General features: G+C 38.6%; 6 protein-coding genes and 4 long non-coding RNA genes across 16 annotated transcripts; 3 read left to right on the top strand and 7 right to left on the bottom strand.

Annotated features, from left to right (window-relative positions):
* Positions 1-4,850: 4,850 nt before the first annotated feature.
* On the top strand, positions 4,851-6,388 carry LOC126588569 (uncharacterized). Its single transcript, XR_007611523.1, has 2 exons — positions 4,851-5,679; positions 5,797-6,388. It is a non-coding gene; the product is annotated as an uncharacterized LOC126588569 (long non-coding RNA).
* A 17,122-nt stretch (positions 6,389-23,510) lies between these two features.
* Positions 23,511-24,092, bottom strand: LOC126590403 (secreted RxLR effector protein 161-like). The gene has a single exon (XM_050255867.1). It carries the CDS (start codon positions 24,090-24,092, stop codon positions 23,511-23,513), a length of 582 nt encoding a protein of 193 aa, XP_050111824.1.
* A 5,071-nt stretch (positions 24,093-29,163) lies between these two features.
* LOC126588568 (uncharacterized) lies at positions 29,164-31,131 on the top strand. The gene is made up of 3 exons (XM_050253672.1): positions 29,164-30,201; positions 30,370-30,540; positions 30,714-31,131. The coding sequence occupies exons 1-3, from the start codon at positions 29,974-29,976 to the stop codon at positions 30,765-30,767; spliced, it is 453 nt and encodes a 150-aa protein (XP_050109629.1). The 5' UTR covers positions 29,164-29,973; the 3' UTR covers positions 30,768-31,131.
* A 19,193-nt stretch (positions 31,132-50,324) lies between these two features.
* Positions 50,325-50,979, bottom strand: LOC126591630 (calcium-binding protein KRP1-like). The gene has a single exon (XM_050257407.1). It carries the CDS (start codon positions 50,970-50,972, stop codon positions 50,466-50,468), a length of 507 nt encoding a protein of 168 aa, XP_050113364.1. The 5' UTR covers positions 50,973-50,979; the 3' UTR covers positions 50,325-50,465.
* An 8,965-nt stretch (positions 50,980-59,944) lies between these two features.
* LOC126588255 (uncharacterized) lies at positions 59,945-62,093 on the bottom strand. 2 transcript variants are annotated; one of them, XR_007611384.1, is made up of 5 exons: positions 61,502-62,093; positions 61,160-61,285; positions 60,810-60,934; positions 60,533-60,715; positions 59,945-60,404 (listed from the first exon to the last, which is right to left on the bottom strand). It is a non-coding gene; the product is annotated as an uncharacterized LOC126588255 (long non-coding RNA). The 2 variants fall into 2 exon arrangements; XR_007611385.1 differs by having other exon boundaries at positions 60,533-60,724.
* Positions 62,094-77,779: 15,686 nt separating this feature from the next.
* LOC126588254 (BRCT domain-containing protein At4g02110-like) lies at positions 77,780-82,706 on the top strand. 3 transcript variants are annotated; one of them, XM_050253343.1, is made up of 4 exons: positions 77,780-78,133; positions 78,261-78,346; positions 78,495-78,599; positions 81,859-82,706. In XM_050253343.1, exons 1-4 carry the CDS (start codon positions 78,050-78,052, stop codon positions 81,896-81,898), a joined length of 315 nt encoding a protein of 104 aa, XP_050109300.1. In that variant the 5' UTR covers positions 77,780-78,049; the 3' UTR covers positions 81,899-82,706. The 3 variants fall into 3 exon arrangements, with proteins under 3 accessions (XP_050109300.1, XP_050109298.1, XP_050109299.1); XM_050253342.1 differs by having other exon boundaries at positions 77,783-78,133; positions 78,261-78,350; XM_050253341.1 differs by lacking the exon at positions 81,859-82,706 and having other exon boundaries at positions 78,261-78,350; positions 78,495-79,938.
* LOC126588256 (uncharacterized) lies at positions 80,566-81,562 on the bottom strand. The gene is made up of 3 exons (XR_007611386.1): positions 81,454-81,562; positions 81,267-81,372; positions 80,566-80,650 (listed from the first exon to the last, which is right to left on the bottom strand). It is a non-coding gene; the product is annotated as an uncharacterized LOC126588256 (long non-coding RNA).
* Positions 82,707-83,495: 789 nt separating the features above from the next.
* Positions 83,496-87,211, bottom strand: LOC126588253 (G-type lectin S-receptor-like serine/threonine-protein kinase At4g27290). Of its 2 annotated transcripts, none has more exons than XM_050253340.1 (7): positions 85,687-87,211; positions 85,296-85,370; positions 85,082-85,203; positions 84,807-85,017; positions 84,421-84,658; positions 84,177-84,327; positions 83,496-84,077 (listed from the first exon to the last, which is right to left on the bottom strand). In XM_050253340.1, exons 1-7 carry the CDS (start codon positions 86,957-86,959, stop codon positions 83,766-83,768), a joined length of 2,382 nt encoding a protein of 793 aa, XP_050109297.1. In that variant the 5' UTR covers positions 86,960-87,211; the 3' UTR covers positions 83,496-83,765. The 2 variants fall into 2 exon arrangements, with proteins under 2 accessions (XP_050109297.1, XP_050109296.1); XM_050253339.1 differs by having other exon boundaries at positions 85,296-85,424; positions 85,687-87,210.
* A 3,359-nt stretch (positions 87,212-90,570) lies between these two features.
* Positions 90,571-94,450, bottom strand: LOC126588731 (uncharacterized). Of its 3 annotated transcripts, none has more exons than XR_007611580.1 (4): positions 93,918-94,450; positions 91,655-92,977; positions 91,251-91,552; positions 90,571-91,170 (listed from the first exon to the last, which is right to left on the bottom strand). It is a non-coding gene; the product is annotated as an uncharacterized LOC126588731 (long non-coding RNA). The 3 variants fall into 3 exon arrangements; XR_007611579.1 differs by having other exon boundaries at positions 91,251-91,395; positions 91,480-92,977; XR_007611578.1 differs by having other exon boundaries at positions 91,251-92,977.
* A 19,038-nt stretch (positions 94,451-113,488) lies between these two features.
* Positions 113,489-116,856, bottom strand: LOC126590404 (uncharacterized). The gene is made up of 3 exons (XM_050255868.1): positions 115,296-116,856; positions 114,452-115,221; positions 113,489-114,103 (listed from the first exon to the last, which is right to left on the bottom strand). The coding sequence occupies exons 1-3, from the start codon at positions 116,854-116,856 to the stop codon at positions 113,489-113,491; spliced, it is 2,946 nt and encodes a 981-aa protein (XP_050111825.1).
* Positions 116,857-125,141: the final 8,285 nt, after the last annotated feature.

The following is a 125,141-nucleotide window of genomic DNA, read 5'->3' on the forward strand; positions in this document are numbered from 1 at the left end:
CATGGTATGGCAATGGTAATTGCCATTTTGTTTTGGGACAAAATATGTTTTTGTTTTTTTAACCCAATTCAAGGGCAAAACTTTTTTTTTGTACCTTTATCTCATACATTATAGATTAAATTCATCTATTATTCATCATTCACAATTCACACACATAATAATTCAAATGAAGCATCAAGATTCATCATGAAAATTAAGCTTACAATCCAAATAGAAGTTACGAACCAAAACAAATAGAAGTTAACAATCCAAATAGAAATTAAAGTTTCAAACCAAATGAAAATTGGAAGTAAACTTCAAGAAGGAGAATTCATTGATCAGTTATTCAAGCTTGAGATGTCGAAGCTTTTGGAGGATGCATTGAACTTGTAGAAGATTGAGTTTATATCAAGCTTACATTACAAACAAAGAAAACATATTAATTAGTAGCAAGAAGAATTAAAGTTGAAAACCATTTAATAACAAATTTACTAAAAAAATTAAAGCATATCTTTCTTGTTTTTCTCTTCTTCTATTTCCTTGTAAAATTGAAGCATATCTTCCATTGGTCCTTGTAGAAGTTTACTTCACCTGCCCTTAGCCAACCACTAGTACACACTAGTGCCTCAATTATTTTAGGAGTCAAGAATACCCTAAAAGGGTTCACAACCCTCCTCCCTAGACTAAATGCATATTCACTAGCAACAGTAGAAGTGGGAGTTACAAAGATATTTTGGCTATTTGTGAAAGAATTAGGAACTTTTTTGTGTTTGATTTCCACAATTTTAAGAGATCAAAGTCACCAACAACAATGCTAATATAAGTAGGGTTTTATTTTCAAATTATTGGAATATTATAAATATGTGTTATATAATTATGTATTATATAAATTATAAATTATAAATTATATTGTATTTTCGGTATGGTACGGTAATACCGTGATAATAGTATCCATTACCAATACCGTACCATGAAATTTCGGTACGGTACAATACTGTACCATTACCGATTGGTACAAAAAATTTGGCACAAAATTGGTATGGCACGGTTGGCAATTCGGTTGGCATGGCAATTTGGCAAAAAAATCCACCCCTAGGTAGAAACATATGAGCACAGAGTTGGAAAAGCAAGATATCTACGACCCCGGATCTGTAACACCTTCATTATGTAAGATTTGCCTTATCAACATGTGTACAATGAAGACCAAATAGGGGTTTGTCCCCTTAAAATAACTAATTTGTACTACAGTAAATAGATACGAACCTAGAACCACACAAAACATATGATATTATATGACGTGTTTGCTATTACCACTAGACCTGGCATTATACGGCATCATCTTCCATCAAAATGGCACTGGATCCATAAGAGAGCAACTTCAGTATTGCAAAAGCCTCCTAGGGCAACTCACTATTGAATAGCCTCTAGTAAACAGTAATTGTCATTAATAAACAGTAACTGTCTTTTGCATCTCCATCCATAAACTGAATAGCCATGTCAATAAACAATAAAATATTAGTATTTTTTATTTATAAAATAATACAAAATAATTTTATTTGTAATTCCGAATAAGATTTTTAATCGTTCTCGTTGCGCCACATGTCATTATCCGAGAAGATAATTTTTTGCGATAGATTTCGATCAGATTTTTAATGAATGACGGCATGCCACATAGTATTATCTACAACCTAATCCTTTCTTTTTCTTCCATATAATCCACCATCCTTCCTAAGAAATCACACATCAAAATCAAAATCTCTATCATTATTCATAATTTCTGCTTCTTTCTTACAATGTCTTTGTCAAGGATGTTGTGGAAAATCGATGAGCAAGAGAAAAAATTGTTTAAGCAAAGGGAAAAAATGTTCAATCTCCAGGTGGGCGAAAATGAGATGGAAGAGGATGAGGATGAGGAGTAGGGGTGGTATTGGTATGATTACCATACAAAAACCCATGTACCAATTACCATACCAAACTTTTTGTATGACAAAATCTATTACCATTACCGTGCCAAACTTTCGGTATACCAAATTTCAACATGCCAAATAGTTCGGTTGGTATGGTATGGTAATGGTAATTACCACTTTGTTTTGGCCCAAAATTTGATTTTTTTTTCTTTCCAATCCAATTCAAGGCCCAAACGTGTTTTGGCCATTCCCTTTGGGTATCTAAAACTTTTTTATTTAATTATGAGAATTTTATAGAGATTCATTTAAGAAACAAGAAGTAAATAGATGAAAGAATTGCTGAAAGAACCCAATATCCCTAAAAAAAATAGTACAAAGATTCCTAAATTCCATCTCTACATTCTTTAAAATTGTACAAAAATTAACTTGATAGATGAAGTTAGGGAGAAAGACATCTCTATTTGATGAAGGAGAAGATGAGATGGACCCTAGAGAGAGAGAGTTGTCGGAACTGGAGCAATAGAGATGAAGTTGGTGGCTAAATGAGTGAAAAGATGAAGAGTCACAGCGCAAGAAGACTTAGTTTTTTTTATTGGGAAAGTAGAGGTTAGAGGGTGAGATGATTGGATAAATGACTAGGAAAAAAATATAAAGTGCATATATAATGATAATAATACCTAATTATATATAAATGAATAAATAAATGATAATATATTAATAGTAGTGGTATGGTGCGGTATACCACTGGTAATGGTTTTGAATACCATTATTGTACCAAAAATGTATGGTACGGTACAAATACCGTGCCATTACCAATGATATAATTTTTTTGGCATAACTTTGGTATGGTACAATTGGTATAGTAATTTAGCAAAAAATTCCACCTCTAATGAGTAGCATAGAAGGAGAGATGATGAAGCATGAAATCAAAGAGCCTCACATTCTCGTCAAGTCATCCAAGTTGTGGCTCAAATCTGCAGGCCAGCCGTTCCGCAAACATTGATAGAAGCATGCAACAACGAGGTATGAATCTCTTAGACGATTATTTTGTCTGTAACAATGCGTTCCCTGATACATACTTTAGACGTCGTTTTAGAATTGAACGACATTTGTTCAACAAAATCATGACTGCAGTTTGCAACCATGATTCTTAATTTGTGCAAAAGAATGATGTTTTTGGTGTTATAGGTCTCATTCTTGAGCAAAAAATTACTGCTACCTTGCGGATACTTGCATATGGAACATCTGTAAACAAAGTGGATGAGATAGCAAAGATGGGGAAATCAACCATTCTTGAGTCCTTGACGAGGTTTTGTTCCGCAATCGAATCTCTCTACACTGCAGAGTACCTCCGAAGACCTAGCAAAGGCTTCTGAAGAAGGCCGAGATGCGAGGTTTTTGTGGGATGATTAGAAGCATCGACTATATGCACTGGACCTGGAAAAACTATCCAAGTGCATGGCAAGGAGCTTATAGGGACAGAAAATGAGCAAAAAATTTCATTTTGGAGGCAGTGGCTTCATTTGATACATGGATTTGGCAAGTTTTTTTTTGTGTTCCGGGGCTCAAAATGACCTCAGTGTCCTTACCCAATCCCTAGTGTTCAACGATGTGTTGCAAGGAAAAGCACCAAGATTCACGTACTGGGTCAACAGACATAAGTACCACGGGCCATACTACCTAGCAGACGACATTTACCCAAGGTGGTTATCGTTTGTCAAAACAGTGCCACGTCCATAAAGTGTAAAGGAACAACACTTTGCAAGCTGTCAAGAGCGGTGTAAGAAGAATGTTGAGTGTTGTTTTGGTATTCTCCAAGCTCGTTGGGCGATTGTCAGGGGTGCTGCCATATTGTTTGATTTAGAGTCGCTGTGAACCATCATGATGACATGCATCATTCTTCACAACATGATTATCAAAAGTTCAGTAATCATGTAATTTTTGGTAAGGTACAACTTGCACACAAACAGAAGCACACATCCCTCACGAGGCTCATTGACCAAGATAGGCCTACTAGGCTCAATCATATATATAGCAATTTTAATTTCAGTATCTAGGAGCGATTTGTTGGAACCAAATTTGCCCACCGTCGTAAGTGGTGGTTGAGGACAAACTTGAGCAACTTGCAAAACAGTAAACAATTATGAGCAAGCCTAAGACCAAGGGAGCAGGTGTGTGTTGGTCAAAGGCTCTCCGATGGTCAATTTAATGGATGATTTTAGACTCAAGTAGTGGGCAATATAATTGAAGGGTTTAAATTGCGTTACCATAGATGAACCCTACATAAGTGTATTTATACCATGAGAGATAGACCTTTTTATGATAGAATCCTCTTTCTATACCGGGAGAATCCTAGAGGATATCTAGAAGTGGATATTGAACCATCTTAGGAGTTGTAATTGCTTGCGGCGCACGCCAATTCCTAGATTGTAGGAACTCCAAGACTTATAGGTTCTGATTGAGTCCATATCCAAATCGGATCGCGTATCTTGCAGAACAAGTATGGTCATCCAGTGGAGTTGCTAGACTTCACCTATTTCCCCCGAACAGGGTGATAGTGGCACCACTACTCTGTCTAAAGTAACTATGACCAGACTTCTAAAGTAACTATGTTTGGATCAGCCTTACCCCAGTCCTAGAAAATCATGCTTCCACAATCTTTCAATTAAAATTCTATGATCATTGGTCTCTAAACTCATTAAAATATACGGTTATGGTCATTTTTGTCAATCTCATCATACATTCTGTCAAAATGAGGCATAGTGGCAGAACCATTACTATACTTAGATTAAAGTTAAGGGATCATTGTTCCAATTAGGTTAAAGTTGATGGATCATTGTAGAAATTTTCTCATTTGATTTTTCATATTTGCCTCTTGATTCAATCTCACCGATTCATTTTGATGCATGTTTTGACGGAATTTACCAAAAAAATCATAACTGCACATTTTGACAAAGTCCACCCCTAAAGACTTTGCGCCAGCACCCAGCCCATTTATCCACTCAAGTAAACAGTAATAGACCCCATTGAATAGTAATAGGCCAAAACATCTCCACCCCTAACAAAAAATAGCCTAGTCAATTTTATTAAAATATTATTATTTTTATTATAAAATATTAAAAAAAATTTGACAGTACATCTTTGACCAAAAGAAAGATAAAGGTGCAACCGAGTAATTTTCTGCTTCTTTTCATTCCCTGCTGGTTCATTGTTTTAGTTGCAAATTATTTTTCACTCCAACCTACCACCACCTTCACTGTGAGCTCTCTCTCTCCCTCTCATTCCCTCTCTCTCCAAAAATGCTCCTCATACCAGAGCACGCCAACCCCACACCCCCCATCTCTACCTTCCATCAAATCCCCACCTCCCTTTCACGTTCCGCTTGCTCTCCACTGCCCTCCGCGGTCCGACCCATCCCAAACTGGTCGACATCAACGCCTAGGCTCGCCAGCTCCAAACCCGTCGCCTCTGGACCTACGACCTGACCTTCAGCTGCATCGCCGATTTGACGTCATCATCCTCAACAGCGTCGTCTAGCCGTCTTCCTCTCCACAGATGGAGTTCGTCGTCACCGATTTCATATCATGACTTCATATAGGCCGGTCCCAAGGTCTGTCAATTTTGTGCTGGTCTGGAGACCAGCTTAGACTGGATGCCAGGCAATCTCGTGGGCTGGAGTGGGTTGAAAGGGTCCCAGCCTGGTTTTTTGACTGGGTGCTGGGCTATTCCACCTCCGGTGGACTTGCTCGTATAGTTAAGGGACTATGTAGTCCAGTTGGATTAAAGTTGAAAGGTGATTACTGCAGTTTCTTCATAAATAGATAACAATATATTATAAAAATTAGTAAATTACCTATTATGGTTTTTCTGCTATAGTGCTTTACAAGTTACAACTTTAATACTTTTGCAGTCTTGAAGTTGCAAACTTGCAGACGTCTCACAATCACTAATTTAGGACCTGAGATTGAGACAGAAAATGAAGAAATACAGGTGAAAAAGATGAATTCGTGATGTCTCAGTAATGAGCCTTGATGGTGAACCTGAGATGAATTTGAAGCAAAATAAAGGTGAAAAAGAATTGAGAATTGAAGTAAAAAAGAAAGATGGTGGCGACGCTAAGACCTGAGAAAGAGTATCAAACTTCGTATTGGTGAACCAGCGAAGAGCGGAGGGCCAATGGCAGATCGACGAAATCGTTATTTAGGTGTGGGTGAACGGTGCAACTCTGTAACTATGTCACTTTGGTCGTGAAGAATACGATGACGAAGAGAAGATTTGGGCTTGGAAGACGAAGAGAAGACTAAAGGCGAAGAGTCGAAGACGCAGGGTGGCAGGGGCGCTGTAGCAAACTTTTTTTTTGGGATAATACTGAAGTGCTTCCTGATTTGGCCCAATAATATCACATGTTCTGTTTTTTTTTTTTTTTTTTTTTTAAGTCTAAGAAAAATTGAATAACATGTCTATTATTATTTAAAACAATAAAATATGTATTAATATTGTAAGCATAATTTACTGAATGATTATGAAGGCCAGAGAGAGATGTGCAATTGTAGGTGTATTCTATTCGACCCTATTGTGCTTTTATTTATTGTAGCAGGGAAGGTTAATTCCTTACCCTTTTAGGATTACAACTCTTAATAGGTAACCAACTCCTAATAGAAATATAAGAGATATTCCTAGATCTACAAGGATTTACACAATCACATTCCTAATCTAATAGGACTGCAACACTCCATCTCGAGTGTGTAAATACTCAAGTAAATGGCGCATCAGGTCTTCAGCGATAAAGTCATTACACATTACAGTTGATGAAGTCGTCGGCATAATAATGGAATACAAGTCTCATATCAATGAAAAAATGCAAAAAAAAAGGTAAAACTCACAAAATCTCGCTATAGTAAAACCCAAGGTAGGAGAAAAACCCATAGACTAAGGAGAAAAATGAGAAGTTGCATTAAGTCAAAACTATACATCTTTTGGACGCAAGTAGAATAGCTCACAAGGGTATGATTAGCCCAGGATGGGTGCCTCATTAAAACCTAGTTAGGTAGCAAAAATCCAGTAGGAAAAATGCTCCTAATTGTAAGGAAAAAAAGTACATTAAGATCAAGTGAGTATACTTTTGGATACTCCTCCTAAGTTTGACATAACTTCCAAATAAGAACTACAAGAATTGCATATGAATAGTTAGGCATACCAATTCCTTGGACAAGCTTTTGGAAAGTTGACTTCAGTAGTGACGTCGTGTAGAGGTTGGAAAGGTTGTCTGGGATCGGCTTGCATGACATCAATATCATGATGCTTTGCTAATGTAGATGTGGATGCAATATGTCTTGGCGTTGACTTCATTGATGTATCATGGCTTAGTCGGGTTTATACATACAGCATAGTCTTCATGGATTGTCTTTGGGATTCAACGATGGATGAAAAACAACAAGTACTTCGAATATGCTCAACAAGAACTCCTAACCATGTCTCACTTGTGGTATAGTGAAGTGAGGTGAGTTTTGGAACGATTGAAGATTTCGCAACTAAGGTTATATGATGGACCTCTAAGATACTATGATATCCCTAACAATAAAGACATAGCCATTCGAGGATTTTGCCTTGTGCGGGTTTGATAAGTAACATGTGTCAGCATAACAACAAGGCAAGCATCATTTCGAGGATCAGGGGGTTGGATCCGCTCGATGATGGGATTTGATTTGCCCAAATTCGTAGTACCTTAAGGGTATGTCTTTAGTACCAATTCAGTGGTTGAGTGTAGGCACGGTGTTGCATCTTTACCAATAGATCAATAACAAAGGAGATGTCCTGTCTAAATACAATGAGCTAAGTATAACGAAGCGCAAAGTTGAACTCAGATATGGAGTTTCGGATTTCATAACCTCTTTAAGGGTCTCATTTGCATATAACATATGGACAATCAAAGGTATACTCAAAAGTGACACATTCGGGGTGTAGTTCGACTAGTGGACCAAAATACCCTCAAAACAATGCTTCAACTTCAAGTCAAGGCATAAAGGAGTTTTCCCAAGATTTTTCATCTGAAATTCCATCTTCAGATGCAAGGTAGTTTTCTCAAGCTCTTCCGGAGTCTTGGTGAGATTCGCGTCAACGACATAAACTGTAACTCTAGCAATTCAAAATAAGACTTCATAGTTCAACACGCAAAGGCATAATTCATCCCTGACTGATCAAATGATCACTTAGACGGGTATACCACATCCGTTGGATTGTAAGTGAACACCTCAAACCAGTGAAGAGGGTGTTCCGTGGTTTGGAACTATTTGAACCAGTCCATGTAATTCTTCAGGAACTTGCATGTAACTCTCCATATCTATATCCCCATGGAGAAACACTAACCACATTTCATAATGCTGCTATTAATCACAAGATGTTTGAGGGAAACCTTGCACCATAAGACGTGCATCATATCGCACTATTTCATTCATCTCATAAAACTTCATTTCCCACTTAAAACACAATAGGGTTACCTTAGGCAGTATAGGAATGATAGGTCCAAATCCACTTTGGTAAGGAATTTGACTTGGATTGTAATTTCGGTTGTCCAATCAATTTTACGTTGTTACTCAATCAACGAAACACGGTTCGATATCGTCTTTTTTCATTTATGTCAGTAGCTACCATATAAGTGAAAACATCATCGATGGTAATCTCATTTCAATTCTATTTAGCTTATCCAAACTAGTATACTGGACCAAGAACTTCAAGTCTCGGGAGTAATTCGGATTAATCTCATGAGATGAAAATGATTTGAGATAACAAACGAGTATGGATTTATTGTTGTCTCGTGTCTTTTTCTTCTAGGAAAGTGAATCCTATGAACTGAGTAATATATCATGCTCCAGGCTAAGACAGATTGATTGACTATCTGCTGGCGTACCGGACCGTCCAATATGGGTGTCCAAATTGTCCAATAGGGGCGACACACCCTTTAGGGATGTTGACTCGATGTCTGTTAAGTACGTATATCCTTGCAGACATGTTTGCAACTGGTATATGATCTCTTCACTTTAGCTAGATCAGAGGACTGTATCTGGAGCAACATTCTGAAATCTAGAATTTATCGCACAACCCATAAATTCGCGCCGTTCTACAAGAACGGTGATGTTCTTATCTCCCCCTAATGACGGGAAGACTGTCTCATTAAAGTGACAACCCGCAAATCAGCGATAAAAAGATCGTGTGTAAGGGCTCTAAGAGAGCTAGTGTTAATTAGAATCATAATCGACAACGATTCACATCCTTATTTGAGGACTCATATTGGTACGTGGCGCAACTTGGCACGTGGAATGCACACCTAAATGCGTAAATACGAAAATTGTCAAGTTCGTAGCTAGTAACCAATTGTAACGTCATATAGGTTAGGTGGCAATGGACCTCAAGGTGGACTAACATAACTGCATACAAGATTGCATAGCCCTAGGCAGAAACCGAAAACTTAGTACGTTTACCAAAATCCAGGCGATCATTTAAATTGCGCTTTATGATCACTAGGCGAGGCTATTTAGGGTGAACTTGAGAATTTGATGTTCAATTATAAACCCAAAATACATGCAATACTTTATCGAAAAACTGTCGATATAAGCTCTCCAACATTATCCAGTCTCCCAGACCTTATGGGATAAGTAGGGTGGGGATTCCTTAATCGGCCAGAAGGTTTAGCAACAATGTGTGTGGACAAACATGTCGATTCATCAACCAAAGCCATAAGTATTTATATGGTCTGCATTTTGGTTGGATTAGTCCACATATATTCCCTTGAATCCACTGTGAAAAGGGAGTCGTTTCGTATCTTTGCTAGGAATGATATAGAAATCAATTTCCCTAATGAGCAAGTTTGTCAAAGTGTGTTTGAAGGCACAAGATCCTTACTTCGGGTAAGTAGATGTGTTGTAGCATCATTGATCGACCTAAGTGTCCCAAATGGTCACGTCGAATCACTCGGCTCCAGGCCGGCGTATGCCCTAGTTAAGAGACAACCTATTGGCCCCAAATCAAAGCTTCAGGCTCATTTTGGGAGGTGGTGCAAAGATATTCCACTCGATTTTCTTTAGTGGTTTCATTTATGATCATTGTCATCTAGAATATCCTTAAAAACTCAATGACAGGGAGAATTTAAGGTCTCTTAAATGGTGATGCAATACCATTCATATAACGAGGAGTGTGCTAATGCTCTTAATCAGGTTGGATAGACCTGAAGTCATTGTTAGAGATGTGATTTAGGTGTAAAGTTAGTGTGCGTAGTATCACATTCATCCAGACAACTAACTTTCTCACATTCTTACCTAATCAAGTGTTTAATTGAATTGGTCACATGTATTAAGAAACATAATTCAATTAACTCATATTAGAGGACAATATCAATAAAATTATCCATAAGTAAAACATACACCAAACTTGAATCCAAGAACATGGAAAATTTTTCACAAAGTAAATGGTTTAGCAAGGGGATTCGGCCAACAAGGCTATCCATGTCAAAATTCGACTCTTCCAACGGTGGTTGGTGGAGCAAAATTAGTCTCACATATTGACTACTAGAATGGTACTCCTCAACAACATTGGTAGGGGCATGAACAACTGCATAACCAATGATCTATTCCATCAAGACGGAAGTAGATTCTGCAAGGTTAAGGTTCAAGAATATTATCCTTTATTCTTGAAGTTTTAGGTCTTAGGTGCCAAGGATTACACATCGGGCATGATGCCACACCTTGGCAGACCCTGATTCTACCATATGCTTGTGGTAGTAATCAGATCCGAGAATTTGATAAACTTCCGCTTTCCACACTACTGCTTCAGAAGCAAGTTAGAAATAAGGAAGGACGAGAAAAGTATTCTCTAGTCAAAATTTGATCGGATTTATAAACTTTAGAATTTTACTCATTCATTGACATAATCATGGTGTGCTTCAGGCAATATCTTTCATGATTGGACAGTCTGTAGGAGCGAGTCAAAGAGCCAAGGAATCCTCATTCATAAGGTACTTCTGTTTGTAATGCTTTGGGCATAAGTCTTCGAATGAAGATCATGGCGGAGGCTTATTCAGCTCTTCCTTGCCATTGTTGGCTTCAATGGTGTCTCAGCTTCTTGATAGTCAAGTGGAGATTCACTCTTGTACCCCACATAAAGTGGTTTCTATTGGAAACGTCCAAATAGGGGAAATCGAACTTGTGACGGTTCGACAATCCACTGAATTTGAGGGAACAAGATTGTGATTGGTGCTATGGGAATGAATCATCCTTAAGCATCAAAGTTAGAACATTCGAGCTCTAAGACATGGTTTTCATGAAAAACGTCGGGCTTTCGTGGGTGTATTATTTTATGAAAACTTCGGGTTTCAAAAGCACTAAATTTGAAACTACAGGTTCAATTTAGTTTATGAACGTTTAGTTCATAAAGGAGAGTTCTTGCAAGAACACATGATGCAATATGCTGATTTTAAGTATAGTGGATTTGAGTTTCTTCGGAACTCAAGTGTGAGAGCTTTGTTACTACGAAAGTACGTCAGCGGTTCAAGGTATAAAAATAAATTATTGAATCGTTAATATCCAAAAGTGATCTTCGGGTCAATAATTTTGGATTCATTATCAGATTAATGGACTACAAGTCACTTTTAATTAATTCAATAAATCGGGCCATACAAGGTCGATTGTAGAAGCAAAAATAATATTAACATACGGGTTAAAATTATTTAGAATGATAAAATAATAGCATTTGGGTCGAAAAATATTTATAGCATTTGAGTCCTTAGGTGATTAATAAAGAGTCCTTAGGGTTAAGAGGGGGCTACAAGGGGCTATAAAGAGTTGAGTCCTGAAAAATGGGTTAAGAGTTGAGTCCTTAGGTGTAGGCCTTGAGGCTTCCTGTCAAACTAAACCAGTGCTCGAACACATCATATTTGAATTCATGTTTGTAAGAGTCTTATAACTATTATATTTTGATTATCCGAGCGAACCCAAATAGGTGCCTTTGTGGGGCCTTAGGTGTAGGCCTTGAGGCTTCCCATTAGAGTTCATTCTTATACTCAAACCATCTAGACCGCAGAATAGAATGAATCTAAATAGGTGCCTTTGTGGGGCCTTAGGTGTAGGCCTTGAGGCTTCCTATCAGAATCCATTCCATACTTAAGCGTTCTATGATAATCATGATATAATAGAAACAAAACCAAGAGGTACGTCGATTACTTGCGCCCCAAGTAACTTCGGACTTCTCGTTTATCAAGGATTGTCGTGGATGGGTTAAGTCCACATAAAGTTCTTTTTTATGCCTTGAGGCCAAGGACTTTTAAACTAATCAGATTTACATGCCCGAGGGCTTAGGACTTGGATCTGATTTGAACACTGAGGATATATTCAAATCGGGTCCAAGTACTGAGAAAGCCTTGTCATTGTTATTTTGCTAGAAACAACTTGCATATAACTGGAAGTATACAACATATTGCTAGACTTTAAAGAAAGAAAAGACAAAGATAGAGCAAAGCAGGTCGGGCAAGATTAAACCTTATCAGTTAAGGCTGATCGTCTTGCAGGTCCCTATCTTTGTAGTTTTGTCAAGGGTCTGAAAGCTTAGAGGGAGAGAGAGGGGGGGAGGAGATACAAAAAGTGAATCGATACTACAACAAGTTTGGACAAGGTAGCAGAGCTATTACAAAGGTTTGAAGAGAAGGTTATCCCGCGGGGGATAAAGGCTTGTCCCGAATGGGATGAAGGCTTTGGCTGACTACAGCTTCGTTTGGAAGGCAAATCTGGATTTTTGAGCAGAGTTTGGGCTTGCATTTGTTTGTTTGATTGAGTGTCCTTATTCTTGTCTTCTCTTCCTCCTTTTATAGACGACTCGGTTTGGCTTCCTGTAGCAACAGCTTTGCCCGAATGCGGTTTGAGGGTGATGACTCATCAGCTTTTTTACATGTAATGCCATCATAAAGTACTTTATGGGCTGTGCAGTCTGGTCAGTCTACACCACTTGGTCCTTGGGTAGGTATGCAAGTGGTCCTTATGAATTGTATCAAGTCAGAAAAGGCCCTTTCCTGCTTTCCTGGGTTTCGGTCGGGCCTTGATCTTCTATTCCTCCAGGCCTCCTTTTGGGCCGACTCCATCCTTGGGCCCAAAGTCAAGTTTTAATCCAAACAATAATCATCACGAAATTGCTGTTGTAAGGCGAATACACAGTTAAATTTGTAATTAGGTTTAGTTTCAACCAATTTTGGTATCAGGTTGGGCTAGAGATTTTGGATTTTGGATTTTGGTATCGGGTTTGAGAAATTTTCAATAATCCCCCCTTCTTTTGCTTCCATGCCTGTATTAGGATTTAGGCTTAGCAACGAGCTTGTAAAAGTCATGTACAATGTGCTTAGTTGTACATATTCAGCGTGTTGTAATTCTTATTGCCTGCTCTATGCACTATAGGGAGTTAGGATTGAGCCATTGATATGCTGTAACAAGAAGCCACCGTGCTAAATTGTAATTAGTCATAGTGACATAGCTACAAACCAGTTTCTGCTGAAGCCACTTCCTGTAAAGAATCTTACTTTCTGTGTATAATATGTAACTGTGAGTTGTATTTGGGTTTAAGGGTTGTGAGTAGCAAATCAATACTGCATTGTATTCTGTTTGGACTAGTCTGTTTTTCTCTTTGGGAGACATATTATGTGCTTCCTATGTACATTTTACTGGACGTAGTTTTGTACTTCTCTTCGTAGATTTCATGTTGTCGATTTCTCAACAATGTATAATTTAGTCAGGTTGTCTGAAATGGTTGTTTAGACAAGTTGTATTATTTCTCAACAATGTATTTTAGAAATTTGGTGTATAGTCGTGTTTAGTGTATGAGAAGTTGCATCGTCCTTGAAGAAGGTGTTCACTAGAGGCGATTTGATTTACATGTCTTCATGCCGGCACTACTTTTTTAATGAACCCTTGAAGGATTGTGCTTTGCTCGAATTACTATCATATAAATTATATTCTTTGCTGTATCTTGATTTTGTTAGTATACAGTAATTTTGCATGTACTTTGTAGTCCTGCTGCTGTTTGAGCTCTGTCATTGTAATTTTCATTTTAAGCTTCGTAGTTGGCTTTTCAATTTGAAGTATTGAAACTCTAGGCGTGATTCACAGTTGATGGAATAATTTCACAAGCGGAAAGCCGCATTTCGTTTCAGATTTAGTCTTTTGTGCTATGGCTTTTATGTTGAAGCTCTGTTTGTCAGTACGCAATAGTTGAGACTATTCATGTCGGTTTTTCTGTTGCATAATAGTTCTTAGCTGCAACTGTTAAGACTAGAGGAAGACAATGATTTTTGCATATGCTAGAGTTTCAAGTTTTTTTTTTTTTTCTGGCTTATGAATTAATCTTTGCGTATGCTTACTTTTTGGTATCAAGTTGGACTAGAGTTTCAAATTGAGTTCAAGTTTTTATTGTTCCTCTCTCTAACAAGTGTATTTCCAGTGTGCAATGATCTTTGCATCCGCTTACGTTTCTTGTTTCAGTATTCTATCAATTTGGGAAGCTTGAAACTCTGGTGGGAAAGTTGCCTGTGGTAAGAGAGATTTACACTCACTCCTACGACAAGATAGAGTGCAACTGCTAAAAGAGTAAGCAAATGCAAAGCCATAAGGACCCAACTACTGAGCCTATATCCACGACGTTCCATTCCCTGATAAGCTAAGCCTACCAAAACTAAATTCAAATGGTTCTCTTATCTCATCCAATCCATGCAACAGAATGTTTCAACTTAGTTTGAATAAGTCAACGATCTTGGAAGTATGAAGTTTGTAATTTATGTATTTAGTTCTTAGTTATCTGTTATGTTTTAATTTGAAGAGTATGGTTTCATCTCAAACTCTCTGTCAACTCTATATATATAATGAAAATATACAGATGGCTAATTCATCTAGCCTAATTATACTTGAACTGAGATTTCTATCTTGGCATCAACCCTCTCTGCGTCTAACGACAACCTTTCTCTCAACTTTTCCTATGGATCTTGTTAATCGTACAACCTTAGGATATGGCTGTATTTTGTTCGTCCATTGCTATTCTTGAATCATGTATGTTTCTTTCGTTGGCAAAAAAATTTGGTTTTTGTATTTTTATTGAGTTTGACTCTCATCCAATATTATTAATTTTAATAATATCTTTAATAAAAAAAGTAATTAAAATAAAACAATAATGTAGTCCTAGTTTGAGCAAACACCAAACTGGTGACAATACTGTTTTCATTATCCTGCTTCTTAGTCTGACGCTGAACCAAACGCTTCACTAAGCTAGTCCAACTTAGTCTAGTCTAAGCTAGTTTAGCTTAATTTCTGAAGCTAGTCTAGTCTAGTCTAGTGCAACAAACGCATCCTTAGTTGAAAATAGTATATGTGTATGTTTTGATACTGTTTATTTAACAATAATATTTTTCAGGAAAAATACTAGACGTGACTATTTCTAGGCTTTTCGATTGAAGATGCCCTAATTTGATATCTTATGGCAAAGTTAATAATTATGCAAAAATATCTTTGTACGTGGCTGGGAAAAAGTTAATTAACGGATAAATATTTGCTGCCTTTTTATTTTTTTATTTTACTTCTTGCCAACTAATTGAAACATGATTACAGAATCAGAAAAGCCAGATATTTAGGACCCCCGATCAGTAAAACTAATCCCATGTATTAGTATAGTAATACCTAATAATTACAAACCCACATCCCACCTAGACCTGCCATTTGTATCATGGTTCTTGTGTTTATGTCGTTTTCGTATCATAATCAATATCTTAACGGGTCGTGTTGTGTAACACCTGTTAAAATAAACGGATAAAATGACCTGACCCAAAATCGATCAGATAATATTAACAAGTAATATGACCTGACCCGTTACCCGTTAAGGAAAATATATTTTAAACCAATAAATAATCAAATAAAAAACATAATACTAAATAAATATATACATATCATATTATCACATTCAAACATAAAAACGCATTTGTCTTTCAAGTATTACATATTTACATACCCAAAATAAGAGCATAATAAATAAATAAAAACATTAGAACATTACAAAATATCAAATGTTCAAAAGATTTGCAAAATTAAGGGAGTTAAGTTTCAAGGTTTGGAACCTTGCACATTTTCTTACAATCAAACTCTTCAATTTTCATCAATCACTATGGGAAACAATATTGGAATTTTAACTTGATATATTGTTTTCAAGAGTTGTGTTGATGATATTTTCAATAAGGCTTTCTACATTAGCACTCTCTTCTCATTTATCCTATGACTATTGTTTAAGTAAAGTCTTTAATAGTTTTTTAATTAATGTAGAAGTGTGAAAAATATAGAAAAAATATATAAACGCTCGTAATGACAAGCTTTACAACTTTTGTGAAGGGCTTAACTTTGAAATATGCCACTATAATCATATAAATCATAGATAAAAATTTAACCGTCGATTGTTGTTTACATTTATGCTTCATTTTTCTCACCAAATTTTGTTTTTCAAGATTTTCTTTTTTAAAAACATCATCAATTAGAGGATACAGGAAGATGAACGGTTCGGATCATTGATATTATGTTTAGAGTTTTACCATTAGTGAAAATATTGCTTTGTGTTTATAAAATCTCTACAAACTATACAATATCGACTCATATTTCAATTAATCGTAAATATCGGGACGTGATATCAAAGATCTGTACCGTTCATCTTCCTACATCCCCAGAAGATCATGTAATCAAAAAAGAAAATTTAAAAAATGAAATTCAATATAAAGAATAAAGTCTAAACGACAATCGACGATTAAATACAAATTTAGGGTTTATGGATTATAGTGTCGGATTTCGAAGTTGACCCTTTCACGAAAGTTGAAAAGCTTGTCACTACGAGTGATTGTATATAATTTTTTTATTTACATTTCTTACACTTCTACAATAATTATTATTAATTTTATTACTTTACACTCAAATAAAAAACATTATTCATGACGGTTTGGAGGGTTTTAAAAATCTAAATGATAATGTAAGTGTAATCATTGTCTACTCGTGGAGGAATGACAAATCACGGGTGTTTATATATTTTTTCACATTTTTCTTACTTGTAGGTGTTACATCCCACATCACCTAGGGGAGTGAATCCGGTAAACCTTATATGTATATTCTCATCTCTACCTAGCACGAGACCTTTTGGGAGCTCACTGGCTTCAGGTTTCTTAGGAACTCCGAAGTTAAGTGAGTAGTGTGCGAGAGCAATCCCATGATGGGTGATCCACTGGGAAGTTCTTGTGTGAGTTCCCGGAAATAAAATCGTGAGGGCGTGGTTGGGGGCCAAAGAGGACAATATCGTGCTATGGTGGAGTTGAGCCTGAGGTGTGATGGGGGCCTAGGGCGGGATGTGACAATTTGGTATCATAGCCAATCCCTGGCCATAAGTGTGTCGACGAGGACATCGGGCCCCTAAGGGGGGTGGATTGTTACATCCCACATCACCTAGGAGAGTGGATCCTGTAAGCCTTATATGTATATTCTCATCTCTACCTAGCACGAGGCCTTCTGAGAGTTCACTGGTTTCGGGTTCCATTGGAACTCCGAAGTTAAGCGAGTTTGCGCGAGAGCAATCCCAAGGTGGGTGACCCACTGGGAAATTCTCGTATGAGTCTCAGAAACAAAACCGTGAGGGCGTGGTTGGGGCCCAAAATGGACAATATCCTGCTACGGTGGAATCAAACCTAGGATGTGATGGGGGCCCGAGCTGGGATGTGACAGTAGGGATGTCTTATTGCCTATACTAACACTATACTAGTTGATTTTAATTTTGGACAACAATATATTAAGTAAAATTTATCATATTAATGATAATAAGAAACTCTCATAATAAAAATAAATAAATGAATAAAACTTATTTTTTTTAACTTATATAGAATAATAATACAAAAATATATATTTAATATAGAATATACCAATATATATACAATATGGCTATTGTATTTTATAATGAATTTTTTAGTAATTAAACTTTAAAATTATAATTTATTTTTCTTAACGGGTTACCCATGTGTTACCCGCGTGTATACCCGTTAAGAACCCATTATTAATGGGTTCTTAACGGGTCACCCGATAATGACTCGATTAGTTATCGTGTTGATCCAAAACTCGTTATTTTCGTGATGTGTCACCGTGTCGTATAAGAAACTGCTAGGTCTGAATAATGAAAAAGGATCTTTTGGAATGCAGAGACTCTCGGGCTGCATCAACTCTTACTTATATTCGGGATCTTTTCGATTTTTTTTTATTTTTTGGAAAGCCTCAATGGTAGAAGAGAAAATTTATTGATAACGACAAAAAAGTTACATTTAGTCAGGAAGGACATAAAGACAAAAACAAAAATGATTAAAGAAAAAATAGGAGGGAGTGACATGGAACAACACCTCTCTAAAACAAAACATAAAGGTCGAAACTTAAGAAACAAGTCGACAAAACCACCAAGTTAAGAAAAAAAAAAGTGAGACAAACATGGATGCCGAGATGCACATTAATTTGAGAAGTGATAGCCAGACAGGCCAACACAGTCTGAAAACAAAGCAGCACAAGCTACCAGCGAAGGTTAATCATGTCATGGTAAAGTTGGAGAAGACAAGCCCATGTTAGCAAAATTGGCCGCAACAAAATTTCCTTCGCGATATATATGTGGGATGTGTAGAAAATCATTTTCCAAATGTGTTACAAACAAAATAGACCATTGCATACAAAGAGGCCAAGAAGGATCAAAATCAGACAATTGAAAAGCAAAAATAACACTAGAACTGTCACTTTCCAGCCAATGACAATGCCAACCTCGCATACAAACTCGAACCAATAATACCTAATAATTTTGCAAAAAAAAATAAAAAAGTTTCAATGACCAATCCATTGATAGAAACCACAAAAAAAAAACGACCATGACAATTCCTAAAAACTCCTCCATAAGCAGCAGGATCGGAATTTTCTTTAGAGAAACCATCTTCATTAAGTTTAATCCAAGAATTCCAAGGAGGAGACCAAAGGACAGGAAGGATAGTAAGCGCCTTGCGTGGGATAGGTCGGATCTTAAGAGAAGAAAGGATTGAGTGTCAAAACCCTAAGAGCAATCAGGAATAAACTTCACACCATGAACAATCACATAATTGATAGACATGCAAAGATGATAAAAATAGATTGGTCGACCCTAAAAATTCATAGTAATTAATATACAAGTGTGAAAATGTGAAGAAAAAAAAAACATACTCATCCAACTACACTTAGACAATGGTTACATCGTCGTTTAGATTTTTAAAACCCCCCAACTCTCATGATTAGTGTTTTTTTTTTAATTACAAACTAATAATAATTAATATAGAAGTGTGAAAAATGTAAATATACACACAATTGCTCATAATGACATGCTTTGCAACTTTTGTTAAGGGATCAACTCCAAAATTCGACATCGCAACCCATTAACTCTAGATTTATGTTTAATCGGTTGATTGTCATTTACGCTATATTCTTCTCACCAAATTTTGTTCAGATTTTTTTTTCCCTTCTAAAAACATGATTTTTTTAGCGGATACAGAAAATGAATGGTTCAGATCGTTGATATCACATTCTGCTGTTTACGATTAATTGAAATGAGGCAATGGTACATAGTTTCTAGAAACTTTATAAACTTCAAGCAGTATTTTTACAAACTGTAAAAATCTGAATGTTATATCAACGATCCGAATCATTAATATTTCTGCATCTGCTAAGGCATATTTAAAAAAAATATATCTGAAAGAAATGAAATTTGGTGAGAAGAATGGAGTGTAAGAGTAAACGTAACAACAATCAATGGTTAAATTTAAATTTATGGTTCATTAGGCTCTTATTTTGAGGTATGTAATATTTGAAAGACAAATATGTTTTTATATTTTGAAGTAATATTTATGTAACATTGTGATATGTAGATACTAATTTAATATTACATTATCTATTTGATTATGTATTGAAGTAAAATATATTTTCATTAATGAGTAACTTACGGGTCAAGTTCGGTCCAGATCATATTACCCATTTATTTTAACAAGTATTACATAAAACAACATTTTAAAATATTGATATGTTACAAAAATGACACGAAAAAAAAAAAAAAAACGACACAAAAGTTATATCTAGTCGGAAACCAAATACAGCGTAAGGAAAGGACGGGGCTAAACGAAAGACTATGCACATAAACCATAGGGACGTGAAACGCCCAGTAAAGGAGAAAAGAAACGGCCCCCAAACAACAGACATGAGCATGACACGTATGGACGTGAAGGGCCCAGTAAAAGATAAAAGGACGGGAACCAAGCAAGTGATATGGACAAGATACATACGGAAGGGAAACAGCCCGAGCCCAGTACAGGCCATCATTGGGAAAAACAAAACATGAAAGGAAATGTCCAAACTGATCATCAAGTTCACAACTTGACATTACTCACATGTGGAGCGCTTAATGGCCTCCACGTATAATTTCATTTGTTTATATTGGGTCTTTTATAATCAAACGTTTCGTCTGCCGACACAATTTTTATGAATAAATCTATCTATGTTGAAGGTAGATTGTCATTGAGAGAGTAGAGGTTAATTTCTAATCCCAAGCTGGTTTCCTAAGATGTGGTTAGCGTGTGTTAGCTCTATAGTTGGAGTTTCTATTCGTTGATAGTATTAATCACACATTCAGAAAATAATTGATTTTGCATGTACTTACTATTTTCTATAATGTTAATTGATTTTACAGTAAAACTTCAATTTTCTTTATGGCATTAGAACAAGTTCTCTCATGTATGAAGCTTAAAGGCCACACGTTCTCTAGGTCACCTAATTTGTGTTGTTCAAGCCCAACGACCATACAATTGTGACAACCTGCAATTTTTCATAAAGCCAACTGGTTTAAAAAATAATTATTTTTGTCAAGATTCTAAAAGGCACTAGACGCGTGCAACGGGCAGGGGCCTAGCCAAATTGTTTTTGCCAACGTAGGTAGATGATGAAGAAAATTACAGAAATTGAGACGGACGTATGACATTGAAATAAAATAATAAGTAAATGCATGAGATTGAAATGTTTTAAGATGTTGCACGATGTTGCAATTAAACACAAACTTGAGGGTGCAAAATGTAATTTATCCAAATATATTTTAGTTGTCAGCACAAATGTAGAACCCACTGTTTACATGTCATCACTTAATGACTAATTTAACAGATTTTATAACGGTTGTATGAATTGCAAATAAAAATAAAAACTAAATGTATGAGATATAGATGTTTTAAGGGTAAATTACACAAAACTACCTCAACCATAGGTTGAATCACAAGCTCATACCTCATGTTTTAAAAATATAATGTCATATCTTATCTTACAAATTTGTTGCAATGTCAGACTTCTGTCAGTTTGTTTGTCAATTTCTCTATTAAATAATGACATGGCTTGAGACGAGACCTACTCCCTCACCCAACTGGATAAAAATATTAATTAAATATTAAAAAATTTAAGATAAAAATTAATTAAATATTTTATTAAAAAAGTGGGACCAACACCCTCACCCTTCTTCTTCCTCAATTCCTTCCCTTCCGTCTAGTGGCAAAGCTACAGAGGGACAAGGAGGGGCGATCGCCCCTCCCTTCGTCGAAAATTAAGCCCAGTAGCAATGATTCCGCCCCTCTATTCCGATCGGAAGTGATGGTTGCTCATGGAGTTGTCTGATTTTTTAGGTCTCTGTTGTTGCTGGTGGGTAGCAGAGTATTTTATTTTATTTTATTTTCTTGAAAAACTCTTAACAGGGGTGACGCCGTTTCATTTTAATGATTAAATTTTTTTTACAATAGTCCTTAATAAACGATGCCGTTTCATTTTGTTGGTTAAAAAAAAAAAAAAAACTAAAGGGGGGACCAGTTAGCCTTCACACCATTCAAGTATTTTTTTTTAATTTTTTAATTTTTTGGTTCAAAACCAAAGTATCATACAGATCACCTGCAACAGTAGGCTGCAGAACCTTTGTTATGCTATTGGATAGGGTGACAATCAACAGCAAGGCCTTCAAGAGTCTTCTCGTGCCACTGTCGTCCAGCCATTTGAGCACCATGCACTGTTGAATACTTCTTTTATGCTAAAAGTGCATTATATAGTAGTCAAAACATTTCTAGTCCGCTTCCCGAATGCTATGAATTCGAAGGTTACATAAAATGCAGATTTAACATTAGGATGTCATATTCATTAATATCCTCTGTTTATGTTAAGAGCCACATATATGTTAGAAACCTAGCTTAATTACAGTGTTATCTGATTCAATTCTTGGAGGTGGATAAATATAAGATTACTCTACAATATGATCAGTTAATGAAAGATGCACAATGCTACTTACAAAAGAGGGCTAGTAGTTTCTATTTTACAGTTTGATAATGGATTTTAGTTTGTTAATGAATTTGTAGGCAATTACGCGTAGTTTGTAATACGATTGGTTTGATAAATTATGAACGACATTAGTATTGTTTACTATCTAAACGATTTGAATGTCTAATTTTTTTTTTGACCTTTTACTTTAAATTTCGCTCCTCCTCCTAACAATTCTTGCTTCACCACTGCTTCTATCTCTCTGTAAATTTTTGGTTGAACAAAAATGGTGGCCATGAACACATGCAAATTCAGCTCCAAGCTTTCAAGACTCTGTCATCCTAACTCAGCCCCAAATCCTTTCAAATGTTCATATAACCCCACCACCATTACCAAACACTCCATAAAATCATGAAAATCAAAACCCATAAACCATAATCTCACTTGGGTACCCAATTCAAAATCCTGAATTTAAAAAAAAAAAAAAGAATCTTGGTACCGAAGTAAAAAACCCAGATTTCGTCCTTGGGGTCGCCGTGGAAAGGTGGTGTGCATGGCGGGTGAGGGTTACGTGGCTGTTAGAATCTAAAGACTATGATCTCTATTGTAAGGAATGAAGCAAAACTAGAGATGAAAGGTTTCTGGAAAATCTCAGAGAGTTGCAGACATGATATTCACACAGAGCAAAAAAATGCTTCATTCATTCCCACACAACACTCAAAGCATGTGCAAGAGTAAAACCGTTGAGAGGAGAGAGAGAGATTTTCTCTTACAAAGTTCAATCTCCACCATTCATGTAATCTACCCTATAAGATAATTACAAGTGGCAACACACACTACTATTACTAAGATTACATCTTAGCTGTCCAATTGGAATATAATCCAATGGCTCACATTTAAATCTGAAATACTAAAAGTTATGCTTATATTTCTCTAGCACAAGCACTTATATTCCAACACTCCCTTCTAAGTGTTGTGCTGAGATTACTCCAAGCTTCTTTCTCAGGTATTCGAACTGATCTTTTGCCAATGCCTTAGTAAGGATATTTGTAACTTGCTCCTCAGTCTTGCAGTACAGTAGATCAATCCCCCCATCTTGTAATGCATCTCGAGTGAAGTGAAATTGTCTGTTTATGTGCCTTGTCTTATGATGATGCACATGATTCTTGGTTATGGCTATAGTAGATGTATTATCACATAGAATTGTTGTAGGCTCAACCTGTTCTTCACCAAAATCTGAGATAACAAATCTCAACTAGATTGCTTGTGTAGTGGCTTCTGCTGCACTGACATATTCAACCTCTGCAGTGGATAGTGCAACAATGCTTTGCTTGATTAATGCCCACGAAAATACACTTGAACCAAGATTAAATGCATATCTAGATGTGCTTTTCATATCATCCTCACTCCCCGACCAATCACTATCACAGTAGCCAATAAGCATTGTTTCCTTCCCTTTCTCATATGCTATACCATAATCAAGAGTGCCTTGAATGTACCTAAGTACTTTCTTGGCAGTTCCCATATGTTTTCTGGTAGGACCATGCATAAATCTAGCTAACAAACTTGTTGCAAACATGATGTTTGGCCTTGTTGCAATCAAATATAACAAACTCCCAACTATCTGTCTATATAGACTTTCATCAGCTGGTTTACTTCCATCCATCTTAGATAGTTTTTCATTCATTGCAAGAAGGGTAGCAATTGATTTACAATCTTTGAAACCAAACTTATCCAGCAATGTCTTTGCATACTTCTTCTGGTGCAAGAAGATGTAAGAATCAATTTGTATCACACCTAAACCCAAGAAGTGATGCAACAACCCAAGATCAGTCATTTCATACTATTTCATCATCTCAGTTTTGAACTCCATCATCAATTTGTTTGAACTTCCAGTGTAAATGATATCATCCACATATAGAGAAACAACAAGTATTCCACTTTCAGCAGTCTTCACATATAATGTTTCTTCACTGGGACTCATCATCTTAGTTTTGAACTTCATTATCAATTTGTTTGAACTTCCAGTGTAGATGATATCATCCACATATAGAGAAACAATAAGTATTCCACTTTCAGCAGTCTTCACATATAATGTTGCTTCACTAGGACTTCTTTGAAAACTAGCCTTAGTGAAATAGGAGTTGATTTCTTCATACCAAGCTCTTGGAGCTTGCTTAAGATCATATAATGCCTTCTTGAGTCTGTAAACTCTATCTTCCTTGTTCTTAATCACAAATCCAGGGGGTTGATCAACATATACCTCTTCATGTAATACTCCATTAAAAAATGCTGACTTCACATCTAATTGAAATAGTCTCCACCATTTCTGTGTAGCCAAAGCAACCAATGTTCTAATTGTATCAAGCCTAGTAACTGGTGCAAAAGTTTCATTAAAGTCTATTTCAGGCTTTTAAGAGTAACCTTTTGCAACTAGTCTTGCTTTGTTTTTCTGCACTGAGCCATCAAGATTCAACTTGGTTTTGTAAACCCATTTGACACCAATTACTGGTTTATCAGATGGTCTACTAACCAACTCCCAAGTATTGTTCTTCTCTATCATTGCAATTTCATTCTCCATTACTTTCTGCCATGATTCATCCTTGACAGCTTCTTCAAATGTTTCAGGTTCAATGATGCACAAATTGAACCTTTTATACATTTCTGCAATGCTTTTATATTTCAGTGGAGTATGGTCAACATCATGTGGACCTAAACTTTGACTATCTTCTACAGCACCAATTGCAACATGTACTTCTTCAATATTTTCTGGTGTCTCTTCATCACCTTCTGAAATCTCAGTTTGAGTCAGACTTGATTCACTAGTTTTCTTTTCTTTCTCAGTAAGCATATCAGTGAGTGGAATTGAGATACTGCATTCTTTTTATGCCTTCCAATCCCAACTTGCTTCTTCATTGAATACTACATCTCTGGAAATAACAACTTTTCCAGATTCAATGTTATAAAGCTTGTAGCCTTTCTCACAACTTTCATACCCCAAAAACATACATCTTGTGCTAGCCAAATCAAACTTCTGTCTTTGTTGTTCTGGAACATGTGCATAGCGCAGAGAACCAAACACCCTTAAATGCTTAATTCCATTATAGGCTTCGAATTGAGTTTTCTTGTCCAAAGCCTTAGTTGGACACTTATTTAGGACATATACTGTAGTGTTAAGTGCCTCAGCCCAAAACTCCAGAGGTATCTTCTTCTCAACCATTATACACTTAGTCATCTCCAAAATGGTCCTGTTCTTCCTTTCAGCCACTCCATTTTGCTGTGGTGAGTATGCCACAGTGAGGTTGCCTTTCCATTCCCATTTCTTCATAGAACATGTTGAACTTAATGGATGTATACTCTCCTCCTCTGTCACTTCTTAGTTTCTTCAACTTATACCCACTTTGCAATTCAACAATAGCCTTAAACTTCTTAAAGACATTAAACACTTTAGATTTGTATCTCATAAAGTAAACCCAACACATCTGAGTACAATCATTTATAAAAGTGAGGAAGTACCTATTTCTAGCCTTTGTAACAGTTTACATTGGTCCACAAACATCAGTGTGTACCAATTCCAGTGGAATAGTGGCTCTACTTGTTGTCTCTCTTAGAAAAGAATCCTTGTAATGTTTCCTAAGAATATACATTTCACACACTTCATTGGTATTCTTGATTTCTGGCAATCCAAGCACCATTATTCTATGCCAAATCAAAGTTGACTTACTCACACTTCCTCTTAATGCAAAATGCAAATCTGTTTGAAGTTTCAAAGGAAAACTTTTGTTTCCTCTCATTGGCACATTAACAACCATATTAGAAAGAGAGCAGTCATCATAAATCTTAGCCTTATTATCTCCAAAAATCAGAAAGTATCCATGCTCCATCATCTGTCCCACATTAAGTAAATTCTCCTTAAGACCAGAGACTAGCATTACTTCTTTAATATACCTTATTCCCATCTTAGTGTCAACCACCAAACTTCATTTTCCAATAACATCAACCTGTCACCATTTCTACTTTTGCAATTATGCTTCTATCAATATCAACTAGCACATCCTCTCTGCCAGTCATATGATACTATAGCCATTGTCCACATACCATACATCTTCCATGGACTTCTTATCAACTGCATTATTAACATAGAACATGGTTGGTGTAGGAAGAACTTGAATTGCATAATTCAGCTGCTGAACATTTTTCTTATTACTGCAGTCTCTTGCAATATGCCCTATTTTTCCACAACAGTGACACTTAGGTTTGCCTTTAAGAAAACATTCTCCATAATGATACTTATCACAGTGTCTACAAGGGTTTCTACCACTTTTGTAGTTGCAATTTGCTTCCCAGATTGGTAAATAGGCTTTTGATCCCACTTTTTAAATTTTGGTTTCCAATTCTTCTGGTATCGATTCCCTTGATTCCCAGAAGCATTGACAGGTTTGGGGTTCACACTAAGACTTGCAAATGTTCTCTCAATCTTATTCTCATTATGTCTTTCCAATCTCTGTGCAAAACTTTTCAACGAGGCAACTACCTCTTAGACCTCAATCACATCTATATCCCTTGAGTGTTCAATTATAGAACATATAGGATCATACACGAAAGGTAAACTAATCAACATTTTTTCCACAATTCTCTCTCTAGACAATTCCTCTCCATAACTTCTCATTTGATTTATCAGATCAAACAATTTTGTAAGATAAGCAGGCAAAGACTTATCATCTCTCATTCTGGTATATTCAAATTCTCTATGAAGACTTTGTAATTTGGCACTTCTAACCTGTTTGTCACCATGGAATTCTTGCATCAAAATATCCCAAACTCTTTTAAAGGTTTCTTCATGAGAGATCCGAGGGAAAATCTTATCGAAAACTGCTCATTGAATCAGCCCCAATGCCTTGGCCTCTTTCGTGAGCTTATCCGAGAGAGATGCAACAGCACTCAATCCCTCATTCTCCTTGTTATTTTCATCAGATTCATCAGCTCCCTTCGAATCTGAGCACTCTGCTCCTTTTTCAACAAATTCCCATAACCCATAAGATTTGAATATAGTCTTCATCTTTATGCTCTAGAATTCATAATTCTCGCCATTGAAGATCGGCCCTCTTATCTCACCACCTCCAAACCCTGCCATGTTAGACACAGATATCGCAAACAATTTCTTCAAATTTCAACTCGTTTCCTTCACAGATTCAATCACCCAGTGTTAAGCGACCAAACCTGGCTCTGAGGCCATGTTAGAATCTAGAGACTATGATATCTATTTTAAGGAATGAAGTAAAAATGGAGATGAAAGGTTTCTGGAAAATCTCAGAGAGTTGCAGAGAGGATATTCACACAGAGCAAAAACTTACTTCATTCATTCACACATAGCACTCAAAGCATGTGCAAGAGTAAAACCGTTGAGATGAGAGAGAGAGATTCTCTTTTACAAAGTTCAATCTCCACCATTTATGTAATCTACCCTATAAGATAGTTACAAGTGGCAACACACACTACTATTACTAATATTACATCTCAGCTGTCCAATTGGAATATAATCCAATGGCTCACATTTAAATCTGAAATACCAAAAGTTTTGCTTATATTTCTCTAGCACAAGCACTTATATTCCAACAGTGGCGAATGTGAGATAGAATAAACATGGCTTCTAGAAAGAGAAATGGGCGCTGGCCTTAGGGTTTTGCAGAGGGGTAGGAGTTTAATCTCGGGGAGCAAGGGACAGATGAACCAGGGAAGAAGAAAGGTGAGGGGTAAGGTAGGGGTGGGTCCCTTTTTTTTAATATAATATTTAATTAACTTTGTCTTTAATTTTTTAATATTTTTATCTAATTGGATGAGAAAGTGGGTTGCGCCTCAAGCCATGTCATCATTTAATAGAGAAATTGACAGACAAACTGACAGAGGTTTGACATTGCAACAAATTTGTAAGATAAGATTTTTAAGAGTCATGTTCGCTTTGTTGATTTTACAAGGTTGGCATAGTTAAATCTCCATTCCAATTGTTACTATTATTAATAGGATGCTGCCATTTGAGCAACTCCATTGCTGACCAAGGAACCCAATTCCAATGTAGATATGAGAAACAAGAGGCAAAACGGCGTATTTCTGCAATAATTTGGAAAATGCACCAGTTATAACTCAAATGTGGTGTCTTGATGATGTCAATAACAATAATGGAATCGCTTCCGATGATGATACGATTGTCGTGGTTAGCTTTTGCAACTTTCAATCCCCTTAGTACTGCTTCAGTTTCGGCAGCATCAGAAGAAGCACTATAGGAGAATGGGGCTCCATATAAAAAAGCCCTTCTACAATCACGGGCAACAACCTCGAAACGAGACTCAATAGTAGAGTGATTCCAAGCATCACCAATGTTCATTTTTATGAAAGGGAACTGTGAGGCTAACCATGATACTGGCCTTCGTGCAGCATGCCCTGAGAAGGAAGCAGTGGAATATTGATTATACTCATCTCGGCAACAAGGAAATTGATTCGATGTAGGACAGCTATGGGATCGGGGGATTTGTCATTGAAAATAACAAAGCATCTTTCCTTCCATATTTCGCAACAAATAAGCCACCACCAGGTACGAGAACAATAGATTCTGATGGTTTACGTTGGTAGTAAGTGACTAGCAAAAACGCCCACGCTCCATTGCGGGGAGTGTTAGAAGTATGATATTGTATCATTTGATTTATTTTGTTATTTCTATTTCCTTTTGGCATAATTGAAGAGAAAGCTACTGAAGTAATTAATAGTAATTCGAACTGTCAAAAGTTAGTTAAGGTTATTACCTTTGTAATTTACCCTTTTTCTATTAGTTTGTTATTTTTAGCCTCCCTATAAATACTTTTGTAACTTAATCATTAAGGAATGAATGAAATCATTTTCTCAATATGTATCAAGAAGCCTTATGCCTTACGACTTCTGATTCCTTGGGAAAATTTTCTTGCATTTTTTCACCTACCAAAAAGATCGTTTTCGTTCTCTTTTATGTTCATCAACGGCAGCCAACTCTTCTCACTCTTCTTCTTCAGTGATTGAACCACTTCATCATTCTCCAGTGCACACTGCTTGCCATCTGTCTGCCAATCCTGTCTCTTCTCCGATGAACACAAACCCTAATTCTTCTATACAAGCATCGATCAACTCAACCACAATCAACAATATCGACAACATGATTCAAACCAAGTTAAAGCACCACAATTATCTTGTATGGCGATCTCTTTTTGAATTGATCTTTTGCTGGTACAAACTCATCGGCATCGTTGATGGATCTGAGCCTCCATCTCCTCGATTTCTTGCTGATAATTTTGGAAGTCTCACTTCGATTCTAAATCCAGAGTTTGAGATCTGGTACGAAAATGATCAAAACATCATTATCTAGATCAATTCCACTATTTCTGAAGATTTGATTCCATTCATAGTCAGTGTTCAATATGCGTGTGATCTTTGGCTCAATCTTGAAAAATGCTTTGATGGCGTCTTTCGCTTTCACATCCACCAACTGCGCATGAACTTACAATATATAACCAAAGGTTTATCCTTCATCTCTGAGTACTTGCAGTGCATTAAGGAGATAACTGATACTCTTGCTGCAGTTGGCACTCTTATTGATGATCATGCTCTGCTTCTCATTATTCTTAATGGCCTCCCTGATGAATATGATTCTTTTGTGGACTTAGTTCTATTTCAATTGGCTGATACTTCAGTTGATGACCTTCATGGATTCTTGCTTAGCAAGAAAATGGCACTTGCTTGCAAGACACAAGCTCATGAATATTCCATTATTGAGTCTTATCAAGCTTTTAATTCCATTGCAGCACCTTCAACTCTCCCTTCTTTGCTTCCTACACCTCAAGCATATATTGCTTAGAACAACAATCTGTCTAACTTCACCAAAGGCAATTCTTAGCGCCATAACAATTCCTACAATCGTGGAGGTAATCACTATAGATCCAACCGCTACAATAATAATTCTTGCAATCAAGGAGGAAATCGTGGTGGTTTTTGCTACTGCAACAATATTTTCAAAACCAATCCTTACCAAATTTGTGAAGATCCTGGTCATTATGCTATTGACTTAAATTGGATGAATCCTAACTTTCTAGGTCGAGTTCCACCAGCTAAACTTACAATGTATGCAAACAAAAACACCTTTTCTCCTCCTCCATGGCTGCTTAACTCTGGCGCAAGTTCTCACAAGACCAACAATTTCAACAACATTCAAAATCCACAACCATACAATGGTCCTGACAAAGTGTACATTGGAGATGGCCAAGGTTTGCCAATTCTCCATTCTGGTTCCACTTAACTTCATACATCTACTGCAACTTTTCATTTAAACAATGTGTTGCATGTTCCATAATTAAAACATGATCTACTTTCTGCTAATATGTTTCTTTTGGACAATTGGTGTTCATTGGTTCTAAATCCTTTTGACTTCAATGTTAAGGATCTTACTACGGGGAAAATGCTTTTTCAAACTCCTGTTCGACGTGGTCTCTAACCATTCTATGCATCTTCTCATCCTTCAACGCCATATCATGTAAATACTGCAATTAAGGATTCTCCTACCACTTGGCATCAACGTTTGGGGCATCTAACGTTCAAGACTTTGCAATCTGTGCTTTCAAAGTCTGCCTTGCCTATTTCTAGTTCTTTTCAACAGTTTTTCTATTCAAATTGTGTTTTAGGCAAATGTGCCAAGTAACCATTTCAAAATTCTATCTGTAATACATCTAGACCTTTAGAGTTGGTTCACGCAGATGTTTGTGGACCAGCTCCATTGCTCTTTGGAAATGGCTATCAGCTCTATGTCATCTTTGTTGATGATTTTACCAAGTACACTTGGTTGTATCCACTTAAGTACAAATCAGATGTATTTCATACTTTCATTGAATTTCAAGCACTTGTTGAAAATCTATCTAGTTATAAAATTGGAACCTTGAGATTCGATTTAGGGGGTGAGTTTCTCAGTTTTGATTTCAAGAACCATTTTTCTGTTCATGGCATTCAACATCAATTGAGTTATCCACATACACGCTTGCAGAATGGTTGTGCAGAAATAAAGCACATGCATGTTGTTGAAACTGCAAGGATTCTTCTCATTGTTTCTAAGGTTCCACATAAATTCTGGGTAGAAACCTTTCTTACAGCAGTCTACTTGATCAATAAACTACCTTCAGTGTCCAAACCTTCACCTTAGGAATAATTCTTTAAAAAGTGTCCAAATTATTCCTAACTTTGAATTTTTGGTTGCATCTGTTTCCCTTGGCTTAAACCTTATACAAATTCCAAACTAGACTCTAAAAGCAAGCCATGTGTCTTCATTGGCTACAACCTCTCCCATAAAAGGTTATAGATGTTTAGATCCCTCTACCAATCGAGTTTATGTCTCTCGACATGTCTATTTTGATGAAACAACATTTCATTTTCACAATCCCACCCTTACTCTTCACCAACAACCTCCATGTTCCTTTTCCTCTCATTCTTTCCCATTTTCTCTCACTTTTCCAAATCTCTACTCTCCATCTCAAACTTTTACCATTTCCCAACCCACCCCAATCTCTCCATCTCTTGCAGCTACACCAAGTTCTCCATCACCTCAACTTTCCAATCCTGCACCCATAAGCTTACCTTGGTGCACCCATTACAAACCCTACACTAAGTCCTCCCATCATACCTGAACTTGCAACCACAATTCCACCAACTCCTTATCTACAATCTTCATTCACACTATGCAAACTAGATCTAAATCAGGGATCTTTAAACCTAAAGCCTTTACAGTAACCAAACATGCACTCCCTCATCATCTTGACACTAAGTGTGTTCCCTCTACATATCTCCATGCAACCAAGTATTCACATTGGAAAGCTGCCATGCAAGATGAATTTAATGTTTTGCAAAACACTGGAACCTGGAAACTTGTACCTCCTAATTCTACATACAATATTTTTTGCTGTAAGTGGGTTTTTAGAATCAAAAGAAACCCTAATGGTTCTACGTAGGTACAAAGCTCGACTCATTGCAAAAGGGTACAATCAGCAAGAGGGTATTGACTACAGTGACACTTTTAGCGCAGTGGCTAAACCGATGACTATTAGAATATTTCTCACTCTAAAAGTTCAATCCAACTGGTTTATGCATTAATTGGATGTAAGCAATGCATTTTTGCATGGCTTCTTGAAGGAAAATGTCTATATGTCCCAACCACCTGGCTTCATTGATCAAGATCATCCCACTAATGTCTGTCGCTTGCAAAAGTCTCTCTATGGTCTAAAGTAAGCCCCTCGGGCATGGTTTGAGACACATCAATCTACCTTATTCTTTATGAGATTTCAGGCTTCTCAATCTGATCAAAGCCTATTTGGCAGCGACGTTAAAGCTTTGCGCCCCGTTGACTGGCCCTAAGGTGCTTGTTCTTCTTGCAAAATACAACTTGCTAAATCATGGTCTTCTAAAGTGTCTTGGGAGGTAACAGATTTCAATCGACCAACTTTGAAGAAGAAGGCGTGTACATCAAAGATTCTTATTTTGAATCTTTCATACCATGCTTGTGACAATTCACCGGCTTCGCTTGAGCTTCTTGGCATTTGCATCCGTAGCGGAGCTGTGACTTGGAATAATACTTTGCCGACTACTGGAGAAGCCGTCTTTGCTGAGTTTTACTGGGAGTGGCTTGAAGATATCGTGAGCCAATCCAAAGATATGCTTACCAATGTGGGCCTTTATCACATTGTGTACCATCTTTGTTTAGCTACGATCGCCATCTTTTCGTCCTTCGTGCGTTCTTCGAGCAATGGCGTTCAGCAACTAACACACTTCACATAGCTTAGGGAGAGATGTCGACTTCACTTTGGGATCTCCATAAGATAGGAGGATTGCCGATCTAGGGAAAATTTTACGACGAGGTTATTCCTAGCGTGGAGGAGTTTTCTCATTGCAATAGCCGAGGATTGCCTGCAAGTTGCCACTATTTGTTTTGGGCATATCACAAGCTTTCCTAAGAGGCTCAAGGTAACTCAGGTGTGAAGATGTCTTCATGGATTCAATTTTGGTATTGGGATGAAATGAAGTACAAGAGGCCTTTGAAGAAAAGTGGTCGGAACAAGACAACCAGGCCGAAGAGAGACTCAGGTCCGTCAGGTGTCATTGGTCTAGCTGGGCGCTGTTCCTTTGCCGAATTGAAAGCATTTGATGATCTTGGCATAACGTCAGAGCGTGTAGAAGAATCTTACCTAGCTGCTTTCTTAGCTTGTTGGCTTTGTAAGTTTGTTTTCCCTAAAGACGATGTCAACTTTATCCATCCCAGAGTCTTCAAAGTTGCTTGCAAGATGGCTGCAGGTGAATCCTTTAGCCTTGCTATTCTGGTCTTAGCCAACATTTACAATGGCTTGAGTGTTGTTTCAAACTCAGAAAGAACAGAAGATCGTGTTGCGGTACTTCCCTACCACTATATGTACGGTTGGTTGGTTGAGTACTTTGGCACTCATTTTTCTTCGCCAACTTTAGACAAGTCAGGGCATTTTTCACCAAGTTCAGTTAAGTCGGGGCCTTTAATGACGAAGTATTATGGCATGCTTTTTGCGAAGAGTCTTAATGATTTGCAAGTGCAAGCGTTGTTTAGAAGTTGTGACGGCTTGAGGATGGACCACCTAGCTAAAGTTGGCTCGGCGCGGCGAGGCCTCATAGATGATTCTCATTTTTTTTTTCCGATTTGTCTTATCTTATGAGTCTTCGCTCAGGGTATGCTTCTTTGCGGTAAGGAGACCGATGCATTGTTCAGCTGTATAGTCCTCATTGTTTTAACAGGCAATTTGGTTTTGTCTAGCATATGCCAGGCAAGTTGAACGAAAACACACAACTAAAATCCTTACATGCCGTGTATATGCATTGGGAGTCTTGTATTCGTTCATGCACAAATGCTTCCATAACCCTTCCAGCCAAGCATGAATTTCAGAGTAATCTATTGACCTGTGCCTATGTAAGTTAGTGGTCGAAGGTTCACCGTGAAGACTTGAGGACGGCAAGTGGTACTAATTCTTCTCATTCATGCAATGATGGCCAATAGAGGGTTATTCCACAGTTCCTACGTAGCTAGTGCCTTTTGATCATGCTAGTGCATCTCATTTGCAAGATGGACTCGTGGTTTTAGTCCCTCAACGCCTATGCTTGTCTCTTTTGCTTTGCGGCAGTGTCAACAAGTTTTAAACAAGCGACCGCGTGAATGTGCTTTGGATGATAGTGATGTGAATTTTCATCATAAGAAGAAGAAAGTGTTCAGTCATCCTCAATTTGACTTGGTGAACATGGGTGTTCATTCTTATATGGAGATGCTATTTGGAGGTAATTTACCTACAGACGAGGAGATTGGGGATCCGCCTGTTACAGAGCTTGTTCCAAATCAGCCAAGTTGCCCAAGCTTACCATGTGTAAGTGAAGGTATGCAAGAACCTGTTATGCATCCGACACCTCTGCCAGCTAGTTATGAGATCTCTTTGAGATGACTGAACCTTGGTGGCACTGAGCAGTTTATCCATCGTGTTAAGCTTTATGCGGTCATGGATCTTAAGAGCCACATTAAGAAGAGGATTTTAAAGTGCCCGTTGGATGACCTTGCTTTTCTTAAGAAGGACTTGTCGAAGTTTGTTTCTGTGATTGACAACCTTAACGTTGACTCCTCACTTTTGAGAGTCAAGATTACCGAACTTATGGCTACCTCAACTGAGTATTCTTCATTGCATGCTATTCCTTAAAGAAGTTGAGCCTAGAGATTAGATCTCAACAACTTGCGGTAATAGATCTATCAATTACTCAAGTTCGGTCTTCTTAACAAGCTACTTCGAAAGGTTATCAAGCTATAGGAACCTCTTTATCCTCGGTCCAGGCGCGTCTAGAAGTATTGGCGCGAGAGCAAGGACATTTGGAAGTTGAAGCATCACGACTTCAAGGCATTCTCTCGGAGTAGAAAGCTACATTTTCTCAACATTAATAGGAGATTTCACGTCTATATCAAGGGAGAAGTGCGGCCATGGAAGTACTTACCTTGTCTCTCAGTGATGTAGAAACTTTAAAGACTTTGGAGGGCTTTCTTGAAGATCGTCGTCGTAGTTTTAGGGACCTAGCTTTCAAGTAGTGTCTTCCATTTTATTTTATTTTTGTGCCTTAAGCCTTCTTTGTCTTTTCTCATTTTTTTAATAAGGCTTTGTAGCCAAATTATTCGTTTAAAGAAATAAAGTATTCACATTTTGAATTTGTTCTTTATTTTTCAAAGTGTTTGTGTTTTTTGTTGATGATGTGACTGCACTTCAAGTTCTTGAAGTTTCAAGTTGCTACGTACCCTCTGTTAAGGAGGGATCAAGTCATGACGTAGTTCAAGGAAGTGATGGGTTTTGGCGATTTTGATGATTTTTTTGTTTGTTTTTGTTTTGCTGTACAGTTTATGCTCTTGCAGGCCATGAGTGTTGAGTGTTGCCTTTTAAACTAGTGTGAACAAGGAACGTTGAGTTTCGCCTTTTAAGCTTGTGCGAACAAAAAGCATTGTGCCGTGTGCAGTTTAGGATTGTGCACGACAGGAGCATCGCCTTTCAAGAATCTACCGTTGATGGGACCGATCTTCAAACTATTTTCTGCCATGGTTAGGTAGGCATCGGTTGTGTAAACTTCTTGTGTTATGTAAGATCCATCCCACTTTGATGTGAATTTGCTTTTTGTTTTGTGAGTTGTGATGATGGGCCTTCATAATGCTAAGATAAGATCTTTGGTTTAGAAAGACCTTGGGTGGACCTTCTTGTTGAACGCCTTGGATAGCCGTGCTTGGTAGCATTCCAATTGTTGTTGAGCTTTAAGCCTTATTTTATCGAGTGCTTCAAACTCTTAAAGTCGCAGCTTTGGGTCTTCCCCTTCCGCAAATAACCATCTTTAGTAAGGGGATTTGGCTTTCAAGTCGCAAGACATCTTTCCTGCCATATACAAGAGAATAAGGCATAGCTTGGGTAGGAGTCCTATGTGTCATCCTATATACCCAAAGTGCTTCGCTTATTCTTTCATGCTAGTTTCTCTGTGTTCGACCGATCACCTTCTTCAAGAGGTTGCATAGCGTTTTGTTGGATGTTTCTGCAAGACCGTTGGCTAGAGCATGATACATAGAAAAGTTGTGCTGCTTGAACTTGTATTTCTCTCAAACCTCGTTTACAAGTCGGTTAGAGAATTATTTTTCGTTGTTAATGATGATGTAGCAGGCACACCATATCGGTAGATGATATGCTCCTTAATGAAACAGATGACAATTTTCTTTTTGACTTCCTTTAGGGGTACGACTTCAGCCCACTTAGAGAAGTAGTCTGTTGCGGCTAGGATTTATGCTTCTTCTACAGATGACTTTGGTGTAATTGGTCATTCGACTTCTAATCCCCATGCATCAAATGGCCATGAAGCAACCGTAAGGTGTAATGGCTCAAGTGGTTGATGTATGAAGTCAGTGTGGAATTAGCAGGCTTGGAACCTTTTAGTGTGCTCTAGGCAATCCTTCACCATGCTTGGCCAGTAATAGGCCATTCTTTTGAGCTGGAAGTGTAGCTTTTGTCCAGACTGATGTACTACGCATACGCCTGAATGTGCTTCTTCCATGGCCTGATTGGCTTCTTCCTCACCTAGGCATTTTAGAAGTACCCCTTTAAAAGAGCGTCGATAGAGTGTTCCCATATAGTAAAGGAAGCGAGGTGCTCGTCGACGTACTTCAGAGCGGCATCTAGCATCGTCCGGAAGTTTTCCATGCTCCAAGTAGTCGATCAACGGTTGTCTCCACTCTTTAGTGTCGACTAGAAGTACTGAGATGACATTTATATCATCCAGTAGTGTTTCAATGATAAGCAAGATCACCTATCTTTGGCAAACTGGCATGTCGGCAGCTTTGTCTTCTCCTAGAGCCATACTTAAAGCTAAGTTAGCGAGAGCGTCCACCATTTGATTTTCTTTTCTTGGCACATGTTCTAGCGTCACGGCCTCGAACTTTCATAGTAGTTGAGTTGCTAGCTGGAAGTACGGGATAAGATCATTTTTCCTCACTTCATATGCAATCAAAAGTTGATTGATTATGAGCTTGGAGTTGCCATAAACTTCTAGTGTTGTCATTTCTATGTTGATCATAGTTTGAAGTCCAATAATTAACGCTTGGTACTCAGTGATGTTGTTGGAGCATAGCTCGCTTAGTCGGAAGGAATAGGGTAGTATCTGTCTTTGTGGTGACATGAATACTACTTCTGCCCCCGCTACGTCTGCTCGTTTAGATCTGTTGAAGAACATTGTCCATGTTGGGAAGATGTCGATGTAGAACACCTCCTCGTCAGGCAAGTTGTCTGAGATTTTCCAATCGGCTGGGATTGGATGATCGGCAAAGAAGTCTACTAGTCTTGTCCCTTGATTCCTTTAGCTGAAATATAGATGATCTCGTATTGATTGAAAAGCAATGCTCATTTCGCTAGTCACCCTGTCAAAACTGGCTTGTGCATGACATATTTAACCGGGTCAGCTTTGGCAACCAAGTGGATGATGTAAGCATGCATGTAGTGTTTAAGCTTTTGGATGGAAAAGACAAAGGCAAGGCATATCTTATCAATTGGTGAGTAGTTAAGCTCGGCACCAGTGAGGGTTCTACTTAGGTAGTAGAGTGCTCTTTCCTTTTGGTTTTTATTTTCTTGTGCTAAGAGTGATCCAATGGAACCTTCATGTGCTGCAATGTATAGGATGAGCGGTTTTCCAGGCATGGGAGCTCCTAAGACAGGTGAGCTTGCTAGGTATCTTTGTATGTTTTTAAGGCATTGTAGCAGGCGTCATCCTATACGAATGCAACATCCTTCTTCATGAGTCGATTGAAGGGTTAACAGCGTCCAATGAGGTTGGAGATAAAATGTTTGATGAAGGCGAGCCGTCCTTGTAGAGTTTTCAGCTCGTGTAGATTCTTGGCTTGGGCATACTTTGAATATCCTTAATCTTTGACTAGTCCACTTTAATGCCACGATGCTTGACAATAAAGCCGAGGAACTTCCAAGAAGTGACACCAAATGCACACTTCAATGGGTTCATCTTGAGGTTGTAGTGTTGTAGTTTGTCGAACACCATTTGTAAATCCTTCAAATGATCGGATCGCTTTTTGGTCTTGACAACTACTTCATATAGGTAACGCTTTACATTTTTGTGTAGCATGCCATTGAAGATCTTTTACATGGCGCGTTGATATGTGGCTCCAACATTCTTTAAGCCAAAGAGCAATACCTTGTAGCAGTAAATACCTTTTGGAGTGTGGAAGGCTGTTAGTTCCTCGTCTTCGGAGCCATGCGAATCTGATTGTACCCAGATGAGCCATCCATAAATGATAGCACCTTGTGGCCAGTGGTTGCGTCCACTATGATTTAGATGATTGGCAAGGGAAAGTTATCCTTTGGGCGAGCAACGTTGAGGTCTCGGAAGTATACGCAAACACGTATTTGTCAAGATTTCTTAAGAACAATGACAATGTCAGAGATCCATTTAAGATATTGCACCTCTCGAATAAAGCCTACTTCAATCAGCTTGTCAATCTTGGCCTCTATTTATGGGATGAGTTCGGATCAATAGCATATTTGGGTTTAATTTATCGGTCGTGTTCCAAGCTTGACTGCAAGACGATGCACGTCGATGGTAGGGTTAAGGCCAGGCATTTCTTTGTAGGTCCAAGCAAAGACGTCTTTGTACTCCAAGAGCAGTTGATAATACTCCTCGATCTCGTCCGCACTTAGTGATGCACTTACGAAGATAAGATTCAGTTCGTCGCTTGTGCCTAGGTTAAGCTCTTTAAGATCATCAACTATAACTTACCCCCCATCCTCGAGTTGTGGTGGCACATCAATGATGTCCTCCTCAGGGATTTCTTCTTCTTTATCTTCTTGGATCATGATATGGAAGATGTCTTAGACCTCATCTTCAATGCCATCCTCTTGGGCTTGTTAGCGTGAAGATTGGCCAATGTGGATGATGGTGTGCCTTCTTACCTTCAATGGCCCTTTTGTGTTAACCTCCGAAGTTGCTTGGCATTTCATTCTTGAAGGAATCGAGCTTCGAACGTCATCTTTTTCTACTAGACTGTCGAGTCTTTCCTCTCTTGGGTTATCTTCCTTTTTCTAGAAGGCTTCTTGGTTTATTTAAGTTTTTTCCAAGGCCGACCGTCGCAGAGGAAAGCTAGCTGTGTTGCTTTGTTTCTTGGTTTTGACAACCTTTCAAAAACAGAGCTTTAGGGTGTTGGCGTGTTAAGCCTTTTGAAGACGAATGTTTGGTCTTGGTCACCAATGCGATCAAGTGCTGAAATTCTAGGTTTTTGAACGGTTCATCCTATCGAAGACTGATGTTCGAAGGGCGGGTTTAGGCTTATCTTGACTTTGTTCAACGCTCACGCTGATGTGTTGAGCGCTAGCGTTTTTTGCTTTTCTTGAAATCTTCACGGGCGTATTTAGTGTGAAGTCAAGTCTAGCTTTATTATTGTTAACTCCATAACCATGCTTCTTCAACTTTTTCTGAGTCGCAGTAAGGTCAAAATCTTTGTTGTTAATGGTGTTTGAAACCTCTCTTCCAAGATTTGAAGAGGAGACAAAATTGTACTCGGCCTTTGACATGAGCTTGTAGGCGTTTGGGTCAAAACCTTCTTTGGTCCTCTTGGTTGGAAGAGCGATCAGTTCTGCCCTCTTTGGCAGGGGTTTTATGAAGCCTAACGGTGGTTTTGAATTTTAGCGTCACTAAGCTGTGTCAGAGGTAAAATTGCGTTTGTCTTAAGCAACTTTACATCATCTTTATGCAGTTGTGTGTTGGCTTTGCTTGTTCCAGTTTTGAACGGGGATTGCCCATTCTTTCTTCTCGACATTGGCATGTATCAGAAGATGGGAATGTTTGGCCATTTTGAGGGCGTCACACTCCCTTTAACTATTATGGGCTTAGCAGGCTCATAGTCATCTTTACTTGAAGATGGCATGACTTCCCCTTCTCCTTTCTTGGGCACGGTTTGTCACTCTTGTTTCTTATGTGCGGCTTTGCCTATGGATTTGATTTCTTATGAAAGAGCTTCGGGCACCATTTCTTCATCCATGTAGAACTTGGCATCCGCGAAGTGTGATTTGGCTTCAGTGAACGGCTTGGTGTCGCCTTGTATCACTTTCACTCATTCTCAATAGAACTTTAGGCATTAGTGGAGGGTGGATGGCACTACCCTATTCTCACAAATCCAAGACCTTCCTAAAAGCAAGCTGTAGGAAGTTCCCGCGTCAATCACGTGGAATAATGTGCTTGATTTGAGTTCACCAATGGTCATCTTCATGATGACCATGCCTATCGCCCTTTATCCTCCTTGGTTAAAACCTTGGATTAGGAGGCGACTCCAGGATAGTTCATCCACCTTGATGTCGATTGTAGTCATTATTGATTTTGGCATGATGTTTATGGACGATCCTCCATCCACAAGCATGCAGTTGACTTTGTGTTCCCTTATGTACCCAGAGACCAGGACAGGATGGTTATGAGGCCTTGATCCCAGCAGCAAGTCTTAATCAGTGAAGCTGATTGCGTCATGGGCGACACAACATGTGGTATATTCATATGGCCGAAACTTTAAGCCTTCATCCTTGCTTTCTTGCTCTTCGTGGACATCAAGACTTGTCAAGACCGCTATTAGTGCTCTTCATATCTCTTTCGGCAATTGCAGCGCCTCCTCGATGCTAAAGTATAATGACAGGTTTTCTTCAAGCGTAAGAGTTTTCTCTTCCTCGACAACGATAGTTTTGCTTTTTGAGATCTCTTCTATCTCCAATTCAACCATATGATAGGCAGCGGTAGTGCATTCTTGGAAGAAATCCTTAAGTACTTGTGCAAAGAGACAGGAATGCGCAGCTCTTGCTCCATATGTTCCCTAACGTACGTTGGCTTAGCAGCTCTTACACTTCTTTTGGGCTTCCTATTGTTGCGGTGGCGGTGCTTTCTCCCTTGTTCCACCTTTGGCCGCATGACTTATGGTATTGGCTTCCTTGTCTTTTTGTGGTCATGCGTCACTTGGAGATGCATAGGATTGAAGGATCCAAACACAATCGCAGTAGAGTGTGTTGTAACGGTGTCTTCAAGGTCAAGTTCAATTAGTCCTTGTTATGCCAGCTTTATGATGAACTCCTTGAGAACGAAGCACTTGCCTAGGATCGTTAACGCAATTCATCTCTTCTGGGCATTTGCACTCAAGTAGCTCGATCACCTTTTTCTATAACAGATGGTCTAGCATTACGGCCACGTCAGAGTGGAGAATGAAAGATGATGGATGTATGGTATGACGAGGGTGTTGGAGCCCACCAAAGCGGCGAGACGTGGGAGGGTCTCGGGTTGCTGAGAAGGTGAGAGAGAGAGAAAAAGAGGGTCCCGAGTGAGATGAATGAGGAGAGAGAGGAAGAGAGAAATGAGATAGAGAGCTAATATTGAATAGATGAAAGCTGAAGGCAACATGCTTAGCGGTGAAGGATAAAAGCGGAGCCATGGTTTTGTGCTACCAAGGAGAATTTCGGAAGAATAAGAGTCTGAGTTAGAGAGAGTGAGAGGTGGGAAAAAGAGAGAATAGGGAATGAAATAATATACTTTTAAAAGGCTTTTTAGCCAAAATGGTCCCTAAGATTTGCATAATACCTCACTTTTGTCCCTCAGATTTCAAATCAATACAAGTGGTCCTTGAGATTGTCCACCATCCATCATTTTGGTCATTCTATTAAAAACTCTGTTAAGTGTTTCGAAGCTCTTGGCCAGAAGTTTGGGCAATTTTCAAAGCTTCATAACTCAATCGTTACTTAACCAAATTCGACCCATAATATATCAAAATGAATATAATAAAGTGTAGAATAAGATTATACCTATTTGGAAGCCCAATAGTTGTCGGAGATGGTCAGAAAATAGCCTCAAAGTTGACTGGTTCGAGGGAAAACTGGAAAACTCGCTGGAAACTAGGTAAACTTTAAACGTTCATAACTTCTTCAATACTTAACGAAATTAAGTGATTCAAAAACAAAAATCATACTTCTCAACGAGACAAAGAGAATTGTACCTTTTGAATTGGCTAAATAGCCATGGTTTGGCCGCAAAATGGCTCGAAAATGGCTAACTTGAGACCAAGACAGCCACTTTCGAGTTGTTTTTTGGCCAAACCACGGCGAGTTAGCTGTTCAAAAAGGTACCATTCTCTTTGTCTCATCGAGACATATGATTTTCTTATTGAATCACTTGATTTCCTTGAGTATCGAAGAAGTTATGAACGTTTAAAGTTTACCCATTTTCCAGCGAGTTTTTCAGTTTTCCCTCGGACCAGTCAACTTTGAGGCTATTTTCCGACCATCACCAGTAACCATTGTATTTCCAAATAGGTATAATCTTATTCTACACTTTCCTATCTTCATTTTGATATATTATGGGTCGAATTTGGTTAAGAAACGATTGAGTTACGAAGCTTTGAAAATTGTCCAAACTTCTAACCAAGAGCTCTGGGACACTTAACGGAGTTTTTAACATAATTACCAAAATGATGAATGGTGGACAATTTCAAGGACCACTTCTATTGATTTGAAATCTCAAGGACCAAAATAAGGAATTATGCAAATCTCAATGACCATTTTGGCTAAAAAGTCATTTTAAAAAGAAAAGAATGATGTATGAGTAGGTAGAGAGAGTGATGTGAGGGACAAAGGAAAAAGTGATGGAGAATTATGATGTTTGATGTCAAAAAAATTGTGGATTTTTAACCTATTAAAATATTGGCTAAATAGCCAAAATGGTCCCTGAGATTTGCATAACTCATCACTTTGGTCCCTAACATTTCAAATCAATAAAAGTGGTTCCTGAAATTGTCCACCATCCATCATTTTGGTCACTCCGTTAAGTGTCCCGGAGCTCTTGGCTGGAAGTTTGGGCAATTTTCAAAGTTTCGTAACTTAATCGTTTCTTAACCAAATTCGACCTATAATATATCAAAATGAAGATAGGAAAGTGTAGAATAAGATTATACCTACTTGGAAGCCCAATGGCTGCTGGATATGGCCGGAACATAGCCTTAAATTTGACTGGTCCGAGGGAAAACTCGTCAGAAACTGGGTAAACTTTAAGCGTTCATAACTTCGTCAATACTCAACGAAATCAAGTGATTGAACAACAAAAATCATACTTCTCGATGAGATGAAGAGAATGGTACCTTTTTAGATGGCTAAATTGCCGTGGTTTGGCCAGAAAATGGCTTGAAAATGGCTAACTTGAGATTAAGACAGCCACTTTCAAGCCGTTTTTCGGCCAAACCACGGTGAGTTAGCCATCAAACAAGGTACCATTCTCTTTGTCTCGTCAAGAAGTAAGACTTTCATTTTTTAATAACTTGATTTCATTGAGTATTGAAGAAGTTATGAACGTTTAAAGTTTACCCAGTTTCCGACGAGTTTTCCAGTTTTCCTTCAGACCAGTCGATTTTGAGGCCATTTTCCGGCTATCTCCCGCAGCCATTGGGCTCTCAAATAGGTATAATCTTATTCTACACTTTCCTATCTTCATTTTGATATATTATGGGTCGAATTTGATTAAGAAACGATTGAGTTATGAAGCTTTAAAAATTGTCCAAACTTTTTCTCCCTGATACTTAATGGAGTTTTTAACGGAAGGACTGAAATGATGGATGGTGGACAATCTCAGGGACCACTTTTATCGATTTGAAATGTTAGGGACCAAAGTGATGAATTATGCAAATCTCAGGGACCATTTTGGCTATTTAGCCAATATTTTAATAGGTTAAAAATCCACACTTTTGTGACATTATTTCCATCAAACATCATAATTCTCCATCACTTTTTCCTTTGTTCCTCATGTGACTCTCTCTCACTCTCTCTACCTATTCAGACATCATTATTTTCTTTTTGAAAAGGCTTTTTTTTATCCAAAATAGTCATTGAGATTTGCACAATTCCTCATTTTGGTCCTTGAGATTTCAAATCAATAGAAGTGGTCCCTGAAATTGTCCACCATTCATCATTTTGGTCATTCTGTTAAAAACTCCGTTAAGTGTCCCGGAGCTCTTGGTCAGAAGTTTGGGCAATTTTCAAAGCTTCGTAACTCAATCATTTCTTAACCAAATTCGACCCATAATATATCAAAATGAAGATAGGAAAGTGTAGAATAAGATTATACCTATTTGGAAACCCAATGGTTGCCGAAGATGGTCGGAAATAGCCTTAAAGTTGATTGGTCCGAGGGAAAACTGAAAAACTCGCCGGAAACTGGGTAAACTTTAAATGTTCATAACTTCTTCAATACTCAACGAAATCAAGTGATTCAAAATGAAAATCATACTTCTCGACGAGACGAAGAGAATGGTACCTTTTTGAACAGCTAACTCGTTGTGGTTTGGCCGGAAAATGGCTCGAAAGTGGCTGTCTTTGTCTTCAGCTAGCCTCTTTTGAGCCATTTTTCGACCAAACCATGGCGATTTAGCCATTGAAAAAGGTACCATTCTCTTTGTCTCGTCGAGAAGTATCATTTTTGTTTTTGAATTACTTAATTTCGTTGACTATTGAAGAAGTTATAAACGTTTAAAGTTTACCCAGTTTCCAGCGAGTTTTCTAGTTTTCGTCATTTTAATAGTGTTGTTTAATAATAAATTTTTATTTTGTACATTTTTTTTAAATAATTAGTACATCACAATAGGCTAGTAATAATGTAATTCAATCAATTGTTTATTAAATATTTTTTTTCTCTATTTTTAAACACATTCAAAACATCTTAAGAGACGTGTAATGCTGGTTATAAAAAAAAAATCTTTCGCACGCAAATAATAATGTGATTAAATTAGTTGTTAAATGATTTTTTTTTTTTTTGAACAAACGAAATAATCTATACTAAAGGAGATAGTGTTGGGTTAGCCTCATAATGAACTAGTAATAATGTAATTCAACAAATTGTTTATTAAATATTATTTTCTCTATTTTTAATATAAATTCAATAGAGACCGATTTTATTATGTGGATTCAGTTGTTTTAATTAGTTTATGATGAGTTTCTTCTAGCATGATCTAAGATTATTCATTTACTTCAAATGTTTGATTTTTATTTTTTTTTTTTGTTAATTTACTCATATAAATATATTTAAAACATGTAAGACATGTATAACATGTCGTGATTCAAAAAATGTTTTATGCACACACATAAAGGCTAGTGTCTAAGCAAATATAGAATTTGATTACACTCAGATATTCATAAATCATATAAAATTTTTTGTATAGTATGCAATGATTTGATGTCAGCGAACGGCAATGCTTCCTTCCACATTCTATGGGGGGGAGCCTTTTATTCAGGGGTCACATAATTGCTGGGACTGTTTAGTAGTTTGTTCTTTTTCCACTTCAGGGCATTATTTCGATTAAGCGGCAATTATATAAAGCCAAATTCCAATGAACAATTAGATAAAAAATACTCCTCAAATAAATAAAAAATAATTTAAAAGCAACTCAAAATAATGCTTTAAATGTGACAGTAATATTTTTGTCATTTAGTATTTTTTAATAATTAGTACCTCACAATAAACTAGCAATAATGAAATTCAATCAATTGTTCATTAAATATTATTTTTTTTATTTTTAAACACGTTCAAAACATCTTATGAGGCGGGTAATGACAGTTATAAAAAAGGTCTTTCATACGCAGATAATAATGTGATTAAATTAGTTGTCAAATGATTGGTTTTTTTTTTAATAAATGATATTATAAAACTAATGGAAAGGGCATGCTAACGTTCCTGGAGAACACCGTGAATTGTCGTGGTATGCTTCCACACTACAAAACGAAGTGTCATTAGCGAGGGTCAAATGTCGTCGACAAAGGCATTTTGCCGTCGCAAATACTTATTTACGACGGGAAAAAACCCTAACTGGGCTTCTTCGCAAATTGATCTATTGGAAATACTTTTTTTCTAACTAGCAGTCGAAATTAATTCATTTTCGACGCACAGGACTTGTCGTTAGTAGTTAGTTTTTTTTATCGGAAATGAGTTTTCAAAATGGCAAACTTATTTTATTTTCGACATGGAAATGTGGTCATAAATAATTATAGAGTTGTCGAAATTACTTTTCAAACAAAGACAAATATTTTTTACAATGACATTTTTTTTCCGACCAAACAATTATGTCAAAAAATCTTTTTTCAACAAAATAATTTTTATTTATGAGAGTGCACAATCATCACAATTACAATTACTGACCATACGAGGTTGTTGAAAATACGTAACAGCTTGACAGAAATAGGCACAAAAACATATTTGCGATGATCAAGCGTTGTCTAAAATATATACTTCCAATGGTGAATCTTTGTCGGTAATACATATTTGCAATGGCAACCTTCGTTGGGAATATATATATTTTCGACAAAGAAGCCTCGTTGAAGATATATATTTGCAATGGTGAAGTTTCGTCGGTAATATATATTTCTGATGGTGAAGCTTTGTTGGAAATATATATTATTGACCATATTTAGTCGTCACAAATTTTTTCGTAACCAATATTTGGTTGAAAATGGGTATTTCCTATAGGAATGTTTTTGTTAGAAATGTGCACATTAACGAGAGGAATTTACAATCGAAAAAAGTTATTATTCTATTTATAATTAAATTATATATTGAAATTAAAATATGATAGAAATAGGTATATAATCGTTACTAATAAATTAACCAAACCATTGTATTAAATTTCTCAACATCCAAACGAAATTATTCATAAAATTTAAAAAAAAAAAATAGACAATACTTAAATTGGCAAAAAAAAAAAAAAAAAAAACAAACAAACAAACAATACCCCACGAATAACAAGTTCAGATATTTGGTAATATCAAAATGAAAGTATGATTCACTACTGATCTTTATGTTGAGCATCTGACCAACTTTCAACATTCTCATGTCAAACAAACAATAATGAGAGTACTTCAGTAAAGAAATAATATATTATTCAACAGTAAGACAAATAATAAAAATGAAATAAAACAATTTACCATAGAAGCAGATAGTCCTGAGTGCATAATTATTTGAGTTGTTTGGCATCAGTCTTTCAACTAATTGTTGCAAAGAGTTCAACTTATCTGTTAAAGTGTTGACTTGGTCCTTCAATTGCTCATGGATTTCTTCACGTTCTATGCATATACGTTTATTACAACTTTGGCTATTTGGGGGACATGCATCTTTAGATCCCCACACTACCTAGTCTAAAACTGAGGTGCGACAAATTATAGATCTTAAGAGCATTGCTTAGAGCATGCCGGATGCTTTTACTGATCTAGCAAAAGTGACAAGATCACATATACCTGCTGCAAACGCATATGTAAGGATAAACATACCCCGTGTACGTCGTAATACCGCCTGGACAGGCCAAACCGTCCCCGAAGATGGGGAAGCCACAACTTCCACGTGGCCTTGTACATTGGCGGCTAGCCAATCATCTGCTCCAACCCTGAAGCATGGAAAACCCCATGGTTCAAAGGATTCACAACCCCAGAAGAGGAAAACAACACCAACTAGTGACCCTAGTTTGAATCCGATCATCATTCACTTATCTGTTCCAACGCATGAGGTTATTCTAGATTACATTGATGTCTTAGATAAGACAACTCAACCTCCCAAGAATCACAAGATTTCGGTCCACTACGCAATATTGGCTAAGGTTTGGAATCAGAATGAGATGATTGTCGACGATGCATTTGTTTACACAGTAGCTACTGACATCACGCTTAATGATGGCATTGAACCACGTTCCGTTGATGAATGCCGACATAAAACAGATTGGTCAAACTAAAAAAGCAATCCAGGTCGAACTCGATTCGCTTGCGAGACTTAAGGTGTTTGGACCTATAGCTCATACTCCACCACATGTGAAGTCCATGAGCTACAAATGGGTTTTCGTGAGGAAGCATAATGAGAAGAATGAAATAGTGCGATACAAAGCACGCCTCATAGAGTAAGGCTTCTCTTAGTGCCCTGGGATTGATTACGAGGAGACGTATTTCTTCATAATGGACATCATAACGTTTCGCTACCTAATCAGTTTGGTGGTCTCCGAAAAACTGAATATGCAGCTTATGGACATGGTAACCGTTTATCTCTATAGGGATCTAGATACGAAAATCTACATGAAAGTTCAAGAATGACTTCCATTGACTGGTTCAAATAGTTCTAGATCACTGAACACTCTCTCGATTAGATTGAGGAGATCACTCTACGGATTGAAACAATCCAGACGGATGTGGTATAACCATTTGAGTGAATATTTGACAAGTCAGGGTTATGTGAACAAGAAATTATGCCCATACGTGTTCATAAAGAAGTCACATTCTGGATTTACAATTGTTGCAGTTTATGTTGACGACATGAACCTCATTGAACTCCTGCAGAGCTTGAGGAAATTGTCGTTCACTTGAAATCGGAATTTGAGATAAAAGATCTTGGGAAAACTCGATATTGTCTCGGCTTGGAGATTGAGCATTGTTCGGATGAAAGCCTAGTACATCAATCGAACTACACCCAAAAGGTGTTGCAACATTTTAATGAGGATAAAGCAAACTACACCCAAAAGGTGTTGCAACCACGGATTTGAGTTTGTTCTACACCTACAAATCCTCGAGAGGAGCCGCTGCCCCCCTCGGTTCTCGGGTTGATTCCGTCTTGTTGGTTATGCAGATGTTGGATATCTATCTAACACACATAGGGCACATTCTCAAACGAGTTATGTCTTTACCGTTAGAGACATCGCTATATCTTGGAGGTCTACCAAGAAAACACTAGTTGCAACTTCTTTGAACCATGTTGAGATTCTCGACCTGCACAAAGCATCACGTGAGTGCTTTTGGTTAAAAGTAGTCATGGAACATATTCCGTCGTTGACCTTCCCATAACAATCTTTGAAGACAATGCAGCATGTATTAAGCAGTTAAAAAAGGGATACATCAAGGGAGACAACACCAAGCACATAGCGCCATAGTTCTTTTTATTCTCACCAGTAACAACAGCATTAGAACATTGAAGTTTAGTAAATCTGTTCCTATGACAACCTGGCCGATCTCTTTACCAAATCGTTGCCCAAGTCTACTTTTCAGAAGCTCGTGCAAGAAATCGGTATGTGTAAATTATCTGAGTTGAATTGCTTGTAGTTCTCTTATTTGGAAGTTATGTCTAACTCAGGAGGAGTATCTAGAAACATACTCACTTGATCTTAATGTACTATTTTTCCTACGATTAGGAACATTTTTCTCACTGTGTTTTTGCTATGTAACGAGGTTTGAACAAGGCACCCATCCTGGGATGATCATACTTCTTTGAGTTTGCTACTTTTGTCCTATTTGACTCTTGTTTTAGACAGTATGTATACTTCTCAGTTTTCTCCTTAGTCTATGGGTTTTTCTCCCACATTGGGTTTTACCATATCAAGGTTTTGTTAGTTTTACTACCAATGCATATAAATTTGAGACTCGCATTCGCTCGTTGTGCCACTGACTTCATCAATTGTTCTGCCATATCTATTGAAGATCTGATGCGATGTTTTTTTTTTCGTATTTACACACTCAAGAAGGAGTGTTGTAGTCATATTTAGAATAGGAATTTGATTGTGTAAATCCTAGTGTATCTAGAGATATCTTTGAATATTTCATTTAGTAGTTAATATTCTATTAGAGTTGTAATCCTAAAGGGTAAGGATTTAATATATCCTACTACTATAAATAAAGGTACAATAGGATGATACAACACACTTCATAATTAAATTTCTCTCTTCTCTCTTATTCTCGTTGGTCTCCCTTTGTCTATTTACTTAGAATAGTTCAGTTAAATAGGTCTATAACAAAAAAACATTTTTTCTAAAAATATTTTAAAAGTACAATCATGTTATAAGAAACACTTCTAGTATTCTAGAAGTCAAAAATATTCTCTAAAACTCAATCATTTTAAAAGGAAGTCCAAACCAGCGATCGATCAAAACAACTAAGTAAATCACCCGAGATACAAGAGCAAGTATGTGTCAACTGTCAATTGCATTTCTGTATTTTTATTTCCCAGGTAATTTCATAGGGCCTATAACAATCACCGAAAATAAAAATACAAAAAACCCAAATCAGAAATCAGTATTTATGTGTAAAAGAATAAAAACCCAAAATCAATAATAATGTTTAAACTCCTGTTGAAGAGCGTCTTCAAGCCAGAGTTTGGACTCGTCCATAAGCTCAGGACTCAATCTAAACATGAGAACGCAGAACTCCATCTGATTGAGAGCGCCATCGCCGTCGAAATCACCTTCGTCCAACATGGACCGTAGATCGTCGTCGCTCAAATCCTGCAACCCCAGAAGAGCAGAGTTCCTCTTGAGACTCTCGAAGGTGATGACCCCCTTGTTGGAATCCATTAACAAATTGAATCCATTACAGAGCTCGCCTATTAAACCGTCCCCACCAAGCTTGTCGGCCATGGTGGGTAACAAATCTTGGAAACTGGATTGTGGGGTTTGCTGGGAAGCCATTGACAATTTGGAGAAGAGAGAGAGAGGGATGATGATGATGAGTGAGTGAGTGAAAGGGTATGTTTGTTGGTGGGGAAAGAGATAAGTGGGAGAATATATAAAGGAAGAGGGTCGGGGTGGCAGGGTTTTCCAAGAAAGAGAGGCCATGGGAGACAACTCAGTTACAGATAATGGGGAGTCAGTCGGTCTGTTTTGTTGAAGCTGCCATTGGGTTTCTGAGAAGGTGATGACGAGGGGTAGGATTGTCAAAGCGCGTTTAAGGAGCGGATGAGTGAACTGATGGTCTTTGGTCAAGAGGAAGGTGCTCAAGGGTAAATGCGTCAACGTAGTAAGTTAAAGAAATAACTTAGACTAATTTTTTTTTAAATTAACTTTTTTTATTAAAAACAATTATGTAGACAATCATAATTTAATTTTATGAACATTTTAATCTAAAAATATTTAAATTCCGATAAATACACATGACAATTAATAAATATATAAATATATATTTTTACCGTTAGATTTGATTATATTCGATCTAAGCCATTGGATTCAATAAATATATAAATATAAAACTAAAAAAAAAACATTTGATCTTGGACTGTTGGATTAGTCAACGATCCAATTACCACAGTCATTGAATGAAGAAAAGTAGTCATTGGCTACAGACAACTTCTGACAAGCCGAGGGACACGCCCACCTGGGTAAGGTCCGCCTCGGCTGCATCTCTGGCACGTCTACGCGTGGAGCAAGTCGGGTTGGGCATCTGGCCTTCACAGCCCAGGTTTTAGTCACACAGGCTGGGGTCCACTCCAATTTGTGGCCTAAACTTGGGCTGGTATTTGACCCCCATATCAGTTTTAGGTTTTAGGTTAATTTTAAGCCATGGGTTGGAGAGTGGGTCTTAATACCCTTGTGGAAGTCGCCGAAAAATTTATATATGGTATTATATAGTCTCCAACGCCTGTGAATATCCAATGTGGCGTTTCTATTCATACGCTATTTGTTTAAACTCTCGTCCCCGTATTATTGTAATAGTTTCGAATTTTCTCTCATCTTTTTTCCTTTCATATAGTAAAAATTAAATTATATTTTATATATATATATAGTCCCAACAATTAATCATAAAATTAGAAACCTCAGATATTGAGTATACCAAGATGGAAAGGTTTGAGTGAACCGTTTGGTTAAGAGTAGTGACTTTTTGTGAAATCCCGTCTCTGGATTTCACTATTTAAAATTATGTATCTCATATTTCGTATTCATATTCGTAGTTTCGACGCTTTCATATTTACAGCGTATATTTTTTTTCAATAAGTAAAAGGACAAAATTACCCCTATTGTATTAAACGGAATTCTTCATGGACGTATTTGATCCTTTCATGATTTTCTAGATTTCTTTACATATTTGAATAGTACTCGTCGATACGAACACGTGGGCGCAAACAAAATATAATTTGGAGTTCTAACGAAGAAGTTATAAATGAGCAAAGGAAAGGGCGAAATGATCATTTGACCATTATCTGGAAAGCTCCAAATTTTCTCGAGCAAGGATCTGTGAAGCCACGTGTATGGCTGTGATGGAAAAGAAAGGATAGAAAATGAGGATGCGGCTAATCAGAAAAGGGAGGAAGAGAGAGGAAAGAGAAGTGACCAATAGGGGAAAAAAGAAAGAAGGGGAAGGGAGAGAAGCAAGAGGCATGGAATCACCCCAACCCATTACACCTGCGATGGTTTTCCATCCATTTTCGGTGACTTTTCCCGATGGTTTTCCATCCATTTTCGGCATTTTACAACCTTCCACCCCTACCAAACACCTACCCAACCTCCCCTCTTTGATTTCTACCAAGAACCAGAGTCAATTTGGCTCCAATTCTTGGAAATCAAACCCAGGAATTTGATGGGTGTACGGCGGTGATCCGCCCATTTCCGAAAGGTTTTCTGTCAACCATCACCACCCTCAAGTGTCTTTAAAGTCCAGGAATAAAGTCCAATCAACATTGGAGATGATGGAGTTGGGTTTGACGTCGAATTGAATTGCACCTAATTTCTAGGGTTCAGAAGAATCAATGAGGTTTTCAGGCATTTCCCGGGCGAATTGGACTTCGGCCCCAGGTATGAAAGTTGTTCTCATTTGATAATTTTTAGAGTAAATGAAATTTTTCAGCAAGTCGAGGCGACGGCGCATGGTGGCGGCGTGGGTGCCGAGACACTATATGCCCATCCGAGGCCAAATTTGATGCCCCGATTCCATATTTGACATCCATTTAGTGAAATCCCGATGTTTTAATATAGTTTCATAGTTGATTGCTTAGTTGGCCATCACTTGATAATAATATGAATTGACGATCCAACCGTTGGATCGACACAGAACTTTAATACGTAATATTTGAGGACAATAGGAACTTACAGATTAGGAATTTGATGTACAGATATTCTCAAATTGGATTTCTAAGTTTGTAAAATCAAATGTTGACCACCACTTAATCTTAGAAATTAGCGGAGATCCAACAGATGGATCGTAATGAAGTTTTAGTATGTTGTTCTAGAAGCATAGTGTGGACTTTGGGAAGTTACGGATCAGAAATCCGATGTGCAGATCTTCTGGATCAAATTACGTAAGGTTGTGGACCCTACCATTGACCGATGGTCGACTTTTGGTCAACATGTCTCGAAACGTTCTAAATACTAAAATTAGTACTATTAGATACTAAGTGAAGTCTAGTGGGCCTATTGGATAATGAGTGACTTTAAGATATGTAATATGGTTATTACCCTGATTTCGTATTTAGTATCCATTGTGAATATTATTTGATTTTATAATGTGAATCTATTGAAATGTAATTGGTCATTGATCTAAGTTTATTAAACGTCATTTGACTCTTGTATTGACGATATTTGTGAAATGTGATATGAAGCGCTTGTTGAATTGTTCGATGAAAAGTAATTTGACGTGCATAATTGAAATGTGATTTAAATTGCATGATTGGCCTAATGTGATGAAATGTGAGGGCTAGTAGTGGACCATGAACCCATTGTCATGGGGTTTGTTGCTTTGAGACTTATTTCACATATCGTATCATTATTTCATTTCTCATTTCGTTGAGCCGTTTTAATTGTGTACCTTGTGCTTTGTTCCATTTCTTGTTTCGTTGAGCTTTTGTATTTTGAGTACTTGTTTCATCTTGTTCTTCGAGTGTTGCTATATTCCTTGGACTTCCGCTCAATTCCGTTGAGTGATCCAGAACTGGGTTTCCGTTGGGGTTTCCTTGAATGGTCTAGGTCCCTGCTCTATTTAGATTCCGTTGAATGGTCTGGAATTTCTCATGATCCACGATTCCGTTGAATGGTCTAAAATCGTATCCAGCTTGGATTTCATTGAGTGGTTCGATATGCATTGTACTCCGCAATTCTGTTGAGTGGTCCGGAATTGTATCCACTCAGATTCTGTTGAGAGGTCTAGAATCCCTTTTACTCCGCGATTCCGTTGAGTGGTCCGGAACCTGATGTTGATTGATTTCGTTAAGTGGTCCGAAATCGCATCATTTGACTTGTTGGTTCCTTGGATTTGATTTCAGCTTCAAAGATGTAGGCTTTGGTCGAACTATGTCGCTCTAAACCTGCATTTCGGTGTATGGTATATGTTATTGATTGATGTGATTGTGGAATGATGTTGGTTGTGGTTGTTGTCATTATGATTAGACTCATTGACCAATATGGCTAGAAATTTATGTTGCGCTTAGTCGAATGTTCCTCGAGATGTTGCATGCCTGTTATGTGGTATTTTGTTAAGACATAGGGATTTATGTGGTGATTGTTCGAGTGTAGTGAATGACAAACTACGAATGGCTTAGGCAATCTAACAAGAAGGTTAGATGCAACCACAAAGTGTACGAAAAATTATTACGCAATTGGACCTTGAGTTGTGCTTTGCACATATTCCAGAGGCGGGGTATGTTAGATATACATGTAATTGGTGATGTCACGTGTCGATCCTGGACGTATGTCGGGATCGAGGCGTGACACTTTCATACTTCCAATTTATTTTCATCATTGTTCTAAAAATCTCAGGCTGCGTTAGGCTGCTGGTCACAACCCCAATTAATTCCTAGGCATTTGAAAATTAAGAAAGTACGCCTAGACCTGCTTAGGAATCCACCTAGCTTACCTAGGTGCCCGTCTAGTCCGTTTAAACTCGCTTAGGCACTCACCTAGATCGCGACTCTCACTTAGACAAAAAATCGTTAACTTTCATTTTGCACTTTAATTTTTCAATAAATATAAGAGAGTTATTGAATACCTGCATGAACGCTTATTATATGATTGTTCCCTGGTGTTTTCATTATGTTTTAATATTTTATAACTATATATCATTTTATTTTGCAATTTATGTATCTCATTACAATTATATATGTTTTTTTTAAGTATAAATAGACACTTCTTTTTATAATAATATAATAAATTTACTTAAATCCGTATAGTCTGCCTAAGCCCTGCCTAGCCACCTAGGCGCAAGGCCCCAATCCACCGCCCGACTAACGTCTAGCTTCTTTTAGAACTTTAAGGTAGTAAACTGAGATTTACCCTATAATAAATTTACTTAAATTCACCTAGTCCGCCTAAGTCCCCGCCTACCCGGCTAAGCACTAGACCCTAGCCCAGCTCCCGACTAACGTCTAACATCTTTTAGAACCTTAATTCTCATAAGTCATAGCTCTCTTCTCTTGTTTTTGTCTAGCTTCTTTTCTTTCTTTCTTTTTTTCAATTCATTCCTAAAGGTTAAAGAAACTATAAATGTGCAAAAGGAAACAATGAAAAGTGAAAACCAATTGATCTATTTTTTATTTTTTATTTATTTATTAAAAAGTATGTTAAAGCCCAAGCCCACCCATTTTTAAGCCAAGACCACTCCAAGTCAAGAGCTGGACTTTCCTTACACCAGCCTCTTCACTTCCATATGATTCCCCAAGATGAACAAGCAAGCACCTCCAACTTATTGCATCACTCTCAACTCTTGATTAGATGTGTCTTTTGTGTTTGTATAAGAAATTCACCCATACTTTGGACGTTTAGTATGTTTTGAAAATTTGAAAGAAACAATGAAAACTCTGCTGCATTTTTATGGAAAAAAAATAGGTTCACACTTCAAATGCTAAATCATGTCTCTGTCCCTGATGATGGCTTACTGATCATCCAAACCATCATATTATTATCTTCTTAGTTGATGGTCCTTTGTGGCTTATGGATGTATTGCTAAGGATTTTGTTAGTTGTATAACATTGGTACAGTGAAATGATGCTATATTTATGGCTAAAGCATTTTCAATGGAGTAGTTCATTGGCCTCTCCTTAAAACTACAAAAAAAATTCATTGACTCAGTCTTAATGTTGAAAATATTTTGCGAATTTGAACAAATTATCACTTGGTTATTGTAGGCCTCGATGCCTAATGAATGAGATATTGGACTCCAGTGCATAAGAGAGCTCCATTATGCTTATCTAATGTTGATCTTAGGGGTTTGTAGAGCTGGAGTCTAGTAGCATTCTATTCTACTTGTAAGTGAAAGTTTTCAAATTCGGCTGACATGAACGACACATTTGATTATCCTAACTTGAAAGAAGTCACTAATGAACATAACCACGACCATCTTCTGTGAACTGGCACAATATATACTTGGTCCAACATCGATTGGTTATGGATTTTTTTTAAGTCCCAATGCTGGTTAGGATGACATAATAGGGGAAAGAAAAAGGCAGATTGTGTAGGCTGGTTGGGATGTCATTTTGGTGTCTTCATGTATGCAGTCAAACACTCTCAACTGATAAATCAATCCAGTTTTCTCTGCACATGGAAATTGACTAGCTACCATTTCTGTTCATGTTCATACAAGTTAAGGTGGCTTTTGGATTAGAAATTATTTTCGAACTAGCCAGAAAACCATTTCTGATCAATGTTCATACAAGTGAAGGTGGCTTTTGGATCAGAAATTATTTTCGAACGAGTCAGAAAACATGGAGATTGACTACCTAGTATTTCTGTTTAATGTTTTCTTTTTCTATTTTTTGTTGGAAATTTTTTATTTTTCTTTAAATTGAGTTTGTAATGCTTTAAAACAGTTTATTATTATTATTATTTTACATTTGGGAATGATATGGCAATAAGTAAGGCCTGTTTTAGCCATATTAGGGATTTAACAGATTTTTTAACGGAACTAACATAAAATAAAGTGACTAAAATTTTAAGTTTTAGAGGACAAAGTGACACAATTTAAGTTTCGGGACAAAGTGGGTTGAAGTTGAGTTTCAATGGTGGTTTATAATGATTGTGCGTTATTCGGGAAATAATAATTAATTTGAAAATACATTAGATGTTTTTTTTTTATACATTTCTCAATCTACCTCCACTTGCACTGAGGCCAATCTCTCTCCCTCTCTAAGTACTCTAAGCATTGATCTATTAGTTCCGAACACTTGCTTTCGTTCCATAGTAGCCATGCCTGGTTTCAGTTGCAAAATTATGTATCTTTATGTTGGAAAATATTAGTACTTTAGGTATTATATTATTTGGGTTTTCTTATAAGTTTAGTTTGGGCCTAGTTTGTTAGTATTAGGGTTAAGTATGTTCGCTATAAATATAATTAGGGGTGGGCACGGGCCGGGCCCAAAATTGAAGGAACCAGACCGGACCTATTTGTAAAACAAAGGGACAGGGTGAGGCGGGTTTTGGATTTTTCAAAATGGGATCCGGACCTAACCCAGCCCATTGCAACGGGCCAGTTCCTACGGGTCCCCATAGGTCCAAATCTTCACTCACACCTAAGTTTGGTCTTCGTCATCCTGTTCGTTCCCCTCCCCAATGTCTTCGTCATCCTGTTGTTTTTAGATCTAGTTGGTGACTCTCTTCGAAGAGTGTGTTGATGAGTCAGACTTCTCAGCCAAATAGTGTTCGCATATCATCTTTGTCATCTGCCATTAACCATAAGACAAGATGGTTTCTTCATCAGATTCTGAACACAAAGCATTTCCTTCATAACAAAATTCAGTGACTCGACTGATTTTGGTCTCATCAACATAAGACTACATGGGCTATAAGGAAAGAGAATCACCTTCAAAATCATCAAAATCGAAGTCAATCTCATCCTCATCCTCTTCATCGAACCCTTCAGTGGCTGGAGTTGCACCTTTCTATGGAGGGAGAAAAAGCAAGCAAAATGGAAAAGTGACGGGGAAAGTGCAAGGAAAAAGAAGGGAATAGATAGCCAATAAAGAAAGAAAAGGAGCTCATTTTTTAGGTTTGTGGAGACAGAGAAAAGAGACAACCAAAGGAGACAGAAAATGAGCTTTTGAGATGGGTGTGTCAGAGATTGAACAGCTGAGAATTGGGAGAAAAGTCTAGGTTACCACACCAGATATCTGATAATTTTGTGAGAATTGGGAGAAACGGGTCCAACCGGGGCTTTGTTTCCTTAAGGCTTTTGCACCCGCCCTATCCCGATAATTTTGTGAAACCACCCCGGCCCACCTCGTTTCTTTACAAATTTTAAACCCGCCCCGTACCCGTCCCGCGGGCCTAAGGCTTGTTTGCCCACCCCTAAATATAATGTTTCGTATTTCTGAAGAATAAGTTAGACATAATGTAGTCTCTTGGGTTATAGAGTCGTCATGCTAATCTTTCTTTATGTTAATAAAATCATATTAGTTTAAAGTTACTTTGTTCGTTCATTAGTTGCGCACTGTGATATTTAACTTGCTATCAGAGCAGGTTTCGTCCTTCGAGATTTAATCTGCTTATGTTCATATTGTCTGTTTGTTGTCATTAGGCTTTTATTTAAATAATAATAAAATAATAATAATAATATTGTGATGTATGAGTCCTGCCACCGTAGCCTCGTCGCACCGGAGTCGATGCCTAGAGTTTGAAGATTGACCAGCCTGCACTCGCATCTGCCTGAACAATACCCACCATCGTTTGCTCATCAGATCATCACCACACTGCTTCCGCATCCACCACCACTGCTACTGGACAACCACTTGTTTGACGAAGCCCAAACCCCGAAAACAAACAACTCGGATCGAGTTCGTCTTTGATCTGACTTAACCACTACTGATGTACCTTGGCCGCTGCTGCTACTCTGCATCACTTTTACTATCCGCACCCAGGTCTATACCCACTGCCATCTTCCATGTATTAAACCCCTCTGCTTGAAGAACTACCGCTGCTCCTGCACCCATCATCCATGTCACACCGGAGAAAAAGGAATGCTTTGGTTGATTTAGAAATAAAAAAGAAGAAATAGAAAATATAAAGCAGGAAAAGAAAACAGAAAAATAGAAAAGGAAAAAATTAGGTTTGGACCCCATGATTTGTTGGGTTGTCATGATTCGTTTAAAGGCTTTTTTGGGCCTTGTTGATTGAAGCTACTATAGGGCTTGGTTGGTTTTGAGGCCTACACGAGTTGTTGGCCTATTTAGAGTTGTTTTGTGACCGTCCCTCGAGTGCTTGGACCTGTGACCACTTGAGTGATAGGACTTTATTTTTGTTCGTTGCTATAATTGAGATATGGAAATCTCGTCCGTTTAGTGATAGGTTCTTTCCATACTCTCAACACTGGCCAGTGTGAATCAGAATTAGTTTGCCAGCCAAAATCAAAATGCTTGAATCGGAACCAGTTCACTAGTTCACTAGTTTGCCAGTTCGCCAGTTCAGTCAAGTCAAGTCAAGTTTGTATGCCTGCTAGTCCGCCTAACAGAGCTAGTCCACATCTGCTTATTTGCAAACCCATGTCATATACCACCATGAGTTTGACGGAGGGTGTTGGAAAATATTAGTATTTTAGGTATTATATTGTTTGGGTTTTCTTACAAGTTTAGTTTGGGCCTAGCCTGTTAGTATTAGGGTTAGGTTTGTTCGCTATAAATATAAAGTTTCGTATCTCTGAAGAATAAGTTAGACACAATGTAGTTTCTTGGGTTATGGAGTCGTCATGCCAATCTTTCTTTACGTCAATAAAATCATATTAGTTTATAGTTACTTTGTTTGTTTGTTACTTGCGCACTCTGATATTCAATACACATGGAAAACTATAGTTTGTACAGGCTCAACATTTGGAAAACACACATTAGTATGTAATGCTTACATGTCCAAGAACATTGTGATTGTGGATGGTGAAACCCTCTGTTCTTTCTGCCACTTATTATCTCCAACAAAAGAACGCCGAAACTAAAGACATCAGATTTCACCAAAAACTTCCCGTCAATTACGTACTTATGAGACATATATCCGCTGCACGTAAACAACACAACGTTAGTAGTTTATAACTAGAAATGAAGAAATTCATGACATGTGTTGGTATAATTCACTATGTCCCAATTATGCGTTTTGTTTTTGCTTCAGTTTGATTGCGTCCGAAAATCCTTGCTATGCCAAAGTCAGATATTTTGGGGTTCAACTCATTGTCAAGTAAGATATTGCTGCTCTTAAAGTCCCTATGAATGATTCTTAGTCTGGAATCTTGGTGGAGGTAGAGAAGCCCTCGTGCGATTCCCATGATAATGTCTAATCGCTTTTCCCAGTTTAACAACACCTTTCTATTTTGATCTGCAAACGTCTTCCACCATATTTGATTAAATTGGATGACAAAAACAGAGCTTCATATGACTATTTAATCTTAAATTGAACGGAATAAATATTAACAATTCTGGAAGATATAGGGCAGAATCTCAGACCGAAAATGAAGCAGTCCAAGCTATTGTTGGGCATGTACTCATAAATCTGCATCCATTCATCTCCTTCGATGCAGCAGCCCAAAAGTTTAACAAGATCCCATTGTTGAAGATTGGCTATCATCGTAACTTCGTTTTTAAACTCTTCAGTTCCTTGGCCAGAATCTTTTGAGAGTCTCTTTACAGCTACGAATTCTTCTTGGGTTAAGTTGGCTTGAATATTAAGTATAGTCTATTAGCTTAAATTCGTAGCCAACATCGTAAAGTATTGCATTGTTACCTTGTAAACTGGACCAAAACCACGCTCTCCTAGTTTGTTTGTGTGGGAAAAGTGATTGGTGGCGGCTGCAATTGTATCAAAATCAAACAGTGGCAACTCCAAGTTCTCCTGACTGTCTCCTGAAGCTGTAAAATGAAAAAACAGAAAGAAAACAAAGGGAAGAATGTAAATGACACATAAATATTCAAATAGTCTTTTTGTCAATGCACTAGAGTTCCTCTGGCGGAGAAGCGTCACAGGATATGAACATGATAATTTTCATATATTCTTTCAGGGCACAATGCATTGAAGCATCTCTTTTCAATAATGTGTCGATAAATATAACAGCGGGGAGCATCTGCATGTTTTACCTCTTTTATTTCTTCTCTTCAGAATTATACACCAGGAATAGCCCAAACCCAGAAAAAGTAGCAAAGAAACCACTGATATGACTGAAAGGAGTACTACTTTTTTATCCTTCTTCTGACTCGTTTTCCCTGAAGATCATACAAGATGTAAACGTTAAACCACACATTTTCAATTTTCTGATTTTAGCACTTCTTCATGTGTTTAGGCCTTAAATTGAAGCATAACAAAGTTGCCCGATTTTGACCTATTCAATTTGTTCCCTGCAACATCCAATTCAAAAGAAATGGATCTTGCTCTTGATCAATATTAGGAGCTAACATTAATGAAGCAAAGTATTGACTTACCTAGCTCTGAAAATGGTCTATATATCTTGCTCTTGATCACTATCTTCTTCAACGAACTCGCGCAGATCAATTAGGTCGCCAAACCACATCAGACAGCGATTGCCTTCATTTTTGATATCTGAGTTAGCATAAGGTATACAAGAACAATTCTTTAAGCACTCTGCCTTGCATTCATTGGTGCTAGTTCTATTATTGACCCAAAAATCCAACTGGTCCAGAAGTTTCACTTTTTCAGTTTTCGGAAACCTTTCTCCCTTTGGACAATTCAGTGGTGTCTCCCTCCCGCACCGACGTGTCCAATAAGCACCCTCCATTCGCTGGTTGATGTCGGAAAAAACTCCGGCAAGCACTGACAAATGGGTGATTTGTTAATCTTGCAAATGCCATTTGCTCCACACTGTACATAATTATTGCATGCATCATTCTGTAAAGTATACACAACAGCCCATTCAGTGCTTCCTTTATTGACAAGTAACCGCTGGATCTCGCCCGATACAGTAAGGTTTAACCTTGTGATGGTAGAATTATTGGCAACCTCATTTGCATAGTATAACTCATTGGAATTGTACACATAAATTGGATTCACAACCATTCTTAACGTGTGGAATTTGGTTTCAAATTTATTTTCGTATATTATGTTTGAGATTACAACCAACACACTTTTGTAGAAGCAGCAAAGGAAACAACAAATAGACAACATCCCTTAAATTAAGGGATATTACACCAAGAAGTCAACTATAATCTAGAGTTGTCGAAAAACTAAGGAACCTTACTTGACTGCTCAAAGATGAGTAGAAACTCCTACTCAAAACTCTTAGTATTTAAATCACAAAGCTTTGTGCATATAATAAAAACCTTTCATATTATCAATCACACTGTAAAGATCATCCATGCAAACAATGAATTAAAACTAAGGTCGCTTAGTCAATCTATTCTAGCAAATATATAGACGGTTTGTAATGCTTTTACCAATTCCGTTCATTTGTTTTTATACAGTTCAATGACTAAACAACCTTAGTTTTAATTGATTTTTGCATAGCGGATCTTTATAAGGTGATTTATATTATGAACGATTCTGATTATAAACATGAAGTTCTATAAATTGGTAATGAACAATTTTGAGTAGGAGTTCCTACTCATCCTTTGAGTAGCCAAGTATTATTCAAAACTAAGCCCTAGAGACCCTAAAGTCTACAGAAAGCATTTAAGGGAAAAACACCACCCTAGAACAAAGCTAAGCTAGGTTGGCTATGTATGCTGCATGATGCTCAACATGGCTACATATGTTGCATGATGTTCAACACTTCCCCTCAAGCTGGATCCAAGGGATTAATGGATCCAAGCTTGTCAATGAGACTTAAAAAATGAGTGGCTGCCAAAGCCTTGGTAAACAAGCCTGCCAATGATCATGACTTCAAGTGAAAACTGTGCGAATAACCTTGGACTGGACTTGAGCCCTCTCATAGTGACAATCCACTTTGATATGTTTGGTGCGCTCATGAAAAACTGGGTTTGATGTAATATGCATCGTAGCCTGATTGTCACACATGAGAGGTATGGACGCAATGTTCAGGAACCCTAACTCAAGAAGAATACTCTTGAGCCAAATAAGCTCACAGGCTGTTGAAGCCATTGCCCTATACTCAGCTTTAGCACTGGATCAAGTGATAACTTGTTGTTTCTTACTTTTCCATGTGACAAGGTTTCCACCAATAAAAGTACAATAGCCAGTGGTTGACTTTCGATCAAGGGCATTGCCAGCCCAATCCGCTTCGGTGTAGCCTTGAATAAGGGTGGAACCATTATTTTGCATCACAATACCATGCCCAACAAACCCTTTAAGATATATGAGAATTCTCTTAACAACATGAAGATGTTTAACGATTAGTGCACACATGAATTGGCTAACTAAACTCACAACAAAGATAATATATGGCCAAGTAATTGTAAGATAAATGAGCTTACCAACTAATCGTTGGTAGTAACTAACATTACTCAGAGCATCACCTTCCATATCCATCTTAAGCTTGCAATCCAATGGAGTATTGGTAGGCTTGCAATCAAGCATCTCAGCTTCTTGAAGAAGATCCAAGACGTATTTTCATTGATTTAAAAACAATCCCTTGTGTAATGTAGCCATCTCAATGCCTAGGAAATACTTCAACTGGCCAAGGTCTTTGATGGCAATTTTTTTTATGAAAATACTACTTAAGACAAGTGATTTCATCCATTTTGTCACCAATGATGATAAGATCATTAACATATATTAGAACTACCAATCTTCCTACTGACCCATGTCGAATGAACATAGATGAGTTGGCATTTCTCTTTGAGAACCTACCTCTCTAAGAATGAGCTTAACTTGGCGTACCATGCTCGAGGAGACTGTTTCAAGCCATAGATGGCTTTGTGAAGCTTACACACAAGACCATCATAAGATGCTTAAGGATGTCCAGGAGGCAATTTCATGTATACCTCTTCTTCAAGTTCCCTATGAAGGAAGGCATTTTTTTACATCCATTTAAGACAAGGACCACCCTTGATTTACAACCATTAAGAGTAGTACACGAACAATGTTCATCTTTGCCACACAAGCAAAGGTCTCCTTATAATTTACCCTATATGTTTAGGTAAAGTCACGAGCCACCAATTGTGATTTATGTCTCTCAATAGTTCCATTAGAATGAAATTTGAGTTTGTAAACCCATTGGCTTCCAACTGCCTTTTTTCCAGGAGGAACCTGAACGATACTCCAAGTATTGTTTTCACTTAAAGCATATAACTCTTCGTCCATGGCCCATCATCATTCACGCTAAAGAGTGGCTTCTTGAAAGGTTTTAAGCTTAGTGTGGCTTGAGATAGAGCTAAGAAAATGTTGATGAGAGGTAGAGAAACAATGGTATGCAACAGAATCAGTGATAAGATGCTTGACAGTATATGTGACATAATCAAGCAATTTAGGTGGGGGTTGAAGTGCCCTAGGAGGGTTCATTCTTATTGGAGGCATGTCTGTCTCTTAAGAATTCAGCGAAGGTGATATAGCATTGTCACAAGATTATGGCGTCGTGCTATCAAAAGAATGGACATATTGAGGTGATTGTTGCTAGGAAGCAGGTGTAAGATCATGGTTTGTGCCAACAAGCTCAGAATCCATGCCAACATAGGAGTGGGGTAAGGGAAAAAGATCATCCCAAGTTTCCCCCTCAAATGAACCAGTGCATTTCTTGTTGAAGAAAGGAATGGTTTCTTCGAACTTATGAGTAGCATGATTAAAGCACTTATATCCCCTCTATGTTGAAGAATATCCCAAAAACATGCACTTGATTGACCAGGGATTTAACTTATCATGTTATGGAGCTTGAATATGCACAAAACACGTACATCCAAAAACCCTTAAATGTGACAAGTCTATGGAACAGTTTTTTAAGACTTTATATGGAGATTTTAATCCAAAACTCGACCAGGAAGTCTATTAATCAAATAAGTGGCTGTGAGAACTCCTTAAGGCCAAAACTTCTTGGGAATATTTGTATGAAGCATGATTGAACGTGTCTTCTTAGGAAGATCCTTATTTTTTCTCTCAACTACCCCATTTTGTACCAACACAAACAGTTTGATGAAAAATGCCATGTGTGCTCAAATATTGTGACATGATGTTAGATATATATTCGGTGCCATTATCTGATCTTAAGGTTAGAATCAAAATGGTTGGTAACATGATTATTAAAATCCTTGAACATGGTAACAATCTCACTTCTGAATTTTAAGAGATATAGCAAAGTAATTGTTGTAAAATCATGAACAAATGTCACAAAATACTTATAACCATCAAATGATTCATTAATTGGACACCAAACATCTGAATGTACAATTTCAAAAGGTATACTAGCCCTAGACAAAGAGGAATTAAATGGTAGTTTAGCAAACTTGGAGAAATTGCAAGTGTCACTCTTGATATTAGTGTGACTTAAACTAGGTAAAAGTTTCAAACAAAACAGGTTGGGAAGGATGGGCTAGGCATTGATGCCACAAAATGGAATCCTGAGGATGACTTGGACTTGTACTTGTACTAACTTGAAGGCTTTTTATTGAGATAACTTCATTGGCATGTAGTAAAGGCCATTTAGAAAGAAACCTTCACCAACCATCTTCCTGGTAACTATATCCTGAAAAATCACATTATGAGGTGAGAAAATAGCAAGGCAACTGAGACTTGGGAAGACATTTTTTGCAAATCATGCAAGTTTGTAGGTTGATTACACATATGATCAATGGCCCTATAATTTATTATCCAACAGTCACACAAAAGGTTGTTATTTAGAGTAGTAGAAAAGGCATTTAAGATGCCTAGAGAGTCTTCATGTGTGATGTTCTCTACCTCTGCTAAAAAACCAACAAACTTCCCCAGGAGTGCAGTGTGATGCTTAGCTCCAGTTCTCACTTTCTCTTCACTCTGACCTTTCCAGTTCTTATGTTGAAGATAAAATGCAAAATCATTTATCAGTGCAGTGGGATTTAACGTGAAATCCAGCATTCCACTAGTGTGAGTTTGGACTGTATGGTTTGTGGAAGAGGTTGCTACAAGGTTGGCTACGTGGCTGCCTTTGTACGCAAGTCTTAGAGTTACCTTGAAGAATCCCTTGCCATCCTTGTTGAACTTGGGTTTCAACTCGAGATGGAGTACCCAACTCCAATCTTTGGTATGCCCAATTTTAAGGTACCCGATACCAATACATTGATCAAATCTCATATCAAGTATCTTGCCTTTGTAGATTCTTGATTCAGATACCTTGTGATTTGAGGTGTACGCTCAAGCATCTCGCATGCTGGTTTTAGAGTCTAAACCCATAACTCTTCTCCTAACTTCTTCACGTTGTATGGTAGCACACACAATGGAGAATGAATGCAGCTCCAAGTTCATCAAGATATGGCTTCTCAAGTCTTCATTCTATGTGCTTAGACTTGCTAGTAGTTGGAATATTTTATCTTACTCAGTTCTCCTTAATGGTAAGGTCACCTAGATGCTGGACAAATGACTTATCTTCGATGTCCCTTTTGAGCTGAAAGACCCTAGCAAAGTTGTTCTAATTGCCATATATCTCCTTCACCTTATCTTATAGGTGTTGTGATAATTCTGAATAGCTGAAAATTTCAACAATTTTTCTTTCCATAGAGTTAAGTAGCCACGACCTAACCAATTGATCTTTGCAAAGCCATAATTCATGGTTTGGAAATGAGCTTTCAAGAACTGGGGTGACTCTATTAATGAAGCTAAGCTTAGCTCTTCCTCCAAGAGCTAAGAAGAGCTAAGGTGATAGCTCTTGACCATGGGAGATAATTGAACTCGTTTAACAAAACTGAGTTGAGTCTTTGATTTGGGTTGATGTTAACCTTAGAGAATGTAAGAGGTGAGGCAAGTGTGCTCTCAGCCTCTTGATTGACTAAATTGTCTTCCACCATATTTGTTGGTTGAGAATAATGAAAGACCACAACAAATAAAGGTTGCAGAGACAAGCCTAAGAAAGACACTGCTCTGATACCATGTGGAATTTGGTTTCCAATGTTTGAGATTACAACCAACACACTTTTGTAGAAGCAGCAAAGGAAACAACAAATATACAGCATCCCTTAATTTAAGGGATATTACACCAAGAAGTCAACTATAATCTAGAGTTGTGGAAAAAACTATGACCTAGAGACCCTAAAGTCTACATAAAGCATTTAAGGGTAGAACACCACCCTAGAACAAAGCTAAGCTAGGTTGGATGTGTATGCTGCATGATGCTCAACATGGCTACGTATACTGCATGATGTTCAACATAACGTAAGGGTTGAACCAGGAGTACCTGTGAATTGAATAGTGTTTCAAGGTCCAGTGCGAAACTTTTTCTTCGATCCTTCTGAAATAACCAACTGAGGCAACAAAACATTGTCCATCCCATAAGTATATTCTCCAGGAAAAGAGTCGCTAGTATTTTTCCAAGAAGTCAAGAATTTGTTGAGGCCTGTTCCGAAGTTTCATCCCAACTTACTTCTTAGCAACAAAGTAATTAAAATTAAGTTTAGGGTTTCAATATGTTCACTTTATTCTTCTCCCTTTTGGAGGCTATATATAGACAACTACATCTCTTGTCGTACAAGTAATAGTTAATGACTTCTAATCAAATTAGGAAATACAATAATAATAAAAAAATAATTATATTCCTAATCAAACTAGGGATCACGCCAACACTCCCCCTCAAGTTAGTGCATAAATACCCCCTAAGCCTAACTTGTCGAGTGATCTTGAAATCTTCTAGCAGAAACAGCATGAGTTAGAATATCTACCAACTGTTCTTCTATTTTCACAAACAGAAAGTTAACTAACTTAACATCTAGCTTTTTATTTATGAAATGTATGTCACAATACAACAGTACAGACCCTTTTGGTTTGAACCCTATCCTAGTGAGTAGAATCCGAAGCCAGATGAGCTCGCACATATTATGTGCCATTCCTCTATACTCAGCCTCGGTCGAAGACCTTGCCACCACATTTTGCTTCTTACTTTTCCAGGTCACAAGACTACTAGCTACAAACGTAAAATATCCTGATGTAGATTGTCGATCAGTAATATTTCCAGCCAAGTCTGCATCAGTATATCCTTTCACCTCCATGTGTCCATGCTTTCTATACATTAACCCTTTTCTATGAGCCCCTTTCAAGTAACTGAAAATCCTCATTATAGCCGCATGTGATCCTTACTGGGTGTATGCATGAACTGACTTACCACACTTACCGCATAGGCAATATCATGTCGACAAGTAAATCAATCTTCCAACTAACCTTTGATACCTTTCTTTATTTGTCGAGACTTGATCTTGATATATCGCAAGATGAAGACTCTGCCCAATCGGTGTATCTGCCGGTTTACACGCCAGCATACCAGTTTCTGATAACAAGTCTGCACATACTTACGTTGTGATAAGTATATGCCTTCTCGAGACCTAACAACTTCAATTCCTAGGAAGTATTTAAGTCCTCCTAGATCTTTCACCTCGAATTCAGAAGACAAGTACTTTTGTAGTCGTTCAATTTCCTCTGTGACAATCATATCATCCACATATATAATAAGTAAGGTCATTTTACCATCCTTACACTAGATGAACAAAGTATGATCTGAGTTCCCTTGTCGATATCCATACTTCTTCATAGCTTGAGTGAATCACTCAAACCAAGCTCATAACGACTGTTTTAACCTATACAATGCCTTCTGAAGTCTGCATACTTTTCCATTGGAATTCTCAATGCCATATCTTGTGGAAAATCCATATATACCTCGTCCTCTAAATCCCCATGTAAAATCACATTTTCACATCAAATTGTCTCAGTGGCTAATCAAGGTTAGCAGTAAGAGATAACAGAACTCTGATTGTATTCATCTTTGCAACCAGAGCAAATGTTTTCTGGTAATCAACGCCAAAGTTTTGTGTATACCCTTTGGCTACCAATCTTGCCTTGTATCTATCGGTTGACCCATCCACCTTAAGTTTGATGGTAAATACCCATTTGCATCCCACATATTTCTTTCCCTTGGGAAGTGTCATCACACTCCATGTTTTGTTCTTTTGTAACGCCTCCATCTTAGTTTGCATTGCCTCTGTCCACTTTGGACTTCTCAAGGCTTCTTCTACTTTGGTAGGTATTTTAATTGTTTCCATTTGTTGAACAAATGCATAATATTTTGGCGAGAGTCGATTAATGGAGACATAAAGTACCTGTCTAGTGGCTTTCCTTAATTTTGTTTAGGAGGTAATACATAAATTGGTTTAATAGTTTCTAAGTGAGTACTTACATTGGAAAGGATATCCATAGGATCATTGATGGGTACTTGAGGGGGTTGAAATGGGTTGTTAAACTAACTAGAGTAGACAAAATTATGTTAGTTGGGTCTGACATCATCCATCACTTTCTTCTACCACACAACAGCAGTTGGGCTTGCCTTTTCTTATGTGATGCCACCTGTAACATTCTCACGCCCATATGGGCCTTCACTGCTACCATTTGCAGCATCTTCATCACGCCCAGATGGGTCTTCATCACTACTATGTACAACATAATTATCATGCCCAAATAAGCTTTTAGCAGCTGAATTATCATGCCCAGATGGGCTTTTAGTGTTATTTTGTTCACGCCCACTTGGGCTTGCAATGCTGCTAGTTATTCTATCAAAGACGACAAGGATGACATACATCCATCCATAATCTTCACCTTCAGTCATCTCGCCTGATGATTATTGTGGAGCCAAAAATAATCACAAGGCAACACATGGATTTTTGGATAAAAGAGGACAAAAATACCCTTGAGGTACAATGGGACTCCTACGCCCAAGCATCAGGCAATCATCCTTCAACTAAACCAAAAATGCCCAAAATAGGTAACAATTCAAAATCTATCTCATCAAATCCCTTCTACAAGGTAACTCCCAAAACCTATTTCATTCCATATATCTTTTACCTCATTTTCCCTTTTGTAGCTAATCAATTAGCTATTTATGCACTCCATAACCTCCCAAAAACATTCATTTTATTATGTTAATTAGCTAATTAATATATTTATTCCTAATCAATATATTAATTTGCTAATTAAATCATCAAATAACACCCAAAATACACATAAAGGGTCGGCCACTCTTTCTCCAAAGAGGACCGGCCATGCCCTATAAATATTACCCACTTTTCTCTAAAAACCTAGGTCTTCACTCTTGCTAAAATTCTCCAAAACTCTCAAACACTTTTCTCTCTAAATTCTAACTTTGGCATCGGAGGTTCTTCGGCCAAAGCCCCCCCCCACTCATTGTAGGTGCGTGTGGCTCATGACCTTGACCTAAGGTGTTATTTGTTTTGTAGGTGCAATTTTGTCCAAGATCAAGAAGGTGGAAATTTGCATTTACAATTATGGTTAGGGGGGGAGGGAGTTCTTCTTCGGAAAAGGTCACATCTATGGTGACGTATATATGTCTAGTTGGGGGATGATAACCATTTTTGCTGAAGACTGAAGCCAATGAAAACACATAGCACTGCACAGTGATCGAGCTTGTTTCTTTGATTTTTGTGAAGATGGACATATGCCACACAACCAAAAACCCAGGGTTTGAGATGAAGAGTGGAAATGAGCAAAACATGATCAGCAAGCACGACCAAGGGCATTTGAAAAGAGAGGACACGTGATGGCATTCGGTTTGTGAGATAAATAACAGAGGTAATTGCATCTGCCTAGTATGTCTTAGGTGCACAACTACCAATAAGAAGAGCACGGGTAATCTCAAAGATATGTCGATTTTTTTGTTCGGTAACTCCATGTTGCTGAGGGATTTGAGGACACGTAGTTTCATGAAGAATGCCTTTTTCCGTAAAAAAAAACTGAGAAAGATCTTGATTAAGATACTCACCATTGTTGTCTAACCGAAGCACTTTAACAGGGAGGGAATATTGAGTGTTGACCATGTGATAAAACTTTTTGAAGATACCACCCACATCTCTTTCATTTTTCATAAGATACAACCAAGTCATTTTAGTGCAATCATCAACAAATGTTACAAACCAACGCACACGATGCTAAGTAGTAACCGGAGATGGCCCCCACACATCAGAATGAATTAACTCAAACAGAATTGTTCTCTTATTCAAACTTGGAGAATAAAATGCTCGATGACTTTTAGCTAATGTGCAAATATTACACTTTAATGAAGAATCTAGAATATTACCAAATAATGACTGAATCAATTTTCGTAGATAACCAAAAGAAGCATGACCAAGACAACGATGCCACAACTGAACAGTCTTCAACCTTTCATTATTACAAACTTGAACTTACCTTATGCAACATCATCAACATAGTACAACCCTCTCCTCTTAGTACCACGCTCAATGATCGTTTGGGTCTGGATATCTTGAAGTAAACAGAACGATGGAAACATTAACACAACACAGTCTAATTGCTTAGTGACATGTCCAACATATAACAAATGGCTAGAGAGTGAGGGAACAAGTAAGCAATTGTGTATGGAGAGAGTATAAGTGATTGCTATCGAACTCGCCCTCGTAACTAGAGCAATACCGCCATTAGCAGTGACAATACTTTCCCATGGTTGTGGTGTTGTCGAATTAAAAAGAGTACAATCATAAGTCATATGATCAGTGGCTCCAAAGTCAATGATCCAACCTGTATGAAGATTAACGGATGCAATTAAAGTTGAGCCTGTGTTACCTGGATCGTCGAAGTGTGCATCGTAATTAATTAAATTTAAAAGGGAGAAATCTGAGCCCAAATTTGCCGAGGCTGAATTAAAAACAGGGCTGCTATATGTGGATAGCCCAAATGGGCCTGCACCAGGCTTACTATTCCTGTCCGTACCAGATTGTTGCGTTTTTTGATATTAGGCTTCAGGCTCTGCAAGCCCAGCCCGTTGGAGATTACTGCCGCATGGCTTGAAAAGTTGGTGATTCACCTAAAGCTAGCATTTAGCCAGAGGCCCATTTCATATATGTTGACGATAGGGATGGCAATTCTAACCGTTAAACCCGATAATAGTGGATAACCGCCCGAATGGAATGGATTTGGGTATGGAAGTTTGGGTATATTCTGGATATGGGGAAAAACCATTTATATTATTCGGCTATGGTTTTGGATATGGTTATAGAGGTCCCCAAACCGTATCCATAACCGAATCCGACCCGATTAGTAAATAATATAATTTATATATAACATAATAGTATAATATATATATGTATATATGTATTTGTATATCCATTATTCACAATGTCTGTACCATACTTGGGGCCTTCGTATTTAAATCTCGTACAAATACTCGGGGGACTTAAATGTAATTATGTAATAAAGGAATGGGCAAATACGTAATCAGTGAGGAGCCCTTATTCTATAAAATGACTCATCACCCTCACAATTAGAGGAGGCCAACTCTTAGGCCTGAAGCCCCCTCACCTTATCACATCCCTTCTCATATTACAGAGGTTCTCTCCCTCACAATCCTTTCAGAGAAATACAATATCAGTGTGGACGTAGCCTAAACATTGGGGTGAACCATGATACATCTTGTGTTATTTACTTTCTTGCAGATTCACGGTCAGATTTACGTTGTTCTAAAACCCCTTTAGTTCTGTGCATCAACATTTGGCGCTGTCTGTGGGAATCGACATGAAAAACTATGTCAGTTCTCTTTTAATTTTTTCATCTCACCATCGTGAAACCTTCACAACATCACCACTGTCCACTGTGGATCTGCAAAACCCAAGTGACCAAGTCTTCTTTCTCAGTTTCCCTATATCTCCACATCCTCGGCAGATCAGAGCTCAAAGCTCAAAGGCTCAAAGCTAAAAGCTAAGATTTTTATATATGCCTGTGGTAGCTAGGGCTTTGTTCAGCAACTCGAACTGTGCGTGGGCTCTGGCTTGGTCCGAGTTCAACAATGTACAGTGGGTCCAACAACGGTGAAGGCATGAGGCCGTGCAGAGGAAGATCCCTCCAGCCTCCTCCATGCTTTGGGTCCGCAATCACCGTCGCTTCATCGGATCCGGCGCCGGACTCAGATCCGAAGCCCTCATGGAGCTTGAAACAAAAAGAATCTTGCTTGATATTTTCAAAGAGAAGAACAAAAAAGTGCTGAAGCTAGCACAATCCCAAGTTTTTACAAGAAGAAACCTGAAGAATGATCTTTTAGTCAGAGGGTCCAGAGGATAGCAAAATATCATTTTTTTAAAGAAGCAATCATATCTTTTGCTAAATGCAGATGATCTAGATGCTATGTGGGTTTGCTTAAGGGAAAATTATGTGATTGATGATGCAACTAGTGCAAAAAAGATGAACTATGAAGACTTTTGCCACATTGCCTCTGTATGTACGGAGCAGATAGGGCCTAAATGTCGTTGCTTTTTCAGCCTTTCAAACTTCATGAAATTTGAGAAAGATGAACAAGTAAGAATTGCCATTCTGCCCTTTTACCTTTATGTGATGAGAACGGTGGGTATACCAGATTCACTGTCACATTCTCCCAATACGTCTCTGTCCACAACCCTGATTAAGCCGCCTTCAGCCACTACAACAACACTCTCCAGCTTATCTACTCCGGCAGCCAAGTCGGGTTCATGTTCATACCCGCCAGTAAGATCAAAGCGGGTTAGACCTAGTTCATGGGCGTCCCCTTCACTGCCCAGTCGTTCCCGGTCTCCGATCCCAATCGAGCTTCCAGGATGGTCCAGAACCCACCGGGCCCCATTTTCAGAGATGGGTTGAGTGGGTTGAACTGCACCGGTGCCGGACCCGTTGGTTCCACAATGCAAATTAAGTCACGGTTGGAGATAGGGAGTCAGATTTGGGTCATGCACTTTCTTACCCACCATGTGGAGGTAAAATCTAGGTGTGAAGTGTACACTACTGTGAATGATGGATCTATGTTGATTTTTCACTATTAGCTGTTGCTTTCCTTTTATTTACTTGGTGATTGTAAATTCATAAAGTTGAGGCCTTTAGTTAGAAGTCTGGTGGGTAGTGAACCGTGAAAAGAGGGAAAGTCATGCCGACAGAAAAATCAGAAAATGAACGAGGAGAGCACATGGGTCATGCACTTTCTTACTCACCATGTGGAGGAAAAATCTAGTTTGGTTGGCAGTAAGCCTTGAAAAGAGGGAAAGTCTTGCCGACAGAAAAATCAGAGAAGGAACGAGGAGAGCACATGGGAAACAAAAACGAAAGCAACAAAGGTGCAGAGGAAAGGCAAAAGCAATCAAGTGAGCTGCGGGAAACAAAAGCAAAAACAAGGAATAAACACCCACACTGCAAAAGTAAGGAATAAACACCCCACCAGAATGATGAGATTTACTTTTCTTGTTTTTGAATGATATAATTTATTTTTCATATCTTTCGGAGACATCTGTATAAACCCCATCAGAGGGTAATAATAATAAAAATAAAAAATAAAAAAAAACAAAACGGCAAGCCCAAAATAATGGGCTGGAAGGTTATGTGGAGGGCGAAGGCCCATATGCCTAAAAGACCCTGTCGCTATTATCACCAACCAGGTGATCAAAAGTACGCACAGTACTCCAAAATTATTCGGCACCCTGCCGCTATTATCACCAACTAGGTGATGCCGCTATTATAACTAACCAGGTGATCAAAAATACGTCCAGTACTCCAAAATTATTCGACACCCTGCCGCTATTATCATCAACCAGGTGATCAAAAGTATGTCCAGTACTTCAAAATTATACATGAGCATTACTCATGTCAATCATACATAAACATTCATGAACAACACTCATGTCAATCATACATAAACATTCATGATCGTCATTCATGTCGACATTCATGAGCATCACTCATGTCAACATCCATGAGCATCACTCATGTCAATCAACATAAACATTCATGAGCATCACTCATGTCAATCAGCTTCAAAAGCTTCATTTACAGAGCTCTAGCTCGAAAAGCTTCATTTACAAAAGCTCCAGCTTCAAAAGCTTCATTTACAGAGCTTCAGCTTCAAAAGCTTCATTTCCAGAGCTCTAGCTTCAAAAGCTTCATTTACAGAGTTCCAGCTTCGAAAGCTTCATTTACAGAGTTCCAGCTTCAAAAGCTTCATTTACAAAAGCTCTAGCTTCAAAAGCTTCATTTACAAAGCTCCAACTTCAAAAGCTTCGTTTACAGAGCTCCAGCTTCAAAAGCTTCATTTACAGAGCTCTATCTTCAAAAGTTTCATTTACAAAAGCTCCAGCTTCGAAAGCTTCATTTACAGAGCTCTAGCTTCAAAGCTTCACTTGCAAAGCTTCACCTACGAAGCTTTAGTGCAAGGTATACAAATACCGCCTCCGAACAACCGCCATTTCGGCCTATATATGAATTCAATTTGAAGTCTCCAACCAACAGACTCTATTGACTAAAGACTTGGGGGACTACATTATGTACCATATATTGGGCCTCAACTGGGCCTCATGAAAAATACTTAGGGGACTTAGCCCATTATTTATGTATTGAGAAGCGAATCCTTATTCTATAAAAGGGACTCCCTCACTTTCATTAGAGAGCACCCATTATTCATGTATTGAGGAGCGATCCCTTATTCTATAAAATGGACTCCCTCACCTTCATTAGAGAGCATCGCCACCAGCTGAGCAACCGCATCGCCGCGAGCATCACTCATAACCCATTATTCATGTACTGAGGAGCGGGCCCTTATTTTATAAAAGGGACTCCCTCACCTTCATTAGAAAGCATTGCCGCCTACTGAGCAACCGCCTCACCGTGAGCATCAACTCTAGCCCATCATTTATGTATTGAGGAGCGAGCCTTTATTCTATAAAAGGGACTCACTCACCTTCAACGCCACAAGCCGAGCCAACCAAGGCAACATAAGCCACAAGCCGAGCAGCCTCACAACATATGCTACTTCTAGTTGAGCATCATTTCAGATTGAGCACCGCCTCATATCGAGTATCAGTCCTAGACGACATCTAGTTACTTCGGCCCACACATGGACTAAATTTCAAGTCTTCAACCAAAAGACTCTCTTAATTGAAGACTTGAGGGACTACTGTTCGTACCATACTTAGGGCCTCTGTATATAGATCTCGTACAAATACTCGGGAGACTTAAATGTAATTATGTAATAAAGGAAGGGGCAAATATGTAATAAGTGAGGAGCCCTTATTCTATAAAATGACTCCTCACCCTCACAATTAAAAGAGGCCAACTCTTAGGCCTAAAGCCCCCTCACCCTCTCACATCCCTTCTCACATTACAGAGGTTCTCTCCCTCACAATCCTCTTAGAGAAATACAATATCAGTGTGGACGTAACCCAAACATTGGGGTGAACCACGATACATCTTGTGTTATTTACTTTCTTGCAGATTCACGGTCGGATTTACGTTGTTTCAAGACCCCTCCGGTTTTGTGCATCAACACACAGAACCATTACCTTGAGAATACAAAAGTTGCATTTTGTAGGAAAGTAAAGTTTTGAATCAAAATCAATGTGAACTCAATGGTTCTTATGTGAGATATCAAAGACAAGCCAACATCATCAATGTTTTAATTTTTATACTCAACAAGATCCATTCATTGGATCATTTTATACATCAAATGTTTAATGACGAAGTTAATATCTATTAACTTATAATGTCTTAACTGAATGAATATATTTTTTGTATTGACGAAGATGGATATACCCGTTAACCGATGGGGAATCCGTTATTTGGTGAGTATGGTTATGGATAATACCTGATGGTTAATTTGCGGTTATGGATATGGTTAATTTTCGTGGTTATGGGGATGGATTTAGCATTTCCGTCCCCAAACCGAACCGTTGCCATCCCTAGTTGACGACTCTAGTCTCTGGGAGGTTTAGATCATCTCCAGCAAGGACTAGGATTCTCTCCCCTTCTTTTTCTATCTCCTTCCATTTCCTCTTACATTCTCTATTTTATCTTTCTTCTTCTATAAAAAAAATAATATAAGATGTTGACGTGGTTTAACCGTGACCATTCAAGTAGGAGGGGAGGGAAAGGAAGAGAAAAAAAGAAGGAAGAGAATCCTAGTTCCTCCAGCAACACTATATAACTTTATTAATTTAGCTAAAGGATAGTGTGTATAAAAGTATTACAAGCTAATTGTAGTGCACTCGTATGGACCAGACGTAAACATTGAAGGAGAAGCCTACTTTACAAGTACAATATTTAAATTATAACAAGCGAGTCATTTCTCTTTTCTTTTTTTCTAAATCTAGCAAGTAATTGTTTATTTCGCTTATTTACCGAACCAAATAGCGAGCAGATTTGCTGCTTTTGTTTTTCACTACATTTTCCGTTTGACTAGTAAAAAAATTTCTTCTAACTAGTCTGTTGGAGACACTTTTATGGGTGACGTGCGTTTAAGATCTATCGTGCCACTATTCCACATGGCGCACTCGCACCATTTAGACATCCCGCCACTGCCAACGGAATTCTCTCTGGATCCTTCTGGTGAGGACTTGGAGATCCGTGAATCGTGTCTATTCATCGTACATCGGATGATCAGTTTTTATCAAATACTGTTTGTGTCTAATTTTAAATAAAAATATTTAAAATAATTTTTGACTGCATAATTTACGATGAACAAACATGATTTATCGATCTCCAAAATCCTCACAAAGAAGATCCGAATTCCCGCCACTGCACCTAAAATCAAAAAATGAAACAAAAATTCCCTCCCTTTTACCAATTATAAAAAAAAATATTATTATTATTAATTCTCATTATTTTTCCCCAAACAGTGAGTCGGCCTCTCAGTCTTCCTCCACAAGTTTTAGGCATTGAGCAACCGGATGAGATGAGATTGCAGAAGCCGCGGAGGCGGAGCACTATCTGTTAGTTTTACACCCTCACCTCACCTCTTGAATCGCACCTTCTTCCTTTTTCTCTTTAGCTTTTATTTCTGGAGAATCTTGGGTTGGGTTTAGGTATTTAACTGCTGAGAGAGGCCCAGAGAGAGCGAGAGAGTTGAAAGGATTCAAATTTCAATGACGGAGGGAAGTTCACCGGCCAAGACGTTTGTAGGCGTCCGTTTCCTTCTTTTGGGATTCGACCCCTTTGACAAGCACCAGGTCCTCCTTCCTCCCTTCCCTTTGTCTCTTACAGTCTTGGGAATTACAAATATCTGAAATTTCCATGTGTATGATACTATGATGTGGTAGCCTTGCTTAGTTTTGTGTTAATTGATGAATCGTGTAGGTTCGATCTAAGCTTGTAGATTGCGGCGGAGAGGATGTTGCCCACTATTCCCCCAATTGCACCCACGTCATTGTGGATAAAATTGTGTATGTAAGTCGCTTTTTTCTTCTAATTGCTTCTCCAAGCTTCAATTTTGATGCTTTAATAAGTTCATGCTATGTCTTGTTTTCTGTGATTATCGTAGAATTATTGAAATAGAATGGTGTATTATCTGCATTTTTGTACATTTTGTAGGATGATCCCGTATGTGTTGCTGCTCGAAATGACGCCAAGACTCTTGTCACCGCTTTATGGGTTCATCATAGTTTTGATGTCGGACTCCCCATTGATCCCACTTGGGTGAGTTTTTTTCCCCTTTCTCAATCCTACTTGTCTTATCATTTTCCAGTTTTGATCCTTTCTTTTCTTTTGGGATCTGGCCTCCTAAACGTGTCCTCATTCCCAGTGAAGTTTGCCATTTATTCATTTAATTAATACATGATAAACGAACCATGTTTATTGAAACCCCCAAGGTTTTAATAATGAAAACTACTAGCCTAATAAATGATAGGTTTCTATGAAAACCCTAGCATGCCATAAACATCTCAAAAGACATATCGTGGAAACCAAAGCATCAAGAGTCTCACAGATCATCTCGTAAACGCGGTGTGCTACTAGTAAGATCACTGAATAATAACACTTCCGGCCCAATGCCTGCACCTAAGTCTCTGTGCCTGTAGCCAGAGATAACTTCCTCCTGGCCCAATGCCTGTCTCCGTGTCCCTCAGCCTTTCGCTAGGGATTATTTCTCCCGGCCTAACTGCTAACACCAGATCCTCACCCCAGGCGGCATAGTGTCCACTAGGTACGCACAAATAGTTACACCTTTAAAAAATAACTACTTCATAGTATAAAGTCATTCATCGTCTATACTATAAGGGGGTTTCGAAAACATGTTCTAGCATCCTATTGTCATCCATCGGATAGTCTACCAGTTCATGATTTTTATAGAAAATACTATATATTAAAAATATGGGTAAAATACAAAAAATTACCTCAACTAATGGTGTCACGACACTTTCGTACCTCATCTTTTAAAATTGACAATGTCATACCTCATCTTACGAATTTGTGCCAATGTTATACCTTCTGTTAGGGTTGGCGTGAATTTCTCAGTTAAATGCTGACGTGGCTTGATCCGAGACCCATTATATTAAAAAATTATTAAAAACTAAAAAAAATTATTTCATATTTTTTAAATATTAAAATAATAAAAAAAAGTTAAAAAAAAAAAAAAAAAAAAAACCTAAGGTCAGTTCGTCCTTCCCCTCTCTCTCTCTCTCTCTCTCTCTCTCCCCCATCTTCCTGCAACCTAGAAAGAAGAAGAGGAGGAGGAAGGAAAAAAAAAAAAAAAAACCCTAACCTAACCTAGTTCTCCCCCCCTCGCCAACAAACCCAGAAAGGAGGGAGAAGAAGAAGAAGAAGAAGAAGAGAGAAGAAAAAAAAAAACCCAGTTCGTCCGTCCCCTGCCGCACCCACCCTCTTCCCTCCACACCCATTCCCCTCATTTTCTCCGCGCCCAAGTTCTCAACCTTCGAAATAGGCCTGGCAAAGGTTTCTTGATTCCACCTCAACCGGATCTGGGTTTTTTTCTTTTTTTTTTTTTTTTGGGTTGCATGTAGTGAGTGTGAGGTTGGGTGCAAAGGTGGGGAGGTTGGGTGTGGGGAGCGGGTGGGGGGAGAAGAGGGGGGTGGGGAGGGGGGAAGTCAAATTGGTTTTTTTTTTTTCTCTCTTTTTTTTTCTTCTGGGTTGCAGTTGCAGGAAGGGGGAAGAAGATGATGATGGGGAGAAGAGGGAGAATGGGGAGGGGACAAATTGACTGAGTGTGGTTTTTTTTTTTTTAATCTTTTCTTTATTATTTTAATATTTAAAAAATATTAAATATTTTTTTTATAATTTTTAATAGAAAATGGGCCCCAGATCAAGCCACGTCAGCATTTAACTGAGAAATTCACGCAAACCCTAACGGAAGGTATAACATTAGCACAAAATCGTAAGATGAGGTATGACATTGTCAATTCTAAAAGATGAGGTATGAAAGTGTCGTGACACTAATAGTTGAGGTAGTTTTTTGTACTTTACCCTAAAAATATAGCTCAAAATAGGCCTACAATTAATTCCTCACCAAAAACACGAGGCGAAAATCAACATATTCAATAAACATGCTTAACATAAAATCAAATCATAAACTCATAAGGCATGCTATTCATTTATGCAATTGAACTATAAAATCATGTAATTTTAGAAGGGGTCCACCCACATTACTTAGCTTTTAGAAGGGGTCCACTCACAGTACTTAGCCGTTAAAAACTGCGCCACTAGCGAAGACAGAAACATCACAATAATTGCCCCTAAGCACATAAATAGCACATTTAATCAAACTCTACTCAAACGATTTAATTTGGGAAAATAGACATCGAGAACGGATTCAGGACGTTGAAATTAGTCTAGGAGGGGTCTCGTACAAAAACTGAAAGTCAACGGTCAACTGTCAACGTTGACCAGGTCAACCGGGTCAACGGGTCAGTCAATTGGGTTAGACTAGGTTAACGGGTTTTGGGCTTGGATCCGAATTAGGGCTTAGGTCCAAAAGCCCAAGGGTTTAGAGATTGGGCTTAAAGCCTTTATCAGAAAATGGCCCAAGGGGCCCTATTTGATTTAAAACAAATTAAATAAAAGAAAATGGGTTTTGGGTTGGGCCAACTGCCAGATGTTCTAGAGAACATGGCCCGAAGGCCTTTTGAGCTTTTAAATCAATTAAAATCAAAATAAAAAGGGAACGGGTTGGGTTATTGGAATGGTTCACAACGGGCCTAAAGCCCGTGGGTTTTGAAAACAGCTTGAAGGCCTGATCTCGTCGGGAACGAACACCGGAGCTTCTATAGCTCCAACCGACTGAAAACGAGGGTCCTAGACTCCAATCTAGGTGCCAAACGAAAGCACAAGGTGAGAGGAGAAGCATACTACCTTTGGTTCACCGTAGAACGGTCGGAGGTGACCGGAAAATCCTTTGACACCCACGGTTTCCCAGGAAATGGGTGTGCCTTCCCCCGAGTCGATTTCGTTCTAAAACCTTGTAATTTAATGAGATAAACTTAATAAATCTCATCTAAACTTCACACTAGAACGAAAAGAAAGGTAAAATCGAACTTACCTAACCACAAAATCGAAGGAATCTCGCCGAAGAGTTTCAGGGTTCGCTGTCCTCATAGCCACAGGAGAGAGAGAGAGAGAGAGAGAGAGAGAGAGAGAGAGAGAGAGAGGAGGTTTGATGATGATGATGGGTTTCCTCGAGCAGGTATGCAATTGCATGTGTGCGTGTGTGGTCACATGGAAGAGATGAGAGAGATGAGGGTTTCGAGAGAGAGAGGAAAGGGAGTGTGCAGAGAAAGAGAGAAGAAAGAAGGGGTTATGGGGTAGGAGACAGAGAGAGAACATGAGGGTTGATAGGGTGCTGCCATGTGGCAGCTCAATTGGGTAAAGGAATATGGACTATATTGATAATTTCGTAAACTCTCTTATGTTTTAAAAATTCTGATATCATTTGGCATCTATTCAGATTGTTTCAACCAAAGAAAAGAGATTCTCCACCACTATGAATTGTTTATTTGTTGGATGATGCACTCAAGGCAAGCGCGGAATCTGCGGAGGGAATTATTGTTTGGTTGTCTGCCAATGATGGAACATGGCTTGGTTGCCACCGTCTCTTGCTTCAAGACACATGGCTTTAGGTTTCTTAGGTATCCTGTGTGTTGACCTTCCTTCAAAATCAAGTCTAGAGGAAAAATTGGTTTCTGTCAGCGGTGTCTCTTGCTTCGAGGAGACTATTCTTTAGAATCGAGACTATTCTTTAAAAATTGGTTTCTACAAAAGCTGCGCAACAGGATCCTCTGCTACTTGGGAAGAACTCGACGACCAAATAGTGTTGTTCATTTGGTCTAAGAGGAGCAGGCTTCCGTTTTCTGATATTGTCAAGGATCTATTTGAATCTGCCGGAGGATTTTCTCTGTCGGCCACCCATACAACAATATCTGGAAAATTCTTGTACCATGTTCCTAAATACCGAAAACTGCCAGCAGAGAAGAGGCCAAATTCGACGCTTTCGCAGGAAGAAACCAAGTTATTCGTGCCGGTGATAGATTGTAATGGAGAAATGGTATCAACTGCCGTGGAGAGTTCTAAGACTAGAAAATGAAGTAGAGAAGTAAGGAGGATGAAAGGAAAGGGCTTCCTTCTGTGTTATTTGGCCAGAAAATGGGAAGTATTGGAACTTAATGTTTGGCCTTTGCGGCCGGCTTCTCTCCTTGATAATTTAGACTTATATTTCAGGATACCATGTAGAATTATGAGAATTGTTGATATCGCAAGATACATATATATACAAGTATATAACTTGAGGCATAAGAACTACTAGCATTTCATTTCCCATGCCATTCCACTTTGAATGATTCTTTAGAAAAAAGATAGTTGATAAATTCTCAAACTGTTCTTATGTATTAAAGTGCCTTTTGTCGTCACTTAGTTCTACGGTCTGATGGTATTTCTCTTCACTTGGAAGTAAGAGGTCTTAGGTCCGAATCTCATGAATGACGAATTTGATACCAATTTAGGCTGCCATTGTATGGCTTAGCTGAACTCCCTTATCATAAAAACAAAAAAACAAAAAAAGAACAACTTGTATTAAATGGTTCTACGTCTAGTTGTACTGAGGTCTTTTGCATAAAAATCATACACTTGTTGATTGCACTGGTGATCACGTGGGGAAGTATCAATGTGTGCCGCAACCCGCTTTATGTAACTTTGACAATTATGACAAGGATTGAAGCAACATGAATGTCTTGTATCATTGGCGACAACATTCACCAATCACACCCTAATCGGCCCTTAATTCAGGTTTCCGGGCCCGTATTGACTACTAGCATTTCAATTTCAACTGATGTGAAGACGACCCTTCAATCACTAGTAACCTAGTATGAGTTTCCAACTAAGGAGTCCCCAACTCCAAGTTGTTGAACATAGATGATGTCTTCTCCTACCAGGCCATGTTGCTTGACATGTATAACTCTCATGCCTGCTGCAAGCTCTTGACCGTCAAAGTCCTTTGCCCCAGGCGGTGCTGGCATCGGAAAGGGATGCTACCTGGTTAGTTTGAAATATGGAGGAAATACTTGTCAAAACGAAAAATTGCAGAGAAAATAGTGCAATCGAATTATTTTTCAGTCTTAGAATTGAATTATTTGACATTACAAGCAATCCTTTAACTATATGATAAAATGTGCAACTGAATTATTTGGCCCCACTCTTACAGTTCTGATAAACAATACTAAGTATGAATAAAATTTCAGATTTTATATTTCTCAATCAACCTCTCACTCAGGTGAGTCTTTCTGTTACTGACTAAACGCAAATGAATCAGCATCCATGTCAAAATACCAGGAAGTACGAATCCATGTTTACATGTGTCAATCATCTAGCTTCCACTGTTGTAAGGGTGCTTGTGCTTCCTGTCTGACTTCTACCTTTGCCGGCTAAGGTATCTTCGAAGTCCATGGAACTTCTTTCTGTGAAGAAACCAGGCTCCTTCGGTTGTGGCAATATCGCCGCCTCGTTGCTTAACATTAGAAACACCGATGACATTACTGGTCTGTCTTTTGGAAGCTTTTGAACGCATAGTAGACCCACTTGAATGCATCTTAGCACCTCAAACTCAACATATGAGTACTCTAAGCATTGATCTACTACTTCCAAGCCCTTGTTTTTGTTCCACAGTAGCCATGCCTGGAATAATTGAAAATTAAATTGATTTAGTAAAACACATGAAAAAATGAAGGTTCGAAATTAGCAAGACACAAATATAATTAAGCATAAAATACTTACATGTCCCAAAAGACTGTGATTGTGATCTGCATGATGAAATCCTCTGTTCTTTCTGCCACTAATTATCTCTAACAAAAGCACTCCGAAACTGAAAACATCGGATTTCATTGAAAACTTCCCATCAATTGCGTACTCTGGAGACATGTATCCGCTGCATGCAAAAACACATTCCTTAGGTACCATTGAAGACATATCCCTTCTGTTAGAGAAATGAAGATTCATGGTCTATGTTAGTGTAACTCACTATGTTCCAATTACACGTTTTGTTTTCGCTTCAGTTTGATTGCGTTCGAAAATCCTTGCTATTCCGAAATCAGAAATTTTGGGGTTCAGCTCGTGGTCAAGTAAGATGTTGTTGCTCTTGAGATCCCGGTGAATGATTCTTACTCTTGAGTCTTGGTGGAGGTAGAGAAGTCCTCGTGCGATTCCCATGATAATGTCATATCGCTTTTGCCAATTCAGAAGCATCTTTTGGTTTTGATCTGCACATGAATTAATTTTTGTTCAAGTTTCCTCCTCTATGATATAAAGAGAGCTGCATAGGACTGTTTAGTTCCATAAACTGCACTACAAAGTAGTAAAATCAAATTTTAGGTACATAATTAATCCAAAAGAAGGAGAGTGTTAGACCGAAAATAAAGCAGTCCAAGCTTTTGTTTGGCAAGTACTCATAGATGAGCATCCTTTCTTCTCCTTCAATGCAGCATCCCAAAAGTTTCACAAGATTCCAGTGTTGAAGATTGGCTATCATCGTAACTTCATTTTTAAACTCCTCGATACCTTGCCCAGAATCTTTTGAGAGTCTCTTGACTGCTATTAGTTCATCTTGTCTTAGGCTCCCCTGAAAATTTAGAGGAAAATATTTAGTTCAGTTCGTATAAGTAGGTCAGCTATAACGTTGTTACCTTGTAAACTGGACCGAACCCTCCCTCTCCGAGTTTGTTTCTGAACGAGAAGTTATTGGTGGCAGTTGCAATTTCCTCAAAATCAAAGAGTGGCAATTCCAAGTCCTTAGGAGATGTTGAGCCTTTCAAATAGAAAAAACAAGAGGAAGAAAAGATTATGATATAAAGCAACATCAACGGATGAATTTGAATTCTAAAGTATATGCATGCTTACCACTTTTCTTTCTTCTCTTCTTCCGAATTATTAGGCGCAAAAAGCACGTAAATCCCAAGAAAAGAAGCACAGAAACTGCAGATATGACCGAGATCAGCACTACTCGTTTATCCTTCTGAGTGGAATTACCTAAAGATCATGTAGTAAATAACATTGAGAAATTAAATTACAGATTATGCTGACTTATTCAGTAAATCTCACAAATTATTCTCTTGTGGTCTAGTTTGGTGTATTACAACTAGCCATGCTTAAATTGATGCCTAAACAAGGATTTTTTTAACTAAATATAGCATTGTGACATACAAATTGTAAGCAATAAATCTTTGTACTTTATAAAATAGGGCTGCAGAACCTAGCTAGATAACATTGTTAATGAAAACTGATCATTTACCTAGTTCGGACGATGGCATTCGAATATATATGTGTTCCGGGCTAGCTTCTTCAATGGACTCTCGCATATCAATTAGGTCGCCAAACCACATAAGGCAGCCACTCCCTCCATTCCTGACATCTGAATTAGTATAAGCTACACAAGAACAATTCTTTAAGCAGTCTGCCTCACAATGTTTCACACTCATGCTCATGTTCAACTGAAAATCCAACAGGTCCGGCAATTTCACATTTGGAACTTTCAAAAACCCATCATCCTTCTGGCAATTCAGTGATGTTTCCCTTATGCACCCACTTGTCCAGTTAAGCACCTCCCATTCGTTCTGCGACTTTGGAACATAACCCTGCAAGCACTCACAAGGGGGTGAATTGGAAATTTTGCAAAAACCATTTGCTCCGCACTCCCTGTAATTATCACACCTATCATTTTGGAGAGTATACATAACAGACCATTCAGTGCTCCCTCTGTTGAGCACCACCCGCTGGGCTAAACCCGACTCAGTAAGCTTTACTCCTGTCATAATATCAGTAGCCATGTACATGTAATATAACTCATTGGTATCATAGACAAAGATCGGTTTCACAATGAGCTCGTTTGAAGAACTTGGAAAGCCAGTAAATCGAAGACCATTCCAAGGCCCCGTGCGGTACAATTTCTCTGTTCCTTTGGCAACAACGAGTTGAGGCAATCCAAGAGGATCGATCCCATAAGTATATTCTCCAGGAGATGGATCACTAGCGTTTTTCCAAGAAGTCAAGAATCTGTTAAGACCTGTTCTGAAGTTCCACCCAATCTTCATTTTTGGTAACGAAGTGTCTGATGGGAAATCAAAACTTTGCCATACATAACTTTCGGAATCTGTTGCAGCCTTGTCTCGAACAACGAGATTTCCAGTCTCCAAAAGCTGTGCAACAGGATTTTCTGCTATTTGGGAAGACATGGTGGACCAAATTGTGTTGTTCATTTGGTCGAAAAGAGCCATAGTTCCATTTTTGGTTAATGTCAAGGCTCCATGTGAATCTGGAAGGGGGTTTTCTCTGTTGGCAACCCATACAACAATATGTGGTAAGTTCTTAAACCATATTCCTAAGTACCAGGCTTTAGAATTACCCACCTGGAAGAGTCCTAATTCGAAGCTTTGGCCTGAAGAAACTAAGGTATTAGAGCCATTGATGGATTGTGATGCAGATATGGTATCAGTTGCTGTGGACAATCGTAAGACTAAAAATGGGAGTAGAGAGGCAAAGAAGATGAAAAAGGGAAGGCCCTTCATCTGTGTTGTTTGTCAAGAAGAGGGAAGGAGACTGATTACTTTGTACCTTGCAGGTTTTTTATTGACAAACGATTGGGTAATTACACTAGATTCATCAAAACCTCGGAAAGGGAGATTCAAACTTAAATGAGGAGAAGTACATTGTTCTACCCAACTTAACTAAACCCAAACCCGCCCTTACGGACTTTCTTTGAAGCAGCCTTTCAATTGTCTGTTGATGTGTTCAACTTCCTTGTCACATTATTTTCAGGGTGTCCATCATTCAAAAAATATCCGATCACATATTAATTTTCAAACAAAGTCTTTGTATTGACAGTATAATTGGCAAGGAAAATGCAGAAGATAGAATATTGGAAAAAGATAATATATATTGCATATTTATATACATGGTCAGAGCAATTTGTAGAAAATATAGTTTGAGATATATTATTTAAAAGATGTGTGGGACTTTATCTTGCTGGCATAGATCATAAGACTTAAATAATCTCTCACGTCTTCATAATACTCGTATTTTTTGTCTATTTATACGAAGCTGGTTTCGTTGTAGCTCCTTTACACACGAAATCTTATATTCAATTTCTTCATCCTTCACATGGTTGTATAAAAAATAAAAATAAAACGTTTGCGTTATGTGTTGTTTTCTTCTTTACCAAGTCTTGTTGGCTTGGAGAACAAAATTGTGTCCTCCATTTTATACGGAACTGCATTAGAATGCCACTTGTCTTGTATATGTAAGTATTTACCCATCTATCTGACTCTTTCCAAAACTCAGCTACCTTGAAATATTTGACCGTTTTCCCAAAATTTCACAATAAATCACTACATTATCAACTATGATAGCAACTCCAGCTCCTTCTTTATCAAACTACATAATCCAAAACCAGAAAGAAGAAGCAAACTCAACTTACTCGTGCGCAATACGATTACAAGATCTAGCAGACACTTATCGAGACAAGTTTTCTATTAGTCATACAAGTTGACCACTAACTGTTCAGCGGCTTGGTTAGAAGTTAGGTTTCTTCTTGCGCGACAAGTTTTCTATTAGTCATACAATCCATTAGGCATTTTTCAGTGCTTATAGCCTGATAGTGGCATGCTCACCACAATAACTAATCACTCAAGGTTCTTGATGCTTCAATTATCTAGCAACCATGGTCGAAAGAGTAATAGTATTTCGTGTATGGCTTCTTCCTTCTCCCATTAAGGGATCAATGCCCATCGAACTTCCTTTTACGAATAATCCAGGCTCCTTTGGTTGGGGCAATGTTGGTTCCTCATTGCTTAACATGAGAAGCACAGATGATATTGCTGGTCTGTCTTCCAGAAGCTTTTGAATGCATACTAGACACACTTTAATGCATCTTAATTAAGACCTCAAACCAAATACAGAGCTAGAAATTTCTTTTAGTGAGGGCAATCCGAAAATCAATTAAGAAAACCTTATTATAGTATGGCTTATAACCAATATGAAAATATGGATGATTTCAAATGATAATGTATTACAATTCCAATGTTACAAATATTTCAGTGTAGTAGTGGAAAGTGGCAAAGTGATAAGAAAAATATTAATACATAATTATGCAAGAGTGAGGTTTTTCGGTTTGAATGACAGAACAAGAGCACTTTTGCTCATATAATATTTGATATGAAGTATACGCAGTATGAAAGTATGTTGGATACTAGGTACATATATTTTCTTTAAAAATAACGCGTGTATATTATATAATTATAGTACAACTTAACAAACGAATCACTTGAGATGCCCCCAGTGAGCCTTTGTTGGCTCCGTCCTTACCTCAAACTCAATGTATGAGTCCTCCAAGCATTCATCTATTACTTCCAAACCCTTGTTTTTGTTCCACAGTAGCCATGTGATAGGATTTTTACCACTTGCAAGAGTACAAGGTTATCGTAGTATAGCAGCTCAAGCAATGTCGTTTTTCATAAGGATTGATTGAATAATTTGTATTTAAACTAATTCTTAATTAACTATTTAAAACAAAGTTTGGAAAATATTGGTTTTGGATTTTAAAATAACAACAACGAATTTTAATAAAAAAATAATTAAAGAAACCAATTTGAAAGGGAACAATCTTAGAAAATAATGATAAAATGACACTAGAGTTCCGCCATCACTTTAACAATCTTATATAGTTTTACCAATTAATTATGAATTACACATGCAACTTTGAAGGTTAGGTTTTCCTTATGCATATTCTACTTGTGGCATTCAAGTAAACATGCAATATGTATGTGGCATTCAGATCAAATATAAACATGCATGACTCATTACACTTTGTGAAAACCCTTTGAAAAACCATGCAACCCCTAAGATGTAGCATTCATCCGAGGTGAAATTACAACTACAATACTTAATCCTCTGGTGGCATTCCGACTGAATTGCATCCAATTACTTATCTAAACATCTAAATGGTCGTGAATCATTAAGATATAGAGACAGTTTAAACACAGTTATTAATAATTCAAAGCATGCATGTATAATATCATAAGCAATTAAATAAAAACTACATATTCATGTTAAGGCTCAAGGCATCGCCCTAACAAACGGAAATTAGTTACGAACAACCATAAAACAAAAGGAATTGAAATTAAAAAAAGGATAGAAAACACCTTGAAATACAAATCGTCAAAACCTAACTAAGTTCTCCAAATTGATGCGTAGCCTTATTTATACTACTAAAAAATAAAATTCTACCTAGAAAATGACTTCTAAAAACTAAGAAACATAATAGAATAAGATAACTAGGAATAAAATGTTTCCTATTTAAACAGAAATTTGGACGGCAGAGAAAATCCATCTTTTGACCAACCAAATCAACACTGATTTGGTCCAAAAATGTCTATTTTTAAATCTTGAGACCTCCCTAACAAATCCTCAGAAATAATCTTCCTCAAAATATGCTATCTTAACCTTCAAAATACCCAAAACGTCCGAAAAAGTTAATATGGGACAGATGCGCGTTAGGCCTTCTTTTCTTCGCCACGGTCAAACGGCTTGATAGAAAAATCTGAAACTTTGATACAATCATCTTGAAGGCGCACGAACATCTTCCGATTGGAATCACTCCAAAATTCATCCGTTTGATCACTTTTTTCTCCAGATGAAGTCGAATGTCCTACATTGAAAATACATAACAAAGTATCAAAGTTCTCACAAAATAACTAATAAATTAATACTAAAATAAGGGTAAAATATATAGTATAATATCGCCTCATCCCTGGAACAATTGCAGATCATACGAGTTTAGTCCTACGCATGAAAAGCTATCTAGAGGTCCAAAATTACCAGACACATATAGCATAATCACAAAAAATACCTACATGCCCGAGAAGACTGTAATGATGAGTCGGATGATGAACCTCAGCGGTTTCTTCTGCCACTTACATCTCTAACAAAAGCACTTTGAAACTGAAAGACATCTACTGTTTGGAAATTGAATGTTTGAAATATGGATGGTACCTTTCAACTATACTTACAGCAAGGTGTAACATCAATTCAGAAAACAATAGTGATGTTGAAGGGAAGATATTTCATAGATGTTTGAAATAATTGAAGGTTGAATAGAGTTATATGATTGCTTTGACAGAAAGAACAAGAAAAGTAGCTTGTGTACTAGTGCTAATAATTGAGTTATATGATTGCTTTCATATAATGGAAAACAATAGAAAAACATAGAAACATTAGTTCTCGAAAACCAGAAATCGTTTTCTGCCAAGACTTTGAGCGGTTAGATTATGTTTGGTACACCGTGTAACACTATAGGATCGTCTTTAGTCTTCTCTTCCAATTGGCATAACGGCATAGATCCTATAACTGACAAGATAATATAATTAAATTCATAATATACATGCATTGGTTAAGCAGCATCATAATGCTCAAGCCTTCTCTATCGACCTTCCACCGTTGGGCTTATTTCATTTTGTGTATGCGATTGCTCCCCTCTTGTCCTTGTATCTAGATCAGTGGAACATCTTTCCATGAAGAAACCAGGCTGTTCAGGCCAAGGCAACCTTGCTCCCTTGTTTGCCAACAAGAAAACTACAGACGACATTGTTGGGCCGCTCGGCTAAGAATGTCTGAACAATAAACCCATATGAATGCATCTAAGTACTTGAGATTCAATGCAGGATTCTTCCAAGTATTTGTGCAATATTTCCAAGGATTTTTCTTCATTCCATAGCAACCATGCCTACAAAATTTCAATAACAATGCTTAACTAATCCTGCTAAAAAGAAATGACATGTTATATATATAGCTCTTCGCGCTTACATGTCCCACGAGGTTATGGTTGTGATCAGGGTGAGAAAACCTCATGTTTATGTTGCCAATCTCTAACAAAAGCACACCGAAGCCAAAGACATCTGATTTTACAGAAAACTTCCCATGAACTACATACTCTGGGGACATATAGCCACTGCATTAGAAATTTGTATGTAAGTTTGTTTATTTGACTAGTGAATATCAATGTACATTAGCTGAAGATGTATATCCACTGTACATTAACCCTCTTGTGATTCCCATGATAATGTTAAAGCGCGTGTCCCATCCCAATAAAGCACTTCTTGTATCATCTGCAAATCAATTTCAGCCCTTGTGAATCTTAGATGCATGGAGGGTTCAAGCTGAAGCATAAAGAATCTAGAGATTAAGTGCCGAAGATTCAAGATGCTCACTGAAGATGAAAAGATCCATGCTTGACATGAACTCTTAGATTAGCATACATTCATCACCATGAATACAGCAGCCCAAAAGTGAAACAAGACTCCGGTGTTGAAGTTTTGCAATCAAAACTACTACATTCTTGAACTCTTCTAGACCTTGACATGGGTGTGATACCCGCTTCACTTCTATTTCTTGTCCTGAAAAGCTGCCCTGTATTTGATCATATTGAACATGCATTTTTGTTATAATCAGGTGAACGTCAAAACATACGCCTTCTTGTTTACTGTACATAACAAATTGTAACCTTGTAAACAGGGCCCTACATTCCTTGAGATTCATACACTCGTTGAGTGAAAATTCTAACATGTCAGGCAATTTCACCCCTACAAGCAGTAAACATCCCTCTCCGCTGTGGCAGTCCAATGGTGTCCATCTCATGCATCCACTGGTTCCATTAGAAAGTTCCCATTCTTCTTGAAACCTCGGAGTGAACCCTTGTGACACATATGGGATGCCTATTTCTACAAATACAATTAGCACCACAATATCCATAATTGTCACATGAATCATCTGGTAATGAAAATATGACATCCCATCCTGTGCTTCCCCAACATTCAACACAAGGCGTTGCAAAGAACCGAATTGATCTAACCTTAATTGTGAGGCAGCTACATTATAATACCACTCATGTTCATGTAATTCCATAACTGTATTGAAAATTGAATCCGCTGGTGCAGGAAGACCACTGAATCGAACTCCATTTCATGGCCTTGTTTGGTACTTTATGGCTGATGCTCCCATGACAACAACTAGTTGTGGTAACCCCTTCATGTCAATTTTGTAAGAGAAGTCACTGGTGGATGGATCATCAATGCTTTTCCGTGATGTCAAATGTCGCTCTGATCCGGTGTTTATGTTCCAGCTTATCTTCATACTTAGTAACAATGTGTCAAATGGATTATCAAAACTCTGCCACACATAAGTTCCAGCACTACTTGTATTTTCCTTCAAAACAAGATTTCCGGAATCTAAAAGCTGTGTAACTCGCGTCTTTGGTGTTGTTGATACATTTGAAGACCAAATACTGCTCGCATTTCGATTGAGAAGAACAAGATTTCCATTGGTGCCAATCGCGAGTTTCCCATATAAATCAGTCAGTGGACTGTTTCTTGTTGCAGTCCACAAAACTTTGCTAGGTATGTTAATGTACCATATTCCCAAGTGCCTATTCATGGGGTTTCCCAGCAGAGAAAAGAAGCCTAGTTCAAATCTTCCACCCAACGAAGTTAAAGTCTCAGAATCATTGGCAGGCTGGCTAGAGGTTGTGGTATGAGCTGCAATAGTCAAATTCAATTATTCAATAAGATTAATGACAAGCAAACAAGGGAGGACAAGAAGGCATTGGAATGAAGCATTTCCAAAAAAGGATCTCAATGACTTTTCATTTCCATGAACGAGGATTATTAAACGCGCCATCAGGTAACAGAAAGAAAGAAGGGCCTCATCATTGACTTACTGGCTATTGACTGGCCAAAAATTGAAGAAGGTAAGGTTCCACAGCAAAATTAATTGGCAATAGGAGAAGAAGCTCAGTTACTTATAAGCACATACAAGGTCCTTATTTTCTGATGTTGGTGTGGGATCAAGACTCTCAAGAAAAATATTAAAGTAGTTATAGAATAGATGATCCATGTCAAGCGTTTACATGGTTCTATGTGGTTTTTCAAATAAAAAAATGTTATCCTTACCATTTATTTGTACCATTATTTATTCAACTCTCTAATAGAGATGAGATCCACATGTATTTATGGGCTCTATCTCCATTAGAAAGATAATACAAATAGATGGTAAATATAACACTACTCATTTCAAATTGCGAAATAATTTATAATTTGCATAAAGTATCAGGTTGTGGTGTGGACTACAAAAATTAAAGAGAAATTGCCTAAAATGACCAATATTCTTAATCTTTAGACTAAAATAGGACAAACCAGCCATGCACACCATGCACAAAAGTGAAATGACGAAAATACCCACATATAAATTGTAAAAACTCACAGATGATGACGTTATTTTTCTAATTTCGAAGAGAGAGTTGTGAGCTCTAGGTTTTGGGGCTGCTTAGATTTGTGAACATATCATGTGGATATCATGTGCATATCGTGTACATGTCACTGAAAATAGATGATTTTTAATGGAATTTCTAGAATTTAGGTTCATGTCAAAGATTTGTAAACTACAGATCTTTTAACGATTCCATAATTGAGCCCTCACATATCACCTAACACCGTTAATTGCACGATGCTCATCTACAACAAAACGACGTTGTTACATGTATCATCCACAATTTCATTTTCGACCTCGACAGCGACGACGCCACCGTGACCAGCATCGAGTTCTTTTACTTTTCCCAAAACCTGATTTCCCAAAATGGAGGCAAAATACTCACCACATTCCTCAAAGGTTTGCTCCAAAACTCTCACGCTCGAAGATTCCCTCCAAATATTGCATCAAGAACCCTAATTTCTCACAATAGAAACAAAAATTCCAAATTAAAAAAATTGAAAGCTCCGATCTTTGCCGCAAAACTCAAATTGCTCACATTTTGCAATCTAAATTAATCATTGCCACGACACTCGAAGATTCCCAGGCATTGATGCCGAGGTGGAGGCATCCGAATTGCTTGCGACGTTGGAGTTGTGGCGCGGAAGAAGAGGTGTGCAGTGCATGCACGGAATCCATTCGACGAAATGCCAAACCAGAATCCGCGAGAGAGAGAGGTGCTGGGTTGAAATTTTTCTCCCTACTCTCTGCTCTCTCCACAAAATAAGAAATGAGAATTGGAATTTTTGGGTAACCCTTTTATATGGGAGGGCAATTTGGTAATTGTAAATTAAAAAAAAACATATTTATGTTATATTGTTGTGCATGTCATGTGTATATCTAAAAAAAATCCTATTTTAATCACAAGATTACAAGATGAGTCATTTTTGTCTATTTTCCAAAATTAAAAACAATATAATGAAAGTTAAGTTTGAGATCGTACCGTATATATCAATCAAATATCGTAATATATACTCTATACATATACTTTGATGCTTGTTAAAAATTTAAAATAGACAACTTGATTTTGAATATTGGATGTTGATCAGGACTAAACCAGAATAATCATGAAAAATGTCATCAGCATCACCATCCTTTTATCATTTTTATTATCCTGGTTGTTTTGTGATGGAAGACTAATACCGTTTTAAAAAATAAAAACAAGAAATTAAGGTAAAGCCTTGCATGGGGGAGTGGGGACCTTCTAAGATCGGCCATCTTTCAATGTATGTTAACTCAATAAATTAGTTATTACGCGCAAAATCAAGAGAAAAAAGAAACTCATGTGCTATTAAAGAACTGTAGTTTCTTTTTTATTGCAAAAGAAAAAAAAATTAGTTGAACAAAGAAAATGTCTCCTAATTATTGATAAAGGCGAATTTGACAAGTCTTAGGCCACTTAATAATATTATGGTGTAGTAATATTTCTCTTTACTTGTAAGTGAGAGGTCTTCGCAGATTCGATTATCGTCAAATGCGAATTTGAACCACATTATTGTTAGCTCATTCTGAGGTAAGCTCACCCCCTCTCCCTCAGTATAAATAATATCGTTTGTTCAAAAAAAAATTAAAAAAAAAGTGTCCTAATTAATTACAAGCTTAAGTGGGATATTCAATATTATCAAGCAACACAAACAACATTTGTAGGAAAATCTTTTCAACAACACAACCAAAGTTTTAAGCGAAACAAAAAACCTTTCAAAAAATAAACATTTGTAGGAATATGATTGCAGGTTCCATTAAAAAAGGAAGTGATATTAATGTCACCAAGTCTTGGGTGACCGATCGGGCCTGAACAAAGTCAGAAGGTGCAGATAAAGCAATCAAGTTACCCAGAGTGCTCGACATCAATTAATAGGCGACCGGTTGCGCTTTTGCTATAAGGAATTTTTCTATTTTCGGGTTTCCTAGTTTTCTAGGGTTTTATCTTTCCTATATATATTTCAGATTTTATGGAGCTGTACGTGGGAAGATTGGAGCGAGTTTATCGGTAGTCCTAGAGGAGAGACGACGGAGGCATCAACGAGGCTTTGAGCGTGAGAAAGATTAAGTAACCTTTTTTTTTTTTTTTTGCAAGAGAGAGATTAAGACCTAGCTAAGGTTCCTATAGAATTCGTGTTCATATATTTACTTTAGGACCCATATTATTGTTTGGATTTCAATGATAGAGAGCTATAGGATTCTTACACTACTGCAATATTAGTTTTAGGTGTCGGACGATCCTGGCGGTTAATAAGTCATTCTGACGGATAAAAGATATCCGACACATAATTTATTTACTGTCGGATTAAAGTACTTTCTATCGGATATATCTGACATAAATTCTTGTCGGATTTTTCCTGGAGGATTTAACAGCCATAAAATTATTATAACCCTCAGTATTTTTTAATTCTTTTTTTTAATATTTTTAACATATTCTGACGGTTTCTAAGTTAATGGTGGCAGTTATAACTAACAGAAATTTACTATTTTATTATTTTAAAATGTTACATTGATTAAAAATAAATAAATAAATAAACAAATTTTTTTAATTTTTTTTTTCACTCATGGACCCGTTACCTAATCTCTGCATGTTTTTTTTTTTTTTTTTTTTTTTTTGCGATTTTTTACACATGCTATCTCGGAGTATATACAAACATATTTGACGGTTGGATCGTTGAAAATAGTTTCGTAGAATGCATATCCTATCAAATTGATAGATTTAACAAACACTTAAGAGTTAATGTTATACTTCCATTAAGTATAAAAAATTATCCACTAGTGTAAATATTTTAAATTGAAGATCGAATTCATTCAATGCATTCTTATAGGGTTGAGCAGTGTAGCTGTAAAAAACTCATCAAAATCGGAGCTAAAATAACAATTAAATTGTGATTTTTTGTTTATAACCATCGAAAATTTTTGCTTCGTTATTTAATCGCTGAATGTTTGTTTTTTACGATTTTTTATGTATACAATCTCAGAGTGTGTAAAAATAATTTTGATGGTTGGATCGTTGAAAAAAGTTTCATATAATGCATATTGCATCAAAAATGTAGATTAAACAAACACTTGGAGTTAATGTTATACTTCCCCATCAAGTATAAAATAAGATTTTGTGGTATCCACTAGTGTAAATATTTTAAATTGAAGATCGAATTCTTTCAATGCATTCTTATAGGGTCAAGGAGTGTAGCTGTAAAAAATCATCAAAATCGGAGCTAAACTAACCGTTAAATTTTGATTTTTCATTTATAACCGTCAAAAACTTTTGTTTTGTTACCTAATCTTTGAATGTTTGTTTTTTGTGATTTTTTACGTATGTGATCTCGGAGTATGTACAAACAAATTTGACGGTTAGATCATTGAAAAATGTTTCGTAGAATGTGTATCGCGTCAAAACGGTAGATTAAATAAACACTTAAGAGTTAATGTTATACTTCCATTAAGTATAAAATAAGATTTTGTGGTATCCACTAGTGTAAATTTTAAATTGAAGATCAAATTTATTCATTGCATTCTTATAGGGTCGATGAGTGTAGCTGTAAAAAATCATTAAAATCGGAGCTAAAGTAACCGTTAAATTGTGATTTTTCGTTTATAACCGTCGAAAACTTTTGTTATGTTACCTAAACTCTTAATGTTTGTTTTTTGTGATTTTTTACGTATGTGATCTCGGAGTGTGTATAAATAAATTTGACGGTTTGATCGTTGAAAAACGCTTCGTAGAATGCTTATCGCATTAAAACAGTAGATTAAACAAACACTCTGGTTAATGTTATACTTCCATTAAGTATAAAATAAGATTTGTGGTATCCACTGGTGTAAATATTTTAAATTGAAAATCAAATTTATTCATTACATTCTTATAGGGTCGAGCAGTGTAGCCGTAAAAAATCATTAAAATCGAAGCTAAAATAACCGTTAAGTTGTGAATTTTCGTTTATAGTCGTCTAAAACTTTTGTTCCGTTACGCAATCTCTGAATGTTTGATTTTTACAATTTTTTATGTATGCAATCTCAGAGTGTGTACAAATAAATTTGACGGTTGGATCGTTGAAAAATGTTTCGTAGAATGCATATCGAGTCAAAACGGTAGATTAAACAAACACTTAAGAGTTAATGTTATTCTTTCCCACCAAGTATAAAATATGGTATCCACATTGTTAATATTTTAAATTGAAAATCAAATTTATTCATTACATTCTTATAGGGTCGAGGAGTGTAGTTGTAAAAAATCATTAAAATCGAAGCTAAAATAACCGTTAAATTGTGAATTTTCGTTTATAACCGTCGAATTTTTTTTTTCCGTTACGTAATATATGAATGTTTGTTTTTCACAATTTTTTACGTGTGTGCTCTTGTAGTATCTACAAACAAGTTTGACGGTTAGATCATAGAAACTAGTTTCGTAGAATGCATAAATTTGCCTAAATTTTGAAGTGAGAAAAGTAATTTGTGCTAAATTTTTATTTATGTTTTTCAAGTATTGATTAGACAATATTTAGTTTGTGTGATGACATTTTCATTGTACAATTCTCTTTTTGTTTCTTTATCGCATATTTTACATGGATTATTATCTATTAAACCAAAAGTGTAAAAATTATCTATTAAACCAATCAATTATTTATTTAATTTTTAAAAACATATTCTATTTAATTACATATTATTTATTTATTTATTAAACCAAACAATTATTATTTTATTTTTTCAAAATCGTAACAAAATTTCGGGGGGAATTTAAAATTTTCAGAGGGAATTTTACCGCCATTTTTTTCTGTCGGTTATAATTGACAGTAATAAAAAATTTCTATCGCTTTTTATTTTAAAAAAAAATGTTTCTGTCGGTTTTAACCAACAGTAATGAAAATAACCTAAATTTAAAAAACTCCTCAATCTTCCCCACACCGCTACTTCTCCCTTCCCCCTTTTCTTCACTCGACTCCACTCCTGTCATCCTCCTCTGTACCTCCCTTTATAACACGTACACCATAAACCCCTCTTCTCATTCTCTCTCTTCTTTAGCTCCATCTCACTCTCCGTTCTTCCCCTTCTTCCCCTTCTTCTTGGTCTGTGAAATCATCAAATCTCCAAGGTATTTTCACAGCCCCTAATTTCTCTCAAATTTTTTATTTTAATTACCGAATCTTTGAAATTTTTTTTTAATTACCGAAGCTATAAAGCTTGACACTAGTGGTCTCGAAGCATCTAGAAGCAGAGTCGCGCCTCCGTCTCTTCCAGATCGACCTCCTCAACTACAACTCCATGCTCGCCGCCGTAAATGGCTGCTTCGGCGTCTTCCACCTCACCTCTCCTTGCATCGTCGATCAAGTCCATGACCTTGAGGTTCGCGCCAGTACACATTGTCAAATTCCTTCTAATTTTGATTATATTTGATTAATTATGCGTATTTTGAAAACGTGGTGCTATTTTTTGTTTAATCTGCAGAAGGAGCTTCTGGAGCCGACGATCAAAGGAATGCTCAATGTTCTGACGGCGTTTCGGCTCCTCCGTCATTCGAGGTTCTTATCACCAATGATGTGAATTCCAATGTGCTTTTTGTGCTCTCTTTTCGTGGTCCTTAGTCTTTTGCGTGGTACGGTTTGGCTGATTTATGGTTTTTTTTTTCTTCTTTTCCTACTATTTCAGTTTGATGGATTTCAGAAGGAAGCTATCCAGATGGTGAAGCCGACCAAAGGAACAACCTCGCTTGCGTTCATCTTCAAAGATGGCGTCATGGTGGCGGCCGATTCCCCGGCTAGTATGGGGGGCTATACCTGTAAGTTGCTTTATAATGTTTATCCTATTGCTTGCATGTATGAAGTAGTTGTATGCTTTGTGCCATGAAGTTTTTGTCGGAGTAATTTGTAGTGATGCTTAAAACTTTTTAGTACCATGAAGGAGGGAGATAAGCTTTCTCTGTGCTCTCTGAAACTACAAGTAGTGGTTGGATGGTGAATGCAGGGGATATGGAAAATGCAGAAAGTGATTTATATATTTTTTTATTATTAATTAATTCATGTCGGTTTTAGCTAATAGAAAATGCTAATATTTAATGATTATTAATTCTTGTCAGTCGGTTTTATCCGACAGGAATTACTATTATTTATTCTTTTTAATTCATTTCTATCGGTTGCAACCAACAGAAATGCGCTTATTTACTTATTATTAATATATTATCTGTCGGTTATATCTGACACAATTTATGTCGGTTTTAGAATATTTTATGTCGGAAAATTCATTTCCTGACACAGGCAATTCTATCGCTTATTATATCCGTCACTGCATCCATTTTCTGTCGGATTTTGCTTAAAATCCGACAATAATATATATTTTTTGTCGGTTTTCAAAACGCCACTGATAACTGGTTTTGTAGTAGTGTTAACATCTTATCAAAATTCCAATAAGGAAAATGCTTGGAAGATGAAGTTTTTTTACCATATTTTATAGATCACATGATGTCGCAGTTGATGGTTGAATTCCTTATTTAAATTATAGAACCATCAACTACCACATCATGTGATCTACAAAATATACTTCAAGTAAATGACCTCTCTAGCATCACTCGTGATAATAAGTCAAATACTTAGTATAGTACTCTTCAACTATACGTACGATTGATATACTCAAATGAGGGTGGTGTTGAAGGGTTAAAATATACATATTAAGACTTATGCTGTACTCTAAGTCTAACAAAGTAAAGGATGAAGGAAGTTGCATAGAAATTTCCCTTTTGTTGGACTGATGCTACCAAATCAATGTGGACGTTGCCTCATCCACTGATCACCATGTATTAAATTTAAATTTGTAATTTTTAACAAACAAAGATAAACTTTAAAATAATTATAGCATGAGATCAGCATAGTGTAATTGTGACATCAAGATTACAAATGTTAATGTATATGTGGCTCGATCATGAAGTTTGAAAAGGGTGTGAAGCTAGAGAAGTCTCAAATGGGAGATCCAGCACAATAATCTAAGATCTAAAGTAGGTACCAAGTTCAAATCATATACTAGGATGTTGAGTTTTGATGATTCGGCATTTTCTGTCTGGGTTTTCGAGTTAACTGTTTGTAAAGGAATTGTATATTTTCACAGATAAACACTTACGTAGAAGTGGTGAAGAAGAAGGTGTGCGTTTAAGTATTGCTCCTTTAGGCTTTATCTGGTTTCTGGTTTATCCAAAGCCATTCCAAACATGGCATCATCAACATGCAACGGCTTCTTGTTTGGTCGGACTTTTTTTTGCAAGCGTCTAACCAAATTCAAGTTGACCTAATTTTTTTTGTTGGAGAGTGGGTTATGGAAGGTACTCCATAGCGAGGCAAAGCTCCACTACTAACCATAAACTCCCCTACCTAAATTATAAGGCAGTAAGTGGGGTACTCATTTGCATTTACTTACACTTCCCATCACCATCCAATCTGTGGTTTGCCTCATCTGCCTATATTTAAGTTAACCTTTTTTCCTTTTCTATTTTAAAGAAATCACGTGGCGCAAAACTCAAGCAACCGCAACATCAATATATATTTACTAGCATTCATGCATGCGCTCATGCATTTGCAGAAGATATTTTTTAAATCACGACATGCTACGTGTAACGTACACGTTTTAAATGTATTTATATGCGTGAATTGACAAAATGAAAGTTAAATATTTGAAGTAGATGAATAATCTTAGATCATGCTAGAAAAAAAACCCCTCACAAACCAATCAAAGCAGCTAAATTCACATAATAAAATTGGTCTTTCAATTTCCATCTACATTCTATTGAATTTACATTAAGAATAGTGAAAATAATATTTAATAAACAACTGGTTGAAACACATTATTGCTAGTCCATTGTGAAGCTGCCCTCCCCCCTCTCCCTTAGTATAGATATTCTTAAAAAAAAACAATAATTTGACAACTAATTTAATCACATTGTTATACGTGTTCGAAAAGCTTTTTTATAACCGGCATTACACGTCTCTTAAGAAGTTTTGAACGTGTTTAAAAATAGAGAAAATAATATTTAATCAACAATTGATTGAATCATATTATTACTAGCCTATTGTGAGATACTAACTAAAAAAACCTATACAAAAAGAATTAATTATTAAAAACACTATTAAATGACAAAAATACCCTTTCATTATTTGGTGCATTATTTTGGGTTGCTTTTGAATTTTTTTTCTTTGGGATCATTTTTGTCCAAAAATTTTTAGTGAAGTTTGTGACCCCAAAAAAAGTTGTTAGCTTTATAAATAAAGATTAAAAAAAAAGGATAAAGAGACAAATTAATTAAAGTGTTCAGAAGTTAAATTTCAATTGTTGAACTAATAAAAGCAAACATCTAAGATATCGAAAATATTAACAAAATAGTGAACCACTAAAAGATATCGATGACATAATGATTAGTTCAGATTTTGAATTATTGAAAATTACCGTTTCGGCCAATTTCCCAAGAAAAAAAAAATTTCCTAGAGTTAGTACAAACAGCCTTTGGCTTGGCCACGACGCTCCCACTAAATCAGCCAAAAGAAGGAAACAACAGCAGCATCACTCCTAAATTTAAGGCAGCTAGGTAGAGTTTTTTTTTTTTTAACAAAAAATATTATATAAACTAAGAGGAGATAGAAGGTTGTGAGCCTCACAATGAGTTTTAACAATAATGTGGTTCAAATTCGTCTTTGACGATAATCGAACTTAGAACCTTTCACTTACAAGTTAAGAATAATGCTACTAAACTGTAATACTAAGTGGTAGCTAAATAGAGTATTTAAAAGCAATTTATTTAAATTTTTTAAAGCATGAATTTAGTATGGTTAATCTGTAATTTCCCCTCCTAAACTGAGCTAAAGTTTATAAGTTTATAAAGCTGGGCCAATAATTAAGCATAAAATCCCCAAGATCCCATGCAGCTTCCAGGAAGGAGATGAGTTCATCACAGAAGCAACGAAAAAAGAAGCAAATAAAGAAGTTGCAGCTAACAGTTAAAAGGAGCTACCAAGAAAGTCACAATCATAATTTATTAATATTATTCTCCTTAAATATTCGCACCTCAGCTCATCACTCCTCAGTCCTCACTCACTCGTTAATAAATAGCCCCCCTCCGGCCTCCATATTCTCCATCATACATAGCTCTCAATTAGGTTACAAATAAAGCTTTCGATCATTTTAGTTTTGAATACTAATTGTTCTATTAATCATGACAGCATTCGATCATCATTATCAAAACATGATGACTGCAGTTGAATTTGTGGACTACTTTCCATCCATGATTGCAAGGTTGGGAGACGAAGGGTTTATAGGGGAGCTTTGCAACGGCTTTCGATTGCTGATGGACGTGGAGAAGGGGCTCATCACTTTTGAGAGCTTGAAGAGTAACTGCCTTCTGCTGGGATTGCATGACATGGGAGATGATGAGCTTGTGTGGATGTTGATGGAGGGTGATTTAGATGGAGATGGAGCTCTCAGTCAGATGGAGTTTTGTATTCTCATGTTTAGGTTAAGTCCAGGTCTAATCGATGGATCTAAGGAATTGTGGATGGAAGACTACGATCATCGTCGTGTAAATGATCATCAAATACATGTAGGCTTCCAATGATCAATGTATTGTCTTCTTGTCTGTCTTTGGTGCATCTTCTTTAATTAATAATGACTTTGATCATGTTGTATCAATGGTTGTACGTACTTTGTAATTTGTGAATTTGAAGATATCAATCTTTGTACGAGAAAAGTTGGGAAGTTAGCAATTTTAATTCATTATTATGTTACATATGGTATTTTGCTATTTTATGTATTAGGATTTTCTAATAGAATAAGATTCAGCGTTTGCAATTCGTTTTTCTTCTTTTCTCATCCTCTGATTTGTGTAACATATATATGTCTAGTTCAAGCACTCATATGCTATATGTACTTCTCCTCGATTTAATTACACATTGCGATGTCAGTATTAATGCTTGCTGGTTCAATCCCAATTAGTTGACATGCATGGGAAGCAATGGTGCTATAATACTTACGCGTAGTTGAAGATCATTATCCGGCCTTTAGCACAACTCTTGAAGCTTCCTGAACCTCAAAAGCTAATAAGGTGTTAATTTACCCACGAAGTTCAAAGGAGTACCCTAGTCAGTTGGATTCTGGCTTTTATAGTTGTGTGTGGTGCCTTCTATCCACACACCCACATGGAAAAAAAAGAGTAATTCTTATATTTCATTGGTAGCTACAACTATGTCAGAATGCTGGAAATGGTGTTGTAATATTAGGTGACATGTCCACTGAAATAATGCATGTAAAGTAGACCTGGTACCAAGTCATTTTATTTATTTGGTCCGTGTTGATATATCATAAACTGTATTTTTAACATGTCACTGTTAACGAATCACTAAGCTAACAAATGATGAAGAATGATCAACCCTAACCGCTTGGTAACAGTTTGTTAAGGGATGAGCCGCTAACAAAAAAAATTGATTAAAACTCTTTTAAATCCACGATTTAAACTTATAATCTAGAGACCAAGACAAAGTATTTATTGAATTAAGGGATGGGTTGACACCATTTCTTTACATAACTTTTCATACAAGTTTTTGTGGAGCTCGCTTCGTAATGTATTTTAACAATCCGAACTGTTTATCTTTTAGAACATCATTCATAGATCATCCTTGTAAAAAATTAGACAAATTCAAAATTATTAAGATATTCATTTGTGGTGTAGAAAATGGACGAATATCGTTACCCTAAACACTTAATCCAATAGTCATATGGTTTTAGATTTGGGTTTTTGGTAGACTTGATATTTGAGGATAGACCTAAAAGATAAACTATTGAGATCGTTGAAATACATTAATTATGAAGTGGGCGGCACAAAAACCTAGGTAAAAAAAGTAGTGACACATGTCCATTGGAATCTAATATGCATAATACAACACAATACATCTCTAAACTAAAAAAAAAACACATGAATACATCTTGAACAACTCCATGGAAAAAAAAAATAAAAAATTGAAAAACAACTCCAATGCAAGAAAATTAAACGTGACACCATATTCTTTCAACCATAAACTTGCCGGATGGAAGTGTAACACCCTCTCGACGACAGGGAAATTGACTCTTATTGAGGCTTCTCTTTCTGGGCATGCCGGATCATGTTTTTTCTTGTTTTCCTTGTTCTCCTAAGTTGAACCCCATTGCTCGGAAAGATGTTTGTACCTGTTTGGGCCCAAAATAACAGTTTGGGCCGAGGGAGGTATCACTTTCGGCCCGGGAAGACGTACGGCGAGAGAGTCATGGGGGCGTTCAGCTCATGGGCCTCTAGGCCTAGATCGGTTAAATCAGAGTGCAAGTCGAGTCCTAATACAATAGGGACCCTCGACGAGATCAGTAAAACTAGAAGGCGAATCCGGCTCAGTAAAGGACTAGATTCGTAGTCCTAGCAGAGATAGGACTGATTGAGGTAACGTTAATCCGGAGAGGGAAACCTAGTTCGAATAGGATTAGAACTCGGGCTCGGTGTTCTGCTACTATAAATACAAGACATTCAGCAATGGAAAAAGCCCACAAAAATCAATACAAAATTGCCCTGCGCAAACTCTCACAACTTGAGATCTTTTTCTTTTCCTTTTTCGCTGACACATCTTCCGTTGGCATCAACAGCACTGTGGAAGCAACCGGTGATATCTTAAGTCGGCATAGATAGCTCTGTCACCGTAGAGTCGGTCGGTCTCGCAGTATCTTCCGTTGGCATCAACAGCACTGCGGCGAGAACGGTCGATTGCCTATCCAAGTCTCGGTCGAGAAGGGTTTTCGAATCCTTGTTGGTCGAGGTCATCTCATTAGCCTTCTCGGCGAGGTGAGGTGTTACAGTTATTACATTCGGCACATTGTAAGCCGAATTCGGTTCGTGAACTTTGTAAGAAATAGCAGCCTTGTCTTCAGGCTCGAGAACCCAAGAGGCCGAGACGCGTTCCTTTCTCGGCCGCAATCGCAAGACGCAGAAGTCAGTAGCGCGACCCAACGCAGCATCATCAAATTTACTCCTCGGCCGAGCCTCGGCCGACGAGTTGGCACGCCCCGCAATCACCGAAGGACGTAGTTAGCTTAGAATATATTCGGCCTGCGCGCCACGTAGGCTTTGTAATTTCTAGGGTCAACATTTTGGCACGCCCAGTGGGACCTAGTGCTAAACTACGAAGTTCATGCCAATTGAAACACGATCGGTAAAAAAGAAAACAGCTATGGGAAAGTAGACAGCCGATTTACCGAGTCAGAGCATAGGACAGAGTGTGCCACAGGCGCAGAATCCCCTTAGCGTTGGTACACCTGAGTCCACGAGCGCGACTCGCCGAGAGAGAGAACTTAATCTCGGCGGTCAACTCCGTGGTTTAGAAATCCCCAACAGAAACACATGCGTTCTCAATGAAGGGATAATAGAGGAATGTGACGAGGATGGTGGTGAAGGATCAGACCCACCAACGAGGTCGTTTCTCCGAAAGCGACTGGACGAGCAGTCTCGGTCAGTCGAGCAGACGTTCAGTCGAGGCATTGACAAGCTGCAGAACGCGATACTCAGTGCCAATGATCGGCAAACCAAACTGCTCGAAATGCTGGTTAGCCAAGTTGGTGGCAGCAGGCCTTTCGATCTTCGCCAACCTTGTTTACCAGAAAACAACACGGTACCGATTGTACCAGCCGAACCTATTCCTGCCCCGCTCAAAACAATTAACTTGGAGAAGGGAGGAGGGTCGAACAGTAGGTCAGACGGGACCGACCAAAGGGTCGAAGCAGCATCTGTTGATATGACCGAAGTTCAGCGGATGATCGACTCGGCTATGAAGAAAGGGCCGAAGTTTCCCAAGTTTATTCATCCGTACCCAGCTTACGTGGAGATGTTTGGATACCCGAAGGGCTTCAAGATCCCAGATTTTAGTCTTTTTGCTGGTGAATCGTCCCTGTCTTCGTTGGAGCACGTGGCTCGTTTCACCGCGCAATGTGGAGATGTGAATAGTGATTTCCACAAGTTACGGCTGTTCAATTTTTCATTGACCGGCTCGGCATTTGCCTGGTACATCAATCTCCCGCCTAATTCCGTCCAAAACTGGGAGGAGTTGGTCGAGAAGTTCCACGAGCAATTTTATCGGCCGGGGATGGAGATGTCAGTTTCTTCATTAGCACGGATGGCTCAAGCATCTGATGAGTCACCAATGGATTATCTTACTAGGTTTAAATCGGCTAGGAATTGGTGCCGAGTGCCCTTACCCGAAGTCGAATTTGTCAGGCTTGCTTTGAATGGTCTTGACGTCGAATACAAAAAGAAATTCTTGGGGGCAAATTTTCGGGATATGTACGAATTGGCCCAGCATGTCGAGCAGTACGATTATTTGCTCCGCGAGGAAAAGACTTCGAAGACTCCAACTCGGGGAACGATTTACAAGAACCCTACTGTCAACTATGCATCAACCGAGGATGAATGTGTTAGTGTGGATGCGGCTGAGATAGTAATAGATAAACCATACATTTGCAAGGCATTGACTCAGGTTGATTCTAGAGAAGCCAAAAGTCGCTCGGCCACTGAAGGAACATCGAAACCGTCAAAGGTTTATACTTTTGATATTACCAAGGCTGACGCAATTTTTGACCAACTGTTATCAGCAAGAATCATTAAGCTTCGGCCTGGTCATAACATTCCTAAGGCCGAGGAGCTTAAAGGAAAGGTGTATTGCAAATACCACAATTCGAGCAAACACACGACAAACAATTGCGTCGTATTTCGTGATAACGTCCAAAGCTGGATTGATAATGGCAAGCTGAAGTTCCCCGAGAAGAGGATGAGTGTTGATACTGATCCGTTCCCCACGGCAACAGTCAATATGGTCGACGCGTACCTACCCAAGGACAAAGGGAAAGGCAAGGCTGAAGTGGTTGAGACACAACGCCCGCGGAACCAGAATGTTCGGCCACGGTTCATGGCCGATTCGCGTTCAAATAAACCATCTGCGGCCTTAACGGGGCCCGCTATTGTCAAATCTTTGACGGAGTGTAGCGCCAATGAAGATAGTGGGACAGCGGTTCTGTGCAGGAAATGTAAAGCGAAGGTCGACAGTGAACCAGAAGAGAAACCTTCTTCGCAACCCGTGGCCGCAACTCGGCAAAAGATAGCCAATGAAGACCAACATCATGGGGTTTTTGGGAGGCTCGGTCCTAAAGTACGGATGGAAGAGACACCCCCGGTCAGGCGGCGCCTTGATTTTGATGCTTCATTTTATGACGATGATTACTATAAGCGTAATTCTAGCAGTTCAGGATCATCACGGAGTCAAAAGACCTTCAAGCCTCCTGAGCCTAGAGATCAACGTTGGTACACATACCATTCTTCGAAGGGCGTCTATACCGCGTTGTCCAAATCTCAGAAACGCCGGCATCAACGGATAGATTGCATGGCTCGCCGACAAGCAGCCCAACAAACTTCGGCCCCTAAGTGGCGACCGAAGGATACAGTTGCCACTAATGAAAAGCGACCACCTCCACCAATTATGACAGAGTTGGCTCAGGGGAAACGGCTGGTCGATCAAGACGTCGAGACCATGTTTGAAGAAGCTGATAAGCGGATCAAACTTCTCATTCGACCAGGGGAAATGAAGGCACGTGTTGAACATTTCAGGCAAAAGGCCGAAAGCAAATTATCCCCGCTAGCTATACAAGAGCCTTTGGTCAAAATTCGACGGAATTTGCACCCCCCGTTCCTTGGGGAGTCTTTGGCATATATGCGAGAATTTCATAAGGAACATTCGGCCAACGATTTGTATGGTTTGCCGAAGGCATGTCAGGACACCATTGATCTTGTCTTGACTTGTCCGGATGCTGAGCGGATCATCCAGAAGACCTCAGATCCAGGATTGAAAGCAAGGTTCCAGCACATACGAGAAGCTCGTGTCTTTGGATTTGAAGTTGACCCGTATACCGATATCGATGTCGCTGACCTTCCTTTCTCGCTAGAGGACCTTCAGTATTTACGGTATCACTTTGAAGTAGTTTCGGCGGTTTCTCTCTTCGGCCTTACGACCGATGAAATCGCCCGTATTGCCCGTCTGGATGCTTATCTCGACACTAGGGATGCTCGGCTACACTACCAGGAGCAGGTTCAGGACTTGACCCCAAGCTCATTGTCAATCTCGACCTTACCTGAGGCGGTCACGCAGAGCCAACAAGTGGCCGAAGCAGCTCCGCCGAGTGACATTATTGAAGGGACGGAAGAATCTCGTTGTCCGACTCTGACGACAACTGAGTCCGTAGTCGCTAACCAACCGAACGAGGAGGATCTCGACCAGATGGGCCCGTCCGTCCTGGATAATATGGAAATTAGTATGGTTCATGTATTACCTGCCGATTTTCAATCAAGCACGGCTCAACCAAATTTCCTCGATGGAGATGTGGTTGTCGAGGAACCTGGCCATGTTGATTTTATATCGATTGCTGAAGGCGAGTCAACAGCAAGAGATGATAGCCTAAAGGCCGCTTTGGCCGAATTGTTCCCTCGTTTATCATCGGCCAAGCTTCACCATTTAAAGCCATTGTATGTAACGGCACACATCGAGGGATATCCGGTTTCTAAAGTTTTTGTCGATTGTGGAGCTACTGTCAATATCATGCCCCTGAACATCATGAAGGCCTTACGCCGTTCAAATGACGAACTTATTCCGTCAGGGATCACAATGAGCAGTTTTGTCGGCGACAAGTCCCACACCAAAGGTGTGCTTCCGTTAACTGTGAATATTGCCGGTCGCACCCATATGACCGCCTTTTTTATGGTTGATTCCAAAACCGAGTATAATGCACTGCTCGGCCGAGATTGGATTCATCAAACCAGCTGTATTCCTTCCTCATTGTACCAAGTGCTTGTCTTTTGGGACTGCAAATCGGTCACTGTTCATCCGGCCGATAGCCAGCCCTTCGAAGCCAACATGATTCAAGCACGGTATTATGACGATCACGTCGGCTATATTACGTTGCAAGGCTTCAATGAAGAGGGACGGCCGACTCGGATTTCCGTTCAGAAAGCTATCGAGGTTGGCGCCGAGACTGTCCAGCAGGATTCGGCGAGACTCGGATTAGCTAACTTTCTCCCCGAAACCGATGTTTGACGCCGATCGGGAAGCACGTAGGGCCGCGGTTTCATCTACTATGGAACGACTGCTGGCCCATTGGTATACGATATCTAAACAACCAAATTCGGCCGTCAACCTCGTCGAGTTCCTTGCTGAGGGAGACAATGGGCCTGTATTATCTTTTGATAAAATTCGAGCCGCCCCGGCCGAGCTCGAAGATCATCGGCCCCTTGTTAAGGACCCTTTGGAAGAGATTAATGTTGGGACGGCCGATGACCCACGACTTTTGTTTATTAGTGCGTTACTTCCTCAACAAATGAAGGACGAGTTGCGGGCCTTGCTTACGGAATTCAAAGATTGTTTTGCTTGGAGTTATCATGAAATGCCCGGCTTAGATCGTGCTTTGGTCGAGCATGAACGTATTAAGCCCGGATTCAAGCCTTTCCGTCAGCCACCTCGTCGATTCTCGACCGAAGTACAACTCAGTGTTAAGGACGAATTAGTTCGGCTTTTGAAAGCCGGGTTCATTCGGACAGCTCGATATGTCGAATGGTTGGCGAATATTGTTCCTGTATTAAAGAAAAGTGGTGCACTGCGCATCTGCACCGATTTTCGCAATCTGAATCTGGCAACGCCCAAAGATGAGTATACAATGCCGATTTTAGATCTGTTAATCGATGCCGCGGCGAATCATGCGATCTTATCTTTTCTGGATGGACATGCCGGATACAACCAAATATTTATTGCCAAAGCCGATGTGCACAAAACTGCTTTCCGGTGCCCGGGGGCACTCGGCACTTACGAATGGGTTGTCATGCCATTCGACCTCAAGAATGCCGGCGCTACGTACCAACGGGCGATGAACACCATCTTCCATGATTTAATTGGCACCATCGTCGAAGTTTATATCGACGATGTTGTCGTCAAATCTAAACGCCGACAGACACATCTGGACGATCTCCGACAGGCTTTCCTCCGTATGCGTCAGCACAACCTCAAGATGAATCCTGCCAAGTGTGCCTTCGGTGTATCGGCCGGGAATTTTCTTGGTTTCCTCGTACATCATCGTGGGATTGAAGTCGATGAGAACAAGGCACGCGCAATCATCACCGCCCCACCCCCAACAACGAAGAAACAATTACAGTCCTTACTCGGCCAGATCAATTTTTTACGCCGATTTATTGCTAATTCGGCAGGTAAACTGAAAGCCTTTTCCACACTTTTGAAACTCAAGGACTCCGATAAGTTCATGTGGAATGAGGAGCACCAGGCGGCGTTCACACAGATCAAGGTTTCCCTTACAAACCCACCTGTCCTGGTCCCTCCTCAGCGCGGTAAGCCTCTCAAGCTGTACATTTCGGCGGCCGACGAGTCCATCGGTTGCCTCCTCGCGCAAGACAATGATGTCGGCCGGGAACAGGCTATCTTCTACCTCAGCCGTAATCTGAGTCCTCCAGAGATCAATTATTCCGCCGTTGAGAAGCTCTGTCTCGCCGTGTTCTTCGCTGCATCCAAGCTTCGGCATTACATGCTCCCGTCGGTCACCCAAGTCATTGCCCAGACCGACGTTATCCGGTACATGCTTACCCGGCCAATTGTGAAGGGCCGAATTGGGAAATGGACGATGGCGTTGTCCGAGTTTAGTTTGCAATACGTGCCGCAAAAAGCTGTGAAAGGACAGGCGTTGGCCGATTTCCTTGCCCAGCACCCTTCGCCTTACGATTTCGGGGGTGCTGATGTCGAGATTGGCATGGTGGTGACCCGCGACAACTATTGGACGATGTATTTCGATGGTTCCAGTACTTCGTCCTCGGCCGGTGCAGGCATCGTCATTCAGTCTCCTCACAACGATCGTTGGTATTTTTCGCTCAAATTGGATTTCGACTGTACCAATAATCAGGCCGAGTACGAGGCTCTGGTCATTGGTCTAGGCCTCCTTCTTGACCTACATGCCACTCGTGTCCTCGTCCTCGGGGATTCTGAACTAGTGATTAACCAAATTAATGGGTCTTTTCGCTGCATGAGTTGTACTCTGGCGCCTTACCACATGATCGCCAGCTATTTGGCCGAGTCCTTTGACGGTATTACATTCGAGCATATTTCTCGGGATCATAATACCGACGCAGACGAGTTGGCTCAAATCGCCTCTAGTGCACAACTCCTGGGGGGCAAGCTAGGCCGGGAGATACCAATATTACAACAATTATACCCGGCCTTGGTTGATCAGCAAATCCTCCGTCGAGACAATGTGGTACGTACCAGGGTCATGTCCTTGCCTTCGTTGTTGGATCGGCAGGACCAGGACTCTATAGAAATTTGCGCGGCCGAGGCAGTACCAGATGATTGGAGAAAGCCCATTATGCAGTACCTTGATAATCCTAACGGAAAACACAGTCGCAGGACACGGGCTCACGCCACGAACTATGTCACGTACCAGAGCGAGTTGTACCGAAAGGGCGAAGATGGTTTGTTATTGCTATGCCTCGGCCCTCAAGAGAGTGCTCGAGCGATCGCAGAGGTTCATGAAGGGGTATGCGAAGCTCACCAGTCTGGACGAAAAATGCGATGGCTACTCCGACGACACGGTTATTTTTGGCCGAGAATACTGAAAGATTGTATCGAGTTTGCACGAGGATGCGTGCAGTGCCAAATCCATGGGCCTATACAAAGGGTCCCGGCCGAATCGCTACATTCGGTCATTAAGCCGTGGCCGTTTAGAGGATGGGCCATGGATGTAATCGGCAAAATCACGCCGACTTCTGGAGCTGCTAAGCATGCATGGATAATAGTCGCAACTGATTACTTTACTAAGTGGGTCGAAGCAAAATCATATGCCGAATTAACGTCTAAAGAAGTTTGCGATTTCGTGGAGGAACACATTGTGACCCGGTTCGGTGTGCCAGAAACGATCATAACCGACAATGGAACAATCTTCACAGCCGAAAGGTTTAAGGAATACACGGCCAATTTGAAAATTCGGCTGGAACAGTCCACACCGTATTATCCACAGGCGAATGGGCAGGCCGAGGCAAGTAATAAAGTGTTGATTGGCATCCTCGAAAAAATAATAAAAGAGAGGCCTGGCATGTGGCATTTGAAGTTGAACGAGGCATTATGGGCATACCGAACGTCGTCCCGATCGGCGACTGCAACAACCCCGTACGCATTGACTTACGGACACGATGCGGTGCTACCAGTCGAGTTGAGCATAAATTCGTTGCGATTAATTGAACAAAGTAGTTTGTTTAGCGCCGAATATAATCAGTCCATGAGACAGGAACTAGAAGATTTGGAAGAGGCGCGACTTGACGCTTATAACTTACTGGTGGCACAGAAACAGATTGCCGAGCGAGCCTATAACCAAAAGGTACGACAGAAAACGTTCGGCGAGGGTGAATTGGTGTGGCAAACGGTGTTGCCCGTAGGAATAAAAGATCCTAGGTTCGGCAAGTGGTCGCCGAATTGGGAAGGGTCGTTCATTGTGCATAAGGTATACGGTAAGGGGGCGTATCATCTTAAAGACCGGACTGGAGTAGTTCACAAATTACCAATTAATGGGAAGTTCTTGAAGAAATACTATCCGGTCACATGGGAAATGCGTGAATAAAAAGTTTGTTGTAGGAAAAGTCATTTCATTAAAATTGACAGGTATTACAAAAATGAGTAGGTCTAATACATTCAAGGAGACGAGGGAAGAAGAGTGCTGAGCAGAGCTTTCAATTCCAACCACCGCACGTCGGCCATGATGACTTCGGCTTGCCGATTCTTTTTGTCTAGCCTCAGGCGCTCGACCCGTTTTTTGGCCGCCGCATACTCAGTTAGGCGATCCTTCCCACCTGACTCGAAGTCCCTCGCAAGTTCAGAAGCAATGACCGACCGGCGTTTTGCTAGTTCGGCCATCTGACGGTCGAGCTCGGCTAACGCTTTTCCTTTTGCCCGTAGATCGTCAATCTTCGGACGGAGGGTGTCTTGAACGGCCGTGGCGGCTTGCAGGTCCTGTTCGGCCTTCAGAGCAGTCTGGAAGATGCCAAATGTCTCCCGAACGCGCTCCAAAGCAGACGATGCCCGAACAATGGCATCTCCGCTTAGGCGACCGTCGGCCCCAAGGTCGTTCAGACACACGCCGAGCAGATCAAGACCGTTGCGCTCAAGTACTTGCGATGAAGAGAGCGACAGGACTTCTCGCAACTGGGTTAGGGCGCTTGGATCGGTAGCCTCAGTTGGAGCGGCCGAAGGGCCGGACTCTGCAGTCGTGCTGGAGAGGAGAGCTTTGAATTCAACCTCCCATGAAGCCTGCACGAATAAACAAGGTTAAGCTTAAAGGAAGTCATGACAAGAATAGCAAGAAGGTGTCGTTTTTTAACCTGCCGAGAGGAGACCTCGGCCATGTCCCCAGGGTCGTTGCTCGAACCTAAAGAACTCAATGGCCGAGCCCAGTGTCTCAGATTGCTTCTCACTTCACGAGGCCGATGGAGGTTATCTACGTTTGATGGCCACTGAGGCGGCCAGGAAATATAGATAACGCCCTTCGGCGCATAGAATTGACGGTGAAAAGAATGTACAGGCACCTGACATTTAGTTTTTCCTTGTTTAGAATTCTAAAGCAGAAAAGCAATCAGGAGGAAAATTGAAGGTACTTACAAAAGCCGAGGTAACCTCTTGTGGAGGGATGTGGAAGCCTTGGTCTTGAGGATGGATCGGCGATTCCGCCGTGGCCTCGGGTTCCTCGAGCAGGCGTTTGCCACGGTCGGCTGCCGATGGGCCGACTGGCGCAGCTGCTTCAGTAGAGGCAGGGACGTCCTGGTCTTGTGAAGGAACGAGAGGTTCGGCCGCCGGGGTCGGTTCCTCGACCGTGCGCTTGCCACGATTAGCCGAGGAGGGGCCGGGTTGAACCGCCATCTCGGATACTGGAGGAGTTTGTTGACGAGTAGGAGGACGACGAGCCAGTGGGACCTCGTCGCTCCCCTCACTCTCTTCCAGCACGAAGACCGTGGGCTTTGGATTCTTGGGAGAGGTTTCCTCGGTCGTAGGAACCGCCTGGTGTGAGACAGGTGCCTTCTCGACAGAGGGAGGTACGACTGATTCGCCGGCCACAGAAGCAGGCCGCGCTGGGACCGTCTCTATGGCCGAAGCCGGCTGTTTCTTGACCCCAGAATGGCCGGTGGCGGGAGAAGGGGAAGCACTGGGAGTCGTCGTGTGGCTGGAAATAACGTGGATCTCCCGTGCACCTTTCTTTGCCAGTTGTTTGACCCGCTTGGCAGGCGGGGAAGGCTCGATAGCCGGCCCGGCCTCTTGGCGAGGCCGTTTGATCAGCCCGGCCCTACCAGCAGGTTTGTCCTTTTTGGCCACGACCGATTTTTTCCCGGCCATAGCAGCGGCAACTGCCTCTGTCTTTCTCAAAGGCCGACTACCTAAAAGGATAAAGACAATTCAGTAGGGCGTACAATATGCAAGGTTGAAGAAAAAGGGGGAATTGAACAACTACCTTGAGAGTGGGGGGCCGGGGCTTTCTTAGGTCGGTTACCGAAGAGCCTGCTTAGTACATCTTCGACCGGCGCCTTGAAGAACTCCTGAGTGTAATTTTCCCACCACTCACCGAAGGTGTCAGTGCAATGGGTTTCTGGGGTGGCCGGTCGTAGGCGAAATCTTTGGCAGTACTCTTGAAACTCCTTCGCGGCAGTCCTGCACTCGTTCTCTGAAGAGCGAGGCTCGCGTCCGCGGCTCAATACTGTGCGGGAAGAGAGAAGGGGGACGGGACAGCCCTGAAGATAGCCGAGCTGACGGGCAAGGAAGTTCGGATGGTACACTTCCCACCCCGACCGTTTCCCGTCGCAGCCGAGAGGAAGGTCGCGAGCAAGCACGAACGACCCCCAGGTTTGGCGAAGAGCGGCATCCTCCTCTGCGGCCCACGTAGAGGTAGGCAGTCTGATGGAGGGGGGGTAATCGCGACGACGACAAATCAGGAATTCGTCGCTTGAGAGATCGTCAAGGGCAAAGAAGTACCTAAATACCTCTTCGGCCTGATGAGGAGGCGTTGGTCGGGAGGCTAGCTGAGGACCAAGAGCCTCCGTTGCTGAGAAATCAGCTATAGCCGGCCGAAGGGAGGCGAAGTACACCTGCAACCAGAGCTGGAAGACCCAGAGAGGGCCATTCTGGTGGGGGTCCACCGTGTGGAGAGTCGCCTCGGCCAGGCAACGGAAGAGGTGGGCAAGAATATTAGAACTCAGCGCCAGGACGTGACCACTGGCCAGGGCTTCGGCCACTGGCATATTCTCGACCAAACATTTGTTTGATTTGGTACAACAAATGTATTTGTTGTACCAGTAGAAGAGAAAGGCTTCATGCTCTCCCTCTCGCAGGTCCTCTTCCCCTCGACCGGCGAAGTGAAGGTAGAGGGTGTTGTAGTTGAGAAAGTTCTTGTGGAGCTTCTGTATCTCATCCCTCGACGGGATGTGACCGTCACTGTTCAGGGTCTCGAAGGCTCGACGGTCGAAGAGCGTCTTCAGATCGATATTCGACGGGTGCCCGGAGAGGGTCGCGTCGATAGGGATCCCGGTGGCCGAGGTCCCCAAAATGGCGGTGATGTCCAGGATGGTGGGACCAATGGGACCAAGGGGAAGGACCATTGTGTTGGTGGCTGAGCACCAGAAGCATATAGCAGCTAGGAGCAGCTCCTTGTCAGGGACAATGTCCATCGACGAAAGGAGGATGGCGTCGTAGATACCCAGGATTTTCCATTTTTTGCCGAAGAGCTGTTCCATTCGGACAACCCAGGTCGCCCAGGTGGTGGTCGTCGAGGGCCAGGAGCCTTGGGGTTTTGCCGCCTCCCATCTCGACCATTCAAACCCTTGGAGCAAGGGTGTAAGGCAGTGTTCCTGGAGAAGACCAGTGATGGTCGGCGGGATTGTTGCCTTGAAGAGAGGACCCAGGATTTGGTGGACGGTGCTCATGTCGTTCTCGAACCGTATATTCTTGATCGAGCTCCGATCAAGGATCTTTTGATGCTGGTCGCATTCCCGGGAAAGCTTGGAGATGAAGGAGGCCATTGTAAAAGCACAGCGTAAGGAGGTTTTCTGGGTTGGGGATTTGAGGACGAAAACTTGGAATGGAGGAATGCACTTGAGAACAAGGGTAGGAGATTTCAGGAAGTTTGAGAACGTAAAGTACAAATGAGGAAATTTCGGTATTTATAGAGTAATGGGAGGAAGAGCAATCGTTTGAAATTCAAAACAAAGGGCAAAGTCGACCGGAGGAATCGTTGATCATGATGAGCATTTGGGGAATGCGGTTGAGAAGACCGACGGTTTTAGGTTTTGGGGGCGCACGATCGCATGTGACGGCGAAGTTAATGACGAAAGACGGTTCGACGCCTGCACGATGACAGGAGGGCTCACGGACTGATGAAATGGCTCGCGAATTGAGATAGTGGTCATAATGGCGAGACGGTTCGGGCAGGCGCACGCTTCAGACGTCATTATCGGGGATTGGCCATGTTAGGGGATGCCACGTGGCAAGTGGTTTAGCAGGATCAAGATCGTGCAATCATGTTCAATAAATGCGCCTTGGAACTCGGGTATTGGGATCCTGAGTGGTAGATTCGCTTCTTCAAGGCCGAAACTCGGCCGAAGGTTTCAGGCCGAGGACCTCAAAAGCGAGGGGGTAATGTTTGGGCCCAAAATAACAGTTTGGGCCGAGGGAGGTATCACTTTCGGCCCGGGAAGACGTACGGCGAGAGAGTCATGGGGGCGTTCAGCTCATGGGCCTCTAGGCCTAGATCGGTTAAATCAGAGTGCAAGTCGAGTCCTAATACAATAGGGACCCTCGACGAGATCAGTAAAACTAGAAGGCGAATCCGGCTCAGTAAAGGACTAGATTCGTAGTCCTAGCAGAGATAGGACTGATTGAGGTAACGTTAATCCGGAGAGGGAAACCTAGTTCGAATAGGATTAGAACTCGGGCTCGGTGTTCTGCTACTATAAATACAAGACATTCAGCAATGGAAAAAGCCCACAAAAATCAATACAAAATTGCCCTGCGCAAACTCTCACAACTTGAGATCTTTTTCTTTTCCTTTTTCGCTGACACATCTTCCGTTGGCATCAACAGCACTGTGGAAGCAACCGGTGATATCTTAAGTCGGCATAGATAGCTCTGTCACCGTAGAGTCGGTCGGTCTCGCAGTATCTTCCGTTGGCATCAACAGCACTGCGGCGAGAACGGTCGATTGCCTATCCAAGTCTCGGTCGAGAAGGGTTTTCGAATCCTTGTTGGTCGAGGTCATCTCATTAGCCTTCTCGGCGAGGTGAGGTGTTACAGTTATTACATTCGGCACATTGTAAGCCGAATTCGGTTCGTGAACTTTGTAAGAAATAGCAGCCTTGTCTTCAGGCTCGAGAACCCAAGAGGCCGAGACGCGTTCCTTTCTCGGCCGCAATCGCAAGACGCAGAAGTCAGTAGCGCGACCCAACGCAGCATCATCAAATTTACTCCTCGGCCGAGCCTCGGCCGACGAGTTGGCACGCCCCGCAATCACCGAATGACGTAGTTAGCTTAGAATATATTCGGCCTGCGCGCCACGTAGGCTTTGTAATTTCTAGGGTCAACAGTACCCCAAAAGATAAAGGTGGCCTGGGAATCAGATCCAATAAGCATTTTAACAAGGCAGCCATTGCTAAGCTAGGATGGAAAGTTCTTACTGATCATTCTGATTGGTCAAATCGTCAAAGCCAAATATTTGAGGAATGGCAACTTCTTTTTGTGTGGAAAGAAAACTAATCACTCGCTTTCTTGGAGAGGTGTTCTTGACACCAGAAATATTCATTACAGAGGAATTAGATGGATTGTGGTCAACGGTCACTCTATTAATTTTAGGGGTTTTAATTGGATGCTTCCTTATCCTCTGGCTAATCTTGTCCCTCATGATCAAAGTTCTCAGCTGGAATGGTCCCTTACTGTGGACAAATTTTTCTGTAATCATTCTTGGAATGTTAGTAAGCTTCGAATGGTTCTCCCTTCTCATATTGCATGTCAACAAAGTGATAGCAGTTCCTCTTTCCTTTATCTGACATCAGTGACATGGATGGTGAATTTCTTTGGGGCCCCTCACCATATGGCATGGAAAATATTATATAAAGTCCGCTTCTGATATGCAGTCAGTTCATCTCCCTCCCCATGAACAAGTTAGCATGCTCAAAAGAATTTGGAGGTTTATTCCTCCGAAGGTTAAGACTTTTTGTTAGCTTTCAGCGCACCAAAGTCTTATTACCAGAGGAAGACTTCACAGGTTTATTCCTCAAATGAATCCTAGGAAGAAAAGTTAGGTTTCACCATAACCATTGGCAATATCAGGAAATAGTCCAACTTACTTATAAGTCCATCTAAGGTCCTTCCTCCCATCAATGTGGGATTCATTATCAATATGCCCCTGTGACGAATTTTTAAGCCTAACATGTGGATAACACAAACAGGGTGATATAGTGGCTGTTGAGCTTCATACGTGAGACAACCAGCTATGATATCATGAAGAAGGTCTCACCATAAAACTATGAAAATATGAAGAGCGACTTAACTTCTTTATAAGTCCATGCAAGGTACCTTCTCCCACTAATCTGGAATTCACTTTCAACATCTTACATGTGCTCTTTGTTCCGAGGAGGTGGAGGATATGGATATTTGTGTGTGGACTGCTCTTTCGCTAGACAACTTTGGCACCATGATGTTTTCAATTGCTCCTCCTTATGCTGGGACAGGTTTGCTTTAATGATTATCCACTTTAAACGGTAAGGACAACTCTTCTAGACTCGTTCATATCATGGTAAAGTTCTCATCTATTGCCAGCTCTGGGATACGAGAAATCAATGCACTATTAGAAATTATCATTTGCCCAACGACATTTTGCTTGACTAAATTTAGTTCGTCGGGTAAATATACTTTATCTAACGAAATAATGCTTTGTCAGGCAAACCTGGTCACCATTTTTGTTTCTGAAGAGGTTTTTGCCTGACGATATCATTCTATGGGCAACGTTTCCTCGTCGGGTATATATATAGTTTTCGCTCTAAGGGAAAAACTTGGCACATAATATGCCATCTTTTGTGCAACAAACAATTCAGGTTTCATTGCACATAGGTATATTTTATGATTTAGGGTTTAAGGTTTAGGGTTGATCATTTGTCGGGCAAGGGTGAGGGACATTTTAATATTTTTAATTCCTTTGGTGATTTTCACAGTCTACAAAATTAATTTCAACAATCCAACTGTCAGTTTGTATATACTCCGAGATCAATTAAGCTAAAAATCAACAAAAAAAACTTTCAAGGATTAGATAACAGGACGAAATCGTTTAACGGTAAGAAACGAAAAACCACAGATTTAATGGTTATTATAACTCTGATTGTGATGATTTTTTATAACTACACTTCATGACTCTAGAAGAATAAAATGAACAAACCCAATCTTCAATTTAAAATATTTCCACTAGTAGTGACTCCAAAATCTAACGTTCTACATAATGGAAGTATATAATAAACTCTAAATGTTTGTTGAATCTATTGTTTAGATGGGATACATAATCTACGGAAATAATTTCAACTATTCAACCATCAAACGTGTTTCTATTTACTTTGAGATAGCATATGCCAAAAATCACTAAAAATAAACTTTCGGGAATTAGGTAACAGGACGAAATCGTTCGACAGTTAGAATGGGTACAGGGGTGGTGGGTGGTGGGTGGGTGGGTGCGGGTATGGGTAGGCCTGGCAAACGGGTCGTGTCTGTCGTGTTCGTGTAACACCTGTTATCTTAACGGGTTGTGTCGTGTCACACCTGTTATCTTAACGGGTCCTTAACAGGTCTGGTCACTTTACCCAACGGGTAAAGTGACCCGACCCGTTATAAACCGTTACAACCTGTTAAGAAAAATATTTTTTTTCTTAAATTTGCACATACCACACATTACCACATAAATATTACTTCAAAACATTAAAACACATTTATCGTTTAAGTACTACATCTACACTCGAAAATAAGAGCTTAATAAAAAAACATTCATACCCTACTAGTCAAATTTTTAAATTTAATTTAATATATGGATTCACTAACACTTAAGAGTTTATTCATACTTTCATTAAATATAACTTAAGATTTTGTGGTATCCACTATTGTAAATATTTTAAATTGAAGATCGAGTTCATTCATTGTATTCATATAGAGTCAAGGAGTGTAGCTGTAAAAAATCATCAAAATCGGATTTAAAATAACCGTTAAATCGTGATTTTTCGTTTTATAATCGTCGAAAAGTTTTGCCTCGTTACTTGATCTCTTAATGTTTGTTTTTTTCAATTTTTGGCGTATGTGATCTCGAAGTATATACAAACATGTTTGACGGTTTGATCGTTGAAACTAGTTTCGTAGAATGCGTATCCCATAAAAACAATAGATTCACTAATACTTAAGAGTTTATTCATACTTTCATTAAGTATAACATAAGATTTTGTGGTATCCACTAGTGTAAATATTTTATATTGAAGATCGAGTTCATTCATCGTATTCATATAGGGTCAAGGAGTGTAGATGTAAAAAATCATCAAAATCAGAGTTAAAATAACCGTTAAATCGTGATTTTTCGTTTTATAACCGTCGAAAAGTTTTGTCCCGTTACTTGATCTCTTAATGTTTGATTTTTTTCAATTTTTGGCATATGTGATCTCGAAGTATATGCAAACATGTTTGATGGTTGGATCGTTGAAACTAGTTTCGTAGAATGCGTATCCCATAAAAACAATAGATTCTCTAATACTTAAGAGTTTATTCATACTTTCATTCAGTTTAACATAAGATTTTGTGGTATCCACTATTGTAAATATTTTAAATTTAAGATCGAGTTCATTCATCGTATTCATATAGGGTCAAGGACTATAGATGTAAAAAATCATCAAAATCGGAGTTAAAATAACTGTTAAATCATGATTTTTCGTTTTATAACCGTCGAAAAGTTTTGTCTCGTTACTTGATATCTTAATGTTTGTTTTTTTCAATTTTTGGCATATGTGATCTCGAAGTATATACAAACATGCTTGACGATTGCATTGTTAAAACTAGTTTCGTAGAATGCGTATCCCATAAAAACAATATATTCACTAATACTTAAGAGTTTATTCATACTTTCATTAAATATAACATAAGATTTTGTGGTATCCATTATTGTAAATATTTTAAATTGAAGATCGAGTTCATTCATTGTATTCATATAGGGTCAAGGAGTGTAGCTGTAAAAAAATCATCAAAATCGGAGTTAAATAACCGTTAAATCGTGATTTTTCGTTTTATAATCGTCGAAAAGTTTTGTCCCGTTACTTGATCTCTTAATGTTTATTTTTTTTAATTTTTGGTGTATGTGATCTTGAAGTATATGCAAACATGTTTGACGGTTAGATCGTTGAAACTAGTTTCGTAGAATGCGTATCCCATAAAAACAATAGATTCACTAATACTTAAAGAGTTTATTCATACTTTCATTAAGTATAACATAAGATTTTGTGGTATCCACTATTGTAAATATTTTAAATTGAAGATCGAGTTCATTCATTGTATTCATATAGGGTCAAGGAGTGTAGCTATAAAAAATAATCAAAATCGGAGTTAAAATAACCGTTAAATCGTGATTTTTCGTTTATAACCGTCGAAAAGTTTTTTTTTTTAAACTTTTTCCCTCCCTTTTTCTTCAAAGGGCGGACACCTCACCTCACCTACACTACACGGTACAGTGGTACTGGTACACCCATCTTTCCCTCTCTTTTTTGTTTTCTTTTCTTATCATTTTCTTTTTTCCCTCCCTTTTTTATTTGAAAACTTTTTCCCTCCCTTTTTCTTTCAAAGGGCGGATGGCAGATGCATATTAATTGTTATAGTTTTTAGGGGTATAAAATTTAATTTAAAATTTAATATATATATATATATATATATATATAATTATTATAGTTAATATTTTGGGGGTATAATTATTATAGTTTTTAGGGGTATAAAATTGTTAAATTAATATATATATATATATATATAATTATTATAGTATTTGTTTAGGGTTATAAAATTATTAAATTAATATTCTGCTTATCGTGTATCGTGTTACCCACGTGTGTACCCAAACCAACCCGTTATCTTAACAGGTGCTTATCGGGTTACCTGATAACGACCCGATTCGTTATCGTGCCGACCCGAACACCTGTTAATTTCGTGTCGTGTCGTGTCGGGTTATCGGGTCGTGTCAGGAATTGTCAGGCCTAGGTATGGGTTGAAGTTTTTTAGGAAATTTGTGCAATTTTTGAAATATTTTAGGAAAGAAATGAAATTTGTAGGAGAGAAATTACATTTGTGGAAAAAAACTAAATTTGAAGGAAAAAATTAAATTTGTAGAAACGAAATTAAATTTGTAAGAATGAAATTAAATTTGTAGGAACAAAAGAATTTTATGAAAGAATGTCATGTTATGAAATAATAATTGAAAATTACTATATCTTTATTATGTTATTTTTTTCACAGATGTCATCGCAATTGATCATCAGTGGCTGCCACTCAGCCTCCGTGTCGGGTCAGAGTACTTGACAGCAGAGATACTTAGCGGCACCCATGCAGAGAGATTTCATTCCTTCATGCTTGTCCCTTCATGGAAGAAGCTCTGCCTCCAAGTGTAGGAGGAGATGATGCGAGAGATTTCGAAAAGTGTGGAAGTTTTTTAATTTATTATTATTATTATTTTTACTTATTTAACATACTTTTATACTTATACATTTGTTTATTTTGTCGATTTCAAACCAATTTCTCCATCGATATGCAGCACCTGGGCACGAAAGAGTATATAAACCAGGTGTGGACTGAGGGGTACAAGGAGTGGAAAGACGAGCTACACATGTACAACAATACTTGTGCATCTCTTGTTGAAGCTCCAACCATCCACCCCTAGAGTTTACGAATACAATTGACTAATGGGAGTGGTTGTGACATCATTTTTAGAGCTTGAAATTTCTAGTAAGATTTTTTTTAAATTTATTTCCAATTTTCTTTTCTTTTGTTTTAATTTAAGTGTTTTCAGTTTAATTAATCTTTTAATTTATAGCAAAAATCGACAACAAATAAGGCTAATCGGGAAGCGTACCTTCATCACTCTGGTTCTCGGCCCTCCACTTTCCTAGTCGAGGAATAGCGTGATTGCCCAAAAGTCGAGGCTTAGGAGGGGATAAGCATGTCAATTATGGCAACCAAGTGGTTGACAATATTTATGTAAGTATTCGATTCAAAATGTTTTGTATTCTTCTACATTGCATAAGAATGACTAGTACCTCGTCAACCTCTCTAGTAGCAACCAGACACACTAATGGAGGAGATGACACTTGATCCATAGGCGTCGGTGTACTTACTGCTGGATAGGGTTAGGCAACAGAAAGACGAAGAACTCTGCGACCTAGAAGCGGGTAGGGTTCAGGACTTTGGGAAATCTTCTTCATATAGCTCTCAGCCTTTCAAGAGGGACGTCTTCTAGATTGCAGTAGTTAGAGGTTGAGCTAGCAAACCTGCGATAGCGAGAAGAAGAAGCTCGGGAAGAAGCACACTAGCGAGAAAAAGCTCGAGAAGCAGCGGCACACCAGTGAGATGAAGGCCTTTTGCGGTACATTGCTGGGATGGCCCAAGCAGTGGCAGCCTCTGGCATTCGTCTTCCTAATCCTCCGATCGACCTTCAACTGCCATCCCACCAGCTACCCTAGTAGTAGTAGTTAGTTTAGGATTTTTTATATACACTTACACGAATATTTTATTTTTAATATAATTAAATAATTTATTTAATATTGTATTTTCAGATTAATATTATTTTTAATATAATTTAAATTATGATTTTTTTATTAAAAAAGTTGGCCTGGCAAAATATTTTAAATTTTATTTATTTATCGAAACCCAACGGAACTATGGCTTCGGGCAAGAATGATTTGTCAGCTGTACTTGACCAATGCACTTTACTCGATAACATATTCTCATTGGGTAAACAGTATTACCAAACGACTTTTTACTATTTGTCAAGCCAATTATGTAGCGTCAAAATGTAGGTGACAAAACTCGATTTTGCTCAACGATTAGTTTTCGTCTGAAAAGGTTTTTTTTTTTTTTTTTTTTTTTTTTGGTAATGAGTGGTGTTGAGACAAGTTAAACCTCACTCAACAAAACTTATTTGCCTTGCTGCTTATGTTGGTAATAGTTTCTTGAGGTATTCATTGATTCTCTCTCTTTCCGAACTTGTAAGGAGCTATCAATTGCTTCAATAACTTTAATTACTTCCTTGAACTTT

Source organism: Malus sylvestris, chromosome 11 (assembly GCF_916048215.2).
Source record: "Malus sylvestris chromosome 11, drMalSylv7.2, whole genome shotgun sequence".
NCBI classification, from domain to species: Eukaryota; Viridiplantae; Streptophyta; class Magnoliopsida; order Rosales; family Rosaceae; genus Malus; species Malus sylvestris.

Bases quoted from the DNA above. Each gene is read 5' to 3' on its own strand.
- LOC126590403 (XM_050255867.1), bottom strand. From the start codon at position 24,092: ATGACTGATCTTGGGTTGTTGCATCACTTCTTGGGTTTAGGTGTGATA.
- LOC126588568 (XM_050253672.1), top strand. From the start codon at position 29,974: ATGACCTTCATGGATTCTTGCTTAGCAAGAAAATGGCACTTGCTTGCA. The intron at 30,202-30,369 runs GTAATCACTATA...CTAACTTTCTAG, and splicing joins CAATTCCTACAATCGTGGAG to GTCGAGTTCCACCAGCTAAA. The intron at 30,541-30,713 runs GTTTGCCAATTC...TTCAATGTTAAG, and splicing joins GTACATTGGAGATGGCCAAG to GATCTTACTACGGGGAAAAT.
- LOC126591630 (XM_050257407.1), bottom strand. From the start codon at position 50,972: ATGGCCTCTCTTTCTTGGAAAACCCTGCCACCCCGACCCTCTTCCTTT.
- LOC126588254 (XM_050253341.1), top strand. From the start codon at position 78,050: ATGACGGAGGGAAGTTCACCGGCCAAGACGTTTGTAGGCGTCCGTTTC. The intron at 78,134-78,260 runs GTCCTCCTTCCT...TGAATCGTGTAG, and splicing joins ACCCCTTTGACAAGCACCAG to GTTCGATCTAAGCTTGTAGA. The intron at 78,351-78,494 runs GTAAGTCGCTTT...TACATTTTGTAG, and splicing joins TTGTGGATAAAATTGTGTAT to GATGATCCCGTATGTGTTGC.
- LOC126588253 (XM_050253339.1), bottom strand. From the start codon at position 86,959: ATGAAGGGCCTTCCCTTTTTCATCTTCTTTGCCTCTCTACTCCCATTT. The intron at 85,204-85,295 runs GTAAGCATGCAT...TCTATTTGAAAG, and splicing joins GAAGAGAAGAAAGAAAAGTG to GCTCAACATCTCCTAAGGAC. The intron at 84,328-84,420 runs GTGAGTTACACT...TTTTGCATGCAG, and splicing joins AAACGTGTAATTGGAACATA to CGGATACATGTCTCCAGAGT.
- LOC126590404 (XM_050255868.1), bottom strand. From the start codon at position 116,856: ATGGCCTCCTTCATCTCCAAGCTTTCCCGGGAATGCGACCAGCATCAA. The intron at 115,222-115,295 runs GTAGTTGTTCAA...TTATCCTTTTAG, and splicing joins CCCGGCCCCCCACTCTCAAG to GTAGTCGGCCTTTGAGAAAG. The intron at 114,104-114,451 runs GTAAGTACCTTC...TTATTCGTGCAG, and splicing joins AAGAGGTTACCTCGGCTTTT to GCTTCATGGGAGGTTGAATT.